Here is a 144,179-nt window from a genome sequence, read left to right as displayed (position 1 = left end):
AAATTGCCTGTCTCATTGTAGATGCTCTTCCACATTTTTTTCAATTGCAGCACTTAATACAATTGAGCTGGTATATATGAGGAAGTGACAATAAAAGATCCAATGAAATCTCTTGATAAAAATGTTATTTAATCACTTATTGTGGTTGAAAAAAAAAAAAGATCTGCAAGTAATTTCTTTTCAATAAACCATGAAAGACTAAGGAAAGATTTCTCAATAGGAGTACATTGTAAATTTTTTATGTATCTATTTTTTCAGGAAATAGAATAGTCTGTGTTTACAGCAGACAGCTGGTAGTAGTTTGTTGTTGTTGTTTTCTAGTTTTTCTCAGATTGGCAGAATTTGAAAATTATAATTTCCCCAACAAGAAGGATTTAGCTGTGTAGGAATAGGGGTAAGATGGCAGAATATGTATTTGAATGAAGTAAAGGACACTTGTTGCGAAAATGGTATCTCAACTGCCCCATTTTCTATTTCCAGCCCCATCTGTATTTCAGGAAATTGTTCAGAAAGCCTTCCCATATTACAGCGTGTGTTGTGGGATCTTTTTCCCAGACTGGTAGATGGAAAGCCACAGGGAGGCTTTAGCTGCCTTTTTCCCACTTTTGTCAGGCAAATTTGAAGCTCTTGAAATGTAATATCCAAAAGTTAGCTGTATGCATATCCTGTGCTTAAGGATACATTTTTTTCCCTGAATTCTTCTGGTGTTTTTTGTAGGAAACACAACTCTCATAATTCTACATTACTTTGTGTATTCATAGATTAATTTAATCTCATTCACTTTTTCTTACCCTCATTCCTTCGAATCGCGACAAGGCTCTTAAAGGTCTTAAAGCTCTTAATGTCCGAAGCGATTTAATGGCACCAAGTTCAGAATAGCCCAAAGCATTGGCTATTAAACTAACCAATGACACCTATAAAAAGAAATAAATGGTCATTCTACAGTTTATTAAAAAAGAATACAAATTGAATATACAGAAACATCAACAGAAACATCAGTGGAAGAGAGCTCAAAATCAGTGATCAATGGAAGAAATCCCATGATTTCCTCTGTTATATGGAGGCATGTTTGGAAAAGGAAAATATGCTATGAAATATTTCTTATAGTTGAATAGGGGTTAATAGTGAGATGAAAGCACAGTCTTGGTAAAAGACGAAGTCATCAGAAATACCTGAAGAGTCATAGTCATAGTTTAAAATTGGTAAATATACCAAGATTAAATAATGTCAGTATTTAATCTTGGTATATTCAGAGCTTTAAAGTGCTCGGAATGTTGAACCTTAATTCAACATTCCGAGCACTTTAAAGCTCTGAATATACCAAGATTAAATACTGACATTATTTGTATCTATCTTCACTAGGAAAATGTTTAATAATACATTATTTCTAAATAAGAAGCATATAATAGAACCAATAGCCAGAGTATTTATGAAATATATATTGACTGAGGCGATACATTCTCCTTTGCTGGTCAACTTCCTCAAAAACTCTTCTAAGTACAGGAAACATGCAGTCTGTCTGATAGATGCTAACAGATGCTAGCATTATAAAAGTAATTGTTTGATGATCTACAGCCATAGTGAGCTCCTGATTCATGTTTCAATGAATTTTCTATTACAAACTAATCCATGCTAGGAAGGAGCAATTAATATGTGTTTCTCAAATAGAACAGATTTTAAGCAGTATTAGTATGAAAAAAAGTACATTCACTTACTTTTGACTGTTTTAGAGACATGAGTGAGGAAATATCCTACTTTACTCATGTTTTCCTTCAGTTTAACCACCAAAAGCACAGAAAACATATAAATGAAAAAAGGCATATTTCAGTGCTTAAAAAGATACCCCCCAAATGTTCATTTCCGTACTTCAACCTACCGTTCTTAAAATTGCTGTACAGAAATTGCTGTACAGAAATGGGTGGTAAGACAGTAAGATTTTGCCCATTAAATGGAATGGTAGATTCCTATGTTACTTATAAGAAACATTTGTATCAATTACAAGCACTGGAGTTTTTAAGATGTAAGTAAGATGTGTCCAGGCTCATCTGCCTTTGCTGTTAACTGACAGAGCTGAATCACATTTTCTTGGTGTAATTTTTTTGTAAATCTAATTTCATCACATCAACTGAAAGCAGCTGTGGCTATTTCTTGCAATGAGAGCTAGGTATGTAAGATATTAAAGGTCGAAACCCTGAGGGACTATCAGTGTTTACCCTTGAATAATTTTAAAGGATGGAGTTAAACAATTTGATTAAGTTTAGTCACTTGTAATGAAGAAGGGCTCACTACTGTTCTCACTTGGAGAATGCTGCTGAATCATGCCTGCTTAATCTCTCCACTAAAGAGTGTAGATCCTATTCATATATAGATCCATATGTAGGTAACATGAGTTCATAAATTTCTTCCAAACATGGTTCTCGTTGTGCTAAAATAATTGCTGAATTAGCCTTTGGCAGTTTTTTGACACTTTCTGGAACACTGAATATAAGTATTCAAAAGTAGAAGATTCTGATATCATTTGTTTATGGTTTTGTTTCTAAAATTTAATGGAAAAAGTTGTCAGAATTAGCTACTTTACTTGTGATTATGATGTTTATAACTCTGAGAGCCTGCTCAGATAGCAGCATCTCTGAGGCTAAACTGTTATTAAGAAACCATGGAGTATGGCTTAGAATAATCAGATTAGGTTTATCTTACAAAAAGAATAATCAAAACATGAGTTGTAGTTCATCTAAAATAAATTCCATTCTTAACATAATCCTGGAAAGAAGTATCTGTCTACATCTTCAAGATCCTCTTAGGAAAACTGTTTACAGTACTCAATACTAGTATCTAATTTCAGGAAAGAGCTCAACCAAACCAATGTGGACAGGTAAAAAAAAAAACAAAACATCTTCCATTTTGAGTTATGGGCCAGTTTAGGAAGGGTTGGGGCTTTTTTTCTCTCTTGTAAAAAATCTGACATTTCCACTGTATGTTCACAAATAATAACTATTTATGGATCCAAATTTTATCCAGATTTCTCAGGAAATACAGTAGTATAGGCAGAAACTACATTTGAGCATAAACTATATACATGTCCAGAAATGGACATTTGCCCTAAGACGCCATCTCTGAGTTAAACACTGAGGATATGTATAGCAAATGAACTGGGTCAGATAATGTGTGAAGGCAAGGGACCAAAATACTCTGCGAGTAAAACCAGCTTTGATCCCTTATGACACCATAAGCAAGGCCTTTGCACAGAAGTATATCAGAACTGGGAAGACAGCCAAGAAACCCTGTACTCTCTTCTACCATAAACCCTGCCAAGTCACAGCTAATTCAACTATTGCAGATTGTCAACCAATTAAAACTATTTTTTTTAGCAAATAACCACTGTTTTTTATTTTAGTAATAGTGATAACAGGATAGTTTTGGGGGATGAAGTTCTGAGACTTCAGGTGAAATCTAGATCATATGTACCATTTCAGTTGCAAAACCTCAATGCCTGTAGAAGAAACTTGCACAAAATGGTGTCTTATTTGCTAAAGAATAAGTTAATGTGAAGAAATTGCCATTACAAATATAGCCTGAAAGGTTTAAAAATAGTTTTTAGTTGTTTATTTTCTCATAAAATCTTGTTTGATACATTCAAATAAGAATTAGCAAACTGATGGCCAGTGATTCTTTTCCTTCTGGGTATATAAACCTACTTTAAACAACACATCCAGATACAATGAGAATTTTTTTTGCATGTTAGTAAAAAGATTACTTATTAGTAACAAACTTTACAACATAAAGAATACTACTGTAGTGAGGTTTACAGTATTAGAGTCATACATACTTACATCAACAATCAGAAAGTCCAGCCAGCACCAGGCATTAGTAAAATATATTTGAAAACCATATGCTACCCATTTTAAAAGCATTTCCAAAATGAAAATGTATGTAAAAACTTTGTCAGCATATTCCAACATGGTCTTGATAGTTTTACGCTGTTCGATATATATATCTTCAAAAGCCTGTGTAAAAAAAATATTCCAGTATTACTAATGTTTCACAGAATATAAATGATTAAAATAAGCAGCCGAGACATAATCTTTCCCTTTTTCTTCTGTGTCCTCTCATTTTACCTATTTCTCATCTATAACCATGCTGCAAATTCGAGCAACGTTATTCAGCCTTGCCTGGGATTTCTCCAGTGAAGTGTATTGAATGACATATATATCCTATTTTACTACTGAAAGAAGAAACAAACTGAAAGCATGATTTCTTTTTCTACTGTTGTATTAGAAAATGTTCACACATACACAAAGAAAAAAAACAACAACTTCTTTCAAACAAAAATCTGATCTGAGCAGTTTGAGAGATTACATTTAATCCTCTATCAATCAAACTCCTGTCTAATAGTCAAAGAGCAGTGTATTTGCTCTAGTTTATACTATGCACATTGATAGTTAGCAGTTGTTCACCTTCAACAGAGCTGGGAAGGTGGGTAATGTAAATCTTACTGAAAAATAATTTTTTTGTTTCTTTTGCTACCTCCTGCCTCCAAAACAACAGCAGAATGAAGTAATGCTCCAGTTTGTCTATGGTCTTTTGTAAGCACCGTCCAAGGAATGACACAGCCCAGAAGGAATTAAGGGCTTGAAATTATATATTTAGCTGTATACTCACTGTTAACAGAGTTTCTTTGTACTCAAATCATTTTACAGACATGCTAAAAACTGGTATGAAATTGTGGAATAAAGGTAATACATAGTTCAAATAAAAATAGACCTTTCTGATGCAGTTTGAATTCTGCTGTTACTGATGAAAAGACATCTAATTATTTCAGCATGTGCATTTTTTTTAACTTACTAGTGCTCCACTGCTGAGAAGAATCATGAAGACAATGAAAGTCTCAAACCAATTGTGTTCAACTATGCTGTAGCAGGTTTTTCTAAGATTCCACCAGATTTTTCCTTTGCCATCCTCTATACTTACTTGGCAACATGGAAATTTCTGCACACAACCTGCATTAGATTAAGAAATATTAGGATTTAAAAGCAAATCATTCTTATGTAAATAATTACTCTGGTATTAAAATTGTTAGTAGCAATAATTAATTTATAGTATTCTAATTTTTTTAATAAATATTGTGATCCTCTTCTATAGGATGCCAAATATGTGAATTTAGACAAATTAGTAATTTGAATTGGCATCACAGAATCACAGAATTGTAGGAGTTGGAAGGGACCTCTAGAGGTCATCCAGTTCAACCCCTGCCAAAGCAGCTCCCTAGCCCAGGTTGCACAGGTAGGCGTCCAGGTGGGTCTGGAACATCCCCAGAGAAGGAGACTCCACCACTTCTCTGGGCAGCCTGTGCCAGTGCTCCGTCACCTTCGTCATTAAGGGATTAGACAATAGTAGATGTAATTACGAGTAAACTACACATTCATATATTTGACCATTGATATTTAATCATTCCTTTTGTTGATAGTCTCACAGAAATGAAGTTCCAAATTTTTAGGGCTCTTTCATGTAATGAAAATGCATTTTAAGAATGGAAAAGTTAATTAAGTTCCTTAGTTACAAGGAGTAAGCAGTGGTCAGGTAGACAGTTACTCAAAGCCCAGAGAAACCTTGTTCTGGCATCTGATTTCCAGCATTCCAGGCTTTGAGCATTTTCTTTTGATTGTAGGGATCACAAAGTTCCAAAAGATTTTAAAGAGTCCAGAACTTAAATATGTCTAATAATGTATTTTGGTAATACATCTCTTAAGTCAACAGTTATTCTACAACCTTCTGTAAAACAGGCTTCTGGTTCAAGAGCTTCTTCAGGTTCAATTTCTGCTTGCTCTCCCTCTCCAGGAGGGGCAATATCAACTGTGCTCCCTTCAGATGAACTGGATGCATTTAGTTTCTGCAAGTAAAGTTCCACAGAACAATTTTTTCTCATTAGATACATATTCTGTAAAAATTACACTGAATCAAATCTTGCCACTCTCTGACTTTTGAAAACCAGAATGTTTACTCTGATAAATACGCATAAGTAAAACCACAGTAATAAGGTGTATGTTGTATAGTTCTATTCCTCTGTTTATCTTCTCAGAGGGAACATTTAAATATGATTTAGCTACTAACCTTTTTCATGTATATGACTTCTGCATTCAAGGCTCAGTGATGTTACAACTGGAGATCTTACTGATACCACACCCAAGCTATTTTCTTTTTTTTTTTTTTTTGCTATACTATTTTACATTGCAATAAATGACCTAACAGAGTGAACTAAATGAACTAAACAAATTAATCCCCAAAGTTATCTGTATGTCCACTGCAGATGGCATTTTCAAAAACCTAAAATATATCTGAATGAAAGAGTTGTAAATTCCATACTAAATTTCTCCAATCTTTTTCTTTTTTTTTTTTTTTCATACAGAATGAATTAATATCTCTGAAATCTCTTCTTTGAAATCTGATCTCCTGTGAAAATACTGAGAGACCTCCTGAGGTCCCTTCCATCCTGAATTTTTCTGTCATTCTACTATTTGTATATAGTCTAAGACTATAGTTCTCACTATGGTAAAAACACTCACAGATGCAAAAATTCCAACAGAGCAGCTCACATTACATAAATCTTTTTACCAAGTAAAATTTGGATCAGGACAAACTGTTCATCAGTCGTGCAAGACTGCCCATAATTTTCTTCTTTTAAGAAAAAGTGGTTAGAATGGACAAACCTACTACAGATGCATACAATTATTGCAAAAAAAACTGAGCACAGAACTTGTTTTCATTTGTCAATATTGTTTATGTATTAATTTTTTCACTCAAAATACATTTTCTTTATTGTGAAATAAGGCTTGTAATCAGAAAGCAACATTAAAAAAATGACAATGAAATTATTCTGGTTTATACTGTGTAGCAGTAATTCGTAGAAATTTAGAGGAGCATCCTGAACACTGGAGTTGTTTATGAGGTGATGTAACAGAAAGGCATTTGATCACTGACATATTTATACTTTTCAGCTAAGCAGGTCTGATCATGAAGTTTGACCTTTGTTAGAGTTTTTTCTACAGCTTGTGAGAGAATTCTCGATACCAGCATGTTTCTCATTCAGATGATTTGAATTATATTACTTCAAATAGCAGATGAAAACTTTTTAAAATGGCAATACTATGTATTCTGTCTTTCAGAGACCCTGCTGCAAATTGGAACTAGTTATTTAGTTCAAACCAAGTCCCTTGAGAAAAATGCAATGGGAGCTGAGAGATTTTTTGAAGCAAATGGCACACATCTCTTTATATAATTTGGTAAGCAATTCCACTTTCATATTCAACTCACACGAGATGATTTATGTTTAAAAATAATTTATGCTAGGTGATATGTAATTTCAGGGCTGTTAAATATGGATTCAATCAGACCTCATCTTACATAGCTGTAACAGTATTGTGAGCAAAAATAAAGGACTTGTTGCAGAATGGAAAGATTTCTGACAAACACACTTGTATTAGTTTGAAAGCCACTCTTTCCCTTTCCAAATACCATGATCTGTCATACCTGGAAAATCACATGACAAGTATGAAAAGATTTGGAAAAATACACTGAGATTTTGATATTTCCAGTGGTTAGTTCATGCTTAGTAAACATGTAAGTATCATGTTTCCCTTTTCATACTGCACTATTACTAAGATTTTGAAAAATTATGTATATAAAACAATTATTGCTGTATTGGCTATAACTGAATGATTTTACTGCTGGTCATGCAGTAACTGAACCAAAATGATCTGTGCTTTTTATAATGAAAATACTTGAAACTTTGCTTTCTGTATTACATTTACAGACCAAAATGCACTCTACTGTGGAAAAGGAAACGATTTATAAGTCAATTTTCTTATATATCATGGTAATGAAAGAAATAAAAGATTATGGAAATTGTCACAGAAATTATAGGCAGTTTCTTCATTAAATAAAGCCTAAATATTGTGAGAACAATAATCTGCCACATTTAAGTTAGAAAAAGTCATTTATGGCTTGATCCATCAACATTAAATCAATGACTGACTTAATAGTAGCAAGAGAAAAGTTCACAGTGAGCATAAATAATTAATCCATATGAGTTCCAATTAAAAGGTAGTCAATTCTTTAATGGCTTCTTCCCATGCCATCTGTGTTTCAGATAGTCCTGTCAGCATAGCTGCTAAAAAACAAGTGACAGAATTGCAATTTATATACAGTAAAACAAAACACTATAATTTTCTTAATCCTTCTTCAAATAAAGCATTCCCTCAACAATCGAATTATTGAAAATACCATGAAGTTACTAAAACTGCTCTTCTTTGCTCCATGTCCCTAAATTAGGAAAGAACCATTAAATTTTAAATAAGGTGACTTTAATATTCTACTTTTTTTTTTTTTTTCCTAGCAATAAAACTAATGAAACTAAGGAAACTCAAGAAACATTCCTTTCACCATTTCTTTTCACATGTGCTTATCAGCCTCTAGAATATGCTATACCCTGTAAATGCTTATTTATGTCTTCAGTGATACAATACCATATTTTTCTTTACAAGGATACATTTGAAAGCAATTGCTTATGATGCAGCATTCTCAAGGCCTAAGTCAGCAAAACAACATGCTTTTCTAGCGCAGAAGCCTGAGCAAGGCTGTGGAAATCACACACAAGAAATAAAATAAAAAGACTTCCTCAATGGGATTATATTTTTCAGAAAATAGTATCATAAATCTTATTGTTTAAAATGTAACAAAAAAAAGCTTAACCACCAACCCAAACACTTGGCTAAACATACATATAATCAGCCTCCATATCATCCTTTTAGAGCAGTGCATCTATTTTCAACAGCTTAGATCATTAAAACAAGCTTTGACCAACAGCATGTTAATGTGCCCAATTACGAGAAAATGCATTCACTTAAGACCCAGTCTTGCTCTCATGTGATTTTATTCTAGATTTCAATAAGAGCAAGAGCAGGCAACAAAAACTTTAAGCTTTACAAACTGCTTCATGATTCAAGTGACAGTAAAATAAAGGGATTCAGCCATTACAAATTGCCTTTAGTAATTTAGCCATGTAGTTTTATCATTTGAATCTTTAAAGCTGCACTGTAATCGAGTGATAAAATATAAAATAATGGAGCTTGATGATTCCAAAGAGATTCTAAACTAACTTTAAATCACAAATCTTATACTTGACTTTTATATTAGGCAAACAACTTTAAAAAACTCTTTCCATAGAGCTTTACTTGATGTTTGAGGCATATCTTGGTTTAAAAATTAATCAGTTAAATTTGAGACTTTTCAGAATACACAGCAATATGAATTTTGGTTGGTATCACTGAAAAATTTATACTACAATATAATGTCAATAGATCACACTACACAGAAGTACAGGTGGAGCGATATGGTTATTCTTTTGAAGCCAGTGAGACTGCCTGAATGTAACAACTTTGAATCCAGCTGTAGGACTTGAAATCTCAACCTCAAAAAAAATTTTGTGTTCAAGTTTTTTACCTGGATTATTTGAAATCTGAAGCTCCATATAACTTTAATTCCTGTGTAACATTTGCCATCCTATTCCCAAAGTCTCCGCCAATGATGCTGTAATGGACATTATATTCACTCATAATGAAAAAACAACTAGGGTATATTTATATAGTTTTATAAAAGCAGTGCTGACTACTCTATGATTATTCTCATTTACTCTGGGTAAAGTCTGCCAACTCAGTAACAGACTTGGTTATTGTGAAAGACTTTCAAAAATATCACTGTTTATGATGGACTTTAAACGTTAAGAAAAAGTTATTTGTTGAATGGCACACACTGGGAATTTTATTTTACAGGGTTTCTTTGCTAAGTATAATTTCAGCAATTATGAAACTGTTTACTCTTCTTGCAGTTTATAAAACTCAAGATATGCACTGCCCAAATGAATATAGAATGTCGTTGATGGATCTTGAGGATTTGCATTACAGTGCATTGCAGATTTTAAAATATATCAGTGTATTTTTTATGCAAGCTACTGCAATAGTTTAAATTGTATTCATTAATTTCATTCATTAAGGACCTGAAGTGCGGCAATAATCATTAGATAAATGACCTAGCATATTTCGTTAAATATATACATTTATAAGGGCTGAATCAAAAAGGGTTGTTTTTATTTTTTAAAAACTGTGCATGCTCCCTTTTTTCTTTGGCCCCTTTAAAGTATAACATTCCAGTACTTTTATGATCCATACTTCAAAACCTGCAGAACATGCAGTTATTGCTAAAGACTTCATTAAAATATCCAGAAAAATCATTAGCAGAGTTAAAAAACGTATTTTGGGGTTGCCAGTCCCACCTGACCATGCTGTGATGTGAGTCTCATGACTCAGCAGAGAGCAGCTGTGCATGTTTCCACCATCTTGCAATGGATAGGGAAGGAACATAGCTGTATAGCATGCAGGCCAATCAAAATCCATTAAAAAGTGATTATATATATATATACATATATATGTATAACTTGCTTAGGTAACCTGTGTGAAAGTGGTGACACGTTGCTCTACCTGGTTAAAAAGCACCAGAGCTGCATTCTTGATTACTCCAGCTTGGTTTTACCCCTGTGAGAAGTAAGAATGGTAGGTAGTGAAGTTCAAGACACAGGATCTCTAGTTTTCTGCTTTTTGGAATTTCTAATTCAAGTATGGCTTTAACACAATTAAAACATAGTTATTAAATAGTTTATGGTCAGCTTGCAAAAAGGGAAATACATACCACCTGGAATGCTTAACAAACCTTTCTACAGAGCTTGTAAGTTTATTTTAGAGAGATAAGAAATGTAGAAACTAGACGAAGTAATCTGCACTCTGAGATTATGATTCATAAATAAAAATGCAATGATTAAAGTAATGATTCGCAGATTTGGAAATTGTACTAGTTTTTATTAAGTGCTTCTAATGCATCTTAATGAAAATTTAAAGGTTTTTTATTTTTTAGTTTAACATTCTCATTTTTCATTTAACTGGCTATGTGATTATGTCTTTTATTTGAAAAAAAAGTACATACAGTAAGCAATATACTTTGAAGTTATATGTCTTCCCATTTTTCCTTCATACTTCTTATAATATTGGTGAAACTTACAGATGAAAGTAAAAAACTTGTCCCTGTCTTACAAAATGTCTAACGTAAGAAGTTGTCATCACTGATTTGGTCAGTTGTAGAAAGGGGGAATTTAGGTGGTTGGATATTTTAAAAGAAATGTGATTAAAAAAAATCTTCCAAAAAACATCAAAGATCAAATAACTATTGAGTAACTTTTGGCTAAGAAACTCACTGAAGCCCCACAGCAATGCTTAATTTCTGGCACACAGTAACTTTGTTTCTGTCTTTTCATTTTACCTAGTCACAAAGGTACTAGTGATGCTGTTTCTTGGGTTGGAAAGGTTAGTAGATTAGATGTTGAAGAATATTTTGGAATTCCACATGACAGATGCCTGCCGATATTCCTTAAAAGTCTGCAGATATTTCTTTAGTTGTGAAACCAGCTTTACATAGCTGAAGAGCATCTTTAAAATTACTTTTCTATGTTGAAATCCAAAACTTTGTTCAGAAAGTTGTGATTCAGAGGTAACATGCAGTTATTAAATAGTACAAAAACATGATAGTTAGCAGTCTAATATCTGGTAATATTAACAGATTCAATTTACATCAATGATTAGCGGGTATATTTGGTAATAGAAACATCACCCACAAGTTAAATTTAAAAAACACCAAATTATCCCCTTTAGTTACTTCTCATTTTCTTATTACTTTTAAAATTAGTTGTCTTGAATATCTTATTTTCAGAACAGAAATTTGTTATTTTATCTCATTGGCTATTGCACCTCTGTTTTCTTCTAGTAGGTACTGGCAAAATCCTTCTTTAATCAAATCTTTCAATTACTTTCAGGCAACGGTTATCCTAAAATAAGTGGTAACTTTTAATGTCTTAACAATAAATCCTCTTTCTCATCCAACTCTCAAGTTTTGCATATTTATTTTTCCATTATCCACTTGTACTTGATGTTACAGTTTTTCATGATAACTTACTCTAGTTTTAGACTGTTTTAGGTTCTATGTAAAGTATGCAAATGCAAACAGTAAGCTACAAAACAAATACTCTAGCATAGTATACATAAAAAGAAAGACATTTTTCATTAACTTAAATGATGCTAAGTGTGATGTCTACTTAAGACTACAGGTTAATTTCTAATGTGTCTGGTGTTGAGACAATAAAAAAACCTGAGCTTTCACCATGTTAGATAGCTACTTGGGTAACTTCAAGTATATGTCGTCAGTTCATTACAAAAAGCCTTTTCTGAATCTGACGACATAAGAGATAAAAAATGTATAGGTTAAGATGTGTCTTGGGAGAAATCAAATGTAATTTGAAAGACAAAGTAGATTTGGAGAGACAAAGCACAGCTTTAGGTACAATATGAAAAAGATCAAAAATGTTGAAGACACTTCTTGGTTAGACCACTCCACTGCTTATCCTGAGCCCTTCAACGTGACGCTTGTGACACAGTTCTGAGTTCTTGAACAAATTATATCTCAAGTAAATGTTGATTACACAGTTAAGTACAGTGAAGATAAGTCTGCATTATCTGAAGCCTGTGGAAAAAGCTTTTCTCCAAATAATGAATAAACTGCTATCTTATTTGGGAATTAGCTATAGTAGAACTGTGTGGATTTGACTTCTGGCCAGGCTATCCTGATGAATATGACCTTGTAGTCAAATTCTCCTGAGTAGACATGCTTTTTTTTTTTTAACCTAGCATTACATCCAAAAAGACTTCCCTAGATTTGTAGTGATATCTATTAGAAAGATCTTGTTTATGTCTGGAAGTTACAACCAGGTTCCAGAATACCTTCTGGAAAATTAGGTAAGTTATTTATTAAGTGGCAAATAAATTAGCAGGTATTTTTACAAACAGGGAAGAAAAAATAAAAATAAAAATAAATATAAAGGAATCAATCAACTTTCCAAAAGTGACAGTGGCTAGAGTTATTTCATAACATATTAAATAATAAAAGAAGAAAAAAAATAGCATTTATTTCTCACAGTCCCACAGTCATATTTTCTGAGGCATTTTTATCATAGGCATCTTCCCACCCCCTGCCTCTATCATGACCTGTTATTCATGACACATATAAAGTAATCATTCTGCTCTTAACATCAGCAGCAGTCAAGAAGATACAAAGATAAAAGTTTATTTTAGAGCTCTTGCACAGGTCAAGCTTCCCAGAATTCTGTTGCAAAAAATATAAATAAATGAATAAACCAATCATTAAAGGGGATATCTTGTGAGGGAATTTTATGTGTTAAGTACTGTCGCAGCTAAGGCAGGGGATTTCTGCCACATCTCTTACCCCTCCTTTTGCAGACCAGCCCTCCTCCAGCCAGGAATGTTGTCTCAGTTATATCCCTTGAGAAGCGAGATAAAGCAAATGATGGTGTGCTTTTCTAAAGAGGTAACTTAGACACTGAAGCAATATAGTCTTAATTTCCCTTAAAAGGAAATCAGAAGGCAGCAGGAGGCAGTTCTGTTGACTTGGTGGAATAAGATTAGGAATTCTGCTAAATTCCTGTCACACACCAGAAGAACTGTACATGTATTACCAAAGCAGGTGCATTTTTATGAACACAGTAAAATAGAAGTACTTAATCTTTTCTCTAAAAATCATCAAGAAAGAGTGGGATAAAGAATACACAACAGAACTGAAAATCACTACAAAATTCACATTTTTCAAAGCACTATTTATTAGCTACCATTCATTAGCTACATACCAGATATACTCTTTCACTGTACAAATATACATGACATGCTAGACAGCTCTCTGTGAGCTGAACTTGAGGGAAGCACTATTGATCTAGCTTTGCAATGGTAGTGACCATGAAACTCTATGGAAATCTTAAGGCTCTACAGATGCCCTAAACTTATTTTATCCCTGTTGAAAATTTCTTGACAATTTCTTAACATACATATACTCCATCATTTACTGGTTGATTTTCCTCAGACACTTGTAATTTTCACTTTCGTGCTGCTTTTACAAGCATTTGGATTTGGTTTCTTTTCCTGGAGACATCATGGTATTTTTGAAGTTCATTAAAAAAGGCAAAATCACTTTTGATTTAGCATAGTACTGGAAGTTCAGAATGACCTTAGAAGAAGAAAAACGGGTGATGCCTGAGATAAGTAGAGATGGGAATGAACAGAGCAACTGACTTGTGAAAATACCTTAAAATCACTATCTTCTTTTTCTTACGGTGTACTTACACCCTTTGTTTTGAAGGAGTTTTAGTTGCATTTAGTTTTCTCCTCATCTATTCCACATGGTGGTGCACTGTTAAACTGACCGATTCAATCTATCTTAAAGAAGAAACAATGAAATAATACCTATGGGACAATGTTGTTTGATTTATATTGCTCAAGTGACATGCCCTGTAAATACATTGTAGCAGAGATGGTAATGAAGACTGTTAGGGAATCTGGAGACAGATAAGGATGGCAACCTCTGAACTCTGCTGCTGAGGCTAACTTGTCCTGTAACCACAGCTTTTCAAAACCTTCTGAACTTTCAAATGCATAATAAAAACTTTTGAAAAAATTACATATTCTGAAAAATTTTAGGCATATATTTTCTTAAGGCAGAGTTATTATGAAGGCATTCATTACTGTATTTCTCAAAATTAACCACAAGGAAAGCAGAACATTTAGACTGAGGATTCGTTTAAAGAAATAGCATCAGAATATAACAAAAGAGTTAGAAGACACTGCTAAAAGGTCATTAGAAAAGACAACCTTCACTACATCAGCTTATTTGAAAAACACTTAGCTCTCAGAGTCTCTCTGAAAGCTTACTTTATGATGCTAGTTGGGCTCATAATTTGTGTAATTCTTAGTTCTCCTATATTCTGAAATTTTCATGACAGTTTATATGCTACACCATAGAAGCAGTTGATATTGAAAATATTTGTCTCATAACTGAGCAACTTGATGGAATATCTGTCTTTTAATCTTACAGTTATTATGCAGAGTAACCTTTATTGTTGCAAATGAACACACACTTTTTATATTACTCTATTTTTTGAAGAAAAACAGCATACTGTAACTGGATCATGGCTATCCACTAAAGACGTGATATAGTTTGGTACTGCTGTGGAATACAGCATTTTTGAAAATAGAGCAGATTTACCGCTATGATACAGACATGAATGCAGGATTTCTTTATAGAAGAGCTTGCTTTATGGTAAACAGACCCTTTTATATTAATAACCTTCCTGATGAAATCCCAGTAACTGATATAATTGAAAGCATATCTATCCAATGTTCCTGACCCCTTAAATCTCACAGTTCCTTTATTTCTAAAAGCATTGAAATATATATATATATACACATATATATTTTTTGTTAATGTATTTAGTAATTTATCATTGGTCATCACTCCAGTGTATTAACTGTTCCATTAATACTTTGATAACCAGACCATGTTTACAGGTACATGAGCTACCTAGCTTCTGTATTTTAGAACAAATTTGTCTCTGCACAGTAAGAATAGCATAATACCTTCATGTAAAATGCTTTTATGTGTATATATACTACAATATTAGTGTGCTCTCTGGGACAACTTTGAGATATTGCTTTACTGTGACACTGACCTATGTCTGAATTGATGCACTTCAGAAAGACATATTCTCTGAACCTCAAATCAATACTCACAAAAAAAATTAGATAATTCAAAATGCATAATTTATTTATCATGCCTCAGGGTTCTTTCTTAAAACTACCCTAACTACAGAAAAAAAATGCATTTTCTTTAAAATTTATATTTGATTAGATATGCAAAACAATATACTTGTACATTAGCCTTCTATAATAATCTTATTCCACAAATCCTGATCACAATTAGGTACACAAAGGATGTTTTATGAAATGTGTGCTAGTCCTAGAACTGCATTAAAACATTGTAAAATAAATAACCATATGATACATCTTCCAAATGCTAATAAACAGAGCATTAGGAATGTAAAGTCTAAGGATTCTTAGTGTACTGTTACATAGCACATTCTTTTAGTTTGAATTGTATTTATTTAAAATAACAAAAAATATATTTACAAGGGATGAAACAGTATTTTGAAGAACACTAGATATGAAATAGACAAATATGTAAATGCAGGACTACAATGTAATGGTTAAGACAGAAAAGTTCCTACCTGTTTGCTTTCTTCCATATCAGATTCACTGCTAAACTCCTCCGTATTTAAATTTTCAAAGTCAGATTCTCCAACAGCAATTGGCACTGTCACGGTGAGGCCCGGGTTGTTTATGAAGGACATGTAATCACTTTCATCAACAACGTATTTTTCCACGCTGCTGCCTGTTCCTACACCACTGGTAGTTCCATTCCCATCTTTTAGATAATTCATATCTTTGCTTATTTCAACAGCAGTATGATTGGAAATGCAGCTGTCTTTCTTGTTGTTTAGTTCTTCAAGTGCTTTGATTTCTTCTAAAGCTTTCTGTTTTCTAATGAAGGCTTTTTGTATGAATTCCTGTATCTTTTTTTTAATATAATCTATTCCCTTCTGAATTCTTGCCACTGCGATCTGGAGATTGTTCATTTCATTATCATCATCTGTAGCAGCAAGGTTGTCCGAACTAAAGGAGCTTAGTAGCAAGGCCAGAAACAGGTTCAGAACCTAATAGATGAGAAAATACAGCTATATAATAAATACATGCATATAAGCTAATATTTTTACAGAATAGTGTAAAAAAGCACAGATTGTTTTGAAGAACATTCACACTTGCTAATTTGAGATAAACAAATAGTACTCCCCATTACAAAACCTCTCCTTACTGGACTTGGTCAATATTCAGAAGATGAAAACACAAAAGGTAACATCTAAACATTTTTTACTTCCTGAATTATTTATTTATTTTTCTTGATGTAGCATGGTTGTTGGAACTGTAAAATGAAGAAAAAAAAAAACAAAAACCCTCAAAATTGAAGCTATACACATTCATCAGAGGTTTGAAACACTTCTTTCTAAATCTCTTAGAAAGAATCAATTGGAATCAACTGGAAGTTAAGTAGAATATAAAAAATATCACCCTATAAAATTAGATAGATTCCTATGGTGCATTTATTTTATAAACTTACATCACTTAATGCTATAATAACTGACTTATATTTCCTAACTACTGTTTGAAGGATTATAACATGAAACTGTAATATTCTGTTAATTCTAGACTTGTCTCTTAAACTGTATAAAGCTTGTCATAAAAAGAGTAGAAAGAATATTTTAAGATGAAATGTTCACTTTAATCTCAGTTACTAATAATTACATTATTTATAATTGGATTTTCTCCATTTCCACTTCGCAAAGAAGAAAAAATTATTTTATCTTACAAAGGAATTCAAAGTAGAATGAACTTTCCTCATCATCGTATAATAATCTTAGCACTAATACTGCCTGAGAACTGTGTTCTGTTCGAAATTCAAGCATCATTATTGTTTTAATGTCAGCACCAATAAATTGCAGTGGTTTCCCTAAAGCTCACAAACAACAAATCATTTTATACCTTCAGTTTTATATATGACAACTTTGTATACAATCATGTTATTAAAGGAATGGATTGGTAAATGGCTGAAAAGACTTCAACGTGGTCTTTCCTATATTTGGATTAAGTGGAGGCCACAAGGCACCAAAGGCTGTCATGGCAAAATGGCACCCTATGTCAACTTCCTCCCACTGTATTTTAAAAAAATGCTATTTCTAAACTTTGTTTTCTGTCATATTGATATAATTTCAAGATTAAAAAAAAAACAACTCTCTGATCTTCCAATAAAACCTCAAGTCCTATCTGTAATAAATTTCTCCTTATTTAAATGTTAGACCTCTCACTTTTACTCTATTTGAAATTTAATTCTTCAGGCCTTCACAATTCCAGGAAAAACAAAAACAACAGCAACAAAAGTGAATAAGTACATATTTGAAAGAAAGATGTGACAATATGAATCAGAAACAATATTTTTATCCAGAAGTTCATGCTGAAAAAATAAGTAGCAAGTTATCGATCACAAATAATTTTCTCATACTTTCACAGTTCTGCAAATCTAATGTCAAGATTGTGAAGTTGTCTGAACAACTAGGACACAAATATTGGGAATTCACAAAATGTCACAAAAATAAAACATTTAAAATCAGCTGTTAATGGAAGAGAATTCTGACAGATAATGAAATATAATTTCCAAGCACTTCAGAATTAACTTTGAATATTAAATTTTGAAGTGTAAACATGAATTTTGCATACCAATTATAATCCTGATTTCTAATACACTTTCACAATGATTTATAAGTGAACCTTTCATCACTAATTGACAGCTTGAGTTAAAATTTTTCTATAAAAATTTATTCAATAATTTTGAATTAGAAGCATTTTTAAGATGGAAGAGCAATCACCCTGCAAATAATAGGGGATTATTTCTACACCAAAGAGGGGCAAAAAGTTAATTACTTAAATTCAAGATATGCTACCATAACAACTACATTATATTTTATTTTAATTAAGTCAGAAGTATTAGTATCAAAATTATCTGCAATGAGTGCAAGAAAGTCCAGTGTGTTCTTTTTAATCTTCAGACAAGACTCTGCTCATAAGCTGGTGCAGCATAATCTTTATTATTTCAAGATGAGTTTAGATAACATTTGGATTTAAATGACATCTATGAATTAGCTCAATCATTCCCATGGTAGGGTGTTAAGTGGGTAACTTTAGTGCATTCCTAAAGCCATAATAAGAGTACGTCATTGAATGGAAATTAGAGTGAAAAAGCAGGTAAGAGAATGATATTTTTTTAGCCAAAATCTAGCTTAAGTAGATATTCTTTTTTTCTTCAAAATAGAAGTATGACAAATATTCTTAGTTGTACATAATTTACATTTTTGCATCAGAGTTTATAAGTGTTCACATACCACTAGGTTTCCAATCACCATGACCAGCATGAAAACAATAAGGCACATGGTTTGGCCTGCAACCTCCATGCAGTCCCACATTGTTTCGATCCATTCTCCACACAGGACTCGGAACACAATCAAGAAAGAGTGGAAGAAGTCATGCATGTGCCAGCGTGGAAGCACACAATCACTGGAGATCTTGCAGACACATTCCTTGTAGCTTTTTCCAAATAGCTGCATCCCAACCACAGCAAAAATGAACACAATGATGGCCAGCACCAGGGTCAAATTCCCCAAAGCCCCCACTGAGTTGCCAATAATCTTAATCAGCATATTTAGAGTTGGCCAAGATTTTGCCAGTTTAAAAACTCGAAGCTGAAAAACAAAAATGCAGAGGAACCAATAGTTATACCACAGTTCTAGAGGTACCTTGCGCCATTATTCATGAAAAGTTATGAGTTTCAAATACCATCTGTAATGATGTCAGTTATGTGTAATTTCTGGCTGATGTCTATTTGTCTTTTGTAAATTTAGAACCTATGAAGACAGTTCACTATTTAAATTTCAGAACTTAGTAAGAAAGGAAAGGTAAGATCAAGATGTGTGATCAAAACATACTTCAGAAGAAGAAAAAAAAACATTTTAAATTCATAATATTTTAACTTTTTTAAGAGACTACATTTTAGGAAATTCTAATAGTTGTGTAATTTTTGAGAAGGAAATAACATAGGAAGTGCAAAACCTTCCATTATTTTCCCACATTGTAGCATATTTATGGGATCTTCAAAAAGAATTTTAAGAATGAAATGCTGTAGACTGTCTATTCCTTTTAGGGTATCTGAATTTCTTTGAAAATACTTGCATTACTACTTAGCATTGAGAAATTTTCCCTGAGTATTCAATAAGATCTATAAATCAACTGAGATTCACTTGTCTGAGAGATCGCACGGGAAAGTCTGCTGCTTCCCCTGCTGTTCCTGACATTTTAAAGCAAACAACTAAGACTGTTTACACATACAGTAGTTTTAATTCCTGAGATTTTTCCAAAGATCTTGTTTTTTTTGAAGAATATCTGCTTAGTTGTGTCTATATGTGCTGCACTGAAATATAGATTAGATTCTTCATTTTTTATACCATTTTACATATCCGAAGTCAACTGTAAACAATTAAATATCAATAGTAATAGCTCTATTGCTTATAAAAACATGTTATAAATAAATAAGGCTAAAATTTTTGCAACAAAATCTCTTTTGAGTGGCAGCTTATTCTAACACTTCTGTCCAGATGTGTTCTAGTCACATACAATCAAAGAGAAGCTAGGTCCAAGGTGTTTAGCAGAACTGAGTTTATGTAAACTATTTTTTTCTTCACAACAAGTAATATTATTTTAATGGGAAAAGTGAGAATGGAGTTTGGTATTTCCCTGGATTGTACTGTCCAGAGTTTCATCTTAGAAAAGAACATATTTTGTGTTTATACTAGATTTGGTATTTTTGAACATCCACTCACAGATAATTACTTTCTCAGTTCCTAAAGACAGGCAGAATTTGGTACTCTTCCCAGTACTCTCACAACTCCTTTTTTGCTGGCTTCATCCCACATTACTCTCAGCACCACATTGGGTTTCATAAGCTTACTTAAAGGGCAGTTTTAAAGTGACAATTTCATGTTGATATTGAGATGTCCTTTCAGGACATTATGCTCACTAACTTAGAATAGTCTGTTAATAATGGTGCATGAAGCTGAGTACCGTGGTAGCTGGCGCTAATAAACTACATAACTGCTCTATATATTCAGAAATAACATAGTTTCAGGTAACGTAAGAAATACTAACAAGACAGACTTTACATCACGATACTCGTGCCTCTATTAAACCTACCTCTACATTAGTTTGTGTAGAATACTACTTGCTGTAAATATATTTAGTACAAAGTCAACAATATTTCAATTTAAGTACTCTTATCCTAAAGATGTTTTATTCTCAGTGCCCATTAAAATAAATGTTGTGAAGAGAGGATATACTTGGAGATTTTATCGGGAACACAAAATAATGTTCATAGTATAAAGACAAAAAATGTTATGATTCTTTATTCTACTGACAATATATATATTTTTACAGATATTCAACTTTGATGAATCTTAATGAAATAAGTATAATGAAAGTTTTCAAAACTCTCAAAAGATACCATTTAGTCTTATGATGGCAATGGATATCAGTATAATAGGATATCCACAGGGCAATTTGATATGAAAAGACAACATTTGACTAACACCTGAAACTTGTACATATCAAATTGAAACTTGGGGATATATGAAAAAATACGTGAGACATTTAAGTGTTTAATGTGTCCTTACAGTACTGGTAACTATTACATTAATCAGCACATTTCTGAAGAGATTAAATTACATATATATAATTATTAAGGTATTTACCAATCTGAATGACCGAAGAACTGATAATCCTTCAACATTTGCGAGACCAAGCTCCATTAAACTAAGGCTAACAATAATACCATCAAAAATATTCCAGCCTTCTTGGAAATAATAATAAGGGTCCATAGCAATTATCTTTAGTACCATTTCTGCTGTGAATATCCCAGTGAATACCTAAAACAAAATCAATTAGTTGAGTTGTTATGAGACACATATATATCTGAGCAAATTTTTCTAATCCAGCTTGATTTCTGGTCCCTGTTATTTGTACCTGTTACTACATAAAGCAGATGACTGTTATCTCCAAATAGTAATAAGTCTAAGTATCTCTGCAAACATAAAAGTGGTAATTAAAAGCAATTAAAAGACAGATACAGGAGGGCAGACAATTGATAAACTTATCAAAAAGAATCTATTTATGAGTCAGCAGCTCAGCTCCAGTTCATCTACTAAAAGGTTTCACCATCCAGCACCTAATCTGATATGATCTGCTTCTAAAGAATTCTCCCAGTAAAATAAAATAAAATAAAATAAATAAAAATAAAAATAAAAATAAAAATAAAAATAAAATAAAATAAAATAAAATAAAATAAAATAAAATAAAATAAAATAAAATAAAATAAAATAAAATAAAATAAAATAAAATAAAATAAAATAAAATAAAATAAAATAAAATAAAATAAAATAAAATAAAATAAAATAAAATAAAATAAAATAAAATAAAATAAAATAAAATAAAATAAAATAAAATAAAATAAAATAAAATAAAATAAAATAAAATAAAATAAAATAAAATAAAATAAAATAAATGAATGACAGCAATTTCCATCCTTCCTCACAGTCTAAACAGAATTGTTATGAGAGACTTTCTGGGGTCAGGCTTCCTAAGGTCTCTCTTTTAGCTCAAAGTGCATGGGTGGAAGCTGAAATTTCTTGCATTAGACTTTTTGTAAGGATACAGAGTATTCAGGAATAGCTATTATTATCTGTGATAGCTATTTCCTTGCATGAAAAGGTCTACATGGTGAAAATGTTACTTGAAATATCTGAAGGTGTCAGCTGTGAAATGATCAGTACATCTTGTTTTTTGAAAGTACAGAGTTCATCCCAGCATGACATTTTTGTCATGAGTAGTGATCACTAGTAAATACAGCATAATAAAGAAATTTTAGAGCATAATGTAAAAACCACTAAAAATATATGAATATTGTTCACAACACTCAAAGGCTATTCCTTTAGAATCAGAAGTCTACTGATATAAACTGATGTGCTTTGCAATTGCATTGCTTTAGTTCTTTATCCAGATTGTTCTTAGTTCTTTCACCAAGTTGTAAGGAAGCAAAACTTAATTTTACATACATTGTGTGTATGTAAACATAGCAATTGTAAACAGCTTTTAATTTAGGAATATTAGGAGATAGATATATTGGTGTGGAACATTAGAATATGCTAGAGCCTAAGGCTTTGTCCAGGAGAAAGAAAACTTCTTGTCAGTAAGTTTATATTGAGTTCTGTTTTCTTTTTTAAAGTCATAGACATATATTACCAATACGTCTATGGAAAATGTTTAAACTTTAAAAAGTACTCTGGCTGAGAAATGTATTACTGCTCCATTCAAATATTAGCAGACTATTCAAAACTGATGTTCTTGTGTTATTAACTCAAAAGACTCAGTAGGTTTGGTTTTTCAGGACTGCATGCTGTGGGAGTCAATCCATCTCCTGTGTAAACTATCTGCAGTTACTTGGGGTGGGTACAACTAAAAATGTATGAGTCCTCCCCTGAAACAAGCATGTGCAAAGTTCATTCCTCTGTTTCATGAGTATCAGAAGCAAATACATATGTGTGATGCCACATTTAGGTATCTGCTCACAAAAAGAATTGAATATAACTGTAAATCTCCAGATCAGAAGAAAATCAGGAATGCTATCACTAATAGATTTAAAAATACTGTGTGCTTTTTATTAGAGAATCAATAATAATCTTGTTTATAAAGCTTTTTTCAGTTACATAAATTGGCAAGGATATCCTGCTAACAAGAAATATGCCTTTCTTGGAAACTTACTTTAACTGAAAAGAAGTGAAATTCTGATATATCAGTGTTTCATCAACTTCTCACAGAACAAAAATATTTTCTGTGAGGGAATATCAGCATCATAGTAAAAATTAGATAATCTACCTTAACCTTTTAAAGATAAAACCCCAAGGTAAATATCAAGAAATCAAATCTGCTGAGTGAAGGCTACATTTCCAAACATATCCAGTTATTTCATTTCAGTAGTTACCAAAAAGACTCATGAAAGTTTACAGCTTCAGAAAACTCAGTTTGTTTAGGAGAATCATAAATACAATTTATAAACTGCTTATTAAAAGAAAAAAAATAGAATAAATTTAAGCCAGCACAGTGCATTTACACATTTCTTCTTTTAGAAAAAACAGTACTTTTAGATCAAACTGCATGAGAAACCACTTACCAGGTTTCCCACAGAAAGGACACTGCTAAATTGTTCGGTCATTGGGTAATGTTCCATGGCCATAAACAAGGTGTTTAAAACAATGCAAATAGTTATAGCAAGATCAACAAATGGATCCATCACTACTAAATTGACAACGTGTTTTACTTTTAACCATGGACTCCAGCAATCCCAGATCAAGAAAGTATTTGCAAATCTGTACCAGCATGGGGGACATTTCTGTCTGGATTCTTCAAGCTCTGAAAAATGATAATAGTAGTAATAATAATAATAATAAATAGTTCAATAATAATATCTGTAAACTCTTGCTTAAAAACCATTTAAATGAACATCTCACATCAGCTATCCAATCTTCCCTAAAACCCACGAACCATGACAATTATCTCTAAAGAGTGAATCCCCTCAGACATCTCTTAAGAGACACATTTGTTTCTTTCAAATGACAGTACAGGGAATCAAAAGATCTTGTTTCATTTTCTTCATTTTGGTTGGTAAAAGTTAACATGATGCCCCATCAGTGACCACATGTATAAGATTCATAAAATAGAAAATTTTTAAGTATGTGAAAAATATGTATTTTGATTTGAGCTACAAAAATTGTGTTTACCACTTCACTGAGCCACTAGTGCAGCATTATATATATCACTCTTTCGGTGCATGTACTTATAATGTTTGCTTATTTCTAACATAAATAATGCTCATTTTTCTATTTAAAAAATGAACAGTTAGCCTTGCTTGAAAATGTCATATATATTTGCAATATGCCTATGAACTGAGAAATAGAACAGTATTAGAACTAGCAGAACAACTCCGTTCTCTATCGGAAACAACATTTTCTTCCATTTCACTGTTGGTACCATCAAAGTTACAAAACAGTAACTCCTACTTAATTTAACAGTAACAGTGATGAATGAATAATGTTTGATGAAAGCCTTGAATAGAAGATATTTGCTTATGTGTGGAGTACTTAGACAACAAGATATGTAAGAAAATGCCACAAAATACTTACAATGAAATTTCATCACAGTAGAAGGAATTGTTCATCTGTGAGACAAAATGCTTAAGAATTCATTTAAATACTTATATTTAAATTCAGACTTAGATTAACCTTTGGAATGCTGTAAATTTTTGTAAAATTATTTTGTCTTTTTAGAACATGAATAGCAGGACATCTGCAGCTTCCCCTATAGGAAGTTAAATTGGATCAATCCTTTCAGCTTATAAAAATAATTTAATGGCATGTATATATAAATTACGAGTGTACTCAGTTTCCATTAAATAAGCAAAAACATGTGTAGTTAGCAGAAATTTAATAAACAGTTTATCTGAACATATCAAATACCTTCCATTGTGTTTGTAAGTATACTAGCTATACTCATTGCTCTTTGTCTTGCAGCAGAATCTTCCAGCATTTCCATGGAAATTTGATAAGAACTCAGCCTTCTTTTTCTTATTTCTGTTTCAGTAGTGGTGCCCTGTAAATGAAACACTGAGGAATTAAACCATTCTCTTCAACAGCCACTTAATAAAATTTACTGCATAAATTCATAGTGACAATCAAAATCAGACTTGTGCAGCATATTAGATCTTTCTATCACACTGAATATTTCTCTTCCTGTAGGAACCTTTTTTGGTTTTGAGCAAGTCAGTGGAAATGCTACAAATAGCCAACAGTAGGAACAAGCAATGGGAACAAAGGTGGCATTAATTTAAGTGGCAGGGCAAACAAAACTTGCTAAGTGTCTTTTCAATCATGATTATTATTGTTTCAAGAAAAAAATCATCTAAGTTGAAACCCATCACCTTAATTTTCAGCAACTGGTCATGTTAAATGATTATATGTGTATAATTCTAGGAATTAATTATCTCAGCAATACTATACTTCATTCCTAGCCGGACAAGAGTGATTGGAAAATTTTATATGAGAAAGAAATCATGTTAGCGTTTCATCTACCTAATTCTTGTCCACCACAATGCTCATACAGAATTCATTATATGTTCTCATTATGAGTATGCAAGTCTCTTTACTTTTTGCTCCCTGTTTTCCCTGGAAAAAAGTTATTTTTTTCAAAACAGTTAATACCCAGCTGTGATTTAAATGCCATGGACATGCCACTATTCAGTAGTATGCAGGTGTCATTACAGATGCTTTGCTTTTCTTCTGGAGTGTGGCCCAGGAATCTGACCATGAGTGGTACTGAAATGTTCTTAAATCTTTGTTCTTGTTTTACTACTCATTCTGTCATTCATGAAAACCACTCTTTATTTTATTTTATTTTGTTATTTTATCCATATCCAGAAAAAGAAGAATAAAGCTTTCAGAACTTTCACATGAATTCATGGTTATATTAGTGTGAAGATGAAAAACCATTTTTGAGTATTCATTAGTTCTATTTCCTCTGCAATGGGTCTTGACTTAAATGGCTAAATCTTTTTGTTCATATTTTTCTGAAATAGAACTATTTATATGTAATATCTAACAATTTTTTTTTATTTTTCGCATGAAGCTCTATATCAAGATAGTAAAGAAAAATAAAATGCATGATAGCAGTAATGAAATCTCAGTTACTCATTTATACTGAAAATAATCTGTCAGAGTATCACAGACACCGAAATTCCATATCAAACATTTTGTATTTAATAAGCTTGCTTTGTTGAAAGTTTGAAGAAACGTTAGCTTATGGAAATCTGAAATGCATGGTAATAGCAAAGGTACATATTAGTTGTAAACATTTTTCTCTTGAAAAATAGAACAAAAAATTTCTTCAAGATAAATTCAGTAAGAGGAATTTCTTTTAGATATCATTGGCATAGTAACTCCTTACCTGTATGTTTTGCAGGTTGTTTCCTATTCATATATCCTTAATTTAATATCAAATGTCTACCTTTCAGGCAAAACCGTGTACAAAATGAGAGATCTCATCTACATATATATATATACTTTTCTCTATGTGCAAATCTCTTTTCTCTATGTGCAAAGGCAAGAATATAATACTACAGTAAAGCTTAGACATAGGAGATTGAGGACTTTTTTCCTCGTTTTTCCAGTGAGAAAAAATTCTGTGCCTGAACAAAACTGCAGGAATTGCTTGTTTGCTTATAATTACCTCTGGTATAAGCTGCCCAGTAGGTGAAGTTAGAGTTGAAGGTCCTCCAACCAAGGAGACTACTCCATTACAATCTACAGCGCTGTGCATCTTCCCATTGACTGGAAGGGCTGGCACCATTCTGGATGTCATACTGGCCTGACTGATGTTACTGTTACGCCTTTCTCCATGTCGATTTGGAACAAAGAGAGAATCTCTTCTGCTTTCGTTGTCCTCAAGAGTGCTGTGCTCATCATCAGCAAAATCATTTTCAGATCCTATATCCCTTGTGCGACCTCTGAAACTGAAAATGCTTGTTTTGCTGTTGCGCCTCGGTGAGAACAGGGAACCACGAATGCTCAGCAAAGACTGCAAAAGATTTAAATGGAAAACAAAAAAGACAGCTATGTAACTGATGTTCCTAGATATAGAAGTTCTTGGCTTTTCGAAGTATAGTTACAGTGATGAAGAGGAAGAATTTTCAGTATTTCTTCAGCAGTCCCAGTGGCTATATGGGGAATGTGCTCATTAAGGGAAATGAAGTAGATGGGAAATGTTAGTTTAATGTAGCAGGACTGACGAAAAGTTGTGTAGGAGATATAAGGAAGGTTGGGCAAAAAATGCAGTTTCGGTTTGTGTGGATGCATGAATGTAGTGGAGAGTGTTCTGTCTAGGCTTTGCAGATTTATATTTTAATTTGTCTTCTACTTACAGCAGATCTGAAAGTCTTATAGTTTTCTTCCCTTCTTCATCCCTTGGACTTCTAGGGATTCCAACTTATCAGAACTTATCTGCCTTCTTGACAATAGTCTCAGTAGTGTTTGAACAATATAAGTAGTACTCTAAAACTAGAAGACAGAGGCTTGGAGAAGCTTTGGAGGGACAGTGTGAATATGCCTAGTAGCACTCTCTGAACATAGCACTCAGTTCTTGTAGCAGGCTGCACACCTACTTACCCTGTGTCCATCAGGCAACTCACAGCAAACATTCACCAGGGACAAAGCTACCCAAAGATATCTTCTTACAGATGAGAAAAATAAATCAGCGGTTGTTGGTAATTAATCTTTTAATTACAGTAGAAGCTTAATGGAATGCTCTTCTCCCATGTTACATATTTTATTAACAGCACTCATGAATAAATAAAATGAGTGCTAACTGTGGAAGAAAGACACCTTGCATTAACCTTTCTTCATCCTTGTCTTTGTGCAAATCTTCATATCATTTTTTATGGTAGAACTGGTTTCAGATGATTCTGAATTCGTTTGTAGGTGGAAAGTGGTTATATGAAAGTGCAGAGACTTTATCCCAGAATAATTATAATAAAATTAAATTATATAAAAATCAACATTAATGTTGAGAACCAAATATTCAGACTACATACATGTACCACCACATATAATGTATATGCATGCATATACATTATATGTGTGCTGAACTAGTAACACTGCCTTATAATGATTTGCAGGTGTTTACTATTATGATATGTAGTTTTCTGCTCTTATAGTTAATACAGAATCTTAATATGCTTTATTCTGGCTGTCAGCCTCAGGTTGAATTACTTAAAGAATATGAGCCAAATGGTTTTGCTAACCAATTTATGTAAATTAGGCTGGAAAAAAAATGACGTTTTGCTTATGCTCAAAGATTTTTTTTCATATAAATATCTATAGGAAATGTCAGTAAATCCTGACAAAATAGTAAAATAATTACTGTAGCTCTTGAAATTTTGTCATACTATTATTTGGCCAAACTACAGTCCCTCAAATAATCACATGCCTACTGGGATTCAGCTGACTAGCACTGCTACTCTTGCTTTATAGAGAAAGCTCCCATTGCTGCTATGTTTTATGTGTTGGCCAGTCTTCCCAGTATATGCTATCAAGCTCTGAGCACAGCTAAATGGATCAGGCCCTGCAGGGATTTAGGAGGAGTATGCCTGCTTTGAATATCCCTACTAGGTTTGGACAAAAGCTATAAGCCAAAATGACTGCAACTCTAACACATGTAGAGGCAGAAATATATTTGCCTTCATGCTGCTGGCAAGTAAGATCTGAAAGGAAAGCCTGGCTTTTCACGGAGGGTGCATCATTCATTCTCATACAGAATACTGTGTCAAAGGACAAAACCTCTATAGGAACTGGCTGGGCAGATTATCTCCCCTTACCATTCTACTGTGTTGTTTCATGCTTAGCCACCCTATTTCACTCAGGAGCTTACTGCATGGATAACAAGACAAACCAGCCCTTCTTTTTTCAGTTTACATGACAGCTCAGTCTTATTTTCTTTACATGTAGAGAATATTTGTCACAAAAGTTTTTTTGCACATACACAATTATTAAGACAATTTTTAATTCAATTAATTATCTTCATTTAGATTATTTATTTGATAGAAGTGTTTAAAATTTTTAAATGACCTTTAAAAACTTATTTCAGGTAGTCATTTATTTCCTTCCCACTCTATAATTCATGATGTTCCAAGATGAGCTATTTCCAGTCTATTTTGCTATTTCTTTGCTTTACTTCAGATCTGAAACATATGCAATTCTTTTTTTCACTTGATTTCCATGGATTTTTATTCATTCTGCAACATTAATTCACATACGATTTTAATAATATTGAAAGCTATTTCACATGCCTTGCCTTCCTAAACTTGTTCAATTTAGGTGAATCTTTCATACGTATTCATGACAGTTGATAGGATGAAGGCTTTCTGACAGTTTCAGAGTATGAATAAATATATGCAACAATACCTTACTGCATGTAAATAAAGGTACATAAAATTTATATTCTCTATTCAAATTTTGTCTCCTCTTCCTATACGTGTTACCAGACTAGACTTTTCTTCTCTTGATAATTCTGCATCAGTTTGTGTGGGCAAAAATAAATATATTTAACATAAATGTAATATATTATTTAATCTTGATCCTTCACCAGAATTACACAAAATAGCATCAGGGAATTTAGGCTAAACAGTGGCTCGGCTATTGCTGAGTAGTTAAAAGCACAGGACTGGCAAACAGAAATTTCTTTCTTCTCATACTTTGTCAGTGACTCTTTCCTTCAGGGCAATCAAGTCACTCGCTTTCTTTTTCTGTAAGATTCTCCATCTTGCATAATGAACTTCCAATGGAAAAGAACAGTATGACTAAATTTTTGTAAAGACAAGCCTATATATTTTGTCTTTACTATGGAATACTAGAACTATCTTTATCTATTGTTTAAAGAAATAATAAAAAAAAAGGCAATAGAAACTAATGAAAGTGTGGAATTTTCTATTCAGGGCATTTTGATGATATGGTCTACTAAAAAACTTACATATCTGAAAGGTTTTGAAATGGATGCACAACAGATAACTGCAATTGATTAATACAAATATATGAATAGTACTCAGTGACTTTGATTTCTTTCTAATCTACCAAACACATATTCAGAAATAAGTTTTCAGAAATGTTTTAACTAACAGTTAAGACATAAACAATTACCATTAACAGTTATCCTTGGGACAGTATTCCTATGCCTTTGCTAATAGAATGGGTGAAACGTTAACACTGTTAAAACTATTAACATTGTTTATTTGTTTGCTCACCTTTTACATAATTTCCAGTATGTAGAGTTCAAAATCAAACCCAAATTAGAACAGATATACATGACACAATAAAGTGTGCTGTACCTGATGAGGAGATGTGAACCTTTTTTCATATGTCAGTTGACTTCCTTCTGCAGAGAAGCGGAAACTTTTTCTTCTGATACTATCTTCCGACTCGGACTTGGGGAACTTGTCAACATCTCCTTTGTCCTCTGCTTCAGACATTTCTTTCTGTCTTCTTTTCTTCCTTCTGTTTCTTCTTTCTTTAGCACTCTTTGAGCTCAACTTTGATGCTTCTGAAGAACTTTCCAAGAGTTCTCCTAATCCCCCTACCCCACTGAAATCCCTTGATGCAACCGATGCTGCTGCCACTGCCGCTGTTGCCTGTCAGGTTACAAAACACAGTATTCTTACTGAGCCAAAAATGAACAATTTTGTTTTTTTTGTTTGTTTGTTTGTTTTGTTTTGTTTTTATCAATTGTTGTTATTATCCCTCTGGTACTGTTTTACACAGTCAGAGTGAACTATTTAGATGTATACTTCATCATTCAGCAACATGGTCTACTTAAACACCAAAATCAGGAGTACAAGAGTATCATTATTCCTTAAGTACTTCACAAGACATTAGTCTAAAATGAAGGTAGTTAGGAAAGTGAGAGCACAAGGCATTTTCATGTATTTCAGACCATTTTCCAGATTGTCTCTTGCCTGACACTGTAGAATCACAGAATCACCAAGGTTGGAAAAGACCTCTAAAATCCTCCAGTCCAACCAGTATCACCAGTATTTCCCACTAAACAATGTCCCTCAGTGCAACATCTAAACATTTCTTGAACACCTTCAGGGACAGTGATTCCACCACCTCCCTAGGCAGCCCATTCCAGTGCCTGAACACTCTATCAGCAAAGACATATTTCCTAACATCCAACCTGAATCTCCCCTGGCGCAACTTCAGGCCATTCTTTCTAATCCTATTGCTAGTTACATGGAAGAAGAGGCTGACTCCCACTTCACCACAACCTCCCTTCTGGTAGTTGTAGAGAGCAATACGATCATGGTTATGTTCTAATTCTGCTGATCTCCTATAAGTCTTTACAGGGAAAGCTAATCCCTGACATCCACCATGTGAGTTAATATATCATAATCCAAGTAGCAGCCTGCAGGTAATTGAATCCAGCCAATTGAATCCAGCCTTTCCATGGCGTCATCATGGCAAGGACACCCTCTTGACTTCTGCCTTTACTAGGAGCAGACACCCTGCTTAAAGACTTCAATATGTCTTTGAGCAGCATATTCCTCTTCATGTTTCCTTTCCCACATTTCTACTGTAGCAGCACTCCAGGTCATGGTTATAAATACACACAGGTACACTTAATTCCTGTTGTTGCTGCTGCTAGAGAGCAGAAAAAGGTTAAGTTTCTTCTGTGATGAAAATGAGATGGAGCAAATAACAATCCCAAAACTCAGAACCCCTGTCATCAGCTGCAATGGTCAGGCTGTCCGACTTGGTTCATTAGGAAAACTGGTACATGCAGTCATTAAATAAAGCAGAAATGAGGGAATAACCAGTACTCTTCCTATAAAGAAATGTCTGGGGGACTAGCTGTGAAATCCTGCAGTGTAAAGTGTATTTGAAAAACTGATAGGCTCCAGTGAGCTTCCAAAAACTTATGGTGTAAGAAATGGCAAGAGACTAGCACTGTATAACACAGATGACTCGTAATTATCCCAGAAAACATATTATACTTGATGTCAAGTATTTCAGAAAGGATAGAATGTGTCTTTATAGCAGAAAAAAGCCCAGAATTAGTTCATTCATAGTATGAATTAATAAGCATCAATAAACAACCCACGCTATGCAAGTTGACTTGATACAGAACTTTTGTAATCAGAGTATAAGATATTAAGAGGATTATGAAGTATTTAACAATTAAAAAAAAAAGATACTCAAAATTATGCAATGCTGGTTTCAGAATTTTGTCCTTCTGATGCTGTAGCATAGATAAGGGACCAGATGCTGAGTCATCGTGTATCTAGTTAATAATGAGAGCGAATTTCAAAATAATGGTGTAAACTGAAGTACCATGTAACTTAGATTTGTGGATGAATAGATTCCATGTCAAAAGAGTGAAAAGATATATCACTGCTTCGTGAAACAATTCAGCAGCTCAGTGATTCACCTTGAAATTAGCACTTTCCACTAACATTTTCATACACAAAAGAGATCTTGACTGTAATATTGCTTGACTTATCATTAATTGAGTAGGTCATTCATCTGAAGAAGTAACAACAACCTGAAATTTATCCAGCCTTTCTCATAGCCTGTTTCTTTGAATTCTTCTCTTTTTTAAGTCTGGGTCATCATCTCTGTCTCCACAATGAATCACACAAACATCTAGATAGCTCTTGATGTAATTAACAGTGGCTTATTGTCTTTCAGAGATGAAAATATCACATTGTTTAAGAAATGTACTATACTGATATTTAACTTTTTTGTTAATTTGCATTTTGCAGGATTATTCTTTTTCCATAGAGATTTGGAAGTGATAGGGTTATACTAAAATTTTACAGATTTTACAGGCCACATACAAAACTTACTTCTTATGTAAAAGATTCAGTTTCTTTTTCTGTTAGCACTTTCTTTACAGAATCTTTCTAATCTAGTGAAAGTAGCTGCTTGAAAATACTACCAAAACTGCAGATCATAGAAAATCCTAATTGATAGCTTTTCATAAGCACTGTCCTTTTAAAAATGATTATCAGAGGAAAAGCAATGGAAAATCAGGCCAGAAATTAGGCAGGTATCTGACTTACAGAACTTAACTCCTGCCTTTTTTACTTTAAGATAAAAAAAACCAACTTCACACAAAAGTTTATGTCAGCATTTATTTTTCTCATTAATATGTGAAATAATTCTCTTTTCAAAGAAAATAAAGTTTTAAATATAATTCAGAAGTAATACATTTATTATAAATACTGCTGGTCTACTCTAGGGTTATTTAAACTTATGATTGGCTTCAGTGTGCTTGAATTAGAGATCTGCTTACATGGCTTGCTGGATAGGAATCTCAGAGAACACTGTCTACAGTCTATCTCTGTTTTATGAGTAATAAATAGAGAGGAACTATTAACTACAGCAGGCCTGGAAATTCTCACTCAAATCACACATCAGAAGTACTACATTTTTTTCCCACTGTCTATAAGATCTGTACCTTAAAAATGTAATGAACTCTGACCACATATTCAGGTTAGTAGGACACTTATATCAAGTATTTTACTTTTACATTCTTTTGGTGAACTTTTTTTTTCCTGTATCATTACTTGCCTTTATTTGTCATTTGGTTAATTCCTTATTTTTTTGTTGGCTATTTCAACTTTTAAAACTTACATAGCAAACAAGATTTTTGTTCTAGTTCATAAAATTTTACTATCCATTCCTCAGAGTAAGCCTGTTTAGGAAGTACAGTATCAGTCATTACCTGTGCTTCTTCTTGCTGCTTCTTTAGCTGTTCCAGCATCTGTTGAAATTCTGCCTCCTTCTGCTCTGCTTCTTCCATAGTTGCTTGGTTCTGCTCCTCATAGGCCATGGCGACCACAGCCAAGATCAAGTTGATCAGATAGAAAGAGCCCAGAAAAATTACCAGAACGAAAAATATCATGTATGTTTTCCCAGCAGCACGTAGTGTCTAGGGAGTAGAAAGTATATCTGCATATTAGTCCACCTCTTACCTGTATCGTACCACCTCCATGGTATTATTTCAACACCATAATGCTTTGTGTGGTCAACCAAACATCCCAGCAATGTACAAATTAACCTAGATTTTATGTCATAAAATTCGCTTACCAGTTGATACAGGTTTTCCCAGAAGTCCTGAGTCATTAGCCGAAAGAGTGATAAAAAAGCCCAACTGAAAGTGTCAAAACTTGTGTAACCATAGTTGGGATTTCTACCGGCTTTCACACATATGTATCCCTCTGGACACTGCCTATGTGAAAACCAAACAGGAGGTATTTATTCATAAATTTTATTTTCTTCAGTAGTATATATAGTGGATATATACATATATATATGTATATATACACACACACACACAGGTGAAAAATAATGCCTCCTACTTTATTATGTTAGCCCAAGAAATCAGAGGGTGACTTTGATAGTATGACAGCAGAAGTTGAAGCTTCCCACCAATATTCCATTTTATTTTTTGCTGTGTGATACATGGCAGCAGAGGGGTGATCTGACAAAATGAAGTCTGACATGGAAGTGTATATGAAGCAAAGGAGTGTAATTGAATTCCCCCATGTGGAAAAAATGGCACCACTTGACATTCATCAACACTTACTGAACATGTACACCCAACAGCATATGTGAGCACAGTGATGAGATGGTGGGTAGTGTGTTTCAGCAGTGGCTCCAGCAACAGTGGGTTGTCTCCACTGGTGCAGATTTTTAAGAGCATGGTATGCAGGCTCATGTTTGTTGCTGGCAAAAATGCACAACTAATGACAGCAACTGTGTTGAAAAACAAGAGTTCTTTAGCTGAGAATTTCCACTATCAAACAGTTTTATTGTACTCTTTGTATTTGTTGCTATTTCCATGGAAATAAATAGGAAGCATTACTTTCAGAGTGACCTACATATGAATAATGGTTTGGGACAATATTTGTTATTCTTGCACAGGAAATCCATGAACTTCAAAATTAGAAGTTAGTTAATTTATAAAGTATGTTCTGAGAAACAAACAACTATAAGAGTAAATGAAAGATATCCTTTTCAAACTTTCACTATTTGAACTGACCTGAATGTTTAAATTCTCCTCAATCATATTTTGAAAATAGAATCTCTATTCTAAATGATTAATTTCCTGGCAAAAATAATTGCTAAAATGCTGTTAAGAGTACAGACAGACGAAACAATATGATTAGCAAAATCCAATTGTACTGTTAGCAATTTCCTACACAGAAGCTGAAATTTTTTTCAGCTTAGTTAGAGCAGCGTTAGGTATCAGTTAGCACACCTAATAATTGGACATGTGTGTATGGCACATTTTGCCAGTGATTAAAAAGTTTCAGGCTTGGAGATAGCCATTGTACTTTCTTAATATTTTATGTATTCTCTTTCTCAGTTCTACCCTTAGTTTTTATCCCACTCCTTTCAATCAGTTTATCTCCAAGGGAGACATCGTAGGGTTTACATTTTATCAAGATCAATTTCTAATAAAGCAAGAACAGTGGCTGTTAATGAGCATTTTGACCTAAGTAAGAAATCTTGTTCACTTTCATGAGTTCTGTTTCACTGCTATTCGGGAGGTTGCAACTGCTATGAATAGGCTTTATGTTACTGATCTTTCTACAGAATGTAACAGATGATTTTTGAAAGGGTCTTACCCTGCATCAGAGCTATTACCACAAAGTAGGGCATCTCTTTGTCCTTCCAAAATGTAGAAATGAGCTGTGTAGAAAGCATTAGAAAAGTATATGATTAGATTAAATGTATCAAAGGACTACAAAATAAAATAAAAATAAAGCATAATAAAATAAAAATAAAGCATAATAAAATAAAAATCAATCATAATAAAATCAAAACTATTAGTTTCTAATCACTTTGTAGTCTGTTTAGGAATGCTTCTGTTTGTTTAATCTGTTTATTGTATGTGTTTGATCACTGTAGGTCAGTCACTGTCAACAACTGTACATAAGGCAGAAACATAAGCCATTTGCTTTTTTAATTGCAAATATTTATGCACATAACCACAAACATAAAAGTTACATCAGTCATTCTTACTTTCATCCTCAATGTAATCCTTCCAGTTAAACGTGCTCACAGTTGTATTAATAAATGTACCATTTTCATCCATTGTGCTATTAAAGTAGGAAATAACATTTATTTCAAAAGTAGAGTTGTCTGGAGGCCACTGCAGGCATTTATTCCTCAAGTTGCCCATGAACAGCTGCAGTCCTATTAGTGCAAATACACTCAGACAAAACACAGTCAGGATCATAACATCCGAGAGCTTCTTCACAGACTGAATTAGGGCTCCCACAATAGTCTTTAGGCCTGCAAAGAGAAAAGATTCGTAGATTTATCAAAGAGGATCTTTGCCCTTCCCATATTACCCAGATGTCATGCAGACACTTAAAAGAAATTATTATTATCTGTCAAAAAATAAAGCCTCATGTACAGCCTCAGAGCTTGTGAATATGAATGAAAAAGATTTTTTATGAATAAGCAATGTACATACATTCAAACACACAAAAATATCAAATAATTCTCAAGAAGGAAATTTATCAACCATGTTTTTCTGTAACTGATTAAATTTTTTAATTTCTCCATTTAGTATTCTATTTAATATTTAACACAACATTTAATATTTAATAATACTAATATTTTATATTATTGTTAATATTTAATATTCTGCCAATAAATCACTTCCCAGTGGCTCAACAACAGTACAAACTGGGAAAAAAATTGCAAGTAATTCTGAGAAAAAAAATAGTTTTAGTTGATAAATTTTCCTGCAATACTTATCTCCTTTTTTGTAGCTTTGTTGCTGTTGTTGTTGTTAGTTGGTTGTCTTCAAGGCATATTTCAATTTTAAGTAGTAAAATAAAGGAAAAAACTCAAAACAAAAAAAGGCCAAAGCACTAAAGCACTTTTAATGTTAACAAGAAAATTTGTCATAACATGGAAAAATAAAGCAAAATAATCCATAGGCCTTGCATTTCTTGTTTCATGCAAGAATCCGTTAAACACAAAGGCTGATTTTGCAAAATAAAAGAAGCTAGTGCTAAAAAGGTAAAGAATCATAATCCTGGCTTATGATCCATGCCTTATTTTTTATTTTTCCTTTTTCTTTTTGCAACATGAGCAGCAAATATCAAGACTTATGCTTAAAAGAAGTGAATTCAACTTCAATGGAACAACAGTCAGCCTCAGTGTTTAACCTAGCTCTCACCTGGAATGACTGATATTGTTTTCAAAGCTCGGAGAACTCTGAATGTTCTCAACGCTGAGACATTGCCCAGGTCCACAAACTCTGTCACATATCTGTAATAGGGGAGTTCACACACAAACACAATGACAGCACACAAATAACAATTGGAGTTACAAGGGGCCTAACACCTTACACCGACTACATCTTACCTGGGATTACAGAAATAGTTTTCAAAGCTCTCAATACTCTGAAAGTTCGAAGAGCTGAAACATTGCCTAGGTTTACAAATTCTGTTACATACCTGTAGGATTAAATCACAGTTATTCAGAATTTAGGCAGAGCTTACACTAATTATGAGGGTCTTCAAAACCTCTGTGTCAACATTAACAATCATACTCAAAAATTTACCTGTCTCTTCAGTACACATTGCTATATATATTTTCATGAGTTATTCTTAAATATCATTGACATGTAACTCACTGATTTATATTTGAACAGCTAATTAAACTAATTAGCCTGTAATACAATGGCGACATGAAGTCAAAGGGATGGCTTCTATTCTGGTGAGCAGAAAAATATAGGACATGAAATTAGTGTCCCTCAGCAGTAAATACACTTGTGGCTGACACTCTGTTCCGTCCTGCCATATTTAACTTTGATTTACATGTAATACGATGTGTGACATGGCATCTAAACTTCACAGGTAGAAGAAATTAAATATTTTTAAATGAATATATTCATGATCATAATAGTGTTTGCCACTAATTTCATGCCCTAAAAGCTTAAGAAGTTCTTGAACCACTTACGCCATTAGAATGACACTGAAGTCAAGCCAGTTCCATGGGTCTCGCAGAAAAGTAAAACCTTCTAAGCAGAAGCCCCTTGCAAGAATTTTTATCAGTGATTCAAAGGTATAAATTCCAGTGAAAGTGTACCTGAAATGGATCAAAGCAGGAATGATGAATCTTTGCACACTTATGTTTGTAGATTGTGACATTTATTATCAAAGGTGATTTACATTAGAAGCTTTTAGAAGTGAAAGGAACAAATCATTAACTTGACTGTTTATTAACTTTTGTTCAGTAGATGAAATTTAATCTGAAGATGCATATATACTAATCATTTTCTAAAAGCTTGATTTAATCTCAGTGTTTCTGCCTGCAGTTAATTTGAGATTCTTGTATTTATAGATATTCTGACTCAATATTAATATTCTCTAGCACTCACAAGGCTGACTACTTTGTTGTATTCACAAACCAGGTAGATGTCTAAGTGTTACAAAAATGCAGCTTTTTCAGGTCAAAATCAGAGGATTTTATGAAAATCAGCTATGGACAATAGCTATATTCATGTCCATAATGCAGGTTTAAAACATTAAATATAAGAATGCTTGCCCGGGTTGTTATCCTTGAAGATGGGGAGCATGATTACCTATTTACCTGGTGTGGGAACAACCATTCATTTGTAATATAGAATTGTCAATTATGACCAAAGTAATGCAGGGACTCCCTGAGACATACATGTAGACACATGTATGTGGACTTACAGAACAAAGAAAATCTACCTACTGATCCTACTGCTCACCTTTCAGCCACTCATCAAACCTCACAACCACTGCTGAATAGGCTGGGGAACAGTATTACATTTTCTACACATAGCATTCAGAGCATGCAGTGAAATAAACAGAAATCAGTAATGGCCATTGAAGAAGTGGAGGGAATGAAAGAAACTACCAGCAGTCAGAACCGGATTTTTGTCAGTAATATTTCATAGAAAAGCATAATATTTTAAAATACAGACATCTGTATTTTGATAGTGAATAGAAATACACATATAACCATGAACAACTAGATACTTGATGGTTTCCTTCCATCAGCTCTGTTATCATAAGGCCCTTTCCTCAGTAGTGTGAGCCTGTGGTTTGGGTAGGTTTTGTGTTTATGACAGTCTGGCCTCTGTGGCTAATGCTTGTGAGCTCACATCAGTGACCAACACAGAATATCCCACTGTGCTGAGAACATGGATATTCAAGGAGCATGGGGCTAGACTCCACAATTATATACAATAATTTCACATGCACATTAGAAGTGCTGGTGTTCCTTTTCCCATTTACAGCTCAGAATCCCAAAGCCAAGACCTGTTAGTACTGCACAGTGTAAGCTCAAATATTCTTCAAACATCAGTTTCAAGAACAATCAGTTCTTTCTAAAATACTGAAATTATTCAGGAGAAAAAGTGAAAGGTACTAATGACCTCATGGAATCCGGTTCTTCATGGCTCTGGAAAAGCACATTTTGTTATGCAATTTTCCACAAATATTTCTTGTTTAGAGCCACACGAAACAAAACAGATAAAAATGAAGAAGTAAAAATGTTAACTTACTCTACATTCTTTGTCCAGTCTGGAGGGTTACTCATGGTCATAAATACACAGTTGGTCAAAATAGTGCACATGATAAGCATGCTGAATAATGTAGATTATAGTCAAGGGAGGTAAGTCAGAAAAACATGACCATTTTACAATATTGAAAGCATTGAAATATTAAGTGCATGAAAAAGTATACAAACAACATAAAATTCTAAATAAAATCTGAAAATAAAGCTTTTGTACATAATTGTGTCTATTTAAATCAGTCTGCCATCCGGCATATTATGGTGTAGTTATGGTAAAACTTTTGCTTTGATAATCATGGCAGGTTTGGGACTTAAATTTGAAGACATTCTTAAATGTGTAAAAATATGAAATGAATACCTAAACATGATTTCTTATTAAAGCCAGGAGGCTCATTCTAAAACATCTGCATGCAGAGACTGTTTGCACACACTCAAGTTTTTATTTGGACTTGACTGAAATATATTGGAAAATATTCTCTATTTTGACCTGGATCTTTTATAGAACATCAATCCTGATGCTGAAAACACAATACTGAAAAAGTATGCCTGAAAAACAGCTCTTTACTCATGCTCTTTTGTCCTTGCTAAGTGAATCAAGTATATGAATAGTACTACTGGTCTTAGTAAAAGTGTGACCTTAGATACATTGAAGTGCAATGGCTTGTTACTAATTCGGCCTTAGCTGCAGGGCTTTGTGTGGTATCAAGTCTCTCTTTGTATATAAAGCCTGATATTTAAACTCTTTCAGCTTTAAGTGGTTCTGCAGAGAATTCTCCTGTTAGAAATGAAGAACATACTGCAATTAAGATTTGACATTGCTGCTTTTTAGGTGTGATCGACATATCTTAGTTAGCACTGTACACCCACTTGGACATAATTTGTAAATACACTCAGAAGGTATTATTTCAGTAATCATTTCAGTTTGAAAGGGTGAAGTTTAAATCAACATCAAAAATAAAAGGATATGAATGTACCAAAATCTTGATAGCAATTTTTCTGATGGGATTAAAAGGAGTTAAAATATACAAGGCAGATGTGGCACTGAATCGGAAAATTGCCTTTCCTTTATTCAATACTATGAAAGTCTGAAAAACAAAAATAATACAGTTAAAATACAGCTTTTACTATACAAGTGTCCTCACCTCCTTATTAAGTATTCCATTGTCCTTCTGGTAGATTCAAGCTTCATTCTACTGTCTACCTAAGGAAAGCAACTGATTTCTATAAACACAATGGATTAAAACTTCCATTAATGATTCCTCAGTTTGCTGACTTTCCTACCATACAGACTGAATTCAGATACTATTAACAATGGTGGTAATTATCAGCAAAAATGTCAGTTTATCAATAATAGCAAAGTGTGGCATTTCATTGTAAAAATATTTTCAAGTCTTGATGGAAGTTAGAATCAGTACTTCTACCTCGTAATTAAACACAAACAAAACATGGTCATAATAGAACCATTCTAAATTCCAGTTTGTGTTTAGAACAAGTACTTGAGAGAATTATATACATGCTTATCTGCTTACAAGGACAAACGCCTGGTCACTAAACAAGGTAGAATAATTTTAAAATAATTTCAGACTAGTTTGAGAATTTAAACATTAGCAATACTGATTATATGTTTCTTCTAAACGCGTATCTGTGAAAAAATGAAAGGAATGAATAAATTGCCAGCTGACATCACTCTAAGCAGTCCATGACAAGCATAACCAGAACCTATACCAACAAATATTTTCTTCAAAAAAAATGATGTGTTCATTTTTAATAATATGCTATTATTTTCTATAACTGTGGGCACCAAATCTAGGTAGTTATTATATTTTCTAAATTTGACCTGATAAACATATGGTGAGCCTTCACTTTCATTCTGTTCCTGTTGGTAGTCATCATCAAAATGTTTTGATTTTTATTCCAAGCTTATTTGTGCTTGAGATAGACTTGCATCTTTACTACTGTCTGAAATTTCTTTGGGATATGACTCTTTGTCAGTGGTAATGGCTCTTCTTTGTGTTACCATAAAAGAGTCTTTGTTATGCTCTCAGCAGAGCTATATGGTATCGCTGCTTTCCATGTTGATTTCTATTCTCCTGCCTCTGATCAGAAAAGTGCTGCCCACCCCGTGGCCTTTCCTCCCTACCTAGCCCTCCTCCCTCTGGAAGAAAAAAATGACCTCATTTTACTGGGAAAACCTGCAGGTAATGGATTGTTGCCAGCACCTGATCAAATAGTGATGTTGTGCATAACCTTGAGGATGACAGTGCCCTTGCACCTACTGGCAATTCTCTCTGTTTGTCTGTCTTTCACCCAGTTAGAAATAGTTGAACAGTTCTGTCCCAAGGTTGCCTTGAAGGCAGCCTCCAAGCTCCTGTATGATTTCCTCTGCATGGACAAGGCAGTGATTAAGAATAATTTCTTCTACAAATTGAAGGAGGGATGATTAATTCCAGTTCATCATTTAAGATGTCCATTTGTTATCTGTTGAGCACATTAGGCTGGTATTTAATGTAAATGCAGATGTCACCTGTGATAAAAGATTCTTCAGTTCTCTAATTATTTTTGGTAGCCTAACAAGTCAATCAGTATTCTGAGTTTCTCAAGCTACGACTACTTTTACTGATGGGATATCAGAAATTATACTTCAGTATTCAGGGTTTTCTGACACTTCATTTGTAGAATACTTGTTCAGAAAACTTTATACCTGAACTTATTTATGCAACTTTATTCCAGAATTGTTTTACAGCTAGTCTGTTTTGTAACATCCAAGATTTAAAAAGACCCTGTACTGCATTTATGTATATTTGTGTTAGAATATGTCATATAGCTATAAGTAACAACTATGGCTAGAGTCTTTTATTTCACTGAATTGGGTGATCTGATGCTATTTAGTTAATACCACCATCTCTACTGCAAAATCACACAGAATATTCTGTTTCTCATATCCAGTCTTACTGCAACAATGAAATCAGGAAAATTCAGCCATGTGCTTAACTGCAAGAAACTTCAAGGAAGTTATAGCTCCCTTAAACTAAGGTAAATAGCAAGTAATTCAATAGATGCTGAAGAAGTCACAATGTAGAAGAGCATAAATCAGTTCTCTTAGATGAAAGGATATTTCAATGTATTTAGTGTCTGGCTGAGTCTAACCACAGCATTTTCTGATAAAAAAATATATATATCTCAAGTGCAGAAAATGATATTCTGTTTTCTGCAAAAGAATATTCACTCACTTTTTTATTGATATAATATGGGTCCAGGTCTTCCAAAGGTTCAGAAACCATTCCTGGAGGTATATCACCATAAATAAATGGCAGAGTCTTTCCTGCCTCCAAGTCACTGTTTGGTTTTGGACCATTTTCATCATCATCATCAGTATGTTCTTGCTTGGGTTTTTTAGCTTTTTCTTCTGCAGAACGCTTTTCAATAGCTGCGAGAGAATCTCTAGTAAAATAGCGGAAGCTTTCAGGTCCTGGCGGTACCAGCAGTGCCTGTGCCATGTTTTCATCCTGCAAATTTAATTCCTTTTAGCTTCTTGCATAAGAATGACCTACAAAGAAAAATGCAAATAAATTACGAAAACTACCACAATACATAAGGTCTCCCCTGAGCCTCCTCTTCTTCAGAGGAAATAGTCCTAGTTAGTTTGTGTAAGATAGGCGGCTTTTTTAGATTGCACAAGATGGAAGACTTTCCTGATATCTGTAAAATCAACCAAGAAAAGGTACCTTTTAAAAAAAATTGATGTAACTCACTATTGAACTCAAAAATTCTTTTTTTATTTGAGAATTAGAAGCACATACATTCTCTTGAAACAGTCCAGAAACATTACTTGAGTCCTGTCTCCACTACTGACATGCTGTTGTATCTTTCCAAATTGTTGCTATTACACATCTTTAGTACCCAAACAGTTTTTATTTAGATTACACTGTTGTAGCAGAAATGCTAAGTCATGGCTTGAACACCTGATTGAGCACCTGTTGGGAAGGCAGGACCATTCCAGGGGAACTCAGGTGCATGCAATGGCCCTGAGTGACCATAAGGGGTATAGCCAGGATTCACCCCTTCCCAGATCTCGTGTAAAGGTTAGCAGTGGAGAAAAGGGTGTCTTGCTGGAATGCCTGTGTACCTGAGGTCTACTGAAGGTAATCCTTTCTTTTGTTTCTACGGCTGTTGCATAAGAGCAAGTTCTTAGTTGCTACAGTCTAGAATCTTGCTACTCTGCTACCATTGCCATGCCTTCCATTGTGTTACAACATTACATCTGCATAGTAGAAAAGCTCACAGGTATTTATGGTGACCTTTGCTGTACTTAGAATAGTTTAATGGAACATTGAAACAAAAGCAATTGTGTTCCCTGCATGGAGCCCTGAGTAAGGTCTTAGCAGTCCTTGAACTGTAAACTAATAGTGGCTTCCCTCTTTTTCCTTCACTGTTTCTATAATTGCTTATGTCCTGTGAATAAGCTGCCAGACACGTGAGTGATACTAGACAGACAAAGAATTGTCTATCTAATAATTTCAGAAAAGCTTTCATTAAAGAGGTGTCTTTTAAGGAATATTCTCAAATATCATGTAGGCTCTGAGTAGCCCAGAGAATTAATATAATACTGCACTGAAACCTTAGCACTCTCCGTGCCCTTCATTAGCTGATACTGCCCAGCCTACAGTTCAAAAGATTTAGTAAGAAAACATGAACTTCAGGTTACTGTTAAAAGCTACATTTTATACCGAATAAATTCATCTAGTGGCTTTTGAGCATTTCATTCCACACTTTTCTAGTTTTCTTTCAGTCTCTTCCTTTAAAAATTGTATAATACATATTACCTGCATTTGTTCTTAATTTTATGCATATTTCAGTTAATTATATTATTCCCAGGGATAAGTTGTTGCTTTTTATTTTTGAACGTAATTGCCGTCTCATCACTTGCATGGAAAATGACTCAGGAAGTAAGCAGAACGTCTTTGCTAATGATGACAAATTAATTTTTTTGTCTCTGAAAAATCTAAAGGAAGTGGCCTAGAGATACCTATTTTTAAGATGTCTTAAATCAGGTGTATGGTAAAATTGGAAAGTGTTACTGTAAGAACAAGGTGGATACTGTGATTATTAAAATCGACAAGATATTGAACAAAGTATTTGCAGTCCACATGAAACAGTCCACATCCACTCTTGTTCAAAACTTTCAAGTTGCAAAAGTAGCAAATCTTGTAGTGTTTCTTACAAGCTGTTTTTTTCTTCTTTCAGAATATAGGCATTTGAAATATTTTTCTGCTTTTTTTTCCCCCTTGTAGAAGCAACTATGAGAATTTTCATTCCATTAAAACCAACTGGAATGTGAATGTGCAATGGCAAAAGTAAGACTAGCAAATAGAATCTGTAAAATCATCATATAATGTTATTTTCTTAATCTAATTATTAATTTCAGAGGTTGTAATTTAGAAAGAATATCTTCAATACATGAAGTACAGAAGTAGCTTTGGTTTTTTTTTTCAGATGGCTTTGTTAAAAACAAACAAAAGTACATACAAATCAGGCAAAAAAATCTGTTCTAAATCACAGGCATTTGTGATACCCATCGGCTTGCAGTAGAGCAGTAAATATATTTTCCAAATTAAAAAGTTGGTGATCACATTGCAGGAAAGACATAAGCAACAGGGTTAGCGGTATCGCTTCAGCATCAACTGAAGATTGTCTGCTAGTGTAAAAGTAAAAACTGAATCTGTGTGCTGATGCCATCAGAAAATTACCTAAACTCACACTTCTGGTGGAGTACAGGAGGACTACAGATGGAAAGCATCTGGAGGAATGAGTTATCACAGTGGCCTCCCTTGCTATCATTTTCAATGCATTCAGTTGACCATTAAAACAAAAATGGATGAGTAAATCTTTAGTTTAGTACAAAGGATGAGTAAATCTTAGTTTAGTACAAAGACTTTCTCTAAGAAATACTGTTACTGAAATAACGTGTGCAGAGGTTTACTTGAAAAGAGAAAACCTATCCCCTTTTTTCTGAGAAGCTTTATTTTTATTTTTTTTGTCTATGTATCTTTGCCTTATTTTTTGAGGCATCTTTCAACTTTTTTTACTGCTTTAAAAATTTGACTTAAAAAATAGAACTTAAAAATTAAAAAAAAAAAGTTCCCAATGCTGTAATTGAAAGTGCAGTGCAATCTATTCAATGTGATGGAGAGCTGATTGAGATTATATCTCAATTATACATCTCAAGAGCCATCAAGTCAAAACTGTCTGTCATTTGTAAGTCAAGGAGCTCCAGGAACCCATGACTGTTTGCTCCAGGAAAGCAGGTATTGTCAAGGAAAGGACTGGCTTCCAGCACTTACCACCTGCTCTGAAGCCGCCTCTTCTTTAAAATGTAATCTACTAATTTACACTATGATCGTTTCACTTTGCAGTTCCTAACTGACTAATATGTAGGATTTGTCTTCCTCTTTTCCATTCCTTCCAATATTATAATCCATCTATTGTGTCATTCTCCTTAGACTATAATTTATCTCTAGCAATGACTGTAATTTTTGTATCTATTTGTAAAGTCAGCCTTAGTAGCCTGTAGACATGAGTATTACACAGCTATTCAAAATAAAAAAAGTCACCACCAGATATTTATTAATAAAAAGTTAATAGTGGTAATAATATAATACTGAAATATGTACTATTATTGGGATATAAAATCAAATAATAAGGGAATACAATGAAAAATATTGTGTAATAGAAGCTTACTTTGACAATGTTTAGAATGGGGTAATGGTAATTAACTGAATGTGAATTTGTAGCTCCTTGACTGAAACCTGACCAATGATCAGTAAATACAAGAAATACAAATGAATAATGTGATCTTTAAGCAATCTTACACACTATTTTATTTAATGCTCTCATTAAGGATTTGCAAAAAATTATGAAAGCATTGTTACTACATTTAAGTACTTTATTTTGTTGGAATCCTTCAAGAGTTAGAAAATCTGTTCTGAATATGAGGTTAAGTCTGACCAATGAAAGATTTGTCAGTTGGGCAAACACTCAAAGCAGATTAGATGTGGAAACTGGAAAGCAGCTCAAATCTGTCTGTATGATCCAGAAGTTGGCTCTTGGGATATCTTTGGACACAGCTTTCTTGTCTTGTTCTGCATGAATCCACTGGCATCCCACGCTCATCTCTTTTTACTGTCTGCCTTACTGAAACATTTGCTTTTGGATTCTTTTGTTTGTGTATCTTGTTTCCTCCTACCTAGGACTGCAAATTCTGCCTTATGATTCTTATATTCAGGCCAGTGTATGTTCTATCTAGTAACTATATCAAGGAAAAAGAAGGTATGTTTTCTAGGGAAATGATTCTGGATTCCTCAGATACATTCTGCAAATTGTAGAACCACAAATATAAATATGTATATATATGTACATTCTTTCATAGAAAGAGACCTGTAACTTTAGGGATTCTTTAAATTCAGTCCTTATGTATTTTAAGAGTGAGTTGCTTCTTAGAAGGTGTGAAAAGTGATTGCATGTGAATACGCAAAGTATTTTATAAAAGTTGAAAACTTTTAGATTAAGAAGGGTCTGTTTCTTAAACTATCAACATAATACTTTTTTTTTGCAAATATCTTACAGAGATCCACATTTTCTAATAGAAAATAATTACAGTAAACATGACACATAATAAGGTCAAAGTGTAGAGATTTCAAGGTGCTCATTCCATTTTCCAACTTACATTATAGAGAAGATAGATAATACCATATCAAATGCATATCATATAAATCAAAACATAATGTCTGACTGAGAAGAAAGGACACTCTTACCTTTATTATTCTAAGAAAAAGCAGATCTCAGAATTTAACCACTGGTTCTTTTGCTACCATGAAAACAAACAAACAACAACAAAAAAAAACTGCTGCATTTCTAGCCAAAAAAAATGCTGAAGCATCTTCAAGACTGAAGTTTCTCAGAGCACTCTTTTTTTTTTATTCCTCTGTCCAGAGCTTCTTAAAATCAATTGCAGTAGACAAAGATAAATTTACATGTTCACATAGCCTCATTTTTCCAACCTAAGAAAAAGACTTAGAAAAAGCAGGGTGAAACACGGGTTAGACATGGATTAGGCCCCAAAACCTAGCTCAGACTGAAAGTACACTTCAGAATATCTTTTAAGTGATGTGAATTTCAAAATTCCTTTTATTCTTTTAACCACGTTCTCAGACTGAAAGGGGGAAAATGTCTGTTGAGATTACTGTCTGACTAGTTCATTCTTTAGTAACACAACTATGCCCAGACTAATGGGAAGGTTCTCAGCTGTTGCTTAGGAAACTGCAAAGACTATCATTGCTCCTGACTGGATTTATAGTCTCTAACCAGGAGTAAAAAAAGTTAATTCAATATGTATTTGGAGGAACACAAGGATGGTTCTGGGATAGCGCAGATTAGGGATAGTACAGGGATAGCATGTTATTTACCTTAAGGATGTTAGTATAAGTAAATCTGTCTAACAATTTTCTTCCATCTTGAGCGATGCAAAGGCCAATTTTTTTCTCCACATTCTTCAGATTGCATCATTACAAGAGTTGACCAAAAGTAAGCTGCTGCTTTCTCAGCCTTTAAAGCTTTAATAATCAGAGTATATGTTAAATAAAATTTAAATAGTCTACTTACATCTTGGAAACTTTAGTCTTCAGCCCCTGAGATTGGGATCAGATATCTTTTGAGAATTTATTCCCCTTTGATCTATATTTCTAGCTTCTTTTAAAATTTTACGTTGTCATTTTGTTTCTTATTCCTAGAGAAGAAAACAATGAATAAGACATCCCTGTAAGTCTTAGCTCCTGCTAAGCATCCTTTATATTATTTTTCTCCAAACACTGTGAGAATGAGCAGCCATGGAAAAGTATGTAGATAAAATCTGTGTAGACACAGATATGTTTGAAAAGAATACAAGTGGGGAAACAAAGAGTGAAAGTTTTCTACTTAACCACTGCTTTTGTACAAAGACTGATCTTGAAGTATTCCTACTGAAAATATGTTCAAAATACTAGCTGCTATTAATTTATCTTTGAGAAAGTTATTCTAAGTGATACCACAATTGTACTTTTACTTGTTTAATAATATAACATAAAGTCATTCAGAGGATCGCTCAGAGCAAACTTTTTATGTCCTGGTCATTTTGAGTGAGGCAGTGATTCAGCACATCTTGCTGTGGTGAGTCACTACAAGAGGCTCCACTGGAGACATCTGAAAGCTTCATCTCTACTACTACCCTCAAGGGATCATGACTGATACTGCCACCAACGATACTTAACACAGCAATGCAAATTTTCCACTGAACGCAGCATTCCCTGGGGGTGCGTAAGGGAATTCCCCTACCCTTTGCCTATTGGGTGCATCTGGATTCTGCCTCTGAAGTAACATTGTGGCTGAAATCTAATCTCACAGTTAGAGACAGGGCAAATAAGCAAAAACAGTGAACTTTCCTTGCTTGTAGGCTTTAAAGAGATTAAAGAGATATTACGGCTTCCTAATGAAAGAAAAATCATTAATACTGAATATTCGTATGATGCCTATTTTCAAAAGCGGTCTTGTAACCTCTGACTGTTGTTAAAATAATTGCCTGTGTGCAAATGATAGAGGTTTCCATCTTTAGCATGGATGATTTTAATAATATTAACAATGCAGGTAATGTCAATAATACCTTAATTTAAATTAGAGCAGAAGACAGTCATAGGCAGCGTTTTTTTCCATATATAACCCTAACCTTCTTATCCCTATTTATTATATCCCACATCTGTTTGTGCTGGTTCCATTTCCAGTGGATGAGGTGTGTAGCTGAATACCTACTAATGCTGTACCTCATAGTAGTGTCACTGCAAAAATCAAAGGAAGGCAGTTGATGAAACTGTGAGACCTTTGTTCTAAACTTATACTATGGTAAATTAATTAGAGACTTAGAATTAATGTCTCTGTTGATGTAGATTTAAACATCTTTTTTTGTGTAAGGTGGGTACTCATTATGCATTATACAAAATAAAAAAAACACAAAAATCAACACTTCATTGTTTTATTAATATTTTAATGTTTTGTAGGATTTTAATCTACTGTAATTGGTTCTTACCTCAGAACTATAAACTTGCATAAGCAGTTTTAATTTATAAATCTTTACTGCAGCTACTGCAGCTACCTAGAATTATTTTGGATGATATGATGTTGACCAAAATTGTTTTTATTGACTCCTTTTTACGCTTCCAGGAGTCAATCACAGGTAAAATCTCAGGCATTAGTTGGAAGTGATTGCTGATGAGTAAACTACATAATATATTCTTTTCTAAGTGTGGGACTCCATCCTGAATTCTTATGCCTATATGATATCATCATTTCTTTTAAGATGAGATGGAACATCCTTCACACTGTGAGACAGAATGTTTTAAAAATGTTTCAAATTATCTCTTCGTGCACTTGAGCTCTCTTTTAATGTAAAGCTGAGCTGGAAAATATAACAAAATATTGCTGTTAAAGTGTCTTGTGGAGGAATGCGTTGATGTCTCTGAAATGTGATTTAGGAAAGAAGTGAGGTTATTCAAAATTAGACACTCCTTTAAAGATTGTTTTAGTACAGTACACCAGTGATGGTTTCTAGTAAGTAGAACTCTGACTTAGCAACAAATGCCAAATATCCTAGACCTCCACTCATTGCTTGAAGTGTTACATGGTTACAAAGATGTTAATCTGATTTTTAGCTTAACAAGAAACAGTTATTCAGAAAAATAACTGTACGGGTTCTGATTTTCTTGTGTGTTTAGGATACTCTATATCCAGATAATTCCTAATCTTTTTTGAACATTTACTCTTGTGGTTTTATAGAATTCACAATGAAGCATCACTTAGCAATGTCTGAATACTTCATAATACTACTCTTGCTTTCAAAAACTAGAACAAAAGGTGTTTGTAAAGTAATACTCTTCTAAATTTCTCTGGAGAAACTTGTGAAAATGCACTTGCAGAACAAAATGTGTATTGTAAATCTAACAAGAAATATAAACTAAAAAAAAAAGTGCAGAATTGCTAAGAACTATTCAAACTAATCAATACAAAAAATGAAAGAATAAAATTTGTATGGGACAAGCTTAATGTGATGTATTTAGACCCTGACAGTTGTCTAGGGAACTGAAAGGGAAAAAGTGGAGCTTCTTGCTGAGCAGCTTACACAGAGTTCTCAGCTGTATGTGATCTCTGCTACAAGAGGTGTAAACACAGCAATTCAAAATGAAAATAGAATGTTTTATATCTGTGACTTAATCAATGAAAACGTGTCTGTATTTCTTCAGGGTCCATTTGTATGCAACTGCTTAATAAGCTAAATTAACCCCTAAGTTTTGAATGTTTTCTTAATGGATCATGGAAATACCATTTTGATCTAGTCAGAACTCCACAGAAGCAAAGTCTATGAGACATGAGTTATATCACTAATTTAAAAGGCATTTTCTTTAAGTATATCAGCCCAATATTGTACTAATAAGAGGCCTGTGGTTTTAACTGATATACGCAGTGGAATCATGGCTAAAGTTTTATGGAAGCTAATAGAATTCTAGCATTCTAATTATGTATTACTTTGTAGGAAGAATTCTAGTAATCTGATATACAGAAAATGAGACAATTAGTTCAAACTAGTAGTAGTGAAAACCTTTCTGGAAGACTGCCTTAATACTCAGTTACAGCTTCATTAAGTAGGCAGAAATTCTTTCCTAACACGGATTGGGATATATTTGTATTGCTTTTGCTTAGACCTTGAGTCAAACTTCTTTATATGAAGACTTTAAGGAAGGTCCTAATTTTAAATCAACAATGTCTAATTAAAGCAAAAATCTATAAATGAAGCTGTCTGCTATGCACCTCTGATGAGTATCTTGTTGAATAGTTACAGTGGGAACATGGAACCAATAATACTGATCTTCTTTTTCCATGCTGGCATCTGTGAAATCTTGTCAGATTTACTAGTGGACCTCATTTTCTGTCAGTAACTCCTGTAAAAGAGTATGAGGCTGTGCCTGTCACAGAGCCAGTACAGGGGATCAGCTGTATGTATGTATGCTATTTGTTTGGTCTGTATGTATACAATTCATGTATACCTTCAACACACTACAGACATCAGTTTTGCTACGCAGGTAGCTCAACAGTACAGAACGTATGCAATTGAGAGATCTGGTATGTGCCACACTTGTTATGTACAACGCAGTCAAAATGCACATATTCAAAATCTGATCTTTTGAGAAGTATTTATAACATCCTGACAGGTCAAGCCATGACCCCAGAGAAGCAGCAGGGAAAACAGTTCCAGACTGAAAAAGGGACCTATGCATATGATGGCCCCTATGATTTGCATTTGCATAAGCAGAACTTCTTAATACAGAAGGATCAGCAAATACAAGGGCTGCTCTGAAAGTTATAGAATCAGAATCATTTGAGTTGGAAGGGACCTTTAAAAGTTTAGTCCAACTTCCCTTCAATAAACAGAGGCACCTACAGCTAGATCACATTTTTCAGAGCCTGGTAAATGCACTCTCTTTTACTATGTTGGCCCGTGTTATTAGACAGCTAGCTGGTGGTGGAAAGGCAGTAGAGGCTGAACCTTCCCACCAATATTATGTAACTTGTTGCCCCGTGTCAGACGTCAGAGCAGTCTGATGCAAACTATCTGGCACTGAAACATGTAGGAAGCAAAGGGGTGGTTGAATTCCTCCTAGTGGAAAAAATGGCATCCATTGACATTCACTGATGCTTGCTGATTGCTGAAGGAGATCCAACAGTGGATGCGAACACAGTGTGGTGGTGGGTGGTGCGTGGCAGCAGTGACAGTGGGTCACCTCTGCTGGTGCAGGTGTTTGAGTGCAGCGTGCAGGCTCTTGTTAATCAGTGGTGAAAATGTACAGCTAATATTGGCGACTGCTGAAAAACTGTTTTGTAGCTAAGAATTTCCTTTATCAAATAATGTTATTGTGCTGTTGTGCTATTTGTGTGTGAATTTTTTCTTTGTAGGAAGGCCTTAAAAAGACTGGTGACCACTTTCAAGTTTAGTAAGAATTTGAAATGACAGTTCTGGGTTAGGTTGGTTGGTCTGATGCTTATTTGTTTGTTTGTTTTTTGTTTTTGTTTTTCCTTATATGTTTTATAGAAGGAAATTATTTTGGAATTGTAGTGAACAAATGAGAAATCGGATACTTCTGTGACATTTGCATATTCCTGTTTAGGATTACAGTGATGGCATTTATAGACACATTGGTTGTTCAAAAGCATGTGGTGCTCCAACTTCATATTTACATTTTGAAGTAATGCAACCCATGCCTGAGCTGCTCTTATCCTGCTCTTTGCCTAGTCTCAGGACAAGGAAAATCAAGCAGTAGTACTATCATAATAATACTGGGGATTTCAGATAACCATAAGGAAAAATTTGAAGCAAGCAGGTGAACTTAATGTAAGACACCAGTTCTGAGTTCCTGCGGGCAGGCAGTCAATTACTTCGGTTGTTCTGAAAGAAGTGCCTCCTGTTATAGTTTCTATAGAAATAAACAAATACAAAGAGCACAGTAACACTGTTTAATAGATCAAATTCTCAGCCACAAAACACTACTTTTCTACATAGTCACCACCAATAGTTATGCAATTTGTCCAGCAATGAACAAGAGCTTGCATGCCAAACTAGTAAAACTCTGTAATAAAACTTAAAGGAATGTGAGCATGAAGATTCAATCTCTACTTCCATTTCACCAACATTGGCCTTGAGGTTGTGGGCCATCATAATATAGGAGGCATTACTTTTGGAGCAACCCTCGTAGATTACAGGGAAGTGCTGTTGGCGATGTTATACAAAGCTTTTAATCAGGAATGGTAGCTGGAATGAATAAAAGAAGCTTTCCACTAAGAGGAGACAATTTAACATGGATTTTATGACAATTGACACTTCATGTGATGGACTCACTGAAGCCACAGTTCACTCTGTATACATCTGTTCTGTAAGCAATCTGTTTGTCAATTTTATTATGATACTTTAAAGGTTTTATGAATTCAGCGTGACACTGATGAAATGATATTCACTGCAATGTATGTTAATCAACATACGTTACTGATTAAGAGCTAGAAGATTTAAAAAAGAAAGTAGAGAAGTATGCTGAGTGGCAAATAAGCTGGTTAGATTTTTGAGTTACATTTCTAAACTTTACCTAGAATTTTCTGATTTTAAAAAAAAGTAAATGATACTTCTTGAATCTTACTTTCAACTGCTGTTTTCAAAGGTCAGCAAATAGAGAATCTAAACAAATAAAATAACAAATATCAGGATCTTGCGCTTATTTTCCATTAGATTTAACTCAAGCAGAGTTAAAAGCAATTTTGTTTGTCACCTTATGTCATGAATAGTATCAGGGTAAAATCTGCCAGGATTTTTGTTTTAGGGAATAAGGTCACAACTTTCTTGCCCACTATAACGAAGTCTCAGCATCTGGTGTTATCTGATCCATCAAAAGTTGTGAGACTCCAGCAATGTAACGTATAGCATATATGTAACACATATGGGGCCAAGAATGTGAGCATCAGCAGGATGCCATCATTCACAAGTTCTGTCTCATCCCACCTTCATTATTGCTTCTAAAATTCTTTGCTGAGCAGGGAAAAAACGACAAATTAACTCATCTTGTACTATCTGATGAAGAAAAAGAGGTGAAAATACAAAATGCATCATCAACAAGTTGATTTGAAAGGTACACTTTATATATTTTCTCCTTACCCTTGATGCTCCCCCACTACCAAATACCTGATAATAAAGGGAAGTTAGCAAATTACATTGCTGACAAAAGCTAAGAGAGCATAAGGGAGTTGTTCCTCAGTGAAACAGTGGCAGCCTCTATCTCTGCTAGCATCGTTTATTACCTCAACACAACTTTGAAAGATAGTTTAATTAGCACAGCTGAGAAAATCAGTGTGAAGTCTTATCTTTCTCTCTTTAGAGGAAAAAAGTAATGAGCTAACAATACAAGCATACTTCCTATAAATACCATGGCCTAATAACATATCTGTTTAACAGGTGCCATGAAGCTTCAAATTACCACAGCAGCTTGACATCTAGTCTTTAATACAGTCTTTCCTCCTGGATATGTTAGAGCAAAATTAGATAAGACTTAAGTCTTCTTTAGAAACTGTTTTCTTGAAAAATCCACTATGAAAGCATGAAAGTGGTATGTTTTAAAACAAACATCAATGTTATTATTTACGTATGCTGAAGTTACCAATACAAGGAAGTTGCAGACATTGATTGGGCAACATAGAAAAATACAAGTCATAAACTTCATCCTTTCCTATCACTGTTTCACATATAGGCCTCAATTCCTGCCCTGAGCAACAACTGAGAGTCAATCCTGCTTCTTTTTCGTACGTGGAGTGAGGCAGTGCTTTGCAAACATTGAGCTGCTTATTACTGTCGTATGTTTTTTGGTGTCTTTTTTTGTGCTATTTTTTCCACTCAAATTATTTCCAATAACACTACACTACTATATATACTGAATATGGTGTGAATGTACATCTGTGGAACCACTACTGAAAAAAGAATCTATCAAAATTTGCTTTATTTGTATTTTCCTTTTACCTTTAATAACTGAATGCTGTAATTACTACTAAAAACAATGAATAAGAGAATAGATAAATGGAAAATAACATGAAGAAATATAATCTGCTTATTTATCTTAATTGTCCTATTAAGGAGGATATGTTAAGCTAGATGGTGTTGTTATGGACAAAATGTGGACAGCACTGTCAGTGGCCCTCTGGTTAATTAACAGTTGATGAGTCCATTCTCTCATACATGCAGACACACAATCTGTGTTCTATGAAAAAAACAACAAAATATTTCCTTACATGCTTTTTAGAGAAATCTAACCAGTAAGGAGACTTCAAAATACGCACACACACACACGCATGCACATACACATATGTGTGTGTGTATTTACATATATATAAAATGGCATTAACAAACCACATGGATTTTATTTCTGGATCATTAGAATCTGAGATGCTCAGAGTCTTATAAGACCTGCTGTTCCTAAGCCTGGGTATCACCACATTTTTCTTCTTAGGAAACAAGGTCATTTCTATAAAACGCCAGGAATTAATGTAGTACACCTTGATTGTAAGATCTGATTTTGCAAGAGACTACTGCATTACAATATCACATTAAGATGCCAGATATCAGATTTAACTAGGTTAAAATGAAAAAAAAAAAAATCACACCATCATCACATTCAGTCAGTACAAAATGGCTTTGAATTCCCCATTCCATCTTTAGCTCTACCTTAACAGCAAACCAGAGGGTACAATCTCATTCCAAAATATGGAAAGGATCATACTGCTAAGATTTATTATGGGTATAATTTAATGTTTTGCCAGCTTACCTGATTGAAGGAGGATGACAAATCACTGCAAAGCCCAGCATCCAAAAATAACGTGAAAACATGTATCTCCTCCTGAAATGGTACAGATTTCCATCCTCAAAGCTTTACTAATTAATCATAATTTCTGTATTCTCAGTGAAAAAGAAAACACAGAGACCTTTCCAGAATCCTCTCTGATTCTGCCTCCGCTTCCTGTTCCCTCTCACTCTATGGTACCCAACATATATCAGAAAACAGCTTATTAGGAAGAGGGAGGGCGAAGGGTGGGGGAGTAGAGGGGGGAGAAGAAATGGAAAAAAAGCAGCACCTAACGTGGCAGCTCCACCTACTGGTAAAGATAACGAACACGCACAAAGCATCAGCTTGTAAAGCGTGTTTGCAGTATACTTCAAATGGATCCTCTGTAGTAAGTTCCTCCAGGCAAGAAGCAGAACAGACAAACAGAGCCACTCTGATTATTGAAGAACTCCTCTGAAGACTTTCTTAGCGTTTTAATATTTACATTTAAAAACAGTTGTCTGAATATATTTACCAGAGTCTTTAGTTGTAAGTCTGTTGTTTCTTATAAAAATATCCACGAGAAGAGAGGAATTTATGAGTAAGATGGCACAGATACTGATTGTTCCCCTAACTGCTCTGTGCTGAATTTGGTGTGTATGTAGATGCTGTCTTAATCATTGCATACTACCATGTATCTTTGTTGGGTTTTTTATTTTATTTTTTTATGTAAAAATGTGCTGTGCTTATGTAAAAGCGTAGATCAAGTCTTTCCTTTATACAGGATTCCTGGGGTTTACGTTTTCTTACCTGGGACTCTTCTGGCCATGGTGGGAAGAATTATTAGGACAGGGGCTCCAACATCTCCTAGTCTGTGTGCAGTATTGCTCAGTGAATATTGTGCTCCAGGCAGTGCTGTTAGAGACAGCTAGTGTTCCTAACTGATTCAATATCAACCAACTGGTTTTGTTCAGTCTTGTGGGATTTAAAGAACAAACATCATCCTCCCACAAAACAACAAAAAAAAAAAAGAATATAAGAAACAATTGCTACGTTGCCCCTGTATTTTCCTTAAGCATCTCTTCAGCAATGGATAGAAATTGCTGAAGGGCTGTGATCAGCATTTCTATGTCTGGGTGGAGGCCAGTCATAACTGGTGTCCCCCAAGGATCAGTCTTGGGACTGGTGCTCTTCAACATCTTCATCAATAACGTAGACAACTGGAACAGGTTGCCCAGAGAGGTTGTGGATGCTCCATCCCTGGAGGCATTAAATGCAAGGTTGGATGTGGCACTCGGCATCCTAGCCTAGTGGTTGGCAACCCTGCTCACAGTAGCAGCATTGAAACTACATGAGATTTGAGGTCCTTTTCAACCCAGTCCATTCTATGATTCTTCTTAGTAATGATGATACACAGTTTGTGGAAAAGAGTGACTGCTGGGCTGCCAGCATGCATCCAGCCCAGTGGCTGCTATGCAGCCATGACTGGATAGAGCAGCAGCCACAGCAACTGCTGTCCTTTATCTGTGCTATTATCTGTAAACCCCTCTGTCAGTTAGCATACTTAAAGTACAATCCTCAAACAATTGTGTCAATTTCTGAATAGTCCTGTTTATTTCAGCTCAACTTTGTGTGCACTTGACAGGTATGGGCTGCAAATTCCTGGATTTCTTACAAAAGCGAACAGAAGCGTATATTCAGACAGTAATCCTAAAATGGCAAGAATAAATTCTGCATAATAATTGAAAGAGTATGTGCCCCTTGCTTGCAAATGCAGGTGCATTTATTTCCTTGTTTGTTTTGTAAATCTGGAGTACAAGGGATCAGTCCTGATCACACTCCTCAGACAAATCCTCCCTTTATTTCAAATATACTATGAGGGTCTGAAAATACACCAGTTAAATTAAATTAAAAAAAGTCTCCCTTTAATACTTACATATTCAAACTTTCAGAAGTTAAGGAGGAATGCACTTTAACAATAACAACAACAAATCATTAATTGTCTCTCAAATAGTGTTTTTTCTTTCTCAGGATTATGTTAAATTAGTGAATCCATGTATGTACCAGCTTCTGCTGGTGTTTTGGTTTTAAGCTCATCAGGAACATTGTTTTGTAACAGTATTTTGTTTTCAGAAGCAGACTGGTCCTTTCATAGGACTTGACTTTGCTTACTTGCTGAATTAATTTATTATTTTTAATCACAAACACTTTTATTTTCTCTGGAGGTCTTTAGAAAGTCTCAATGTCATACTCAAAATACAGTCATTTGGTCCCACCATAGTAAAGAAAGGGTTATACATATTGAATCTGATGTGGAAAAATTAAGAAATTCTAATCTACATCATAAGCTATTTCAACCTTATTCAAAGCAGGAAACCATCCTTAGTTCTGGCAGCAACAGAAAAAAAGGTGTGTAAAAAACAGTTTTGACCATAGGCTGGTTCAGAAATTTGATTTCTTTTGTAATCTTTATAACAGCATATTTTCAAAATAAGTAATTTTGGTGTGCTAGTGTTCTAAAAGATGGGTAGATGAATGTCATATTGTCAAAGAACCCTCAGACCTCCTTTATTATTTTTTTTTTTGTAGTGCCGTACTATTGATGCCACCTTCTGTGGTGTACTAGGATGTAACAATGACTATGCATGACGTATTCTTCTGTACTAAGATGACCTTCTCATAGGTATAGGTCTGATGTTAAAGATGTGTTGTGTCACTGACCTAATAAGTTCAATGATCAACCTTCATAATTAAAATTATATCTAGGAAAGAAAAGTTTTGTTTGTAGATATTATGATGCACAAAAAGTCACAGAAAGTACTAATTTATGAATATGGCCCATATTCCTTGTGAATCAGTGTAGAGGATCACCTGTATATTGCTTGATTCAAATTCACAGAAACCACTCCAAGCCTTTGGTTTATGAAATAGAGTCTGAATCAGATACTGAAGAATTCCTTAATGCTTTTGTGAGTAGTGGAGTTGTAGAACAACAGGGCAGAAACAAATAATTATGACGTGCATTTATAGCATAAATGTGTCATATCATCTATGCATAGAAAAAAGAAAAAAAACAAAAAACAACCAAACAACTACACTCGAATTTTTAAAGATATTCAATTTAGAAACAGATCTTTCACCACAAATCTATATAAAATGCATATATGCTGCACATACTACGTGTATCAAAGGCATATGAATACAAAGCCTTATGTATACAAAATCTTTCTCTTCCTCCTTTTCTCTCCTTCCCTAGATCCCACTCATTAGTAGAGCAGTCTATGCTAGACTGCCAGATTTGAAAATAATAAGTGGTCATTAAAAAAAAAATAATATGACAAAAAATAAACTACTTTGATAAAAATAATTTATATCAGTGCCAGCATGGCACTTGTTCCATTTAAATTATTAGTACAATGTTAATGAATCATCACTGAAAGTTCATTGCAGAAATTGTATTTAGAATTATAAATCAAAAAGTCTTGACATTTTTCTAAATAACTTATTTGTCTGGGAGTCCTGCCCCAGGTGCAGTTATGCTCTCAGAAATGACTGAATAAATGCAATAAACAGCTGAAACAGAAATGCTGAGATATCTTAGCTGTGAAAAGAAAAGTAACTGTTAACTGAACATAATGTTAGCTATCTTACCTGTTGTCTAAGTTGGCTTGACACCATACAGTCACAAATGATAACAAATTCATTAAAAAATCCCCTTTTAATTGATATGTAATGTACTTGTAAAACTCACAGATAGACAGGCCCACATTCTGAAAAATTATGAAAGACATCAGGTATTTATGTGAGTAATAAATCACTTTTGGAAAGGAGATAATATTTTCTGGCTTTAGAAGGGGCTATAGGTTAAATTAATTATGTTAGCTAGCTCTAATGTAGTGAACAAGACTGAAGTATTTTAATATTTGTTGTAATGTCTAACAAGACCATCCAGGTCTGGAAAGCTATTTTAGGCACCATATACTCACAGGTTATAGACCATCTTCGAAAGAATTCAATAAATATTTATATGTATTCCCACACGATGAGACAAACATAAAAAGACAAAATGCAAGTGAGCAATTTCAAAGTGAACAAATAGAATTTCAGATAGACAAATGAATTAAATGATACCTCAGCAACAAGTGCAGTAGTGCTCTCAAAGCTAGTAACAAAATCTAATAACGCTCTCCCAGGACACCTATAAACAGAGAGATTGCATTCATCTGTTTTCATTCCATTTATTGCTACTGAGTCATGTGGTTTAATTGGTCAGATGAAAGGTAATCATCACTTGAAGAGAGGGGAGCTTTTGTTAAGCAAACCTCAAGTTATGATTTATTTATTTGCTAGACTTTTAAAGCTGGAATGCTTAGAAGAATTGCTCTGTTAAATAACATATGCTTGCCAAGTTGATTTTGCATTAGAAAGGTGATCTGCATTTTACAGTATGCCTAGTAGTTATCTGCACTGTAAATAGTTCCTTTATAGTTAAGGCAGGAAAGCATACTACACTAAGAGATACATAACTTAAAAAAATGACTCTAGCATGTTGTAGAAAAATAATTTTACCATAGTCTGCTTTAATCCAAGAGTAATACAGATATAGAATAAACTGCTAAGTTCACTGAATTGTGAAGCCAGCATAAGCTAATGCCTTAGTGGTGCTGACTATAGGCATGCCAATGTCACAGACAGCAAAGGTGGAAGTGGTATGTATTTGTAAAAACTGTTGTATACGCTCCTTTTCAAATCTGTCTTCTCAATTGGACATTAAAAGCGACTGAATGCTAGCTCCAGGCAGCCAAGAAATATCTGGCTTTTTGAAAATGTTACAACCCTGAAATAAATTATGCCCTGATTATGGAGATCAAATAGTTTTCATTACATAGAAAATGTAATGAAATCTTTTAAATTTCAAAGTTAATCTTAGTTTCTTCTTAGGTAGAAATAACAAGGCACAATGCACTAATATGTCTCAATGCCAATATTCCATCTGAAAAAATGTAATAAAATTAAAATATAGTTGTTATTTAGTAGTCAGAAGGGTAATTTTTCTTCAAGTAACTCTGGATTAGGGAAACACATCAGCTTCATACTTAGAATTGTCCTAAATTTGTTTCACTTTGATAAGTGATTTCAAAAGGTGACCCTCAAATTTTAAAGTTAAGAGCAATAGACTTAAGATTTAATCAGAACTAAGTCAGAAAGGCTGATAACTTTTGATTAATTTTATGTCTTTTAAGAAGATGACACATAACGAAACCATGAGCCTGCTCACTCTGAAGACCTGCCTTAGTGATTTACAGAGTAGGCCTAGAGTTTAGAGTTTAAGAGATTTATGGATACAGATTACAAAAAGGAAATTTAAGGGTTCTAAATATGAGAAATAGCTGATTCTTTGAGGCATCTGAAGGGCAGGCATAGATAAATGTCTGTTGGTCAGAACAGCTACTGGCATTGCACTGGATGCTTAACATCCTATGTGCTTTGGAAACTGGCAATTGACCTTTTGCTCCATCTCTTCTGGATAAATGTTTTTGCTTGGTTTAAAGAAATGGTTATTTTTTTATGCATATAGCTGTTAGCCATGCTATGAGGGGCAAAGAGAAATTTCTGGCAGAAACTAACTTTATCAGCATGGTTGAGTAAGCAAAAAGATTCCCCTGGCTAGTCTAGTTTTAAGACAAGTTTGAAACTGTCAGAAAATGAGATTTGTTCAATCAATATATGTTTTAATTCCACATAGTTATCGTTAATGTAATTAACTAACCATTACTAAAACAGGCTCATACATGTTTTTGGAGAGTGGCAGATTTAGAATCAGCACAGAGAGTTACTGTCATTTATTGATTTTCACAGCACTCCTGAATTTTTCATTGAGAAAACTTTATTTTATCACACAGTTGTAACTGGACAAGTTCATGACACTGACAGCTGCAGTTTTTACACACAAATGTAAACTTAAAAAAATTCTGGTAAATTCAGAAATTACGTTTTTATTGTGTTTGACTAAATAGATGTTAAATAACACTTTATTGTGGTATATGTGAGATATTGTCATAACTCATTTTATTGTGCCTTTCACAGGCAATACAGAAAAGCAAAGCTACCTTTGTCAATGAGCTTTACCATTAAGATGTAATTGTGATATAGCTACAGATTAAAGAAGTGAACTGTAGGAGGATAATAATTACAGTTTTTTGTTTTTTTTTTAATCAGTGAGCTTGAGAGAGGGAAATGGTGTTTACGAGGGTGTTGAAATGCATCCTTTTTCCCATAAATCCTAAAGTGGTTACTCTTCAGCTAATAATTCTGTATAAACATTATTATAAGTAATAAAGACTACAATCTCCAAATCTCTTGCAAAACCTTTATCTCATTTTTTTATATTTCAGATTTTATTAATTCTTTTTTTTTCATTTTTGGAATGAAATTATATTTTGTTGCTTATGAGGTTAAATTAGTAGATTAAATTAATACTTGAGATTTTACTGTTACATGTCCCAGTGAAAAGTACATTCAGTAAGAGACAAAGTAGGCTTTAGAACATCAACTTCACCAATTACGGCCTGCAATAAGCCTAAATAAACACTTAATAACTTACTAAGTATTTATATAGTTCTAGAAAGCCGCCAAAGTGTATTCAAAAGTATATAACATTACGTACGTTTTGGGCATTTTGAGGAGCCAAATATTTGAATGCAAAGCAGCGGCTTAGCACCAAGGACAGCACTCACCCTTCCACTTCTTCAAGTGCACCGACAAGAATAAAAGCAGTACTTTTCAGTGAAATCATTGACTTTTTTAAAGCTATGAAAAGTATATGATATATGAAATAGTATTTTAAAGCAAAATTTTTTTAATATAAGGTCAGCATGGTGGGAAGTTCTTTGTGACAATCTCAGTCAAATACTTAGTCCGTTCTCACACATTGGTGCTATGACATACAATCATTACTTCAACTATTTTAGCACTTTGGATTCTCTTATAGTCCCAGATGCCAGTGCAGAGACTGAACCAGGATAGAGAATGATCTCTTTCCTGAATAACTGGTACTCTAACTGTGTCGAATGGTTTAACCTGATACAATTCGCTACCAAAAAGGACAGTCTCTCCAGCAACTTCCCTATGTTGATGTTTGTGACATTTTTGATAAATTAATACATGGAGTATAATTTAAAAAAAAAACAAACAACTGTGTTTTCCGTTCCTAAATAACTCTTCCTGCACTCTTTTCCTAAATCTCACGCTTGGATGAGATAATATTTTCCTCCAAAACAGAGATTTGTTTAGCCACCTCTGCATACAGATGTCTGATAGTCTTTTGATGTATTAGAGCAAATGTACACGATAGAAAACTTTGAAGGCAGTAGTGATAAAATACGTTGATACAGTGATTTTGTACTGTAGACAAACTGACTGTTTATTTGTGTTGCTAGAAGAGGAGACACACTCAGCTATTGAGCATCTCAGCGCTTCAGTAAATCCAGCACTGCTGTCATGAAGAACATATTTAGAGACAACTGGAGTGGAGCAGTCAATTTGCATATTAGACTGATAATATCCAGAATACTATAGAGCATATTCAGGCTGCTATAAAATACAGAAGAGTGCCTTGGACCAAAATTAGTAAAACTAATCACTACAATAACTCTTTACTGAGCAATAATGTATTATCCCAGGCTAAATCTGAACATCCCTTCATTTTGTCTTATATAACATTTTTTCTTCTTTCAATAAAGATATAAATGTAATTTCTATTTTGCACAAAAAACAATCAAAAAGAAGGGGAAAAAAAAGCAGCAAATCATTTCCTGTTATTTTGCAGGAGTTCTGAATAAAGAATGATTTTCTATTTTCAAATGTACCATATATAAATAAATCATAAAACACAGATATCTTGCAGAATCTTGAGTTCTCTGCAGTTCCATGCATACATATGTATATAAGTACATACTCTACTAATATAAAAATTTGTGCATCCTAAATCTCTAACGATTTTTTAAAAATGTGTAAGCATTCATTATCCGTGCACTAGTTACTTCAAACTTGTAGAATGAAGGGATAATATGCGACTTAACACTGAAATGTTGTTTTGATTGGGTGTCAAAAATTCAGCTGAGCTCCTTTCCTTGCCAGTAGGTGGAGCTAGCACGTAATATGCTGTCTCCTTTTTTCCTCCCCCTTAGCCCTCCCTTTTTTTCCCCCACACCAATTTTCTGATCGATGTTGGGATTCACAGAGTGAATCTCAGAACAGGAAGCAGGAGGAGAGACTACAGCATACTGCAGAGGCTGCTTTGTTGTTTTGATGGGGAGGTTCTTTCTTCATTTCTTTCCTTTTTTATTTCAGTGAATTAAAGAGTTTACAAGCTTCATTGCAAGGAACCGGAATCTGCAGCATAAGGAGCCTTATCATCTACAAGTGTACAAGATATTCCCTATGCCATGACTTGTAATTCACTATTAACCAGGTAAGAAAATTTGATATTTTAATTTAAAATGTATTTCTTATGCAATAAATTCCAGTTGTTTTGCACCAAGATTCTTCTCTTGTGGTGCCACACCTAGTTTTCAATTAATATTAATACAGCAAGAGGAGAGGCAACAATAGCCATCTTTGCAACTGCATGGATATTTCATAGCATTTATTTAGGTCTTAGCACAGAAATGAGATATTTTGTGGTTCTCTGGAATTCTCTGGTTGGTCCTATATTTTATTGAGATTCTATATTTAAAATTAGAATTACTTCTGATTTTTTATTCTTCATCCTAACTGTGGTAATCTGTTGTTTTGATGTGATTATCTACAAGCGTTTTCTTTTTCTACTAGAGATTATATTCATGCTGTACCCAAGATATAAATTTGAGTGGTATTCTGAAGCATATTAATACATCCCTGGGGTTGCTCAGTTTTAAAAACCACCCTGCAGAAATGTGCTGTTGCTTCTTTATACCATCTTCAGGCAGAGGCTTACTTTACTTCCTAAATTCATCATATTGTTTCTATGAGGTATAAGAGATTTGCGGGATTCTCCCCTCCCTCGTCTCCCAAAACAGCCTCTCCCTGATGGAAGACAGAATGGAGGACTTGTCTGTGTCTAAATATGGTTTACCACTGCTGTAAATATCATACAAGACACATTCCTGTTTTGTGATATGTTTTTTGTATAAGAATGAATTGTTAATTAAAAGAGCTTCATTTCATATTGCATGAGAAAGAAATATTTTTCATCCACACTGGGAGAGACAGCAGAATGACTCAGGAGGTGGGAAGCTTATGCAGCACCCCCTGACTTTTCTTTGAAACCTGCATTCTTTTCTTAAATTCACTTAATTACAGCAAGAGCTCACTTATTCAGGAAAAAAAAAAAAACAAAAAAAAACCATAGAACTGCATTGATTTACACTGTCACAGATCAAAAAAGACTTGGTAGCTAGTATGTGAGAAAAAAAAGTGTAATCAAATAAAATGCATTATGCTTTCTACTGTTTGGAGGTAAATAGGTAAATATTCAAAACCACTTATTCACCTGTGTAAAGATAAATATTTCTTAAGTGATAAGTGAAGCAACAGAAATTTGCCTGTTGGGGTTTCAATGTTAGATGCTGCCTCAGCTTCAGATAATTCTTTAGATATATATGAATTGTTAAGAGGGTTCACGTGTTCTTGAAATCAATGCATATTACCTGCTTAGTTGCATTTTTGTGATCAGTGTTTACATTATGTATATATGGGTATTGCTTAGCTGTAATGTCTGAAGATACCTTCATTAGGTGGTAAATGATCATGCAGTCTTCTACAGATCTTGAGTAAAGATGAACAACCGTATCTGCAATTTCTTCCAGCGACAAATGCACTAAATAAGTGATGTTCTCTTATATCTGTAGCCCTCAGTTCAACAACTAACAGGCATGTCAATGGAAAGACTCATGGCCTTAGCATTAGGCAAGTGAATAAGCACCCTGGGCCATTCTGTTATTATTTTTTTTTTATTATGACAATTCTCAAGGAGATAACAACTTCCTTTACCACAGAAATTTTATAGTGTTCATAAAATTCAGTTACTAGGCCAAACTAGCCTATATCTTCAAAGATAAGCTGCAGATTAAGATTTCAAATATATGTATATATATATATAAAGGCAGTTAGTTGTTAAAAGCCCTAGAGGAAAATACTGAATCTGAATTTAGATTTTGAGCATAACTGTGAACATTAGTCTTTAGGAAATGCAAACACACAGACGGGCATATCATATTCAAGAATGATCCTGAGACTGACCTTTCAGAAGCAATGGCTGAAGTCAGATATTTCAAGTGTGCACTTCCAAGGAAAAGCAAGCTCTACTTACCTTCTGTGAAATTTATGTAACAAACAGGCTTAAATATCTGCTAGACTATTTTCATCTGATTCTAAACCATGGTGTTCTCTGTGCCATGTAAGCATCTAGACCTCCCCAGCCCAACAGTCCCATGCTGCAGCCCCGGCTTGCTCAGTTGCTCTATGGCAGGCAGTGGTTCACTAATCTGTCCAATTGTTGCTTGCTCCAGCTCTCAGGGTGCTCTGAGACCTCTCATGAGGGGACAGAAGACATGAAATTAAGCAGTGCTTGAATCATGCTGGACAGCAATGACTACAGCTGCAATCCTCCCTTGTGTGTGCAGCTCTCAGCTGAACCTGAAATTCACAAGCAAATTTTTTCTTGTGCTACTTCGCTGTTTTAAGACCTCACACACTCTTGCATCAGCCTCTCCACAGCACAGTGTGGATTCTTCTCTGTGTTTGCAATGACAGGCCCTGGTCTTGTGCTGCCCTGGAGTGGGGACACGCTTTTGTCCACTGGAGCCCGCCCAGCTTGCTGCGCAGGCATCAACAATTCTGGAGGCCTTCTTTGTAGAGCCTCCCTGAAGCCACTTGAAAGAATCCATTTCTTGTCCCTCCACTCCTCTCACTGACAACTACCAGCATGAGAAATGCTGGGCTAAAAGACAATCGTATCAACTGTGGCCTGAATCTCCTGTTCTTTCATTTGCCTGGCAAACATATTAATGTACATGATTGCAAAGAGATGTTAATGTGGCAGACTCAAATGATGTTGAGAACCACTAAATATCATAAAAACTGTTGAAAAGGAGGAAAAGAAAAAAGAAAAGGAGGACATTAATAATTCTGTAATTACTGCATTTTGGGGGAAATAGGAGGTAAAGGTTTAGGACCAAAATACTCAAATTGGACAATTAAAAGAAATGTTGTATAACAATTATTCAGTTCAAATTCATACTGTTTCCCAGCTCACAACTTTACCTTTTATTTCTGTTTCTGAGTTTCTTGTTCCTTTTCATCCTCTCCTATTGCAGTTAGGCTTCTTCCTCGTTCTGCTATTTACTGGTGAGGGACCAGCAGAAGGGCTTTGCTTCTGCTCTTAACTTTCAGCATTTGATGTCTCAGAAGCTACGATTATAAGTTGCACTGAAGGGGCTGCTAATGCTAGGCAGAAACACAGCCAACACATGGAAGCTCTGTAAGTATTATTTCAAGCCGCTAAGAAGCTTTTTCTGAGCATGTCTACAAATTATTTTAGAGAAGTGCAGAATGGCCAGATTTCAATAAATTTAAACAGGAGCAACAAAAGAAAACTTTTATACTCCTGAAGATCCTACTTGGCAAAATTCAGAGTAAAGAGATTGCAGTAAAAATTCTCAGTAATTCTCTTAAAATATTCTGATGCTGCAGTATTATCAGCAATACTGAGTAAATAATCATTAAAATACATTTTAATTTTTCTATTTAAAAGAAACAGGAAAATATCACAAATCTACTTTGCTTGCCTTTTGGTTTTCAAACTTGTAGGTCAGTGAAATAATGCTTCCAAACTTAAAAAAAAATAAGCTGTTTATGAATTTTTTTTTTCTATTATGTGATGGAGCTTTTATTGTTGGAGCTGACTTAAGATCATAATGTCATGTGAATTTGCACTACCAAGCTTAGTTTTTCTTTCTGACTTCATTGAAAGAAGTATTTCACCATTTATAGTATAAATTAAAGAAAGAAATTAGGATGAGGCCAACTGCATAATCACATCCAGCCTGAAGAACTAACTTTTGGCAAGGCTAGAGGCATTGAAAAGACACTCTCAATGGAAAATGCTAAGCAAATACACCTCAGTCAGTTCTGTTCATAGTATATATTAAAAAACAAAGAAAAAAAAATCAGTGATAACATTTCTGTAAGCTTCTCTATCTGAAGTCTAGCAACTTTTTGCATATGAAATTTTTTGAGGTTTTGTGTAAGTCACACTTGCTTCTTAATTCTTAGCTTAGCTTCCATTCAGTGTGGGTGGAAAGAGATTTTGGCCAGGTAAATTGTTCTTTTGACATGCCAATGCTAGCTAATTCTTAGTCATCTTTCTGGAGAACCTCACAGGTCCTTCCCATTATTTGGTGAAAATGCAGACTTCCCCCACCAAGAAACAGGATAGTGTTCAAAAATATGATGATTCTTCCATGCGGTGTGCAGCTACCTTGTTCGGACAAACATTGTAGCACTAACAGACATGCATTTCAGGATGACGGATGTCTAAGTTTTGAACATGTACCAAGGTTCAACACAGACCTGCTGTATGACACAAGATGCTTTTCTATGTCATGCAGTGCTGTTTGTCTGGTTTTAAATGGAGTTGCACGGTACAGCCTCTGAGTATTTTTAGATGTCAAATGGACCATTCCAGCCAAAAAACACTGGCTACATCTCAACCTGCAGTAAAAAGCGTGACTGAAGTAGGTGTAGATTTACATGAGGCAGCTCTCAGGTCAGAACTGTGGTTTTCAAGGCAGAGCATGTGTTTTGTGGAACTATACAAAGCTGCTTGTTGTTTTGGCTATTTATTTGGCCTCCTAGCCTTTCACTCCAACGCTGTCATTCTAGTGGTGCTGAATTAACTAAATTAAAGCTACGATATTTCCATATCTACTCTTGTCATTCTTCAGACAGCAGTGCAAATTTCACTTTAAAAGGCTGCAGATAATAATTTAAATAGAGTGGAACAGAAACTCAGCTTTCATATTTGCATGGATACTATTAATATATACTTTTCTATAATGTTCCAACCATTCTCACTTTCCTCAGTGTAACTGCAAAATTTTCATCAGACTTTGACCCTGATGTGGTTTTGTTTGATGATAAATGTAAATGACTCATTCTGAAATGAGTCTGACTCAAGTTATCTAAAGCAATACACTGTGTTCTAGACTCACTCACTTGTCTTGGTACGATCACTGATTTCACATATGTATACAAAATGGTGCCAGATATATGCAGAGACAAATTTGACAGTCTTTGATCTTGAGAAGAAAAGTGGTTGGAGTTCAATATGTCAGGAAATGCACAGAGATAGAAAAAGGTCAGATAGAAGTGTGAACAGTCCTTTCAGTAGACACTGCAGTCTGAATTTTCTGTTTAAAGATGAATTCCATAAACAGGCACCAACAAAAATAAGGCTGAAGTAGTGCCTAAATATCTGAACAGACCATGTGCTTACAGGGAGGCTTATGACAAATTTCTCTACAACTACAAGTATTAAGAGAACTTTGCCCAGGATACATGAAATTTAATGGCCTGTCTCGAACAAAATGTAAATTGTTTAGTAGCACTGTATTTATTGTATGCTCTTTAGGTATGGATATTTATACTTAATGAAAAACAGTGAAAAATCCTGCCTGTTGGGACACTCTTTGTGTAGAGCTTTCTGGAGAGGTTGTTCTAACAGGGACTATGGTACACAGAGTTGTATTACAAGAGCTTAACAGGTGTACCTGTAGAGTGTGCCAGCTCCATATGTTTTCTGTTGACTGAGAGTCAATAATGAAACCATGGAAACTAAAAGATAAGTACTGGTACCAAGCAGAATGAGAAAATCTTCCATCTGTAGCTGTGCTAACCTGAAAGTAGCCCTGGGACTAAACAGTAGATGACTGTTTCCAGATTGAGGCAATGCCTGCACAGACATCTTAACAGCAAATGCATTTGCTCAAGTTTGACTTCGGAGTGCAGGGATAGGTATCCATTTTGTAGAATGGTCATTACCACGGAAGTGCTGACGGCAGATGGCCTCCTAGGTACCACAGTACTGCTACAAAAAATTACCCAAATGAAAATACTGGGATGCAGGATGAGCTGCCATTTTATTTTAATTTGAATTGTGGAATTTCTAATAGTAATGGACAAAATGGAAACTTCCCAATTTCACTGTCAGCAGCAATGTTAAGAAGGAAATTTTAGAGTTATTAGGGAAATCAATTTTATTATGAAGCAATACACTGTAAGTGTTTCTGGGCCACATTTATGAGAGTCACTTTTCAGTGGAATAATATTTTACATCTTGCAGCCAGTTTGCTTTTGTATTTTTGTAGAATGAACATATGCAACCGTCACAGAACATTTTCAAGAGTTATTGTTTCAGATGATTTTGTTTTTACAACACTGTATTTTTGGGTAGAGTTAACATTTAAAGCATTCCACGGGCTTTTACAATGTTTGTGACTGTAAAAAGGATATTTGTGCTTTTGCTACTATTTTGGAATTAAGCGATCTCTGATCTGAAGCAAAGCTTTGGTCCTCTAAGCCAAGCTGAAGGCAGGTTAGCCTTAATACACATTGAATGTTACTGTACTCCACCAGCATCCCTAAGAAAAGAAGAAAAAACACTAAAAAAATGTTTGTAAACGTAAGGGTTTGAAGACAGTGACCTCTAATACTACATAGAACATTTAGATGCTATTGCTCATGCTGGTATCTTGCCTTGTGGAGTGGCAGAGGCTGGTAACCTAGAAGCACTCTCCTCTGCAGTGAAAGGAATTATATTGATTTTCTCACTATTGATCTCACTTCCAACTTATTTAAAGGATTCACACATTCTGAAATTTACATGGTCTCAGTGAGAAAGACACAATGGAAATGATCCATGTGAGCGAGCTTGGTTCAGTATTGTGAAGATGGTTGACCACCTCTGAAACTATGATAAGAAAAGGAAATAATCTCTTGGGAATCCAAGGAAAAGATGAGAAAAGAGATTGTTAGCTGGGAAAGCAATTGAATGAAGAGATCACAGATGTGGTGGGAAAAAATTACGTAAGGAACACAAATTCAGTACATACGAGAAGGAAAAAGCATTGTAAAGTAAATACTGAGATGCGTATTTATTATCCCTATATGGTGGTGAACAGAGCAATCTGCATAGCTCCAGTGGGAAGATCTCTTGGCAGAGGTACACCTCCAGGTAGCAGGTGATGCTGTGAGGAAGGAGCACGTGTGAGAACTCTTTGGGGATCTCCTGTGTTGCCTCTAATTGGAACCTGCTTTCCTGGCTTAAACACAGTGACAAATGAAAAACTCTCTTGAGGAGATTTTCAACATCTGCTCCCTTGCTTTATTCAAATATACCAACAACAACAGCAAAAAACCTGGCTATACTAAAAAAAAATAATTACACTTAAGAAATGGAGTGAAGTGGAAGCTCTATTTCAGTCTATGAGTTGTGTAGATTATCCTAGGCAGTCCTTCTTTTCCTCATAAAGTCAGATTATGAGTGAGCCCTCCTCTCTTCTTTTTTTGCTGCCTTGAAATAGAATCTGTTTTTATCAGATAGTAACTAGAACATTACAGATGTTGGTTCCCTAATTTTTTCTTTTTCCATGTTTTTCCCTCTTATGAAAAAATGTCCAGAAGATACATATAGAAACTGTTCTCCATTTCTGGCACATTCTTATATTTAGAAGAACTTTTAAATTAACTTCTGCAAGTATTTTTATCAAGTATGTAGGTTGTTTTTTTGTTTTGTTTGGGTTTTTTTTGCAGATAATGCATTAAAACCTGCAAAAAATTTAAAAGTAAGTTAGCATGCAATCCAAAGCAATATTAAAATGTCCTCACGTTGTTTCAGATATGCATAGAAAAACCAAGATTTAAAATAATGCATTTTATTGCTATACTTTGGTGTTAGGTAACTTACAAGAAGAATCTCATGAATTTGGCATTCTAAAAAGTTATGTTCCAGCTGATGCTGACATTAACCAAGGGACTGCTATAAGCCATGCTATGCAGAATGTCAGAAGAAACACTCATAATTATCTCCTCTGATCCCACATCTATAAATCTGTGCTGTTCCCCCAGGCCTCTCAAGTTTCTTGATGGAACAGTGATATCACTTTTCTGCTCTTACTTCTGAGCATGTCTGCCATATTCACTTTGTCCTTCAGGATAGCTTGATCTATAAATATATTTTTATAATGTTCATGATATTCTCAATTAATATCTTGATATGAAGGTTAGATTATCATGAAAATATAATAGACAAGGAGAAAGTGAGCCTGGCAAGCTGTTTCAGTTTTTTTAATGGCATTTCTATTTAATTGTGGGCCAATTAACCACTCAGTTTCCTTTCAGATAAAAAAAAAATCCTCTAAATTTAATAGAGAGTTGTTTAATGCTTTCTAATGTTATATATCTGACTAAGCTTTTCATTACCCAGAGAAACAAACATGCTGGTCGGGTCACCAGGGAGTAGTGATAATGCCTGTTCTCTTCCTTCGCATGGGAGGCAGCAGGGATGAAGCTACAGCTCTAAGGTTTTCTGCTGGTTTCTGTATGATGGTCTGGGAAATGCTATATAGCAACAGAGCTCTGTTCTGTACAAGTTCCCAACCATAATATTTATCATGGGATCTCATTTCATGCTTTTTGGTGTATTTTTTCCGTTTTGATTGCCGAATTTTGAATATAAATCCACCATTACATGCCTCAAACTGGTGACATCTTCATTTAAAAAAACATTCAACTCCAGAGAAGCTTTGGACAGCTGGCAGAGCTGTAACAAATTATAACTTTCCAATTATTGTAATAGTATGTATTTTAAGTACTACCACAGGAATACCCAGTTCTCACCTTGCCTCTGTTGTTCTGTATCAGCAGGCAAATTCTGTATGTTTTTAACCATCATTCTCCTTCCCAAATCACAAGTGGTTCTTTACAGTGAGAATAATGTTAAAAGAATAAGTGGTTGTTACTTAATTAAGAGGTGTTGAAATACAAGGATTGTTCTAAATACTCTGTTATTTTTTTAAAAATCTAATGATAAGTAAGTGGCAAAGTCAAGTTGTAGGACACTGACTAAAAGCAGTCTCTACATGGAAGAAATTAGAGTTACAGTTTGTAGCCACCTGTGAAAAGTGTGGTTTGAGTGAACTGCTTGCCATCATATCACAGTACTGAGTAGGATTCATCTCATCTCCCTCCCTTTATAGTCAGCGCAAAGAAATAGGTACTTCTAGGGCACAACTTGCCTTACCTTAAACTAGATGTTTAGAGTAAATTTGGCATAATCAAACAAATGGGTAGGAGGGGGAAAAAAGGTAAATGGGACAGGGGAGGCACCTCTTCTGTACACAGTACTGCCAGTCCTGTCTGGAATTATCATGAAACATGTCAGCCTGTATCTAGTAGGTGGTCTGAGTCCATCTGCACCATGTCCCTAAGGAAAAAGTACCAACTTGTAATCCGTAGGACTTCAGACCCCCTCTACACCGGACTCCAGAATCCAAGGGGTCGGCCTCTGATCTCTCCAGAAGCTCTCTGCCACAAACTCCAAGTGGGACCTTCCCTTCCAGCAGCAGAGGATGTTCTTTACATCCTGTCCCGCCCGCACTGGCCCCAGTGCCACGGCTTGGGCTATCTCTTGCTTAATTTGCTCAAAAGCCTGCTGCTGCTCAGGGCCCCATACAAAATCATTCTTCTTCCGCAACACCTGGATAAAGGGGGCTCACAATGAGGCTACAGTTTGGAACATGCTTTCTCCAAAAGCCCACTGTACCCAGAAAAGTCTCTGTCTTACTAATAGGTGGAGACATGGCAGTAATTTTGTCAATCACATCTGTTGGGATGTGACGACGTAGGAACTGAATTTCTTGTGCAGGCCCTTTCACTTTGTTTTGCTTGATAGCAAAGCCAGCTCATAGGAGAATTTGGATAATCTGCTCTCCTTAAATGTGGGACTGTGAATCCTTATCAGCATACGCACAAGGAAACAGTGCCTGACCGCAAGGTGTCCAGTGATCTTTCACCACATCCTTTGTTTCCATTTTTCTTGCTCACTTCTCCCCGGGCTTCATGGTCAGGAGTCTGCTGTTTTCACCAGCTACGGAATGTGCTGAGCCCCAGGGCAGGAAGTATTCCCACATGGGACCTTGCCTATTGACTTGATTTCCAGGATCACAGAAGCCTGTGTGCTTCTGGCCCATGTTGAACCACCGCTTCCCTGGCACAAAGCCACCTATTCCCTCCCAGCGGAACGTAGCGGAGACTGCGGGATCTGTCCTTTTTGTTGTTTTGCTCGCTTCAGGGACCTTGATATGCTTCACCACAGAGGACAGCTGCGAGCAGCGCTGCTGCGCCGCGCTCCCCCAGGCTGCGTCACTCCTGCGGGACCCTGCGCGCTGCTGCTGAGCTGCAGGAGCCCGCCTGCGCCCGCACGGTTCGAGGGGAAAAGCTCCCGTGTTATCCGCGGAGCTGCTCGGGCCGCTGTGTGGGGCGGTCCCCGCGCTTCTGGTGTCGCTCCTGGTTTTACTTTTGGAAATGAGCTCCTCGAGAGGCCGTTGCGCTTGCTTGCTTTGCAGCTGCGCGTCTATTTAGAGAATGCACCATTTCGAATCGGATCCTCCTGTTTATGCTGCGAAGTTGCAGCTGAGATGTGCGCTGCCTCATGTACACAGAACCCACGCTCGGGGCGGGGCGGTGGAGGCGATTTTTTCTAGTCCAAACAAACCAGCAGCTCGAAACAAGGGTAACTTCTTTTAAACGCGGAGATCACGTAACAGCTGCCCTGCCCTCAACTCCCTGTGCCCGTTTCTATGGTTTTGCAGCCTCCATTTCCTCCCTAAAACACACCCACGCGGACCAGGCGTGCAAGACCAGCACGGCTGCGAGCACCGCCCGCAATGCGCAGCTGAACGAGCTTCGCGGCGCGAGGACACCCGGCATACCCGGCATGCCCGGCCCGCAGGGACCGGCCCTGCCTGCAGCACCGCAGCCCCCGCAGCCCCCGCAGCTCGCGCTCGGGCGGCGCCGCCGCACCCGGGCGCAGTGCAGCGCAGTGCAGCGCGGCGCCGCCTACCAGGCCGCAGCGCGGTGCCGCAGCCGCCAGCTGGTTGCTACGCAACCCCTCCTCTCGCTCCCCTCGCGCCGCGCCGTGCGGGGGCCCCCGCTCCCGGTCCGGCAGTGCCGCCATTGTGGGGCCGTGTCCCATCCAGCCCTCCCGGCTGCCCGCGCCGCTTTCCCGCTCGGTGTTGGCAGCCGGCCGCTGAGGTGCAGCCAGCGGCTGGCTCAAATCACGATTTCTGTTGCTTGTCCAGAACCGCTCGGTAATGTTTACAGGGGTTCTGAAGTCAATATAACTGGTGTTGTTCTATACAAAAGCATATAAATTATATATGATTACATTTTCCGTAGCCGCACTTTAAGTTAACATTAACGAGGATCTCATTCTAAATATCTTTACATAATGCCCATGCTGGGAACGTTAAATGAGTTGTAGTTTCTGAGAAACAAAATCACAGCATGTTTTATTAACAGCATCAGCACTCTCCTATTCAGGCATCTGGAAATCTCTAGCTCATCTCATACATATGGCCCTTCTGCTATCACTGCATCTCTGTAGTCACTCTCCCCACACAAACACACTAAAAATGGATATATCTCTAGCCTGACTCTTATACAAGAATGCTCTTGTGGGAACAAGTTTTTCCCAACAGATATCAGGACAAAGATTGATCTGATTAAAGGCCCAGCTTGGCTGGATGGATGAGCAGCCTTCATTGCTCCATCAGCCTCACCAAGGATTTGGAGGATGATCTTCTCACATTACTTTTCTCCCACACTGCTGTTTGCTTTGGATGCAGATATTGTCAGTTACTGACTCAAAGTAGGAAGTCAAAAGCAGTAAGATACTGATACTAATATATTTTTCATATCTCCTTGGAGTACATTTTGCCTTAGCCCTGCGAGCAGTACCCTGAAATAACTTTTAAAACTTGTGGTAAAATTGATTTGAGGGAACCTCCGAAGTTTTCCAGTAGAGATCTTTGTCTATTTGTTTTCATATTAGATGATCCTGTGTTGTATATGATCTATGTTGAGGGGCAGAGGGCCTTAGAAGAGCAGTCCTGGGGCTGCTGTAACAGTACACTTGCCTGATGTGATCAGACATTCCAGTGAACCTTTTTACTTTTCTCTCTTTCCTGTGCAGGGTTCTACACCAAGCGTGGGATCTGCGTTTATATTTGTTGACTGTATGGTTGTTAGACTTCTGCTCAGCTCTTGAATTCAAGCATTAAAGTTTGTACTCTGGAACCTTAAGCCATATTGTGCTTCATAGGAAGGAAATGCACTAATATTTGGAAGATGCTGTAGACAATCAGCTAGTCCTTTCTACTTCAAAAATGAGCCTCTTAACTTCTTTCCCAAATTATGATGAGTCAGCTCTTTCATCTGGCTGAAATCTGGTCACTTACTGTTTTCAGCCAGATGGGTGATCTGATCTGACTCAAATGCGAAACTGTAGAAGTGCTAAAGCCTTCAAGAGTGGATGCAGAATGGGTCTGTCCTTTCTGACAGCACCATCTCACGTTGGCTCAAGTTTTTTTCTGAAACTACATTTCATAGGTTCATAGGTTCATAAGGTTGGAAAGGACCTACAAGATCATCTAGTCCAACCATCCTCCTATCACTATCCCTACCCAACTACTAAATCAAATCCCTGTGATTTGCTAATTACATGTCCATTTTAAATGTTAGACAATGTGTAGGCAGCTGTATTTTTATACAGCTCTTCTAAAAGCCAATTGGAAGAATTTGTTGGGTAGAGACAGTTTTCATATCTTACCATTCAGCAAACACATACTATATGAAGAGACCTCTGTTAGAGCTCTGATTACTGAACATGCAGAGCAACACACTGTGAAACACAGAGACCTCAAGAACAGGAAATTTGATTTTATCTGTTTTATACTAATTTCAATAGTGAAGCAGTAAGACCATGGATCTTAACAGATACTACGCTAGCAGTAAACCATTCCTCTTCCAGGGCAATCAAATATTACATAATCCTTTGTGCAGTGCCATGGAGTGCTGAAGCATCCAAAAGTGCTGTAGCCCTTTGAGATGCAACAATATTTTCTGGAATTTATTTTGCTTGTGTGTAGGAATAGCAGTGGTTCAATTTCTTCTCATCAGGCTAGGAGAAAAAAAAGAAAAATAGCAGGAGAAAGACGCGAGTAAATAAAAACTGGTAGCAGATCTCTCCTGTTCCACATGAATGCTTCCTAAGGAGCTAACCCTCTCTTCCTCTGTAAAGAATCCCTTAAGAGTTTTCCTGTGCATGATGGGACTTTCTTCTGCCCTGTATCCCACGTTCTCTTGAAAAACTCTCAGTTAGAGCAGTCAAAACCCCATTCTTTTTTGCTTCACTAGTAAGTAAATAATAAGCTTTTACTTCCTTGAGGCCAGGGAAGAGTTGTAACAGATGGAGCAGCACAAAACATTAAAAAAGATACTTAAACATGATCCTTAAACATTAAGGATTTCTTACAATTTTGCAGATGCTCAGACTGATCAGTTTGCTAAAAATCTCACACTCACTGCTGATCTTTCTTATAGCATCTTTTTAGAAGGCTTGACCTTTCTCAAAGCCCTTGAATGACTGAGGTAAGTCTGCTCCTTTTATCTGTTGGCACTGGTAAAACATTTTTCTAACAAATCTCTCTTGCTGCAGTTCAACCCCACAACCTCTTTCCTATGTGACAGATAAAAGGAAAAGAAATGTTAAGTAGCATAAGGGAAGAAGTGACAGGAATTTCTTTAGGTGCAATGTATGTGATTAAATGTGTAGTATTTACAAGAAGTAAAATCTCTTCCAGTTTCCCTCTTCCTCTCTCTTTGCAAGATTAGCATTCTTAGAATGTTATTAATTTGCTTTAAACACTATAGCAAGTACCCAAGTAAACTGCACTTTGGTCAAAGTTGCTGGTTACCAATATATATATTTGGGACAAATTCTATTTAATTTTTCTACTAATTGTTTTAGCAAAGAAAGTGGGAATATGCCAATGTAATTTGTTCCAGTCATAAAGTTATAAGGCATTGTCAAAGAGGGATCAAGCTATTACACAGAAAAGAACAGATGAGCTTGATGAGTAGCATTACTGGGATGAGATGAAATTCAGATCTTTAAATGAAAAGGCATGCACTTAAGGACAATTTATGAGACTGCAGGAACACACAGCTGGAAATAACTGAGAGTAAAAGGATAACAGAGCCACAGAATGATGGCAGTTTGCCACTTATGCACTTTAATGCTCAGACCTTAACACTGAACAAACACAGTTAATTTTTACAGATTTGTGAGGAGAGGCTGGTTATTGTTTTCCATCTCATTTTATTAATCAAGATTTTCTATAGCTGAATGGCTCCTAGACATCTGGAAGAAGACTCAGAAGTTTCTCAGCTTTGTCCTGTCAAATACAATTCACCCTCATGTAGAATTTGTCTACATGTGATACAGAACATTTCTTCAACTCTGCTCTTTATATGGGCCATGAGTGCTTTCCTGAATAAGAGAGAATAGGACCCAGACCACTTCATGCTTTCCTATGTGCCATAATAGTGGGAACACAGATACCATGGGTGAGAAACTAGTCCTAAGGTATATCCATGGCTGTGGGCTGGAAGCTAGGCTGCAATCAGAAGCTACCTGTTAGCAGAATTCTCATTATTCCATGTTTATATTTTAGGCGATTTTTTATATGTTTGAACAAGAATTTTTAAATCTAAGTTATATTTGATTGATATTTATGATTTGATCTGATCGTTATCTCTTCCTATCTCTATAAATTTTATTTATTACAATATATCTATGTAGCATCTAATTACTGTATTTTAATGATTGTTACTAGCTTCTCTAGATATAGTACTATAGTGTCCTCTTTAGAAGTACATATATTTCTCTTGCAAAAACTGCAAAGACAGTATTGCATCTGTTTCTCTAAAATGCTTGTTCTTTTCACCTTACACTCTTGCAAGGCCATAGGCAAGCAATTACTGGGATACTGTCCCACTGCCTATTTTCTTTCCGTCTTCACTGTTTTTCCTAATTCTGTTCAGGTAGATTGTATTGCAGTTGTGGAAATCAATTCAATGTGTCACATAATTTCTGATCTATGCAATAAGAAACACATAATCAAACTAATAAGGAAATTTAACATGGTGTAACAGACACCGCAGAGTGAAGTTCCTTTTCCATATCGATGAATTAGACAAGCTTTTCAGCTGCTTGGTTTATTTTTCTTAAGTCGCTGTACAAACGCGTGTACAAATCCACATCTATAAATAATAAACATCCTTTTGTAGTTAGATCTTTTACTCCAGTGAATCTGTGCTGTCTCATAATTCTTACTTTGAGACTGCAGAGCTGCTTCAAGTAAACAACAGTCCTAATTAGAGACAGCCAGAAGTTTTAATCCAAAGCTTTTGGACAATAAATAAATAAATAAATAAATAAATGGTTGCATAGAAATATTTGCAAAATTTTGATTAATTTCATGGAATCATTTATGAAATTGCAAAACTGTCAAAATACTTCTCATTTGAAAAGCACTTTTAATATTATCTTTAAATATCTTTAAATATTGTGTAATGCCTAAATTATTCAAAGCCAAATCAATAGTTCTGATGTAATTAAAATATATTTCTTGTTGGGTGTATTTGTTCTAAATTGCTTAAAACTTTTGAAAACTCTTTTGATCCAATCAAATTATCTTACCACAATTGCTGAAGAATCGTATTGTAGATATTTGTCCTTCTCTTTGTTGTCCTCTTTTAAAAGGCACTGAAATGGCCTTTATTCACCTTCTGTATTTTCATTCAGTCTCTCTCACTTCATAGTGATCCTTTGCTTTTTATTACTTCCCACAGCTTCCTTAATCCATTTCAAAGCACAAGGAAAGGAGATGGCTGAGGGACAGAAGTAAATGGCTGCTTGAATGGCTACAGGAATATGTTGCTCAAAGTTTGAAAGAGATTTGGATTTGGTTGGCAGTAGGAGGAAAGGGCAGAATATTTCTGGTGCTGGGAAAGAGAGGATAAAAAAAAAAGGAGATTATTGCAACAGGAGAAAGAAGATTGAAAATTTGTAAATGTAGAAAATGCAGATAAAGGGTGAGAGAGACAAGAAGCAAGATGGCATTTAGTTGCTGTGGGGCCAGGGATGGTATCTCATTGATTTGCCACCTGGGAATGGGTGGTTGCGGCCTGCTCCCTGCTAATGGATGGTGATTGCTGTACAGGAATTCACTACTGCAGTGAGCATTAAAAACTCCAATCCTCCTCTTGCGTTGCTGAGTTTCCTAGATTACATGTTAAATATATTGTATACATGTTTTTAAAAAATAAAAGCTTTGGTTTAAAATAAATCAGACTGTGTAGAGAGACTCAGCAACTGCCTTGGTTGTACACTGTGCAGCCTCCATTTTCCTATTTCTCTTTTTGCTACCCCTCCTACTTTTTTTTTTCTATGTCATCTTTCAGTTTTAACAGCTATCATCTCAACAGCAGTAGCTTCTAAATATTAAAAGAATTTTTGAAAATCCTGAGACCTGACTGGTTATATAAAATCATGTATTTTAGTCCCATTCTCAGTTTTAGCAAGTACTTGAGCATGCAAAAGATTCTTCACCATTTCTGATGTGAATTTCTGAAGGTATATCACTACCATCTAGTGGCAGAAAGAGTTACCACACCTAGTAGTCTCACAGGAAATGCCGGAGTTGACTTCAATAACCAAGATCCTCTAGCAGGAAGTTAGTTGGGGGGAAAAAAAAACACCCTTAAAAAAAAATTAAAAAAGAAGGGAAAAAAAGAAAAAAAAAGGAAAAGACATGATGGAATTTATCTGCAGTGTTCCTGGATGCCATTCCCAACCCATGAAGTGAAAGATATACTGGTCATGAATTTTTAATTGTTTCCAGCAAAATTAAGATAGAATTATGCCTTCTTTTAATAAATGTAATTAACAATAAAGTCTGACATGATCCTGCAGCAGGATCATTTGCATTTTCACAACTAATCTGCTGCTGCTGCTAGTCTGTGCATGTTTTCTAGCAGCAATTTGCTACAGACTGTCCATGACAGAATGCACCCGGTGCTTTTACCTGCCATGGAAGGGGTTGTTTGCAGGGAGACCTACAGAAGTTGGGATGTGTGTGGATGTCTGTGTAGGTGTAAAGAGCCATATGCATATGGATTAAAAGGAGGAGAAAGCATCATGCTGCAGTTTATTTAGCAGGCTTGCAAAATATGAACTTGGTGCTGCTGTGCTGGAATATGTATATTTAGGTAAAGAGTAAAATAGGATCATGCAGTTTGTATTTTAACTGTTGTATTATTTTAATTTGATAATCATTTTTTAGATATATCAACTTACAGAGAAGTTACTTTTTTATTGCATTTGCTGTGTTTTTAATGTGCTTCCTCAGGATAAGGATTTGAGAAATAATAATTGAAGGCTATGGTAGAGGTACTGTTTGTGATTTCAGATTGAAATATTTGCATAAGGAATATTTTTCATTTGTTCTTCTTAACTGAATTGTCTTGAGCTATGAAGAAAAAGTGTTTCTGCCCTTGATAGTGCAAACGGTTAAAACGGTTACCATACAATCTGCGTGATGTCAATCCTAAAAGTGCATTATCTAATGATTAAATATAATTTTGTTTAATTCAGCAATTCTTCCAGTGCACAATGTGGTGCCAGGCAGGGGATCGGAATACAGGTGCTTGTGCTTGGTTCCTTGTTTCCTGAGCTGGCAGCTCTGCAAAGGCAGCATATTTGCACCTGAACAGAAGGAGCATCTCACGTTGCTTTCAACTGAGCCCTCTGGCTTTAAGTGCCAGTAGTGAATTCTAAGAGTCATTTTTGATCCTTTTAGATAAAGGGATGGTTGGTTCAAGGTACAGCTTAAGGAGGATAAATAAAGATGTAAACTGACTGCATTCTCACTCCTCAACACTGAACCGTAAACACTTCAGAACTGTTGAGGCCTCACACTGGATGTGCTGGAAAATGTCTCCTACTTTATTCATTGCCCATGAAAAATGAAAGATGTTTTTGTACTATGAGTGACATTTTTAAACAGGTTTGTTTTGTTTATTTGTTTGTTTTTTGTCAACTTACCTTCATTAAGCATTAAGAATTTTTTAAATTCTTCTCCAAGAGACAAGCTGCAAAGGAAAATGTTTTATTCTGAAATAAAAACAAATTTAAAAATTCATTTTATAACAACCTTCTCTTGGTTGATAGTAACTGTATTTAACAAAGATGTCCCACAGAAATTGATATGCAGGTATATTCTTTTACATTATTTGTGACTATTTATGTTGCTCTAATTATTGTATTTGTGTGTTTTTCTACTTTTAGCACTTTTTTTATGAGGGAGGCTAAACAGTAATTAAGAGGTGCAGGATGAAAAGATGGCACAGTCAGTGCTGGTACCACCAGGACCTGACAGCTTTCGCTATTTCACAAGAGAATCACTTGCAGCGATTGAACAACGTATCAATGAAGAAAAAGCTAAAAAATCCAAGCAAGAACGCAAAGATGATGATGATGAAGATGGCCCAAAGCCAAACAGCGACTTGGAGGCAGGAAAGACCCTGCCATTTATTTATGGCGACATACCTCCAGGAATGGTATCTGAGCCCTTGGAAGACCTGGACCCATATTATATCAATAAAAAAGTGAGTGTATTGTGTATTTCTGTGAAACTTTTAAGAATAAAATAACGCAGACTCTCTTGGTGGGCATAGCATTGCTACTGTTATGGATCCAGTCTTCACTTACCATTATATTCTGCTTTCTTTCATTGGCAGAAATCTCAATTCTAAGAACAGAATTAGTAATGTAAGTTTGTGGAACCCGATCTGTCAGTAGAATTGAGTTCCGGTTTATTTTAGTATACCTGGTGTTTGATTAAAATTTGTAACTTTCAGTGTTTTATTCGAAGGAAAACTATTGAAAAGTGGCAAAAGGGCTTTCTTCAGAATGCTGTTATTTCATTAACTGTTCTATAATAGATGTGAAAGGAGCAGATCGTTTCATCTCAAAGGCAGCTAGACACCTTCGCCCTGACTTTCATCACTGTTGCATGGAAAGCTTAGGCTGCATTCTCTTGTTGCTGGGAAGGCTATGGAAGTATGCAAAAGTAATTTCTCAGGATATGTTGAAGATCTTTCATTTTCATTAAGTAATTAAGAGTGAACTTAGGTACTGAGTGGAAAATGTTTCATATCCAGATTTTAAATCCTCATTGACTGTTACCAAAAAAGGAGATGTTTGACAGAAGCAAGTAAATAAAGAAGAGGGAGGAATTCCTCTTGGAGGGTCCAAAAAGTTTTAAGTAAATTTAAAGATATGTTATAGACATGTTCATTTTTTGAAAAAATAAGAATACAAAAAATAAGAACACTATAATAAAACCTAGCTACAACTGTGGGGCCAAACACAATAGTGCTGAACTTCAGACTTCTATCCAGGTGGCCTTGGGTTTCCTCCACAATTCCAGTCCTTCAAGTTTTGGCATAATTAATATGTATTGCATTATTTTTATACTATCGGTAAACATGAAATTGTTGATGAGTTTTCTGTCTTACTGTGCTTTCTTTTCTTTCCTGTAGAATTTAGTGACTGAATGAAAACAAGGTAGTTAAAAAAAAAAAAAGCAAAAAAACACCTTTGGGGAAAAAAAAAAGTTTTTTTTTTTTTGAAAGATCTAAGCAAAGAAAAAAAATAAGCAAAGAATAGCAATAATTTAAATATTTTTATTGTAAGAATTAAGGATATGCTAAAGAGAGACTACAACTTTAAAATAAATCAGCTATTCCTTAAATGTTTGTTGCAGAATTTCCAAAACTCAATTAATTCTATGGAGAATTGTGACTTAAATACGAGAATTTGGTTTTCTATCAAATACTTCTTTCCACTCCCTTTACTCTATATGGTAATCCTGAGGAAGACTAGAAGTAAGACTAATGAAATTAGGGTCCAAGTGCTGATTCCTTTCCTTCCTCCTTTCCCAGATCCACGGTAAAAATACCCTAATTGTGGTGCTGGAGATCTTTATGTTATTATTATCACGGTTTGGCAACAAGAGAAGTAATTCTGGAATTCTCTGTGAAAAAGAAGTATACTCCTTCTGAATTTCTTGATCCTGAATTAGACATATGTAGTGGTAGACTTCTTCTTTTGCAAAAGCATAGTTTCAGGGTTTCTAGCTAAAGATGTGTCTCCAAACTACATGCTTTGCAATCATAATTTATTCTGGTCATTATCTTGGCGTTCTCTGTGTATTTTCCAACATTCATGCTTGCACATTCAGGTCAGATTGCATTTTAATTTTTCAGTTTGTCTTGATAGGCCAGTATTATCAAACGATATATCAAGTCTTTTGTTAGAGCAAAGAAAACTGAAGACACATGAAAAGCTGAATTTGGAGCTGTGGTAGAAAAGATACAACTTTAGAGACAAATTCTCTTATACAATTAAGAAGCGAAGTATGGTCGGAGAATCAACATGTATCTGCATATCTGAACATATGATTCATTTGGAAGAGCAGAAGTTTATGATTCCAAGCTAGGGGAAGACTTGTGTTTCCAGGATTTCAGCTGCTGCATTTGTCACACCTCAGAAAGTATAGTCTAGTCTTTGCAAACACTGCCCTCTGATTCCAGCTGAGACACATGATAGCTCCTGGCACTGCTCCAGTTTTTTATGGGTTATGTCCCTTTGTGCTTTTTAGAGCTGCCACGATATTAGGTAGATCTCATACCTTCAGTGAGTATGAACTTTCACACATTTGGAAAGAAAATAGACAGGAATTTACCCAAATACGTGGATATATAAATAAGTTTTTAAAGTACTGCATGTTAAATAAAGGCTTTATCCTTCTTCATTTCCCAGGTTTTAAGGAAACTGTTACATTTATAATTTTTTTTTTAATGCTGGCAGTATATGTGAATCACTGCTGAAACCATGGAGAGACAGTGAAAATACATGGATTATTGAATTTGATATTAGGTAAAAGCAAAGTGTGGCATAAGAAAAGTAGACAGAGTTGCAGGTATGAAATTCTCACAAGAAATAGTTAAAAAGTACAGCAACATGTTTATCATTTCTTGAATTGCAGTGAAAACTCTCCACTGCATTTACGATATAACCAAAAACTGGTGTTTGAACGCTGACTGTGTATTGCTGCAATTTCACTTTTGAGTACTGCATCACTTCATAGTACTATTGCCTTAGAACTTTGATGGTATGATAATTAGTGCTGGTTATTTGATTAAGGAAATGATGATGATTTCATGAGTCTGGTTTGTTTTCTTTCTTTTTTTTTTTTTTTTCATATTACATATACCAGTAGATATATTATAAGCTAAAGGCTGTATATTAGTGCCTCAATGTACCCGCCTTTGGTTTCTATCTAGCAATTTCAGGATTGCTTATGATTTCTAAATGAATTCTTAAGACATTTTAATGCAATTCTGTTGATAGTAATTTGTCTAGAGTCTGCTATATGTGAACTAGACAAGGCAGTCTTGATGCTGAGATGGCCAAAGGGGGAGGTGCAAATAGAAGTGTTTGACCAAATATGATTAATAATGGAATGAAAATGATTCAGGGTTTGACCTTGTAAATTGTAACTTGTTGGTATCTTTCAAATGTAATTTTTAATTCTGTGTTTCTTTTTCCAGACCTTTATAGTATTGAATAAAGGGAAGGCAATATTCCGATTCAGTGCCACCTCTGCCCTGTACATGTTAACTCCTTTCAATCCTCTTAGGAAAATAGCTATTAAGATTTTGGTACATTCATATCCTTTTCAAGTGGTCAGTCTAAAATTGTAGTCAATGAGATGTTGCTTAGTAATTAAATAATTAACTGGCACATGTCCCAGGGTTGATATGGTGTCTATGGTGCTTTGTTTCTTCTTTCTGTCCTTTTTCTATTCCCCATTTTACTTTTGTTTGTTATTGCTGGATCATAATATAGAAACATCAGAAGACAACTAATAATCCTTCTTTACAGTTCTTTCATCCATCTTTCTTCTTCCCTCTCCTTTTTTTCCTTTCCCTCTCATTTTCCATGTAGTCCTCAGACTTTTTTCATCTTTTCACTTCCACCACATTTTTCACAAATTACAGTTATATTCTTCAGGATACTTTCAGTTCTTCATTAACACTTTGTGTTGAAATCTTTGATCCCAGATATGCACTTGCTTGAATATTTAGTGAAAATCTTGTTTCATTATTACTTTTCATTTTCTGATTCAGATGCAACTTGAAAGCTAGTTTGGTGAACAGCTTAGGTTTCTTATCTGCATTCTCAGCCCAAGATGTATCTTAGCTGTCTATTTCTTTGTTGTTATTGCTTTATGCACTTGTAACCATGTATAAACTCTAATTTCTGCCTAAGTATATTGGATTTTACACATTATAAGTAGAAATCTACAAAGCTAAATAGTCCTAATGGCATACCTATCACCTTATCTTTCTCGGTGTTTTGATATATGAATTTAAAAAGCATCCCATTGGTCTGATCTCAGACACTGATATATGGACATTGAGGGCTTTGACTTCAGTAAATCTGCTTACTTAAGAAGGATATACAAATGTTTGCACACTGATATTTCACAATAGTCTTACATAAACACATTATTAGCATTGCATAGAGGGATCATAATATCATGTAGAATAACCCTTGGAAGTCTTTTGTTATACTTCTCGTTTAACAGAAATCTGATAAATGTGATTGGCTAATACAAATAATTATTTGACAGTTATATGAGTTATATAACACTTCATAGCACGTAACAAGCAATTAGATGCAGTAATGGGAGATCATAGAACTAAGCTGGTGGTGAATAGCTGGTGTGACCAAAATCAGAATACTAAAAAGCTTTGTTTAATATTTTGAGAAGGTATAGTCCAGTTATTTCTCCCTGATGAAAGAATATTGAGGATTTTGAAGGATATTTCATCATAAAGGATTTTGAAAGCTGATGTAAGCAGTCATTATGCATTACAGGTTAAAATAGTGTCTTTTTTCTTCTGCTCTTTTCACATATGAATTGTATAGCAAGAAGCTGCCTTCTGGTGAAAAGATTTGAGATAACATTTACAGATGTGAAAGACCCAGATATCTGCTGACTGTAATGCCATAGTTTGAGAGTTCAGAATTCAGAGGTATTTACTGTTGCTTGAAGTTTTTACTTATTTATTTTTGGTCACTGTAGACATACAGAGGAAATGTTATGAGGGGAACATCATAGTAGTTCCCACAGCATAATAACTCAGATTTCTAGACTGCAGCAGCATGGAAACCTGCATTTTAGTTAGAATAACTAAAGGTCTAAAAACGAGCTTCGCTCTCTTTATAATTTTAGGTGATGGTGCCATCATGTGGACATTTTATGCTTCATCTGTGTGGTTGGTTTTCATTTTGGTGTTTCTGTTGTCATCTCCAGTAATGTGTTAGCCCTGAAATTGAAGGTTTGTAAATACAGAGCAGTTCTGTCAAAAACAGTGTAAATATTGTAGCATGGAACTGTTCTCAGATTTTCTTCAGGTTTTTTTGTTTTTTAGAATGAAGCGTGACTTGTCCTTCACCACTGGTTATATTACAAAAATATATTTATAAAAAGCAAATGCAGGTAAAATAGTACCAAGTAGCTTTCAATACATGTATTATACGAAATAAATTGTTGATATGTGCCAAATTTTATAGTGAAAATTAGAGGAAAGAAATGAAGAAAATGTATCTTGCATTGTTTTGTTTGTGAGAACTAGATGGTATTTGTCTAGATCATCCAATAAAAGCACTTTTTTGGTGTTATTCCACTAAAATAGAAACCACTACTTACAACATTCCTGTTTTTATTTAAAAAGAGAAAAACCATCTAAGGTATTGTTATTTTTTTTTCTACGTGTATATATTTAAACTTTTCTAATTTTTAGTGTGTGGTTGTCCTAACTATAAATGAAGTGACTATGAAATATGCTCAGTTCTTTTCTCTGCGAGTCAGCATTGCAGTGGAGGGATAAATAGCTCCTGATACTGGATATGTGCCAGACCAAGATCTTGTTTGATATTCTTTTAATGAGATTTTCTGGTTTACATTCCTTAACTCTTAACCCACATTATTCAGCATGCTTATCATGTGCACTATTTTGACCAACTGTGTATTTATGACCATGAGTAACCCTCCAGACTGGACAAAGAATGTAGAGTAAGTGAAATGGATTTTCTTTGAATTATATTCAGTCATCTGAATTAAACTGTTAATGATGTTTCACTAATAATGATAGCATCTACTGACAGCAGCTACTTTGTAACATACGTTTTGAATGCCTATTTAAATGCTAGATTCTTCTGTGTGATATTAAATCAATATATTTTTCAACAGTTCATTACAAAATGTTCAGTTTCCATTCTCTATTCATAGTATTAGATAGGTAATTTAAGAAGAAGATGCTTGTCTTACAAGTATATAAAAAAGATTTATGGTAAATATTTTCCAGTGCAGTCTGTGTTGCAGCTGTGCAAGAATGTGAGGAAATACACCCTTCTGTCTGCATTGCAGGAACTAGTATAGATAAAGGGCCTGTGCAGTTTTCATTTATAAAAACAATCTGTTTGTGCTTTTTTTTTTTTTTTAATGAAAAATAAGCTTTTTCAGAAGTATTTCAGTGATTGGCTAATCTTCCTGTAGGAAATAGCAGCTAGAAAGAGAAAGGTTCTAATACAGTATCGACCCTTTGGTCCCCATATACAGCCAATGCATATTTTGTTATTGTTCCAAGGCTGTAGACAGCTGTGTGAAATACTGGTCTTTATGATGCTTCATTTTTGTAATAACATCTTATGTGCCTTCTGCATCTTCACTTCTAACTTATTTGGATTATAAGTCCATGTTTAATCTTCAGTAATCAACTTTGAAATCAAACAACTCTTAAAGTCATTGTAGGCATTCTCATTTTGAATTATAAACATATATGTATTCAGGATGTCTAACATATGGTATTTATGAATACATACAGCTAGCCTAAATATTTATTCATGTCATTATATTGTGCCGTATGTATATATAATAAAAATCTTGGTCATCTCTGGAGTAAAGTTGTGTGGAGAAAACTTTTTCATTCTTTTCCTCATGACTGAACTGAAAAAAACGAAACAGGAAAATTGGTTTCAGGTTAATTGTGTCTGAAAACCAGCGTGAGCTTTTTAAACAGTTTGACTCGAAACAGTATGTTTTACCTTATTTTCCATTAAAGATATAAATGAAACTAATTTTCAAAATAACATCACTTGGAGATAGAAAATAAAAATGACTCAGAATACCAGAACTAACTTTTTTACTTTTTATGTTTCAGCAATTTTTTTTATCTAAACAAGTACCAAATTTTATTGGAATCTGTAAAAGTTTTGATTGGTCTTTTGCAGGATTTTGCATCTGAAAACACTGATTTTGTTCCAGTACTATTCTTGTCTAGCTGAGGGTGAACTGCTGGGTACAGCTACTCTAACAAAGTGAATGAGGGCTGATGAGATTTGATACATTTCCTATCATGGTACCCCTACAACATTTCACCATAAAAATAATACTGAAGAAATATACTAAGATTGGAAGCAACTTCTGAAATCACCATTTTAAATGCTTTTTCTTGTAACACAGAATCAGGTTGGATGTAAACATGTACCAGTGAAGTAACAGGGAATTCTGCAACTGACTAGTTAGCACAGATTATAGAGGATGTAATAGATTATTTCAACCTCAATTTCTGGATTGTCATGTAGTCTTTTAATCATGGTTTGATTCTTACTTCTCCTTGAAGGAAGAAATTCTGCAGATGTTTAAAGCTGGTTATATCTATTAAATACTTATGCTACACAAAGAATAGAAAATGGGTCTAGAGAGCATACCGTGTAGGGATGAGTATGTTTCTATAAATTCTGTCTTGCATATTTTCCTCAGATACACATTCACTGGAATTTATACCTTTGAATCACTTATAAAAATTCTTGCAAGGGGCTTCTGCTTAGAAGATTTTACATTCCTTCGCGACCCATGGAACTGGCTAGATTTCACTGTCATTACATTTGCGTAAGTCTACTGTTTGTTTGTTTTGGTTTGTTTTGTTGGTTTTATTTTTTTAATCCTTCAGATAAGATGAAATTAGTGACTAAAAATTGTCTGATATTTTCTCAACCAGAACATTTGGAGCCTGGACTTCCTGCAGTTTCAATATGTTTCTTTTACCTCTTTTACACATTTTAGTGTTTTTAACTGAGCATGTGCTGCAGAGGCCTACATGGTGTGTCAACCCATTAGGATTACGAATGCCATCAGCCTGAACTGTTCATATCTTGTCTCCTTTCTGCATATCAGGAATTGTTTTGACTTCCTGCTACAAGCTGATAAAATTAGCTTTCAAAAACAAGTCAATGTGGTTTATTTTGATAAATTAATTTGATTTTATGATCAGAAGGACATTTATAACACAGGCAAAATACAGTGAACGGTGAACAGGTCTTAATCAAAGACCCAAGCAATAAGGATAAAATCTGCCTCAATTCTGAGTAACTGTGATTTAATCCTACAGGTATGTAACAGAATTTGTAAACCTAGGCAATGTTTCAGCTCTTCGAACTTTCAGAGTATTGAGAGCTTTGAAAACTATTTCTGTAATCCCAGGTAAGATGTAGTCGGTGTAAGGTGTTAGGCCCCTCGTTTCTCCAACTGTTATTTGTGTGCTGTCATTGTGTTTGTGTGTGAACTCCCCTATTACAGATATGTGACAGAGTTTGTGGACCTGGGCAATGTCTCAGCGTTGAGAACATTCAGAGTTCTCCGAGCTTTGAAAACAATATCAGTCATTCCAGGTGAGAGCTAGGTTAAACACTGAGGCTGACTGTTGTTCCACAGAGGCTATACTCACATTTTTGAAGCATAAGCCTTGTTTGCTAGATATTTTTAATATAGAAAAAAGCAGGAATCAAGGCATAACTTCATTTGAATTGATTTTTGCTTTTTAATTAGCTGTGTTTTATTTTTAGAAAGTCAGCCTTTGAGTTTAACAAACACTTGCATGAGATATTTGCAGTAAATAGCCTATGTGATTTGCATCTTATGACATCAAGCTTTCCGTTATTTGCTTTAACTCTGTTAATTTTAAGCTTTCATATTGATGCAAATTTTACCGTTTATTGCAGGCACTTGATATACAACTTTAACTCAGTTTCAAATGTCATGTATAAAAAATTAAACTCTAAAGGATAGCATGGGCCTTGCATGGGGAATTATTTTAAAGATGTCTTTCTTCTCCAAACCATCACTCCTCTCATATCATAAGAGGTTATCTTTAAAATATGACTTTATTACATCTTTATAACAGGTTTATAAATGCGGAATAATTTGAAAAGGTTCATATAAGCAAGGTTTGGGCAAGAAGCATCAGCAAAAGCAAACAGTACTTTCCTATGTAGGGCAGAGATATAGCATGAATAATAAAATCACTTGTTTTGGCATAAAGAATATGTTGGGTGATATCTACTTTTATTTATGTGCACTCCAAAATAAGCGTAAACTTACATCTTTTCATTCATTGTCACAAGCAATCTGTCTTTTAACAGATATTATTGTATCACAAACATTAGACTCAGTTATCATTTTGCATGAAATCTTTATCAGAAAAAAAACACCACATCATTTTGTATGTGTTTAGTATATGCTTAGTATTATAATAAAAATCCTTCCTCTTTGCAGGCTTGAAGACTATTGTGGGAGCCCTAATTCAGTCTGTGAAGAAGCTCTCGGATGTTATGATCCTGACTGTGTTTTGTCTGAGTGTATTTGCACTAATAGGACTGCAGCTGTTCATGGGCAACTTGAGGAATAAATGCCTGCAGTGGCCTCCAGACAACTCTACTTTTGAAACAACTGTTATTACCTACTTTAATAGCTCTATAGGTGAAAATGGAACATTTATTAATACAACAATGACAATATTTAACTGGGATGAGTACATTGAAGATAAAAGTAAGAATCCATTATATCATCTACTTCATTTTTTTTTCTGAAAAGAATTGGAAATAGATTAAAAAAGCTTATCATGGTTTTAGCAGCTCAGATTAATTAAAAAAACACAACTTGTAGATATATATATGTGTATATGTATTTAACCTTCTACTGATTCTGGTTTTTGGAGTAAATTCTAAAGCTTTCAAGAAAAAGGCATGAAATTGAATCTGGTGCCTGTATCCCTGAAAGTTAGGAAACCTCAGTTTAACAGCTAAATTGCTTTTGGATTCAAGTCTCATAATCTGCCTTATAATCTTTTAATATACTTATCATCTCAGCATACGAGTAGTATCTTAGAAATGTAGGCTTGGAAAAGATTTTGGATGATAACCCATTCTTAAAAATCTTTGAAAAAGATCTTTTTCCTTTCTTTTTCCTTTCTTTTTCCTTTCTTTTTCCTTTCTTTTTCCTTTCTTTCTCCTTTCTTTCTCCTTTCTTTCTCCTTTCTTTCTCCTTTCTCCTTCTCTTTCTCCTTCTCTTTCTCTTTTTCCTTTCTTTTCTCATCCTCTCTTTTCCTCTCCTTTCCTTTCTTCTCTGCTGACATAAATCCAAGTGCTTTCAGACCAGTTTGTCAGATGTCATTCTAAATTTTGATCAGCTTCTTTTAGATTTTTATCTTCAGAATACTTGATGTATTTTTTTTATTATTTCATGTCTTGATAATAAAACTTGCTATAAAACAGATCCTTAAAAATCCTTGGTTGTTAATAAAACTTGCTATAAAACAGATCCTTAAAAAAAGGGACTTAAAAAAAAAGACCTTCTGAATTATTTTTGAAGTATTTTTTGATCATTCAAGCTAGAACATATCTTTATTTGCTTCAGAAAGTGACATGTATAACTTGTCCTCAGACTATTATCCTGTTAGTAAGCTGGCAAAAGAGGAGACAGGAATAGTTTAATGTATGCTGTATATTTGAGAAATTCATATTGACTATTATTTTATTGTTATTGTGTTATTGAAAAATTGATATATATATATTTTTTTTCTAAAATACTGGGCTGACAGTTGAGCTGATTTGATAGTTTATCTGGATTCTCTACTTAATAGGAGAAGATCTGTGCTACAGAGTAGTATAAATTACACACACAAATAACTTTGAAAGTCCATCTTGGTGCATCTTTACAATCATTTTGAGTGTGAGTAAATCTCTCACATGGAATAACTATATGAGCACCTAAATATCTTCAAACCTACTACCTCTTATCTGATATCAGGGAATAGATTGCAGGTGTAGAAGTGATGTGCACACCTTTGTCTTTATACTAGGCAGATTTTTTGCTCTCTCCATCATACACTGGTAGTGACAGAGCAGAAGCAGACAGTAGGAACTGGTTGCAATTCCTTACTTGTCTCTTTAGTGTTAGCCTTGAGATAGTTCCTGCCAGCTAAGCTATTCCATGCCAGCTGGCGGTGAATCTGATGGAACCATCTGCTTCCTGGGAACAGCCAGAGCATACCTAATTTTGGCAACTTTAGTTTAATTTGCCACCTGACCCAAAATTTCCACTAGAGATTCCCATTTTTTTGCCATATAAATCCCTAACAAGTAATTGATGACAAACTGATTTTCACTTTTTGCATCACAACAGAGAAAAGAAGGGGTGGGAGAGTGTAGAAAAGGAGGGCAGCAGGAGCAGGAGAAGAGAGAAAGAAAGGATGTTCCAGGGTCTTTTTAGTCTTCCATTTCTTTAAATTAATTTTGAACCCTGTTTTAATAGTTAGTCTATTAACAGAAGATAGATTTTTTTGAGTGCAGTCCTCTATAACAGAATTACATATATTATTTTTCATGTACAGTCAAAGTTTGCCCTCTGCTTTCACTGCTCAAGTCAAAATCCAGTTAACCATTTCTTGTGCATGTTGTTATGTGCTATGCTATCATGCTGCAAAAACTTCCATGCTTTTTCAAATAATATTCAAGTATGTGGTTAATAATTATAAGTAACACTAAATAGTATATATAAAATTGCATGAAGAATGGGTATTGACCTCTTGTTTTCTTGTTTTCTTGGTATTAGTTTATTCAATTGCTGACCTCATATATGATTTATTAACCCACTAGCTGTAACTTATTCATTTGTGTAGATTACTGACAAATATACTACTGTATTTATGTTATCTAAAGGAAGATTAACTTCAAGATCTACCAAACATAATTTTCCTGTCAAAGCAGTACTTCCCTTTTTTTTTTTCTTTTTTTTTCTTTTTCTTTTATGGTCATCATATATCTCAATCAAAATGTTGGGTCTGCTTATTTCTTTGAAATGTAAAAGTTTTCATCACACCTCAACTTCCCTTAGATATAAATGATGTATTTTTCATCATCTTTTTCCTTTAAAAAAAAAAACAGATCATTTCTACTTCTTGGAAGGACAAAGTGATGCTCTGCTGTGTGGCAATAGCTCAGATGCAGGGTAAGAAAATCATTTTTCATAGTACATCAAGAAAGAAAGTTAGCTACTTAGAATTGCTCAGGTGGCTAAGTAAAGTATCAGCTGTACCACAGAGTTTCAGATTACCAACATTTTGGAATAGAAATTATACCTAAATATAATCATGTACGTGATTTGTGTTTACACAGTCCATTTCTTCAGCACCTTAGACTGATTTTGTAAAGGCAATCCCATGAATACTGTGTGCATAGAAGTTACTGCCAGCTGGCTGACAACTTACTATTAGCCGTGCTGGATGACAATCTTCTCTTGTGCTGATGGAGATGTGTTGATAAAAAATTGTGGGGAAGGATAGATTACTATTAGTTATATTATTATAGCAATGAAATATCAGTAGGAAATGAAATTAAAAATTGAAAACCACTGGATCTTTTTTTATCTTAGGTATGTTTAATGAGGTTTTACTTGTTTCAAATTGCATTAGCAACAGGTACTCCTGAACAATTTTGTGATTATTATAGCATATCGTAATCTAGAGTAGTTGCTAAAAATAGCATTTCCTCTTCTTTTGTAGTCAATGTCCAGAAGGCTATATATGTGTGAAAGCTGGTAGAAACCCCAACTATGGCTACACAAGTTTTGATACATTCAGTTGGGCATTCTTGTCACTGTTTCGATTGATGACTCAGGACTTTTGGGAGAATCTTTACCAGCTGGTGAGGACTTATTAAAATAAACAGCACCATCACCAATACCGTTACTACACAGTATTTGCATAGTTCTTTTCACTCACATGTACCTAAGATCTTTGGAACACAAATCATCTTTTATTTCATAAATGTAAGCTGGCTGAAACAATGGGGGCCTTACATTTCTATGTGCTACTCAAATACATAATACGAAATAGCTGTTAAGAATTTTTGTTTCCTTTTCACAAATGAGTAAATGAACTTGTTAATGCTTCTTGCCCAAACATCCTATAAATAAATGCTAGCTGAATTGATTTGCAATCTAGTAGAGTTACATTATCTTTGAGAAGGTTACATCTTGTCCCTGAACTACACACATCCTTAACCTGAAGGACTGTGATGTTGTGCAGGATGATGGTTTCTATACTGCATTGTCTTTATGGCACTGGTGAGACAAGACAGTAAGACTCTGACCAATGGCCCCATTACTATTAAAGTAGTTTAAAGGTTTAAGGTTCATAATGAAAAGATATAATGGGGGCAGCAACTACTGTAACAGATTTTCTTTAGTAAAAAGTTATGAACTATTTCAGCTACTGAATCATAGTCAACTTTACCATAGCAGACACAAAACTTGGATTTTTTCACATATATCTAGGATCTAATATTAACTAGTTTTATGTGCAAAAATTAACATAATCTTATAGTGCTAAAAATGAGAGATATTGCAGTATATTTCTAATCTATAACATAGATGCTGTCAGATTATGCAACAGTGTGTAAAATCTAAAATGTTTATTATCTCTTTTTCCCCAGACGTTGCGTGCTGCTGGGAAGACATACATGATATTTTTTGTTTTGGTCATTTTCCTGGGCTCTTTCTACCTGATTAATTTAATCCTGGCCGTGGTTGCCATGGCCTATGAAGAACAGAATCAAGCAACCATGGAAGAAGCAGAACAGAAAGAAGCAGAATTTCAGCAAATGCTGGAACAACTGAAAAAGCAACAGGAAGAAGCTCAGGTATCTAAGTAAAGTAAAACTTCCTTTTCCACTCATTGCAATTGGATGTCCACATACGAGAATAGTTTCAGTCGCTCACTTCTAAATATTACCTCCTGTCTTATATTTTCCAAAAAGTCTTTTATGTTTTACATAGCACGTTTTCTGTGGTCTTGAGTAAACTTCAATTCCTGGGCAGTAGTGACCACACTATGCTTGAGTTCATGCCCTGGAGGGATGTGAAACAGCCTCCTCTTTAAGGAAGCTTTCCTCAGGGCACAGAAGGTTTCCACCCCAGGTGGAGCAAGTCAGGAAAGGAAGGCAGGAGACTAGCATGGCTGAACCAGGATCTGCTGGTAAACCTGAAGAAGAAAATGCACAGGCAGTGGAGAAAGGAACAGGTACTATGGGAAGAGTATAAGGAAGCTGCTATACTGCGTAAGGATAGGGTCAGGAAAGCCAAAGCACAGTTTGAACCAAACTTGGCAAGGGATGCCAAAAAGAACAGGAAAGGCTTTAACAGGTACCTCATCTAGAAAAGGAACGACCAGGATGGCATACCCCCCTACTGAGTGACTCAGTCAGGCTGGTAACAGCAGACAAGGAAAAGGCTGAGGTACTTCACAACTTTTGTTGCCTCAGTCTTCTCTGAGAACTGCTTGCAGCCCTCAAACATCGCCAAGCTGTTAGCCGAGTCAATACACAAGAGGGATGGGACATCATCCTGAGGTAACCTCAGCAGTGGGCCCAGGTGAACCTCATGAGGGTTGACAAAACCAGATGCAGGATCTTGTGCCTGGGTTGAGGCAATCTCCATTACCAATACAAGCTGGGGGATGAAAGAATTGAGCACAGCTCTGCTGAAAAGGATATGGGGATACTGGAACATGAGAAGCTAGAGATGAGCCAGCAGCATGCTCTTTCAGCCCACAAAGACAATTGTATCCTGGGCTGCATCAAAAGAAGCATGGCCAGCAGGGTGAGGGAGGTGATCCTGCCTCTCTACGCCTCACCTGGAGTACTGTGTCTGGATGTGGAGTCCTCAGTACAGGAGAGATGTAGACCTGTTGGAGCACATCCAGAAAAGGGTCACAAAAATGATCCTTGGAATGGAACAGCCTCTCCTGCGAGGACTGAGAGAGCTGGAGCCATGCAGCCTGGAGAATAGAAGGCTGCAAAGTGACCTGATAGTGGCCTTTCAGTATCTAAAGGGGAGCTACAGGAAAGAAGGGGACAGACTCCTTCGAAGGGTCTGTGCTTACAAGTCACAGGGAAATGGTTTCAACCTCGAAGAGGTAGATATAGGTTAGACATAAGGAAAAAATATTTTACTGTGAGGGTAGTGAGGCACTGGAACAGGTTGCTTGGTGGTGATGTTGATGCCCCATCCCTGGAGACTTTCAAAGTGAGGCTGGATAAGGCCATGGGCAATCTGATCTGTCTGTATATAAGTAGTGAGTGTGTGTATTGGTATAAATGTTGTAAATTGCATATGTGCTTATATGTACATACAGGCAGCAGCAGCAGCTGCAGCAGCTGACTCAAGAGATTATAGCGGAGTAGGTGGAATAGGTGGATTCTCTGAAAGTTCTTCTGAGGCATCCAAACTGAGCTCAAAGAGTGCTAAAGAGAGGAGAAATAGAAGAAAGAAAAAAAAGCAAAAAGAACAAGCTGAAGGTGAGGAGAAGGATGAGGAAGAATTTCGCAAATCCGAATCAGAGGACAGCATCAAAAGAAAAGGCTTCCGATTTTCCATTGAGGGGAATAGACTGACATATGAAAAGAGATTCTCTTCCCCACATCAGGTACCATGGTATTATTACCTCTTGAATGTCTACTCATCATAGAAACAAATGCCTATAGTACAGTTTGGTCAGTTCTTGAAAAGGATACCACGGGTTCATTAAATATCTTAAAAACATGATCAAGTTAATACATGCAATCAAAGTCAGAACTGGAAGAATTAGAGAGATTTTCTTGAACTTATCTGTGGAAAAAATCAAAATAATATGTATTAATTAGAATGAGTTTTATTTGCCAAGTGTGTTAATGAAAATGGGCTTATCAAGATAGCATGAACAGTGGCTTCAAAAAAGGAATTTTATGCTTTCAATTGGAATTGTGCTAAATTAAGGGTGTGAAAAATAGTAGAAATAATATAAATGTTTATGTGAAATTTGGCAAATTAATTGATATGGCACCTTTAATTGTGTTATCTTAAAGGTGGAAATATCTGTGGCAATGAGTTATTGCATTTGTTCTACATTTATACACCAGCAACTCAAGAAGAGTACCATCTGCATCTTCTGTCCAGATACTTATTTCATTTGATAGCTTTGTTATGTCATACTTTCTACAATTTTCAGGAGCTTCTATTCATTTGCTCACCTCAGACTGTCCCCTCAGCAGCACAGGTCTCGATCTCGCACCCATTCTGTCCTTTTCTTCCCCTTTGTGTAACTTATGCTTCATCTCTTTTATCCCCACCTTCTTGATTCACCCTTATCTTTATGAATTACTATCCTCTTTTTAGTCACTATTACTAAATTCCTTCCTTTTTTATCCTCTTCTATTCCTCTCTCTGGAAAGCCTGTTTCATCACTTAAAAAATCATGCTCATTCATGTCCTTCGCATGTATCACTTTCTCCAACTCCCATTCTCAGAGAAGCTCAAACCTCTTCATCTGTTGTATTCTTATGAAGGACTTTCCTCTTTTGATCGGACTGTGGTGGGAATGTAATGTTTCTAGTTCATCATTTCTACCAAGTTAATTCCTCCTTCCTCTTCCTTCCTAACATATTTTTTTCATAGCACTGCATCCATTTTTTTTCTTGATTTGCCACTGTTTTATGTTGTTAACTGTCTGACTAACTTTTGTTAAGACTTCATTGCTGAATTTAATTCATGATTCATTCTGTTACATATACAAAATTTCACATTTATATCTATTGACTTCTACTTCATGCTGAAGTCTCGTCTGATCTCTTAGGTACATATTATTACTCATGTCTTCATTCAAACTGCAGCCTTATTCATCTGCAGTTCAGTTCATCCATCTGTTAAGAAATGAAGCATACCTCATCTAATTTCCTTCTCTTGCTTTTTCATCTCAAAGTTCATATGTAGATATGTAGTATGATAGTCTAGTGATCCCCTCCCCTCTGGTTTTCCAATCCTAGTTCCTTTCTACTCTGGGTTCTAGCTACCACACTCAACAGAAATTCAACTCACCACAGTTTTTAATAACCATTTGCTAGACAAAATGCAGGTTTATATTATATCTTTAACATCTTCCTTGGCATTTCACTTTCCTTCAGTGTAACTGACCATTATGTTTACTTGAAAACTTAATCTTCCTAACATTCGTTATTTTGTCTCCTCTCAGTTCTAGTTTAGTTGTGCTTTAGATCTTTTTACCACTTTGACGTTTTTCTAAGGGATTTCCACAGGGCTCTGTTACAATTTCCCTTCATTTTTTCTCTCTCATTTTTTTCCCTAATTCTTCTATAGATCCACAACTGCAAACTGTTTTTAACTTAGACTTATTTCCATGTCCCCATTACTGCTGTATTCATCAAGAATATTGTTACAAAAAGCACTAACATATCTCATTGTTATTACCTAGTTTTCCAATTAACATATCGACCTATGGATGTTTTCAGTACTGTGAAACCTACTGTGCTTAAAACTCTTCCCTACCTACCTTGACTTACAGTAAGCAAATCAAGTCCCAGCTTTAACTGACCCATGCCAGCATCCATAACCTCCTGTTAAATGTTCAAATTAGTTTCTTTGAACTCTTTCTGGTATGCTGCCCCTCACGCTTGGAAGAAGTTCCCACGACTTTCCAAAGAACACTTCATTGCTTTCCTCAAATCCCTCTTTAAAACTCTCTTTTACCATGCTGCCTACAGAAAGCTTGACAGGGAAGTGACTTCAGGTGAGCTAAGACCACTGTTTATCATATTCATCAATTTTGCCTACTCATATTCCCTCTCTTTTTGTATCCATCTGTTGTGTTATGCTTAGATAGCAGAGTGCCTTTTTGTTCTGCAATGCTTGGAACAATGGGCTTGAGTCCATAAAAATAAGTTGCAAAAGAGAAACAAAGACACTGCTTTATGTACCATCTCTGCTGTTCATAGAGGTCCTGGGTGAAGTCAGATGATCAAGTCAGATAATTCAAGTCAGGAGGATCGCTGACATTAACTGAAGTTAAGCACATCCATAACTGAAAGATTAGAACTTTATTTTGACTGATCTGAGAAGACCCACCCATAGCAGAACATTTACTCACGGGAGTAAACTGATGAAGACTAGTGAGGAAGCTCACGCAAGGTTACATACATATCTTTGCATATTTTGGATAGCTAATGCTTTCAAGAAGAAATGAAAACCATTTTGCAGTACTTGCAAAAATATGTACGCTTTTTAATCTGGGTGGTATTTGGGAGCTATGTCTACGCGCAGACCGACTCAATGGAAATTTACCAAAAATTTTATTCACATAACATCTCAGACTAGTCTCAGCCAGGGATAAATAGTGGCTAGATGTACTAACGCAATTTATGAACAGTTGATATAAAACAGACAGAATGGCAGAGGAAGCAATTCTGTCAAGCAGTTTCTTTTAATCTAACTAAACCATTTGATGTTATATTGGCAATGTAGTAAAATAACTGGTCTATGTCTGTCACTTACGTGCTCTTTGTTTACTACCCAAAAGGGAGTGTATTAGTGGGGGTGTTGTACTAGTTCATTTCTTTGTAGATTATCTTACCCTTTAAGACATATTAATACTGTGTTTTTTCCCTGTATGGAAACATTTCCTCTAAGAGAATTTTCATCTGATAATCACTGTTTTTATTTGCCTACAGTCTTTGCTGAGTATTCGTGGCTCCCTATTTTCCCCAAGGCGCAATAGCAGAACAAGTCTTTTCAGCTTCAGAGGTCGAGCAAAGGATGTAGGATCTGAAAATGACTTTGCTGATGATGAGCACAGCACTTTTGAAGACAATGAGAGCAGAAGAGATTCTCTCTTTGTTCCTAATAGACATGGTGAACGGCGCAACAGTAACATTAGTCAGGCCAGTAGGTCATCCAGGACAGTACCTCCGCTTCCAGTGAATGGGAAGATGCACAGCACTGTGGATTGCAATGGAGTAGTTTCATTAGTCGGTGGGCCTCCAGCTCTGACGTCACCTACTGGACAGCTTCTGCCAGAGGTGATGATTGATAAAGCAACCACTGCTAGCAATGTAAGGAAGTTTGCAATAGTTCAGGCATGATGTCCTCTCCCTGTTTAATTAACTACTGTTTCCACAAAACCTAGTATCTTGGGAATAATTCCCTTCTTGTCCATGCTCCTTTCTTATATTCCAGTTCAAAGTTGAAGCAGAAACTGAAGCTGTCTAGCTCTCGTTAACTAGATATGTGTAAATGTACCTTAGGTTACTAGGAATTAACAAAATAGCAGTAAGCCTTTAAAGATCTTGGTTCATTATGGTAACTGAAGAAGTTCTATATTTTTATACCAGCCAAGATATCAAAATGAAAGAACAATCATAAAGGAATTACTTAATGGAATATATTAAATGAGTATTTAACCTCCTGCAGACAATACATTATATTTTTGATATACCACTATCTGATAGGACAATTTACATGAGTTAGAATTCCTATCAAATAGTTAATTTTTCTATAGATACTAATATTTTTTTCTAATTTTGTATGTGTTAGAAAATAACATGAGTTATCTTAACAAAATACATTCATTCTTTGTGCTCTTATAGCTATCTGTGTGGGCCACTTTATTGCCTAATAAGATATTTTTGGTTGAACTCATTAACAAGCATTATGAAACTTTTTATAGTTAATAGTCTTCTTGAATCTCTTTTAATGCTTCTGTCCCATTTCAGCTAAATACTTAAAGACACCTTCTAAAAAGCACTCTTACTGATGTATTTGAGTATCTAGTGAGTTAGGTATGCATTATTCTCAAGCTAAATCATAACAAAAAAGGAGCATCGGGCAGGTCACCAGTGTTTAAAACCATTATATCTTTATAACAATTTACAGTGTTCTTAGGAAATGAACATTTGATAGTCTAGTTTATCAGTGTTTTATTTTCAGGGCACTACTACAGAAACTGACTTAAGAAAGAGAAGGTCTAGTTCTTACCATGTTCCTATGGACTACCTAACAGATCCTAGTGTAAGGCAGCGAGCAATGAGTATAGCCAGCATGCTTACAAACACAATGGAAGGTATGTAAAATAGAATTTTTCTATTACAATGCAAGTGCTAGTAAATTCACAACACACTAATTAGTAGTGGTTTTATTTTAGTGCAGCTTGGTGGACCTAAAATTACCTAAAGGCAAGGTGAGACTTGTCTACAAAGGTGTTGAGTTTTGTCTTTTTTTTTTTTCTTCAATATGACCAATGTATTTGGAAAAACAGTCCTAACTTTAGGTTCTTTTTAAACGTTTATCCTTTAAGTGTAAAATTCGCAATACTTTATTTGTTCCGTATGCACTAGATTCCTAAGTGTATACTTTACATCCTATGCAGCATTCATTTGTGAATGTTCATTCTACGTAGTGAATGTCTTGTATTCTTTCTTTTTCTGCTCTATATTAAATATAGTGGGACAAATTATTTTAATTGTTAAAATGATGGGGTTTTTTACTGGACTTCAGCCTTGACTCCTGCAACATCAATACAATTTATCAGCAATTTGGAAATATCCTAGACCTGAAGGAAATATCCAGGTTATACTGAGTGAATAGAAATAGAAATTCTATGAGAAATGTGTTAAATTCTTATTTACCTTTTCTTCTCTAGAACTTGAAGAATCAAGACAGAAATGCCCACCATGCTGGTATAAATTTGCTAATACTTGCTTGATTTGGGACTGCTGCACTCCCTGGCTGAAAGTCAAACATATTGTAAATCTGATCGTGATGGACCCCTTTGTTGATCTGGCCATTACTATCTGCATTGTTCTAAACACTCTGTTTATGGCCATGGAGCACTATCCAATGACGGAACAGTTTAGTGGTGTCCTTTCAGTAGGAAACCTTGTAAGTCTTCCATGATGTACAATGTATGTCAAAATAATTTCTTAAATAATACTCATGTGATCTCTGTACGTATGTTTAAAAGAAAATGCTGACTAAATATTTAAAAGGCTCGGAATGATTGAATTTATCTTCAAGCTGTACTTTTTGTTGACATTTGTGTATTTCTCCATTCTTGTTATGTGAGTTTAATTCTCCTTTGCAAAAGATTTTTTGAGTCAAAATGCATTTTCATTTTGAAGTCCTTCAGATTCTCTCATTTAAGCAGCTTGTAGAAATTAATCTAATGTTTTCTCTTGAATGGATACTTATAAATGGAAGGACCCATCAGAACTGTTCCCACACCCGTTCTGCACCTCACTAGTTCCTCCTAGATGTTTGAGGAGATGTAGAGATGAAAGACCCAGTGAGCACAGCATATTTATTGTGACTTTACAGGAGACAGTGAAATAGTGACAGTGCTTTTTGCAGGATATCCTGAAGCAGAATAGTTCTGCTTGATTATACTCTTTTCATAATTTTTTTTTCTTCTTATAAACTTATATTTTTTCCAAAAGAAAAAAAGCTGTCCTAAAAGCAAAGATGAGATCTGAGGAGGAAATTTGAGTATTAAAATCAGAAGTGATTTGATAAATCACTATTTTTGCAAGCATATTGGATGGATAGGGAACTTCCTATTTACCTCACAAGGTACTTTGTAAGGTAAATAGGAAATGTATATGTGAGCATAAATCTGAATTTAATTCCTAATCAAATGTATGGGAATATAGAGAAGGTATTCAGATCCACCATGGATTGCTTGCCGAGGATATAGCTTAAAAAAAGTTGATGCTGTTACCTTTTTTTTAAAAAAAAAATCTTATTAAAATGGAGTAAGAAACTGTATTTTCCTTGCAGGTGTTTACTGGAATTTTCACAGCAGAAATGTTTCTCAAGATAATTGCCATGGATCCTTATTATTATTTCCAAGAGGGCTGGAATATTTTTGATGGTTTTATTGTGAGTCTTAGTTTAATGGAGCTTGGCCTAGCGAATGTAGAAGGATTATCTGTCCTTCGATCATTCCGACTGGTAAATATCTTAATTAATATCTGTTTATGTTATATTTTTATATTTATGCATTTATGTCTTTCATTTTTTCATTTGGAAATAATATATTTGGCTGAATCAGAAGTTCCTTGTATAAGAACTTAGATTGCATACCCACTAGTTGGCAAGTATCTAATATGTCAAGTTTGTTTTATGTATTATCTTAATAATTTCTATTGTAAACAATGACATTGTAAAGACCAATTCTGTTTGCAGTGAGTGTGCTTTAAGAATTACCTTTTAAAATAGTCTTTTAGGTTCTTTTTTTTTGTATAGACAAGGGAATAAAGAATGCAAGAGGCCTCAATACCTGTGACTGAAGATAAGGAAAACACTTAGTAAATAACTGATTAATTGATAAAAGTTGATTGACAGTTTTAGCTGATAAATTTCCATTACCAATTTGCTTGCGTTGTTAGAGAAAGTAGTGTTAAGATTTTGCGTTGGATAGGGTCTTTTCATCAGAGGGGGACTTTTCTTCCTTCCCTCATCCTTACCATCTTCTCCCTGGATATCTCTACTATGTAACAGATTTTCTGTTCTAAAGCATCTGTCTTTCTCCATTATCTCTGTCAGTTATTAGTTACCTCTGTCATGAATGGGTACTAAAGTGAATCTAAAGTTCCTAGTCATCATGTCCTGCTTTACATAAAGCAAGCCTAAAATATTTTACATAAATCCCTTTTCAAAAACACAAGGTTTGAATTCATCTACTTTCCGGTTCTCTGTATCATTATGTTGTATTTTCCTGAAATCTACTACCTATATGAATTGACTTATCATTCAGTAATAGAATTCTGTATTTTCCTTTGCATCTGTGTATATTATTTATGTCTTATCCCCTGAAATAGTATTTACATTTAGATTTCTTTGATAGTCTGAATATTTGCTATTTGCATTTTTTTTCTGTTTCAAGCTGCACTTTGATGTAGCATTTACTTTTGTCCATTTTTTTTCAATATTGTGTGGCAAATTTTGTAATACACATATGATGTTTATTTTCCGTGACAGAGAAGTTGTGAGAGGTACTTGTGCACATCATTAACAACTCTAGCTTGCTTATCTTTCTAGGAAAACCATTTCTTCCATCTCTCTGGCAATTAAGAAAAAAGAGATCTGAAAATCTCTAAGCAGTAATAATAACTGATCACAACTCACATACATTGATTTACTTTTGGTAATATTTCCATACAATTAACAGAAGGAGAAAGACTGTTTTGTCCAATTTGTCCAACAGGTTCAATTTGTTTTTAGATGTCTGCGATCACTGAAAAAAAACAGTCTGAATTAAAGACTTCTGTAAGAATTGCAGTGAAATGAGCTTAGAGACAGTATTTTTGGTTTCTCATGAGTTGAATCAGGACTTACCAATGTATAGTACTATACAAAGAACTTGTAAGATAAATTTTGTAACTAAACTTTATAGAAATAGCATGATACATGTTTTAGACACATCATAATTAGAACATGAAATGTATAACAATGATTAATAACAATTAATTACATGAATAATTGTATATTATTCTTCTGTTTTGCAGCTTCGAGTTTTTAAACTGGCAAAATCTTGGCCAACTCTAAATATGCTGATTAAGATTATTGGCAACTCAGTGGGGGCTTTGGGGAATTTGACCCTGGTGCTGGCCATCATTGTGTTCATTTTTGCTGTGGTTGGGATGCAGCTGTTTGGGAAAAGCTACAAGGAATGTGTCTGCAAGATCTCTAGCGACTGTGAACTTCCACGCTGGCACATGCATGACTTCTTCCACTCTTTCTTGATTGTGTTCCGAGTGCTGTGTGGAGAATGGATAGAAACGATGTGGGACTGCATGGAGGTTGCAGGCCAAACTATGTGCCTTACTGTCTTCATGATGGTCATGGTGATTGGAAACCTCGTGGTATGTAATCAGTGGGAGTTTTTAAAACATATCAGAATGTATTTCCTGTTTTTTGTAGTTTAGAAATCAGAGATGAAGACTCTTTAAGAAATCATGTAGTTCGTTTGCCCTTTCTCTAAACCAGGTTCTAATATACCTTGAAAAGCTACAAAAAGTGTTTTTGTTGTTTTTACTTCTTGTAAATCTTCAGTGAGTTTGTAATCTCCTCAGTAAGATCACAGCTGAATTATTTTAATAAGATAGTTCCATAAAAATGCCTTTAAAAAAATCCAACTTAAACCACCATTGCAGCCAATTAAACTGCCTAGTCTAAAATAGTTACGGGAAATAGTTGGTCGTGATAACATATTACAAGACATACTTTTTCCAATTTCAATCTTGTTTCTGTATCAAAATAACTGTTATTTGATTTTTTTCTCATAATTGATGACTTCTGAACTACTTATTCCTTTTACTGCTAGCCTTTTAAATAGTCCCAAGAGCATTCTAGATGGAGACACAAGTATTAAATAATTTGGAATAATTACATTCCATGTCTTACGCAAAACATTCCTCATTATATGTCCCTGAATGACATAAGACATTTCAGTACCAGCATTGCTTTCCTGATGCACTGTATGTGCCTATTTCTGCAGCAATTCTGCCTTGCTGGCTTTTAACCCTTCTGTATATTACATTTCTTTTTTCCTACCCAACATTTCCATTCTAATTTTTCGTGATTAAATGTCATACTGTTTTTGAGAAATTTAACTAGCTTGCCAAGTTTATTCCTACTTGTAGTACTTTCCTGTTGAGTAGTAGCATCAATTCTCTTTGATACCATGCAAAAAATTTATAAATATTCCTCAAATTTTGTGAATATGCTTTTTCACAGACACTAAAATACCAAGTTTAACTAGACTAATTTGAAACTCCTGTGGCATACTTTCTAATTATACAGCAAAATTGAACAGGAATAATTGATAAATATTTTTAATTATCATTTTTAGTGAAGTTTTCACTTACAGTATAATAATTACATGTAGCTCGAATTTATCTACTGTGTTAGTATTGTGTCATGGCAATGGGAAAAAAGCTTCCTAAAACTGAGGTAAATCTTTATCTATTTATCTATTTATTTATATGTGGATTCTTTACCTTGTTGCTAGTTTTCTGGCACAAAATAAAAAGAGTGAGGTACCTGGGGCAAATATATATTTTATTATATTCTGAATTAGACATACTGAAGTTAAGGTCTTCTGAAAGTAGAAGACGGAAGTCTGCCTGCATTCCCCTTGTCTGTGAACACCGCTGAAGACTTGCGTGTCTTGCATGCTACATTATGTTCTATCATTTTTCTTTATGGCATTCTACATTTTAGGGAGCAGACCTGCAAGACTTCCAGTGTGGAGGAGAAAGTCAAGAGTTAAATTTTCACTTATATGATATGTAACTTAAAAAATGTTTTTATCAAGTTATAAAAAAATACCAGAGATAAGAATATGGACTGGAAATAATAGCAAGAATGTGGTTTGGATAAAGTGCTTGTTGTAATATAAAATTTATGTCAGATCAAAAAACAATGAAATTATTTTATAACTTAAAAATAAGAGATCCACAATATATCCTTACTGTCTTTCAGGTACTCAACCTGTTTCTGGCCTTGCTGCTGAGCTCCTTTAGTTCGGACAACCTTGCAGCTACAGATGATGATAATGAAATGAACAATCTCCAGATCGCTGTAGCGAGGATTCAGAAGGGAATAGATTTTGTGAAGAGAAAAGTGCATGAATTCATCCAAAAAGCCTTCGTTAGAAAGCAAAAAGTTTTAGATGAAATCAAACCTCTTGAAGACCTAAACAACAAAAAAGACAGCTGTATTTCCAATCATACGATAGTAGAAATAGGTAAAAACCTTGCTTATCTTAAAGAAGGGAATGGTACTACCAGCGGCATAGGCAGCAGCGTGGAAAAATACGTTGTTGATGAAAGTGATTACATGTCCTTCATAAACAACCCAAGTCTCACTGTGACAGTGCCAATCGCAGTTGGGGAATCTGATTTTGAAAATTTAAATACAGAAGAGTTTAGCAGCGAGTCAGACCTGGAAGAAAGCAAGGAGGTAGGAATATTCCTATCTTAAAAATTCTCTGATTCATTTTTATTTTCTGAGATTACTGTTGTCAAGTTGCAATCTATATTTAATTACTGTGTGCCAGAGTATTCAAACTTTTACAGGTATTTGAGATAAGCTGATGGCAAATTTTGAATGAGATGATAGTATGGTATTGTATTTAACTTATCAAGCTGTGCAAGATTTTTATAAATAATATTTTCTTTTTCCCCCTATTTTGTTGTATTAATTAATTAAGAAGAAAATAAACCAATTTTAATAGCCTTGGACAGTGGAAGTCTTAGAAAATGTTGGAGAGAGTTGTGCAATTAATTAATTAATATTGTTATTTGCTCTTTTTCCTGCTTTCTGGAGAGCTTCCTATCAAATTAATAGTTCATTTTCTTTGAATGAATTTCTTTCCTATCGAATTAATAGTTCATAGTCATTCTTTTAACCTTTTTGATACTATCAGAAAAACATTTGGATACATCATATTGCTATACTGAACTAGCATCACTAGATGATTTTGTATGTATTACTAATAACCATCTGATAGTAGCAAAGCTGCTGAAGAAGTGATGTACTTGCATTAAAAAGAAGTTACTAAGCTTTATTTCTCAGAATAGTATTGTTTCATATAGCTACTCACTGTCATTTTTGAAGCTTTAAGATGTTTGCATCTGTTACCTACTGTGAAAATAATAAGACACTTCTGTCTGGCAAAACGTACTGCCTAATGGATGACTCAAAGTTAGCACTTAGTGAGTAGCAGAGGATGTCAAAGCTTTCATTATTGCTTTAAACCAGCACTCTGTCCTGTGCAATTGTTTGTGTTAGAGGCACATCAGCTCAAGTGTAGTAAGCCTGTGCTGTGCTCAGTACCAATGCTAGTTCATTCAGAATTAGCATGGGCATTTTTGAACAGTACTGCATGCTACAATGTAGACATAAATGGACAGTAAGATATCCATCTTCGCACTTGAATGTAAGGATATGAATATGGTTAAGATTCTATTAGTGCTTACCCCAGGATTCTTTCTTGCACTGTCTGCATCACACATTTCCTTGTATTTTCTTGTCTCTCTTTGGTCAGTTCTTTATTGTTCTTTTGAAAATATTTGTTCACAGATTGTTTGCATTACTGCCTATCTTACTTTTCAAAACCATGCCTTGTGTGTACAACAGAGCAGAAGTTCTTTTAGTTTGGTCTTTAGTTATTTTGTGTAATGAAGAGGTTGATTATAGAAAAGGTTCTTGGTCTTCAGTGTAGTATGTTCATTGATTCCATTCTATCCTTTTGTTTAGAATGAGAAACAGAATCTTCTTCAGGCACCTTATGACAATAGGTCTAGCACATTGTTCTGTCCTTTCTTTCTCCATGATATTACTGCATGAATAGCACTGAGAGAAAATTTTCTGACAAATATAGTCTGAGATGTTAACTGTTAAGTCCTGATAGGATCAGAAGTATGCACTCAGGAAAATATTACTCTGAACTCTCGTTATTTCTTACTTTGAGCTCCTGCCCACATCCTGGTATTACTAAACCATGTTTTAGAGTATGCTGTCATGCTTTCCCTGTGTTTGTTCTTTCTGTAAAGGTTATGAAGCTATGTACATATTAGCTGAAATGTTATCAAAATAGATTATAGCTCTGATAATTTTTCATTGACAGCTTCTCTGTGAAAAGTAATTTGGAAATGTAGTTAGACTGTACTACTTGAAATACTCTGTGTCACTTCAGTAACAGCAAGATGTACTTCAAACATTTTCATTAGTGATTATTAAATTATTTTGATGCTGAAATCTACTTTTGAAAATGTAGTGAAGTATTTTCCATTTTTCATGCCGAATCTGCTACTATTGCAGAGAAAACAGTCTGTGATTCTCTGAGCAGTGGTAGCAAGAAGGAATATGACTTCTGACAGTGCCAGTAAACATTGGCATCCGTTTCGAGAAATATTTGTCTGCTACAAATTCTGTTTTTTAATTTTTAACATTCAGTAGTCAGTAGATAAAATACTTTTTACTCACTAAAATGCAGTTTTTGATCACAATACTAATTCCTTTTATTCACTAGGAGATTCTTATCTACTATGTTTTTTGATAGAGAGAAGAATAGAGGCATATTAGTCACACAGCCAATGCTCTGGTCATAAAATTAGCAAAAGATTACTTTCTTTTGCTAATTAAAAAGTGACTGCAAATTAACATTTGTTCAAGGTTTCATGTTTTTTGTCATTCCATAACATACCTTGCATTTCTGCCCTCTCATGTTTTCTCATTTGTAAGACTCTGCTGTTGCTGAATGATGATCTGCAGACACCTTATTGCTTACAAATGTGAATTAGAAGTGCTCAAGTTAGAAATTGGCACCAAACCACCTTCAGTTATCAGAATACCAAACAGAAGTCAGCTTAGGCATCAATGTACTGTGAGGTCATCCTGCCAGATCCCAATTAGTGTGTCTGTGTTTTTGTATGTATGTATATAAACATGTATTCCTTGTAGTGCAGGGCAATAAGATGAATTTCTACAGAATAATTACAAATTATATGCAAGTTTTAAGCATATAACTGTTAGATGAATTCTTTCTTTTCATACATCTTTTCTAGTATTTTGGTGAAAATACAAACTTGTTTATACCTTTCTAGAAACAATACATACAGTATCATACGTGCTAGTAGATATGGATATAGAATTTTCTAGATTGCCATCAAAACCTTAAAAGAAGCAATTATGAAAGCATTGTGTCCATAGATATGTTACTGTTTGCATACATTGCAACATTGAATGCACCCTAGATAAAAAGCTACCATGAAAGTGGGGTCATTAACATATGTGGGACACTGCTGAGTCTGTTATCCTATTCATGAAACTACGTAGACTTGAAATGCACTGCTGCTTTCTAAGCACAAAAGCTATAAAAAATACTTTTTCATTTTTAGGTTTTTAAGTACTGTGAGGATGGTGTACATAGAAGATGTCGTATTGCATGTATACTATGTAATAATTAGATTTTTTTTCTTAGTATACCTTTCAGGCTAGCAGTTACACCAAGATATACAGAATTTCAAGTTATTTTTAAATGCCTTAGAGAATGTGATATCTCCCTATACTATTGCAGATATCATAACAGTGTAAATTTTACCTTAGGCAGTAATCAGTAATCTAAAAGGTACTTCCTGTCTTGTGTTCTTGCATATATTCATATTATCCTGAATTAATGAAAAGTAAATGTATTGAGTCTTTTCTTGGCCAATGTATTTGTATAAGAGTTTCCAGCGCAAAAAAGAAACAAACAAACAAAACAAACAACAACAACAGAGGTGCTGTGTCCTGAACTTCACTTCCTACCATTCTTCTCACAGGAGTAGAACCAAGCTGGATCAGTCAAGAGTGCAGCTCTGGTGCCTTTTAGCGAGGCAGAGCATCGTGTCACCAATTTTACACAGGTTACTTAAGCAAATTATACATATATATATATTAATCACTTTTTAATGGATATTGACTGGCCTGCATGTTATTCAGCTAACCTGTCCCATTCATTGCAATAAAGTACAAACATGCACAGCTGCTCTCTGCTGAGCCACGGGACTTGCATCACAGCATGGTCAGGCGAGATCCGCAGCCCCAACATTACTATGGTTCAGATGCTATACTTTTCATTATATTCTAACAGTATTTAGCAGTGCATGCTATGTACCTTTAACAATCTTGTTGGCAATGTTTTCAGGATTCTGGTTTTGAAGGGTTTTCTTTCCTTTCATAGGAAGACAGAATATGTAGCACATACGCTATCTTTCTCTTAAGAATCTTAATAAGTCCATTTGTAAATTGTGTTGATGATGAAAGGCTGCAAACTGATTTAGAATACTTTCATAATATTGTATTTTAGATTGTAATGGTTATAACTTGCAAACTCATGATAGCCATGACTATTTTTTTTTACAAGTTTCCTTAGAAATGCTTTTCTTCGGTACTCATGTAAGCATTTAGTTATTTTGGAGGTTAATGTACAGTATTGAAGCAGCATTAAGCATGAAATCATTTAATTTCCACAGTCAAAGCATGTGACCATCATTTGGTTAAAAAAGCTTACACTAAATGGGTGTTTAGCTGGTCAAACATTCAGAGATCAGTTCTGCTCTTACTTACACCCACACTTACAAGTGTAGAGGTGCAAAGAGAAAACTGATGACAAAATCTGACCCGATTCAGTCTTTCCATAGCTCTTTAATTTATGCTTACGGACTAATTACCTCCCCAGACATTTAAAATTGTCTGCTTATTCATACATTCTGGATACAGTTCAGAAGTCCAGTAAATGAGTTGCACTGTTTGGTCTTCAGCTTCAGTATGATTTGCATCTCACATATTAACATATTAAACATGACTGTAATATTTACAACACCATAGTGCATTATGAGATTGCTTACAGTTTGTTAAATAAGTAGAGTTAAAATACACTTATTAAAAGCTTTTTATCTTCTCTTTTATAATGAATAATTTACATTATTAGTCCTATTTTAATTTACAAATATTCATTATTCAAAATTCTTTCCTACTCTGAAAAATGGTCTTCAGTTTGTTTATGAAGAGATCACATCACATGGTCATATTATATTTCATAATGAATGATATTAAATTGTGAGATATTGTTTCACCTTGCAGTTAGCTTAATTAATCTTCATAGAAAGCTGTCCCATGCTCTGTTTCAGAAATATCCTTTCACTACTTGTGTGAATTAAAGAGCCTTTTAAAGTGGCTTGCAACAAGACTGCTTTTGCAAATATTTGCACTGCTACTTATGATGCTTTTGCTTTCACTAGGCACCTTTGCAAATATCTTTATTTATCAAATGCTCATGAATGAGTAGATTAAAGTAAATGTGAATATCAGTAAAATACAAAAAGAACTGTAATTGAAGGATCATGCTTTTTTGCAGTATTTGCAAGATAAGCATAGAATCATTTATCCTTGATTTACAATGTTCTGGGTTTTCTTGAACTGGTGGAGTTAGTATGTCTCACTGTATAAGCATTAGAAAGAGTAATATCCAGATTCTACTCATCTATACCAGTGGAACTACAATGATATTTAACCACTTGGTCATTTTTATAGGTGATGTAGCTGTACTGGAAACAGACTGTGTAAGTTTGAACATAACATTTTTATCTGAATCACAGATCATCTCATTTTTATAGTGACATACGAATAGCACTGAGAGAAAAATATGTATTTCCCATTATTTAACATTTTCACAGGTATTTGGGAGGAACGGAAATTAAAGCAAAGTGAAAATAGTGGTTTCCCTCAGTGCCATCTTACTTCTGTCTATTCTGCTCTTTGCTCCTTCTGCCACTTAAATTTTGACCTTAACAGCTGTTAGTGGCATCCTGGCCAATCATGAAATTTCAGGTTTCATAAAAAATGTTTAACTAAGAGCTATTTAACTTCTCTGTGGTAATCATCTTGTAAGCAAAGAAAGAGATATTAGAAGCTCAAAGTGGTCTGGCTGTAAGTGAAGCAGAATTGTATGACTCTATGAGATGCTTAGAAGGTTCAGAAAGTAATTTATTTCAAAAACTTCCTGACCTAAACTTGCCTGCTGCTTTTTGCAATGCTTCTCTGTTAGGCAAGCTGCTTTCCACTTTCAGTTTCTATCTTGAAAGCTAAACTAAAAACTTTCTCATCCTGTACTGTATTGCTGATGAAAGCATGACTGGCAATGCTGTTGGTAAGCGTGATGTAAAAGATATGTGTGCCTATGATAATCAGTATATCACTGCTTTTGAACCACATGTTACTGTCTTCTGTGAAGACACTAAGTACTGTCTGAGTTTCTGAAAAGCAGATTCCTCTGAAAATAATTTCCTTATAACACTATTCAGAAAACCTTTTTTTTTTTAAAGTAATCTAGCATCATAGTACTTGAAGAGTGACTAATAGTTGATCTTGATAAATCTCCTGTAGTCTGAATGACTAAATACTTTTGAAATCTAGAGGTATGGTATCAAAAAAGGTTCAGAAGGGATTTGCTAGCATTATCAAAGGTAAAGATTGGTATTGATAATTATCTTGTCCTTACAGGTTCATTCTTTTGAAAAGCTGTATGCATATTTTGGCAATAAACATTGCCAAAATCCAGTCTGTAATGCTGCTGAGCAAAGAAAAGAGTTTACTGGGTGCAAAGGTAACTTTGAGATGTGTTCTGGTGAAGATCTGGGGCATATACTAAATACTCAAAATAGGGTCTGAAACTGAGGACAATTGATTTTGTGTTGTGTGGACACTGAAATAACAGTTCAGTGATATAAAAAGTCTTTTCATGTGTTAAAGCATGTGGATACGGCATAATCAACAATAATATGACCTGTTCCCAGGTGAGTCTTTGTTAAAATACATAGAAATCAGTGCAGTATCCCTTGGTAAGTTGCTCTATGCTAGAACAGAAATTGGTTGTGTAAATACATCGTTATTACTGACAAGCCTTCCTGGCGTGCTGACCTCAATTGACTTGGTGAGATCTTAAGATGTAATATATATCATAGAACCTTTAGAGCAATTTATAATGTATATAATTTTTTATAAATATTATATAGAATATCTTACAAGAAATTTAATGTTAAAAAGAACAAAGGAACAGAAAGATAACTATTTATGTTGAAAAAAGGTTTTTTTTCCTCCCCAAATGATAATTAAGTATTGTTGGATTTATTGAATAATGGTTGTAACATGCTTATTTATGTAGTGATCTGTGTGTAGTTAAATTCAGGTATACAAGAACAGCATGCTAAAGAAGTACTCTGTTACATCAACAGAAGACTAACAGAATTCTCAGTGGGATAAGGCATTTTATTGTTGCTGTGTATCAGATATCAGCTGCTAATTCTATTTAGGATTTTTTCTGTTTAGCTTAACTTCTGTGATTATTATTGCAGCCCTTTACAAGAAGCACACCAGATTTTCAATGAGAAGAGACTTGTAAGATACAATTCACCATACATACTGCCCCATATAAATAAAGATGGCTTTCTGATGTACCTGATAATTGACTGTTCTACTGAATCATTTTCTAGCTTTTCTATCTGATCATTTTGATCCCTCCTAATCTTCCATTTTGAGTTATCAGTTAGTCTTGTGCATTTTCAGTAATAGAAATTCATTATTACTTCTTAAAATTAACATGTGCTGATTAAGCTCACTGCATAATATCTGAGTTACTGAATCCTTCCTTTTTTTCTGTAAAAGAATGGACTGTAGATCCTTCAAACATATTCTAACCAGATCATAATTTTTGTTTGCTCTGCTACTACTACAGCATTCTGCTAAAAATGCTGTCCAGATCGGAATGATGCAAGCAATATTTTAAGAAAAGTTGACAAGCAGATAGTCACTTCTTGGTTTAAAAGTGATTTATTGTATGGTATTGATAAGCATTACTTTTGACACCATATGTACATTTATTTGGAATGTACCTTGAGTCTACAGTATTCTTGCCCTTTTCTCAAACTGATGATTGACTTCTACTTATTTTTATATGCTCTGGTCCTTAACTGAGGATTACAGTATTTATCCCATACTTTCCATCCTCACCATTGTAGAGGCAGTATTCCATAGCGACCAAACTGCCATGCATTGACTACAGGTTTGAATTACATTGCAGTGGGAGATTTTTAAATACCACTCTGCAAAAAAGTGTGCATCCCATGTATATATTAGAAATAAACTCACAGATGTTATATGCTTTTGCACAGACTTAAGAAATGAATATGTAAACTGAGATTTTCAAAGAAACATAAAAGGGTGTGGATATCACTGAAATAATATGCATATGCACCTTATAATAAATGTTTCCATTTGCTTTGTCTTCTTCCTCTAAGATGTGGTCTGTAAGTGTGCCACGGTACACAGAAATCAGAGTTAAGCCTATGTCAAAATCACGTCAAATGTCTTTGGATAAATTCAGGAGTGAGAAGCAATTTTTTTTGTTGTTTAAAGAACATACTGAATCTTGGTGGCAGTGTAAAATTACCTTGAAGTTTTACTTTCTGTATTCACGTACTAATATTGTATACAGTTCCTTGACAAAAACTTTAAAGTTAGAGCTTCTTGAACATGTCTTGAAGGAATAATGCCTCTAACTTAAGTGTCAGCAAAGATTTATCTTTAATGTTTCCATGGATCTTACCTCTGTCTGATATTATTTCCCCACAGAATGTGTTCTAACTCTGCTTACATCATTCCCTTTATAAAATTAGCTACTTATCAATGCAGCCATTTTACTGATGTTATACTCCACATAGTGATAACATTAGAAGAGTCATAGAATGCCATGATCAAACTACTTTTACTTATTATAGTACTCATATTTGTCTGTTGCCAACATAACGTGATGGTGTGAAAGAGAAGATTTGGATTATATTGTCAATATGATTAATTGTATTGTATTATGTAGTATTATGTTATGACAGTATTGTTTTTAAAGCATTTATTTTCACATGATTCCTCCAAAATTTTTTTGTTGTCTTACAGTTATTGGACATGTATGTGTACTGTAACAAAGTAATAAGTAGTTTCAAAGTGCACAATAAAATCAGAAAATGCATTGGCAATTGAGAATGCAAAATAGCAGCTACTGCTCTTAAAGTAATGTGATGCTCTTTTAGAAATAGAAACTTAAACTATCCTATACAGTTCATAATATGTGTTTTCATGTCAATGATAATTAAAAGCTTATATATCAACTTTTTAGATTATACAGACTTGATAGAATAACATCTACTCGAGACATGAAAATACATCTATACAGCTTGCTGTTGGTTTGGTCATGACTTTGGAAAAGTTATTTGTATTAACACATGCTATATGAAGAGTGATCTAAAATGCAGCCACATGATTGGAATAATAAAGCAGTTCAAAGTGTGGAATGCACCCATTCCTAACTTATACAAATTTTTTTCAGAATTCTATGTGGCTCAGAATAGTAGTTTAATTATTTCAGCAATTGCTTATATGAAGATATAAAAATATTTTCCTGAGGAGAAATACATAATACAATTTCTAATCTTGTGACCTCACCTGTAGTAGTGCAATTTGGCATTATATATTGTAGATCAAAAATTATTCTTTTAATTTCAGAGCACGGAATACATGAAAAATATTTTGATATGCATTTCAAATGATAACATCTATTCAAAATAATTAAAATTTGAAAGAATAATGAATGATATATGTGGGGTTTAATTCACAGAAATTAAATGCCTCCAGTTCATCAGAAGGCAGCACAGTTGATATTGGACTACCTCCAGAAGGAGAGCAGCCAGAAGTAGAACCTGAAGAATCTCTGGAGCCTGAGGCTTGTTTCACAGAAGGTAGGAAAAGCAAAATATACTCACACGATGAGACCTAATTTTGATGTTATGGGCTGGGTTCTATTCTTAGTTGAAATCAATAACCTGATTTTTTATTACAGTTATATTTTCTTTTTGTATGAGTGTCTCCTTCATAGGTTCTGTTGTGGTACTTTGTCTCCTTCATAGATATTATAAAAGTTGCACAGTTTTCATTTCTAATATTGAAACTTATGCCCTCAAATATTCATAAAGATACTTACAACCATCTATTGCAGTATTTCTGAGATGAGCCAAACTACTTTTGTTCATTTGAAATTCCTAATGAATTCTGACATCTCAATTTATTATCACACTTAGGTTGTGTGCGGAGATTCAAGTGCTGTCAAGTCAGTGTAGAAGACGGTAAAGGGAAAATCTGGTGGAATCTTAGGAAAACCTGCTATAAGATTGTTGAACACAATTGGTTTGAGACCTTCATTGTTTTCATGATTCTCCTCAGCAGTGGTGCTCTGGTAAGTTTAATGTGGAACAACTGTGTCTGTTTTAAGCAGCAAACATTTGGAATTACAGTTAACTTTAATTTAATGCCAACATAGATGAATAAATATTTGCAATATATTATGGTGTACATGTAAGTTTTATCTCGGGCTATGAAAGGAATTGTTGGATGAGTTCAAAATGTAGTTTGTGTTCATGGAAATAAGAAATCAGCTACATCAGTCTGGTGCTCACGTTTCCGTATTCTTTTTATATACTAGCAACTCTTTTTTCTTTTCTCAGTTAGAAATAGAATGTGATTTGATAGCTGAGCTAGGAAGATACCAAGTGCAATGTGAATCGCAAACTGAGATGTAAGGTACGATAGTGATTTTTGCCAAACTGATGTTAAATCAGGTACACTGAATAAGTACAGGAGTTCCTCGTAGCAGAAATAAAATACAGTGCACTTCCTACACTTGCATTTCAAGTTGCAGTGGTTCACTGTCAATGTAGATCTTTTTTTTTTTTTAATTTCTGTTCAGAATTTCATTGCAGGTTTGTGTGTATAGTTTGGGTTCAATTACTTGTTTCTTAAAATTATATATCACAGAGCCATTGTTAAATTTCTAATACAGTGTTGATAATTTTGATATAAAGTTTTGATACAAAGTTGGAACTATCGCAGAAGAAATCCTTATGCCAATAAGCCATTGCTATTCATGGAAACAAATGAAAATGAGATTTGAAGAACTGTATTACAGTAAGTTTCATGAATCATTGTATACCTCAGCAGAAAGATGAGTACTACATTTGGAGTCAGTGTTATAAAGACTGTGGTATGAAGTGAAAGAGAAAGGCTATGTGGGAAGTATAAGTGACTTATCATCACGTAAATCTTTTCAACTCAAATACTCCCTTGTCTACTATATCCTGCATTGCAAATTAGGAATTTGTTTAATTATATCCTCAAAAATCTTTTCCACAGGCATTTGAAGATATATACATCGAACAGCGTAAAACTATCAAGACCATGCTGGAATATGCTGACAAAGTTTTTACTTACATCTTCATTCTGGAAATGCTTTTAAAATGGGTGGCTTATGGCTTTCAAACCTATTTCACTAACGCATGGTGCTGGCTGGACTTCCTGATTGTTGATGTATGTATTCTTTTTCATATCACGTCCTATGAGCTCTAAAAATCAGTGTTTAGATAAACTTTCATGTGTTAGATAAACTCATGTGTTTAGATAAGCTTTCTGATCTAGCCAAAGGAAGCTCTGTTTTAAAATTGCTGTTGTCATGTGGTTTTCAATTCTTTGTGGAAAAGAAAAATTTTGCAGACGCACTTATTACTCTAGATTTTTTTTTTTTTTTTTGCTAGTAGTTTGTAGTTTTATGAAGTTATTGACCTTTACTGATAAAGTGTCCCTTTTTTGGTGTTTTTTTGCTGTGTGGAATGTATGTTGCTGATTCTCGTAAGTTTGAATTGTATATGGAATTTGAGTATTTCAAAGCACTTTAAAAGTTTTCTAACTTTCTGTTCCGTTACTGTGTATCCTGTCACTTAGTGTAATGAAAGAAAAATACTGCTAGGAACTCTTAAGTGCTACTTAGTACTCCTGTGTTTTTTGCTGTATCACATGTGCAACCTTAAAGAGTCACCTAGAGAACTGCAGCTAAGCTCCCTTGAAGTGAGTACTCAATTGATTTTCAAAAGGCTGCACCATCAAGGAGATCACATTTTCGGAAGGACCTAGTGGATGGAGTATTGTAATTCCAAGTCTTAAGTGCCAAACAGCATATGCGTAGTACTGGGTAGCAAAAAATGGAAGACTGCAGATCTTTAGTCACATAGCAGACATCAGTTTCCCTTCCATCCTCAATATCCTGACTACATCTGTCTGTGCTAATAATTGGGCACCACTCAGTTCTGCATGTGTAATTCCCATAGAATGGAAGGTAAGAGTGTGTCTTGAATCTCGTGTTCACTTTTTCTGATCAGCAATAGAATTCTGTAGAAATCACTACATACCTCTCTAGTATTTCAGTGTGATAGGCAATGAAGTGTTTACTACACAGAGCTTGTCAAATGTTCTAATTTTATATCCGTACCATCCCTAAACATCCTATGCTAAAATATGTCAGGGTGCCTCATTAGTATTCTGTGGTTGAGTAAACAAACCCCTGTGAAATTTTTAATAGCTCGATCATAAGATTATGTAAATTATTGATCAGAAGTAACCTACAGAGGCTTTGTACTTTACACTGTCATTGTATGTTCACTGTATTTATCAAATAGTATTCAACTCTTATTTGATAATCTGTGGCTTGGTTACTTCAGTGAATTTTATGAATATCATTCTGAGATTTTCATGGCAACCTTTTTCTATAGCAATTGTTTGCATGGAAAAAAACCTAACGATTTCCTCAGTATTTTTTTTAAATGTTTAGTTGGAAGAGTGAAATAACTAAGCAAAGAGGTTAATGTGGAAATGACAGAAATGAGAGAACAGGAAGGCTGAAAGAGAAAGGCATTGCATTGCAATAGGTGTTATTATTTTTTTTTTACTGGGACCATTCCTTCCAAATGGTCCACAATAATTACATTTCTATGGATTATTGATGAAAGGTAATTGTATTATTTATTTTACAGCTATTCTGTTTTATTTACTCATCTGCCTGCAGACCAGACCTGCGTAATACAAGCCAAAATTGATGAAGTTGTTAAAGGATACACAGGGAATATAATGAAGTGTGGATATGCATAACAGTGAAGCTCCTACCATTGTCTAACAGTTGGTTATCAGTCTTGATTAGTCTTGTTAAATCTGAACAGCACTGGTAGCTATGGCTGTTGAATAAGATTTTATGAACACTAGAAATTTATGTTTGACCAAAGCCAGGTCTCAATGTAGTTTTTGAAAGCTTTTACATTCTCAAGTTCTGAAGATAACATGAAAAGTCCTGTCCTAAATTGAGCATTCCAGTTCACCCAACTTCTGCAAGTTTTCTTTTTGCATGTGACTTCATTTTTCATTAAATACCACCAAATGTTGGCTGGTTTATGTGAATTTCAAAGACATTTGTATACCATTTTACAAAGATTTCATCAGCAGGTACCTAGGATATACTTTTACTCTGCTTTGCCTGACTTAAAAACTTTCTGTGTTATAGAAGAATTCCTAGAGAAAGAGGTCTACCTTTGAATCTTCTTGGGAAGTTCAGGGCACATATCATCCCACCATATGTATCAGAGGATATACAAGATGTATGAGCACTATTGCCTTTCTGTTTTTGTGTAGGTCTCTTTGGTTAGCTTAACAGCTAATGCCTTGGGCTACTCAGAACTTGGTGCGATTAAATCCCTTAGGACACTAAGAGCTTTGAGACCTCTAAGAGCCTTGTCGCGGTTTGAAGGGATGAGGGTAAGAAAAAAATGAAAGAATTTGAAATAATGCATGCATACACAGAAGCAATGCATGCAGAATAATCAATGACAAATCCATGCAAAAATGCTGCACCATCATCTTATATATTTTACATTTATCACAAACATATAAGCAAAAGACTTCATCTGCTTATATGAATTCATGTGTTATTGCACACATTGTAATTTTTATTTAATTTTGCTGGCTTTTCAGCAAATTTCATGTTTTCCTGAAGGGCCCAAGGATTTATCAACTGCATGGATCTATGGAATTTTATTACGTGACTGAATTTATGCCATATGATTAAATCCCTTTACAGCTGAAACAGTTTAAAAAAATCAGTACTTCCTCATAAAAATGTGTGCACATATACATACATGTATATGCATACGTGTATTTTCTGCAAGTATAGAATGTCATCCATAGTCCATCAAAAGCCTTTTAATGCACTATTATGTAAATGTTAATTGGCAATCTCTGTTACAAATTAAAAGCTTTGTTATGAATCCAAATGCTAGTAAGAAAATTGGCAGTGATAAAATACCTTCTCTCCTTCAGAGTAGATGACTATTGCATTCCACTTGAGACAGCATTTCTGGTCTGCCAAAGATAGGGCTGGTGTTTTGTTTTATGATTTCTGGCTTGAACTGATTGCTTACTGCTTTCTGTATTGACTTTAAAATGTTGATTATAATCTGCAGTTCACTAAGAAGCCTGAAAACATGGGAAGACATTATTGCTACCAGAATTGCATATATTTGAGAAGTTATTATCCACAGCTGTTACCACTGTATCAGTTACCACTGCTGAGACCCTGATTTGCCCTGGTGGTCTCTCTCAGTCTATTTTAGTGCAAAGTCAGATTGATCAGTTCAGATCACTTCTTCGGTATATTAGAATGGACAAAGACCTTACATATTCTGCTATGACATCAGAACTCTAGAAATGTTTCTCTTATAGGCAGTAGTCAGCAACTGGAGATAGAAGACATTTCTAGTTCCAACCACAAGATATCTGACATAGACAGATGGACCCTGAATGTACAACTGGGACACATAGCTATAGGTCTAATCCAGTTGTAAACTTATTGATGAAATTACAAAGGATCTTTATGAGATCTACCTACTGTGATCACTGATCTTTGAATCCCCAGGTTAAAAGTCTACTTGTAAATTTATAAGTCAACTACAGTTTCTTGATTTTTCTGGAGAAAATGTGATGCTGTGTAAGTGTGGAAATCGAAAGATTTCAACAAAAAAGGAAATAGGTTTGATATTCAAATAGAAAATAACATGCATTTGCCTCCAACAAATTTGTGAATCTCTCAGATCCTTTCTTGGTGGGCTGTCTACCTACTCTGCATTTGTCCTGGTACTCTGCCACATCAGTTCCTAAAAATTCTGGAGTGATAAGTTACAGGACAGGACTGTTAAAATTACATAAAAATGCTTCTCACACAAAATTTTTGCCATGCTTTAAAAAGTATGTTGATTTATTCTTAGTAAATGTAGATTTTTATCCTGCTCATTAACTAAATTTAATTTTTCTTTTGTTTCTGAAATTCAGTCTACACAACACTACAGTTTTGAGAGAGCGCTGCATCAGAATATGTATTCTCATAGTTTCCTCAGCATAACATTTTTTTCCTACTTCATTTTTTAACAAGTTAGGATGCCTGGGTTCTAAGTGGCTACATGTACATAGGTTGCTCTGAAAATAATAGCTCCTATTTAATTCCATGAAAACAGATATAAAAAGCACAATTGCTCTGTTGGATAGAGCATATTCTCAGCTATGAGCCACTGTTTTTCAGTGTAGTTATTATGATTGGCAAGGCATTTTTGCTAGTATTGAACAGGAGCCTGCATGCCACACTTGTAAAAATCTGCACGGCTTTCTGGAATGTGGCTCGTCTAAAATCCACTGTTTGGACTCCATAAACATTCAGGAAGCATTGATGAGTGTCAGTGGCTGCCATGTTTTCCTCATGAAAGAATACACTTACATCCCTTTGCTTCGTCAGCACTTCCACATCAGTCATCATTTTGTCAGACTGCCCCACTGCTGCCATCTGTCACCTGGCAACCACATGTAATAGAATATTGGTGGGAAAATTCAACATCTACTGCCGTACCACCAACATCTGCCTCTGATGTTGTGGGACAACATAATAAATTAAGAGGCGTTAATTTCAGAACAGCCCTTGTATTTTCTCTTCTGAACTGAAGAAAAAATATTTGTTTTGAAAGTTGCAGAGAAAGTAAAGTTTTCATAATTCTTTTTATTCTGTGTTTAGATTAAAACATATGCTGCTTTTCAGTTAAAAAAATAATCCTTCAGAACTATGCTGAGAAAAATGTTAACCTTTGGGATGCTTAAGTCAGATATAGGGCCTGTGTAAAACCTCAGTCATATCTTGGTAAAAACAGGTTAGATGTTTAATGAGAATGATTAGAAAAAAGATAGAAAACAGAACTTTGTGTGGTAAAAATTTAATGTAGAAAGAAGAAAAAAATATTAAATTTTGTCATGAAGATTTGGTGGTAGTTTTCAGTCTCATTACTTTCATGCTGGTGTAAACTTTTACCTCTTGATCTGATCTGAATCTGCTAACTTTATCTCTTAGTAAATCATCTCAGTAAGAAGGAGATTTATGACTTTAGGAAAGGGTATAATAATAAGAACTATATGAAGTTAGCTAACTTTAAACTAAAAATGAGACATATGTTTTTGTTATGTAAGCAATTAACCAGTGGAATAATATTTTTATGGATATAAAGAATTTTGGATTATTTTTAAAAACCTTGGTTTTAATGTTTTAAAACTACAGTAGCTCAAGTTGGAAAATTAAATACAAGATAATTTTAAGATCTGATATCTGGGAATTCAAGATGTCTCCTCATAAAATATTAATTTCTTTGAACTGAAAATGTAACACTGTAGTATGGTCTATGTATTTGCATTGGCATTTAAAATTATTCCCATGAGCACAAGATGTGGAGCTTCTGGAACAGGTGCAGAGAAGGGTTGTGAAGATGATCAGAGAGCTAAAGCAACTCACCTACTAACAGGCCAAGGGAGCGGAGCTTTGCGTAAAGGCTCAGATACTTGATACTGGCTTTCAAAATAATCACAGGCAGAAGGGAATTCAACTTCTTTTTATATGGGTAGTAATAGGGCAAGAGGAAACTATTTTAAATTAAAAGAGGAGAGATTTAAATTAGATAGTGGGGAAATTTTTCATTCAAAACATGGTGAGATGCTAGAACAGACTGCACAGATAAGCTGTGGATGTCCCATCCCTGAAGGAGTTCAAGGCCAGGTTGGATGTGGCCCTGGACAACCTGATCTGGTGCTTGATTTAGTGATTGGCAACCCTGCCTGCAGCAGAGTGGTTGGAACTAGATGACTTTTGAGGTCCTTTCCAACCAAAGCCATTCTATGATTTTATTCTATAATACTGTTAGATATTCTAGTTATATTTTTAAGTGGAAGAATTGAGATTTAATAAAATAAATATAATATTTTCTTAACTAACAGATTTTTGAAAATATTCCAGAATTGGAAAAAAAAATGTAGCCATTTATTATTCCAGTCAGACTTCCCATTAAAATCTATGACTTCATAGATTTCCAATTCAAATTAATTCAACATTATTATTTAAAGTAATAGTTTCTTTAGGTCAGACTACTCCTCACAGCCCTGCAAGGGCATATTGTTGACAAAGCTGTGGGTACAAGTCATCATAAGGCAGCATTGCTGAAACAGTGAAAATAGATTTATTATTCATCAGGGAATAATCTCTGCTCTGCTGATGAGTAATGAAATGTTGTATTGTTTCTGCTTTTATTGGTTTGTGGTAGATATTACTAAGAATAATTTGTTATGTTTAACAAATTATTTTCATTTAAAACATTTCCCTGTGCTAGAAATAAATATTTATTACAGTACATGATTAAAATATGTGGCAAAAAAAAATAATAATCCAGATGTGCAAGAAGCACAGGAGAGTTCATTCAATGTTCTGTGCCTTAATGGAATCAGCGAATAACTTATGTTGAACTTTGTTCCAGCTTCTAAATTTAACATAACACAAGTTTAATCGATGTCATATGAAATTTATATTTTCCAAAGTGACAATCACCTCAAAGAGGTATTATTTTGACAGGAACGGAGCTCTGAGAGTACAGGAGGTATTTTTCCTTTTCTTCGGGCCACGTCTAATATATGATATACAGGATGGTAGATCATCACCTACTGTAACATTCAAAGGTTTTATTTTCAATCATGTAAAATAGATATGAATGGAAGTTGATCTACTTAGATGACTGATTTTGCAAGTAACAGATTCTATGAAACCCATGAAACAAATTCAAACACAATGTCAACATTTTTTACAATTAGAAACAGATAGCCTAGTGTTAAGTGCTAAGCTAAGTGAGTTATCTATAATCACATCTTTGTAATACCTCATATCCTGCTTTTTTATAAACAAAATCTGTATTAGGTTCTATGGAACTGATTCAGTTCTTTTGGAGAAGCTGGAAGAGGACTTCCATAGTTATTACTTAGCTACAGACTTAAGATCGAAGTTACCTGATTTAGGAGCTCATCAACTTCAGTGTTAAATAAATTAAGTCTCCTCCTTCAAGTCTTATCTGCTGCTTTTACAACCAGCATTTGTGTGTTCAGATAGTCTGCTGGTTTCCTGGTTTGAATGTAGCTGCTTTTCTACTTTTATATATAGCCATCCAAATGAAGATGGACACATCCCTCAGTTTCATTAAAAAGAAGTCTTAAAATTACTTTCAATTAAAACTGTGCTCAATAATATTGGACTGCTTATCCAATAAAAATGAAATAGAAAAGAATTTTTTGTGCTTGATGCAATCAGTCATTAGAAATATTACAGATGCTGTTTTGTAGACATATATTAAGTATGTATTTTTAAAATACTTGATTAATGCTCTCTGTTTTTAAAGTTCATTTTATATTTCCTTCTTTTTTTCTCATTTAAAGCTTCCATTTGCTTCTATTTGTATGGTTTTCCTTCTAATTATGTTTATATTTTATCTTTCTTCAGAAGTCGTTTCATGTTTTAATTCAAAAAGTATAATACAGATTAATACTGAATTAAAGCAGAGTGTTACATTTTAAGTAAGTCTGATGAACATAGTAGTGTTTGTGTTCTTACTCTGTGTCTGGTTTTATTTGTACACCAGGTGGTTGTAAATGCCCTCTTAGGAGCAATTCCATCCATTATGAATGTGCTTCTTGTTTGCCTTATATTCTGGCTGATCTTCAGTATCATGGGAGTAAATCTATTTGCTGGAAAATTTTACTACTGCGTTAACACTACAACTGATGAGAGATTTGATGTCAGCCAAATCAACAATTATAGCCAATGTGAGGATCTCATTAAAAACAATGAAACTGCCAGATGGAAGAATGTGAAAGTTAACTTTGATAATGTAGGCCTTGGTTACCTTTCTCTGCTTCAAGTGGTAAGTCATCACTCCTGAATTTCTATTTCTATTTTTTTCCTCTGTTGTTTACTTCTAACAGAAGAAGTTATTTCTATTTTTTCCTTTCAGATAGAAATATTTTTCCTTACCTCTTTGTTTGGTATTATTTTTATGAAAAATCTTAAGTAAACTGGGGAGTATGAGTGTCAAAAATATATACAAATAGATGTGTGCATATACTGTGTGGAAAACTAAGCAGAGATAGATTTTTAACTTATATGGAGTGTATTTTTGAACCTTTCTTCAAATATACATCATCTTGGTTCATCTGATATCAGCCTTGCTTCTCTGTGCAACTGTATGTATGCTGTGCTTCTACTTGTTGGAAGTTGATCTTGGTTTCAAAAGAGTTGAATATACAGGAGCATATGTGAAAGTCTGGTGCTTTCAGAATTCTCACAACTGAGATATAACATTAAAAGTTAGTGATTTTATCCCTGTTTGCAAAGCTTCTCTAAAATCGAATTTACATATAATTAAAATTCCTAATATATTTTATGAGATCCTAACTTCAAACTACCGTATGAAAACATGCTTCCCAAGATACTTTTCCAGCAATTCTATGAATCCTGTGAGTTCATATGTTCCAGATTAAAGATATTTCTCTCATCTTTCTGATTGTTAGGACTTAGTATGTTTTTTAGATTTTGGATCATCTGTGCTAACTTCTACAATGCAGTGCATTTTAGGGAGGTACTTCCTCATAAATGATAAGCTAGCTCCTCATGTATGTATTGTTTCTAATCAGTGTTAATTAATTATGACAAATTTGTTGTCATGTACACGGGAAAAATATTCCTGATGCAGAGTGCTATTCATTTCTGTGAGCTATAAAGTTAAGTAGATTTGAACTCCTGCTCAAAAACCCTGCAGTATCACCTCATTAGTTGAAAAGAGTCAGTCATTAGAGGCAAGAGCTGGGGATAGCTCTTAAGTGTGGGTGGGTGTGTGACACCACATAAATAATACAAAGTGTAGAGGCTGTAATGACTATCATAAAAAACAAACAATTCAATTTACCCAAGTTGCATTGAATCTATATCAAGTATACCTACTTTGCTCATACACAGAAAATATTTTTTATAAGGTGTTACTCATAATACATAGAAGTTATTAACTTAATAGAGATTGTTTCCTTTATAGTCAGATACTACAATTTGCTTGTGATTCACTTATATGAATTAAACATACAATGTTTTATTGCCTATTATTATCACACTGAGCTGGTGTTTAGGATGAGCTCTAAACACACTTTGTCTTTAGCTTAAATGTTTCTGACAAGCCCTTTTCCGGGAAAAGAATGAGGTAAACACCAGTGTTCTGTTTGTAGGCTACATTTAAAGGATGGATGGATATCATGTATGCAGCTGTGGATTCTCGTAATGTAAGTATACTCCCTTAATTCCATCAGCTTTGACAGTATGAGCTCTATGACTAAAGAACATAATTTTAATATTGTCCAACAGTAAAAATGGGAGAACAAGGAGTTATTACAGTTTTATAGTTAGAGAAAATTGAAACCATAGGAAAAATACAAGAGATGAAGAAAGCAGAGGAGCAGTCCTAAAAGGTCCAAATTATCTATGGTGCAGTTGGACCAAGATTCCTTAATTCTTCATCAGACTGAACTATTGCTATGAAATGCCTCTTCCTCCTCATTATGTGCACTGAGGTATTACTTATATTTGGAAACAGGCATAGATACACAACTTAGAGATGATGGTTTGTTCCACTGATCCTTTTCTGAAGTGGAGTTTTTCACTATATTCTGCAGGCAGCCTGACTTTTCTTCAAGGCACAGTTCCTATTCTTAACTTGGTTGTGCATTTTCAGATTGTTTTGCCTTCCCCTTGCTTCCCTAGTGCAAACTCTGCTCTAACTCTAAGTAGACAACTGAATACACTGTACTGGTAAAGCTTCAAGATTTTTGTAAGCTACACTCACAACATGAGACCTGTTGTAGTATAATAAATGTGCATAGCTATACCAAGAAAATATGCTTACTTTAAACATAGTTTGGATGCCTTTCTTTAGCCTACCTAGGCCAATTTCTGCAAAGAATATGTGCTGTAACCTAACCAATGTATCCTTTAAATTAAAACTCAGGTTAAAATTAGGGTAGACTGCAGGAAGAGTCTGACAAAAGTGAGATATAAAACAGCTAGAGAAATTGTATTAAACTGACAGCTCATGTAACAAAAGCTAAGATCCAGGGCAACATAGTGCCTGTACGTTGGTGGCTTCCCACAAGATACCCTAAAATGTTCACAGCTTTAAAAGTTGATGTTTCTGGCTGTCTATAGATTCTGATGGATGGTAATCCTCGTTTAAAACAATTGTGTCTTCAGTGTTTATTCTACACTAATATAATGAGTAACAGTTTTGGAAAATGAAGTATCAAGTTCAGTAGCAAAGTCCTTTGTCAAGAATATTACTTCTTAAATAGCAGCTGTTCAGTTCTGTGTCCACGTTTAAACTAAGACTTAGTGTCTATTCCTTTCTGCAGGTTTTGGATCAGCCTAAGTATGAAGATAACCTGTATATGTATCTTTACTTTGTCATCTTTATAATATTTGGATCATTCTTTACCTTGAACCTTTTCATTGGTGTCATCATAGACAATTTCAACCAGCAGAAAAAGAAGATAAGTATTTCAACATTACTCAGAAAACTATAAATTCATCTTTTTGGCCGACAAACAATGATTTTATTTTCTTTTCATGCTTTATTTTAAGATAAATTAACCTGCTTTGCATATAAGATACAACAAATTGATTAAAGCAGTAGTTTGTCTTGATGAGTGTTTGGCAGACAAGTGACACCATAAGTCCTTCCATACTTAGTGAAACATCTGTATAAATATGTGGATTTTGGATTGAAATCTTGAATAAGATCATTAAAAGGCTAACCACTGAAATAGTTAAATATAGCTGTAAAACCTTATGGCTAGATTGTTGTCAAATCTCAGAGCTCAGCAGCCTCAATTTCAGAATCATCATAATAAATATTTTAGTAAACATATTTGTACTCTCTTTTGTCTTCATATTTTGTCAATCTAGCCTCAAAGGGAAGCACTGTTTCAGCAACAGAACTTAACTAACTATCAGGCAAGACAATGAAATGGTGGAAATGCTGCTGGAATCATATAGTGAAATTTGTTGAGATGAAGAGAAATTGGCTTCTTTTCCTACTCAATCCATATAATAGTTCCAGGTCTTCTGCTTCAAGTCCTGCATTTGCAGTTAGAAACAAAGGTTATGAGATATGTTTGTATAGTGAACTTATGGTTTGTCATTCTCCTTTGGTGTCATAGATGTCGTGAAATTTTGCCAAAACTTACTCAAAAGGAAAAACAAGAGAACAGGATTGGAATGTTTTATTTGCATCTCCATCATAACTTCAGTAGAACAAAGAATACACACGTCTCCTTCTTGAAGCTTCCTATTCTCTGCACCACCCAAATAAAAAACAGAAGTCTACTACAAACATTTAAAGTTCAAGAGTCTTTAAAAAAAATATCCTAAACATTGAAAGTGACATATATAAAGCATTTTTTTTGTTACTCGTATATATAATCAAGATAAAAGGGATTTAAATATCTATTCTAATTTCCCCACAGATGAGAAAGTGAATGAGTGATTATTAATAACATGTATTGGTGCTTGTAAGTATTCAATAGAAATACATGATTATAACCAGTTTTTGTCTCTTTTCTTTACTTTGGAGGTCAAGATATTTTTATGACAGAAGAGCAGAAGAAATACTACAATGCAATGAAAAAGTTGGGCTCAAAGAAACCACAAAAGCCTATACCACGACCAGCAGTAAGAATAAAAATGTCCTTTTTTTTTTAACATTGATTTAAGAACTGTTTTGGTTGACTTAGACTTAATTAAAATAAATTTACAAAAAAAAAAAGTGTTATACAAAAAAAGACTTATTCATCTGCAATCCAAGATATTTCTCTTTTGTAGCCTAAACATGAAGCACTCTTAACCTTTCCTTTTTTTCCCCTTCATTCATGATACTATGATTCTATGATTTCCTTTTTACGGATGGCAATGACATTACATGTGGCATTTTTTCAAAACCAAGAAAAAGATGAGAACAATTAACTGTGACAATCTATTTGTTGAAATATGTGAAAGCTTTAGGGCACAGGCCTTTCCAGTCAGCAAAGAAGTCTGGAAGCATGTTACAATATCATTACCTGAAAAAAAACATTCTTTTTACCTCTCACATTCATTCCTGCTGCAGAATTCTTGTAATGGTTTTTCCTCCACCTCTCCCTTGGCAATTCAGAACAAATATAAGGCAGTGATTCCAGCTCTGCAGTTCTACTTTGGACTGTGGAACCAGATGGGCAGTCCATTCAGCCATCAGTAAAGTCTCTGTAGATAAAAAATGCAAGATGTTGTAAAAGTTGTTTTGGTGATATGAAGAGCACTGAAAATTGGGCTTGAAAATTTTCCTTAAGATTTCAGACAAATGAAATGCTATTAACTGTCAGCCTCTTCACGATACCCTACCTTGTGGTTTTATTCTAACTTTTGTTAGATTAAGAGTTCATCTAGTACTGTGTCACAAATGCTTACAGTAAACTTGTTTGAGATAGAAAATTGACCTTTGCAACTTTAAAAGAAAATGCAACGTGAATATTTTAAAATCTCCTTGTTAATGCTTATAGACACAGTACTTGCATTTCTGTTTGTGTTTCCATGTCCAAACTGGAAAATTAATACTACGAAAAGCGTTTTGGAAGATGTGAAATCCCCAGCGTGCTTGATTTAATTAATTTGTAACAATTGGGAAAAAAAAAGAAATTTTACCCAATGCATAACATAATTAATCTGCTTTTTTTTTTTCCCTTTTTTTTTTTTTTCCCAGAACAAATTCCAAGGCATGGTCTTTGATTTTGTAACAAAACAAGCATTTGATATCAGTATCATGATACTTATCTGCCTTAACATGGTGACAATGATGGTAGAAACAGATGACCAGAGTGAAGACATGGAAAACATTTTATATTGGATTAACCTGGTGTTTATCGTACTTTTCACTGGAGAATGTGTCTTGAAATTGATTTCACTTCGCCATTACTACTTCACCATCGGCTGGAATATTTTTGATTTTGTTGTTGTCATTCTCTCCATTGTAGGTAAGAACAATTCATTTTGATGAAAAAGCTGAAACTGAAATTTAGTACTATCATTGACTAATATAACGTGTTTTTCAACAGGAATGTTCTTAGCTGAGATGATTGAGAAATATTTTGTGTCCCCTACTTTGTTCCGAGTCATCCGACTTGCCAGAATAGGTCGCATCCTGCGTCTCATTAAGGGCGCAAAGGGAATCCGCACTCTGCTTTTCGCTCTGATGATGTCTCTTCCTGCTTTGTTCAACATTGGCCTGCTGCTGTTCTTGGTCATGTTTATCTATGCGATATTTGGCATGTCCAACTTCGCCTACGTTAAGAGGGAAGTAGGAATTGATGACATGTTCAACTTTGAAACATTTGGCAACAGCATGATCTGCCTTTTTCAAATTACCACATCTGCTGGCTGGGATGGCTTGTTAGCCCCGATTCTTAACAGTGGGGAGCCAGACTGTGACCCTCATAAAGACCATCCAGGGAGCTCTGTCAAAGGCGACTGTGGCAACCCTTCGGTTGGGATTTTCTTCTTTGTCAGCTACATCATCATATCCTTTCTGGTGGTGGTGAACATGTACATCGCTGTGATTCTGGAGAACTTCAGTGTTGCTACTGAAGAAAGTGCTGAGCCCTTGAGTGAGGATGACTTTGAAATGTTCTATGAAGTCTGGGAGAAGTTTGATCCAGATGCAACACAATTCATAGAGTTCAGTAAACTGTCAGATTTTGCAGCTTCGTTAGATCCTCCTCTTCTCATAGCAAAACCAAACAAGGTCCAGCTGATTGCAATGGATCTGCCCATGGTAAGCGGTGACAGAATTCACTGCCTTGACATTTTGTTTGCTTTCACAAAGCGTGTGTTAGGGGAAAGTGGGGAGATGGATGCCCTCAGAATACAGATGGAAGATCGTTTTATGGCAGCCAATCCTTCCAAAGTCTCCTATGAACCAATCACTACCACATTAAAACGGAAACAGGAAGAGGTATCTGCTGTTGTTATTCAACGTGCTTTCAGGCGTCATCTTTTAAGGCAGAAAGTCAAGAAAGTTTCATGTATATTTAATCAGGATAAAGGTAAAGATGAGGATGATCTGCCCATGAAAGAAGATATGATCATGGATAAATTAAATGAGAACTCAACTCCAGAGAAAACAGATATGACCCCATCCACAACCTCCCCACCATCCTATGATAGTGTAACAAAGCCAGACAAAGATAAATATGAAAAAGACAAATCAGAAAAAGAAGATAAAGGTAAAGACAGCAGGGAAAGTAAAAAGTAACAGAATTCTGTTTGTGATAAACTGTTTACAGCCTGAGAAAATATGTATTTGTGTCCACAGGACTCCTTTAGGAGGTACATGCCAAACTGACAGTTTTTACATATATAAATATATATATAATTATATATATATAAAAGGTCAGTGCCTCTAACAAGACAGTGACCCCTCGTCATCAAACTGCAACTCTGTAAAACAGGGTAACATCTTGACAGGAGGTTGTTGTTTTTATTACCAGCTGACACTGCTGAAGAGAAGATAAAATGGCCAATCAGACTGTAGGGACTGGTTTTAGAAAAGGTGCAGACCTGGGAATCTCTGTGTTTAACATAAAACACTCAGTACAAAAATTGTATCCACTGTTTGCATTTCAACAGCCACATCTGCCATATTTTTACAAAAATCAGTGTTGGTGAACTTATCATTTTTTAATTCACAGGTTGTTTACTATTATATGTGACTATTTTTGTAAATGGGTTTTATGTTGGGGAAGGGGGTATGAGAACCAGGTGTTCTGCTCTCGGATTCTCTATAATGTACAGACAGAAGTGATCTGCATGAAGGCATGCTGCACTTGTAGTTCATGCATGGAAAAACATGACGTCGCACAAAGCAGCAGAGTCTGACTACTTCCATGTTTCAGGGTGGCTCTATATTTTGAGGTGCTTAAAAACAGTATCCATCCAGTATCTCATCCAGACAGATCTTAATGTGCCTGTAAATTCCCATAGTCTACAAGAATAGAACAGATGTTTTATTTTTTCATGTCATTTAAGTCTAGTTGAATGAACTGCATAGAAAATTTAGCGAGAGACTTGAAGTCCATTTTTAAGTATTCTTCTGTAAAAAAAACATCTTTCCCAAACCTGGGAATTCAAATTTACCAAACCCCACAAAATTTAAGGATTTTGAAGTTGTTCTGCCTCACCCTGCAGTATCGTTTAGCCATCTTCTGCTCTCAGCAAGGTTGACATTGTATGTATTGATTAAAAAAGTACCGTCTATGTAAATAGTTATTTTATCCTGTGGTGCATGTTTGAGCAAACAAATAATGACTCGTGCACAATATTTATTGCATCAAATATGTACCACAATAAGTGTAGTTTGCAAGCTTTCAAGAGCTAAGATGAAATATTCTGTACCATTATAGATAGTTTGGAAGCTATCACTGATGCATGTTTATCTTGCCTTTGCTGCTGTAATTTTACTCCTTCCACTGTTAAAAGTCGAATATGGGAAGCCATATCTCAGTGGTTAAGTGAAACAAATTGGTCAATCAGACTTCATTCTTTCATGTCATCAAGCAATAGTTTGCAGCTACTCAAGAGCTTCTTGCTTTGCATTCTAAAATTTTAAGTGAGTACTGTACGGTGTATAGTTGAGCTGTACAGGATTTGTTGCAAACTGCTGAATCTGATGAAAATACGTGGATAGAATTTTCTAAGAAAATATAAATATTGTAAAAATATCATTTTATTTTTTTTCAGTGTTTTGTACATAAAATAAGAAATTATAATTATCTTCAGGTTGATGTCACTGTCACTTTTGTTACTTTCTATCCATAGCACTTTTTAATTCAAGAACTTCATGAAATAAGAAACAAAGGAGAGGATGGGGTAGCTTTAGGTTTCTGCTTTTTTATTAGTACTGTATTTTTGCACATATTTTAATGTGAAATAAGTTTCAAACTGAGTCCAAAATGCACTTGCTTCCAAATAGATATAACTTGTAATTGAAATGTGGTGGGGAAGATTTGTTTAAAATTCTAGCACTGCCTGCATCAGAAGTTTAAAGGTAGTCTTTTTATTCATGAAATCTTTACCAGTGTTTGTTTACATAGACTATTCTTGTTGATTCATGCTGCACTAGAACTGTTCTAAATATAATATGGGATCCACAATGTTTCTTTTTTTCCACAGGAGTTAAATAGCAAACTTGTATAACTGATCACATCAGGACATTTTGTGTTTCTTACACAAGCAAAAATTCGATGTTGAGTCCTCCTTTTACAAAAAAAAAAATATTGACTTGTGTGTCGGTGAACTGCATGCAGGAAAATGCTATACCATAAAGACCAGTAAACCACATTACAGTTGAGCCAAAAGAATAAAGATTTCATTTTTTATTGTATTCAATTGTTCTGTCTTTGTTTCCATCGCTACAAACTGTGGCTATCAACAGGTGCTGCATCAAAAAAATATGAATACATAAAAGAAGAAGTAAGGAATAGTGATTAAAAATCATTTTAATAATAATATTGTGGAAAGTAAAATATTGAAGCTGTGTGCTATCACGAAGATTTGTAATATGATTTGCACTTTGACTCACTGGCTTATTAATCCTTTCAAATTTGTTCTAGGATAGGATGACATTTATGTGCCTGATACGTTATACCCTTTTTTATGTCAGGTGTTCTGAGAAAACTAGGGAAACAGATGTTAAAGGAACTAGCTGCCAAGGCTACAGAACAGCATGTATCATTTCAGTGATATTCTTTGTATTTCAGTGATATTTTACATTTGAAGTCAATAATTACCTTTGCGTTATAAGGAAAATCTTGTTTTGTAAAATGGTTATGATTTATTCTTTTATTTCAAGGCAGGAGAGGGTGGAAGCCAGCAGAAGCTTCGGTAGAACATCTGGACAAAGGACAAAATTCATACCTTTTTTTAAATCTTAGGGTGCTGAATGGAATTATAATGTATAAAAATACTATAATGTTGCATTTCTATGGAGGATTTATACGTGGTGCTGCCAAGGAGCTGGTGTACACACTGGGTGCTGTGTGTGCCTGTGGGAGCACTGGATCGGGATGCAGAAGGCAGGCGTTGAGCAGCTGGGGTGGCAGTGGAATTGAGAAAAGTGCACTGATGGCATCAGTCTTGTCATGCAGATTTCCTCATTGTGTCTGAGCTTGATGGAATCCATCCATGGCTGTTGGAAAGTGCCTTTGTAACGAGACTACCTATCCGGCCTATACAGAAACAGCAGTTTGCTGTAAAACGGAGAGACGAGATACTGTCACGAGGCTTTATTCTGATTGCAAGGTATGACCATTCTCTCACCGCATTAAAATGAGTGAGAGTTCATGTACCTCCCTGCGAAGTCACCTGTGGTTCTCAAAAAAGTAACGCTTGCAACAGCAAAAGCAGGAGAGCCAAATTTTGAGGTAGCAGTCGCATTCGAATGCTGTTCCTGAAGAGAAGGCTGCTCGGCTGCACAGTCAAGGGCTGCCTTGAATACATGAAAAGCTCGGAAATACGGGCAACGTCTCGAAGTTCCGGCTGGCCGATTGGTTTAGTGGCAGGAGAGGCATGACAAAAAAGGCACGTGTCATACGAGTTACGCCACCCAGAGATAATCCGGGCTTTTGAACAGAAGCTGAGGACAAATAATAATAAAAACACAAGCAGGGTCGCTGCCGCTCGAGGCCGCCCCGCCGTGCCCTGCCCGCGTCAGCGCACGCTGCAGGCACAGCGCCGCCCCGCGGCTGCTCCGCGCTGCAGTTGGCACCGCCCCGCCCGGAGCTCCGAGCGGCACGCGGCGGCCGCAGCTGCAGGGCCAGGTGAGCGGCCGTGAGCTCGTGCGGAGGAGCGTGCGTCGCGCGCGGCCTCAGAGCGGCGGCTCGAGCCCAACGGCCGCACGGCTGAGGCGGCGGCGGCCTGCGGGAGCTGCTCGGTGTGGCTGCGTGGGATATAACGGCGGCGCGAGGCTGGCGGACTCGGTGAGGACCTGCGGACGCATTGCACACTCGCGTGGGCGCCGAGCGTTTCCCGGCGTGGAAGCGGGGCGGGCCGCGCTCCGGTTCGCGGAGCGCTCGGGGTTGGCCGCGCGGAGCTCCTCGTGCCGCTGCTGCGGGGCTGCAGAGCCGCGCGTGGCGACTCCAGCGGAGCGGTCACGGGCGGAGCAGCGCGGAGCGGGAGCGGGGCCGCAAATGGCCGCCAGGTGAGAGCCGAGTGCCTCCCTTTTCTCGGGGTGCCCGTGGGAGAGCGGAGTTTTAAAATAGCCCGGACGAGGAAGATGAGCTGCGAAGCGCTGCGGGGAATTGATGCGGAGGTGCTCGAGTCCCTGACGCGCTGCCCGGCGGCTGCGGGCCGTGCTCGGCCGCTCTTTGTTCGTGCGGTGTTTCGCTTTGTACGAGGCACGGAGCGGGCTGGCCCGGCAGCGTGCTTTGCCGGGTGAGGAGGGTAAGGCACCGAGCGTGCTAACTGCTGCTTGTTCAGGGCAGGGAGTGAGCCGGGAGGCAGGAAAGAGCCTGCAGAGATGGCTTCCGTTTATCTTAGTGACTACACATCTCTTATTGTGAAACATTCATGGGGGTCTCAAACGGAGCTCGTTGGAGCTGTGTACCTTTTCATCCTGAAAAGCCGCGGTGCTCCTTCTGGGGCACGAGGTACGTGAGCACTGTCGGTCCTTGGCTCTGCAGGGCTCTGTCCTGGACTATTTCTTCCATTTTTTTTTTCATTTTTAATAGTGAAATGTAAGTAGGGGAATCTTTGCACGTGGTCAGTAGTGAGTAAATAGGGACAGTTGGCTTGAGAGAAGAGCAGCTGGTGGCCCTGGCAGCAGTAGGCATCTGCTGGAGCTTGTGCGGACCTGAGAAATAGTGACTCATCAAATAGACGAGCTTCTTGTGAGGGACTGATAGGTGCAGGTAAGATGATCTGGAAGAGTAAATGTTCTCCTGCTTTACTTTGGTTCTGTTTGTACGGTCTGTGATATGCTTTGTGGCATTACATGAGCTGCTCTTACTTTGCGCCCTTATTCCTCACAGTCACCCATGGGGCAGAGACGTATCTAATTTTGCTAATTCTGACAGACTATTATTAGATGGGTGCACCACTGTGATCATGAAATGTCGCTGTAAGAAGTGTTGCACATGGAACTGCTTCACTTTGTTGTTGTATGTTGCTTGACCTCTGGCTCACTTTAAATATATTTGCAGTTCTTGCAAACAAACCATTGCACGTGGGATGGATGGCACAGAGGGTGAGCAGGAGTCACTGCTTCTGGCACGGGCATGCTCTGCTATGACATCAAAAGACATTTGATTTCATAGCAGCTATTCGACAGAAAAATAAATCTACCATCTCTGAAGGATTGTAGCAGAATGTTGCAACAGCTGTGTTTGGTTGTTTGGTGATTCTGTGCTGTTGCAGGCACCCTTTGATTGGTGTTCGTTTTGCTGCTTGTTACTCACACCTGTGGGAGCAGCCTGTGCACAGCTGGGGCTGGTGTGGTGTGGTCTGGTGCTGATCCCTCACCTCCATTTGCAGTCAGCAGCCATCCCATAGGCCCATTCCTCTTACATTATGCTCTTTTTGTTACCGGGCGAGAACAGAGGCACAGAGGGCAGGCTATGCACGTAACTAATCCTGAAATGCTGTATTAAACAATTGCATTTTAAACTCACTGTTTGGAACCTGCCTTATGCAGTGCTCCTTTTTTTGGCATATTTTAGTCATTTTATTTTATTTAAGATCTGTTTATTGGCGCGTGCATCTGTGGGCACTGCATAAGCCACTGGGGCATGTCTGGATATACTGAGCATATCTGGAAGATATATGCCAATTATTTTTCCTATGTTGCTCATAATACATCTATTTTCAACTCTTCTTTGCTTGCCTTATTCTGTAGAACGACGTATGTAGGTCACTTATATTGAAAATGTGCTAGATATTTGTGGGAGGGGGTTTGTGAGTGAGATTTGAGGAAACCTTTTGCTTTCAGGCTGAGCACACGCCAGCGTTTGTGCTGAGAAGCCCAGGGACGTGGTGGCCCAGCAGAGGTTCCTGTTCCCGCCTGCCTGTGCCATGATGGACTCGTTTTGCAGTTCCCATGGCAACAGGGATTTTTGATCTGTGAAACAGAACACTGTACAGGGTTTGAGGAGCTGTATGTTCTCTTTATTACAGAAGTGATTTTGATCTGTGAAAGGAGCTGGGCAGGCTCCCTCGTGTTCTTGCCTCATCCCATACCCCCTTTTAATAATCTGTGTCTTGCTTGTAAGATTACGTGGAAATGTGAATTCCTCTTTGATTGGACCAGCTTTAATTTTTGACCTAGTATAGGGGATGGTAGAAAATTGGTTAAGGCTCACTGTAATTAATGATGTGAGAAACCTGCTGCTTCCAGGTGGGCAGATAGGGCCACAGCTGTAAACATTGGGTGTATGTATAAAGCACTGAGTAGAGTTGCTCAAGATTTGCGTTGGCTCCTGCTCGTGTTGCTTCGGCTTGCTGGACATCATTTCCCACACGCATTAAAATGGGCTTACACATTTTGACACAAGAATCTCAACATTCTGTTCATAATACATAGACAAAAATTCGTGAACAATTGTAGTGATGTGTTTTTGTGTGTGTGCTGACTGCTCACCTCTTCAAATGAATGTATCGATGATTTTGCCCAGAAGAATTGACGAGGGCAGGGTGTGGCCCAGGGTTATGGTCAGAGTGTTGGCACATCCTGAGCCCATCTTGTGCCATGGAGCTGCCTTCCCAGCAGCGCTGGTGCTGTGATGGAAGCTAGAGCACAATGTCTTCCTCCACAGATGCTCCTCTGCTGGTTACATGGATCTGTGGTGTTGGGGTTGTTTCCCACTTCTTTTTTGAGAACCGGTTCCAAAAAAGGATCCGTTTCTAACTTGTTGCACTCCCCACACATCTCCTGTGATCCCTTCCCTTCTCCTTTTGATAGTGGTAAAAAATAAAATAGGAATGATGTGGTTACTGATGGAAGCAGTATGTGCAAACTAGGTGATTGCCTGATCAGGCAAAGCCTGTTCGCAGTGGCCTGCTGGTTTTCAAGGATCTGTGCTGGGAATCCTGTCTCTCCTTGCCTCCATTACCACAGACACAGGGTTTTTGTGGAACCATGGAAACCAATCACTGTTGTTTGATGCTCGGCTTAATGTGAGCCGGCAGTGTGCCCAGGTGGCCAAGAAGGCCAACGGCATCCTGGCCTGTATTAGAAATAGTGTAGCCAGCAGGAGCAGGGAGGTGATCATCCCCCTGTACTCAGCTCTGGTATGGCCTCACCTTGAGTACTGTGTTCAGTTTTGGGCCCCTCACTACAAGAAGGACATTGAGGCCCTGGAGCGTGTTCAGAGAAGGGCAACAAAACTGGTGAGGGGTCTGGAGCACAAGTCTTATGAGGAGCGGCTGAGGGAGCTGGGATTGTTTAGTCTGGAGAAGAGGAGGCTCAGAGGAGACCTTATTGCACTCTACCACTTCCTGAAGGGGGGTTGTGGTGAGGAGGGGGTGGGCCTCTTCTCCCTGATAAATAATGACAGGACGAGAGGGAATGGCCACAAGTTGCGCCGGGGAAGATTTAGATTAGACCTGAGGAAACATTTTTTCTCTGAAAGAGTGGTCAGGCACTGGAATGGCCTGCCTAGGGAGGTGGTTGAGGCACCATCCCTAGCGCTGTTCAAGAAGCGTTTAGATGAGGTGCTAAGGGATTTGATTTAGTAGTTCAGTGGGTAGGGATGGTGATAGGAGGATGGTTGGACTAGATGATCTTGTAGGTCCTTTCCAACCTAATGTACCTATGAACCTAGGAACTGCCCTGCTTTGAGCTTTGCAACTGAAGCTGCTCATCCAACTGTGTGCAGTTCTTGCGTTTCAGTGTTTGGGCAGTAACTACACCCAAACATCCATCTGTAAAAGGTCTCTCACCAGTTCTAGTGCAACGTGGATACGTGGGGTACACTGAAGTATGAAATGGTAATGGGTTTTTCGAGTGAAACTTGAGCTGCCATAAAGTGCTGATTTTTTCTTTTTACTTTCTGGGGGATAAAATGAGATAGTTATGTAGCTTGGCCCTCTTTGCTGTCCTCCTGAAGAAAAGTCTCTAATCATCTGAGCGCTGATGTTGAACAGTAGCTTCTAGCCTGCAAGTGTGTATCATTCAAGATGATTTGCTTGGTGTCTGGGCATCCTCATGTTTGGGGATTTGGAAAGATCAGGATGTGAATGTGGGAATTAGGACCATGGGCATTCACATCTGTATGATAAGTGACATCTGGCAGTGCATTGTATGCCACCTCTGCCACTGCTCCCCACCTCAGCTTGTTTGTGTGAGTGTGAAGGTTTATTGTGATATCCGACTTTCTGGTTTTACTTGTCATACCAGGCACTAGAGTCCTTCTCTGCACAGCTTGTGAAGTGCTCCCTGGACATTTGTGAGAGAAGATGATTGCTTGGGAATGCTTGAGAAATGCTTCAAGTTTGGGAGAGAGGATCCCTTAAATGCAATTAAAGAATCAGAAAAGCTATGAGTTGTAATCTCTGATGTTTTCCATTGTGCATTGAGGGGCTGTGTGGTTGGTGACCGTGGAGCACTGGGTGCAGAGGCCATGCAGCCAGCTGTTGCCTCCACTGAGTGTACATTGGAGGTGGTGACACAGCCGCTGACCCTGGGTTGTTCTCGGCTATAAATCCTCCAGCTGCCATCTCTGCTGCTCCCCAGCATGTGCTGTTCACATTTACAGGCTTTTCAGATCATCTCCGTCACCATCTGCTGCATAATGGAAACAAAACCTTTTGCTGTGGGGAGCCAGCCATGGAGCTCTGAGCAGTGGTGGAGATTTCCAATAAAAGTGTACCATCAGTGAGAGTGGATCTTGGCTTTGTTTCTGTGCTGTGTGCTCATCACCAGGCTGTCCTGGTGGGTGAGAAACAGTGAGGTAGTGACCCCTTTATGGGGACATAAACATTTTTCTATACCGTATGTGTGCTTTCATGCCTCTGTACAGAAATACTGCACATCTTAATGTCTCTAATTAGAAAGAAAACGTAGTCCATATGTGAAACATCTTGTCAGCATAAATATATTAGTGACATTTATCCTGCATGGGCAATTAGACAATAAGGAGCAGCATTCCCTAACTGCAAGTACTCACTAGGTGTCAGTGCATGCTTGCACCAAGCTGATGGTCTCATGGAGAAGCTCACTGAAAAATGGCACCTCCCCTATGAAGAGTGATTTTAAAGGGAATTACTACTTGTGCCCTCCAAACGTAGCCTTCCTTACATTTTAACAACCGCATGTCAAAAGGAAGTAATTCAATCTTCTTTTAGGAGCAGTCTGATAAAAATGCTTATTTAAAAATGTAAATCTTACTTTATGCTAAATAAAGGTAATTTAATGGCTTTCAGTAGCCCATGTGTTGACTGATCCAAGTAGCCTTCTTGCCAGTATCCAGTCTATTACTGATGAAATACTCAACTTGATAGCATTTCAGCTTCCGCTTCTGACTAAAATCTCGGAGAAGATGTGAGGAAAATTGTTTTTTGCAAGGATGTATGATCTGCAGCACAAACACATTCACTTAATTATTTTCAAAACTACTGTTTCCCTAAAGGGCAGCAGGAGATCAAGTCTGTAAACATCAGTAGAAGTGGAAGAAAAATGCCATAAACATAGCTGAAATCGCTTCATTTTATATAAGAAAATGAGCTAGCTCTCTTGTTGTATGTGCCCTATGACTAGAGTGAAATGCCACGCTTACTAAAATACCCTTTAATGACTGTATTACTTGCACCTTAGTATTAGATTTTGATTTTTAAACAGATGAAAATTAAAAATATTTAACCTTGTTCTTAGCACTGTTTTTATGACATATGACTAGAGATTTTTTTTATTTTTTCAATCTGCTTGAAGAAAAGAGCATTCATCTAGAACTTCAACAGTGCGAAGCGTTTTGTTTCATCTTGTATATGGAAGCGTTCAGTTACAACTGTGCGTAAGAAGGTTAGAGTTTCAAAAATATTCATTTGACAGAAACGTGAAATGACTGCTGTATCTTCTGTTTCATACCCAAATTCTATTAAATTTTAATCCATAGCACTTAGCAGTGAAAATATATTGCCCTCTTCTATGTAATCTTTTTACAGGGAGGGCATCTTTAGCACTGCTCTCTGGTACCTGAGGAAGTTACTGACAAATTGCGGTTTGTTTGCTTAATGAAAAACGTGTTTATAGTGCTTAACACCCTGTTGCTGCTGTATCAGCGTGTAACAGGAGTAGGATGTGATTGTTTCATGCTGACCTTCAGCATTTTCCCTCTTGTTGCAGCTGTAAATGAGAAGTATCATTGGTGTCATCTATGTTGACTCAGTGACAGCATGGCACTTAACTCTCAGATACTTTCTATCTGATCATGGGACACAAA

At 35.4% G+C, this 144,179-nt stretch overlaps 2 protein-coding genes across 18 annotated transcripts in view; one reads left to right on the top strand and one right to left on the bottom strand.

Moving 5' to 3' along the window:
* LOC136058028 (sodium channel protein type 2 subunit alpha-like) overlaps positions 1-43,368 on the bottom strand; it is a 53,304-nt gene extending 9,936 nt beyond the window's left edge. For 2 of the 17 annotated variants that reach the window (XM_065751197.1, XM_065751195.1), the window contains exons 1-20: positions 43,102-43,368; positions 40,838-40,956; positions 39,861-39,950; positions 38,285-38,413; positions 37,500-37,591; positions 36,329-36,601; positions 35,932-35,995; positions 34,388-34,529; positions 34,023-34,229; positions 30,628-30,927; positions 26,979-27,326; positions 25,214-25,346; positions 23,872-24,110; positions 21,398-21,571; positions 18,983-19,339; positions 16,220-16,705; positions 5,767-5,887; positions 4,843-4,997; positions 3,831-4,004; positions 792-914 (exon numbers count right to left, since the gene is read on the bottom strand). In XM_065751197.1, coding sequence (XP_065607269.1) covers positions 792-914; positions 3,831-4,004; positions 4,843-4,997; positions 5,767-5,887; positions 16,220-16,705; positions 18,983-19,339; positions 21,398-21,571; positions 23,872-24,110; positions 25,214-25,346; positions 26,979-27,326; positions 30,628-30,927; positions 34,023-34,229; positions 34,388-34,529; positions 35,932-35,995; positions 36,329-36,601; positions 37,500-37,591; positions 38,285-38,413; positions 39,861-39,950; positions 40,838-40,956; positions 43,102-43,368 — 3,993 coding nt within the window. Of the gene's footprint in view, positions 1-791; positions 915-3,830; positions 4,005-4,842; positions 4,998-5,766; positions 5,888-16,219; positions 16,706-18,982; positions 19,340-21,397; positions 21,572-23,871; positions 24,111-25,213; positions 25,361-26,948; positions 27,327-30,627; positions 30,928-31,799; positions 31,804-34,022; positions 34,230-34,387; positions 34,530-35,931; positions 35,996-36,328; positions 36,602-37,499; positions 37,592-37,687; positions 37,780-38,284; positions 38,414-39,860; positions 39,951-40,837; positions 40,957-43,101 lie in introns of all 17 variants that reach the window. The other 15 variants (XM_065751200.1, XM_065751201.1, XM_065751208.1 and 12 more) reach the window with 15 other exon arrangements.
* A 21,324-nt stretch (positions 43,369-64,692) lies between these two features.
* On the top strand, positions 64,693-136,132 carry LOC136057643 (sodium channel protein type 2 subunit alpha-like). Its single transcript, XM_065750436.1, has 27 exons — positions 64,693-64,771; positions 82,811-83,130; positions 86,140-86,258; positions 88,584-88,673; positions 90,423-90,551; positions 91,239-91,330; positions 92,214-92,486; positions 94,883-94,946; positions 95,500-95,641; positions 96,431-96,637; positions 98,131-98,421; positions 101,495-101,875; positions 102,750-102,882; positions 103,462-103,700; positions 104,595-104,768; positions 106,325-106,681; positions 108,303-108,782; positions 118,033-118,153; positions 118,493-118,647; positions 119,601-119,774; positions 121,920-122,042; positions 127,268-127,549; positions 128,901-128,954; positions 130,077-130,214; positions 131,290-131,394; positions 132,458-132,728; positions 132,810-136,132. Exons 2-27 carry the CDS (start codon positions 82,864-82,866, stop codon positions 134,003-134,005), a joined length of 6,057 nt encoding a protein of 2,018 aa, XP_065606508.1. The 5' UTR covers positions 64,693-64,771; positions 82,811-82,863; the 3' UTR covers positions 134,006-136,132.
* The last annotated feature ends 8,047 nt before the right edge of the window (positions 136,133-144,179 follow it).

Source organism: Cyrtonyx montezumae, unplaced genomic scaffold (genome assembly GCF_038088225.1).
Source record: "Cyrtonyx montezumae isolate F1298 unplaced genomic scaffold, pur_monq_1.0 scaffold_7, whole genome shotgun sequence".
Classification (NCBI taxonomy): Eukaryota; Metazoa; Chordata; class Aves; order Galliformes; family Odontophoridae; genus Cyrtonyx; species Cyrtonyx montezumae.
The sequence above is the reverse complement of the archived record's forward strand: the minus strand, read 5'-3'. Positions and strand labels throughout refer to the sequence as shown.

Excerpts from the sequence above, each read along its gene's own strand:
- LOC136057643 (XM_065750436.1), top strand. The coding sequence starts at position 82,864 with ATGGCACAGTCAGTGCTGGTACCACCAGGACCTGACAGCTTTCGCTAT. Across the intron at positions 95,642-96,430 it reads GGGAGAATCTTTACCAGCTG|ACGTTGCGTGCTGCTGGGAA; the intron begins GTGAGGACTTAT and ends CTTTTTCCCCAG. Across the intron at positions 118,154-118,492 it reads TGAGGCTTGTTTCACAGAAG|GTTGTGTGCGGAGATTCAAG; the intron begins GTAGGAAAAGCA and ends TATCACACTTAG.